At 37.9% G+C, this 144,179-nt stretch overlaps 3 protein-coding genes across 4 annotated transcripts; 1 reads left to right on the forward strand and 2 right to left on the reverse strand.

Annotated features, from left to right (window-relative positions):
• Window positions 1–8,696: 8,696 nt before the first annotated feature.
• sec31b (SEC31 homolog B, COPII coat complex component) lies at window positions 8,697–54,503 on the reverse strand. 2 transcript variants are annotated; one of them, XM_031905502.1, is made up of 27 exons: window positions 54,311–54,503; window positions 46,661–46,742; window positions 45,421–45,544; window positions 44,388–44,583; window positions 44,082–44,177; window positions 42,329–42,469; window positions 41,493–41,635; window positions 40,522–40,621; window positions 38,454–38,615; window positions 37,844–37,996; window positions 35,453–35,683; window positions 35,030–35,104; window positions 32,645–32,737; window positions 32,270–32,375; window positions 30,934–31,112; window positions 29,837–29,963; window positions 28,377–28,522; window positions 26,811–26,984; window positions 26,455–26,607; window positions 24,106–24,307; window positions 21,444–21,782; window positions 20,186–20,224; window positions 17,521–17,582; window positions 13,146–13,289; window positions 12,151–12,270; window positions 11,210–11,281; window positions 8,697–10,120 (listed from the first exon to the last, which is right to left on the reverse strand). In XM_031905502.1, the coding sequence occupies exons 2-27, from the start codon at window positions 46,737–46,739 to the stop codon at window positions 9,941–9,943; spliced, it is 3,636 nt and encodes a 1,211-aa protein (XP_031761362.1). In that variant the 5' UTR covers window positions 46,740–46,742; window positions 54,311–54,503; the 3' UTR covers window positions 8,697–9,940. The 2 variants fall into 2 exon arrangements, with proteins under 2 accessions (XP_031761362.1, XP_031761363.1); XM_031905503.1 differs by lacking the exon at window positions 20,186–20,224 and having other exon boundaries at window positions 54,311–54,501.
• Window positions 54,504–61,693: 7,190 nt separating this feature from the next.
• On the reverse strand, window positions 61,694–68,153 carry ndufb8 (NADH:ubiquinone oxidoreductase subunit B8). Its single transcript, XM_002936353.5, has 5 exons — window positions 67,971–68,153; window positions 65,717–65,843; window positions 63,842–63,941; window positions 62,271–62,426; window positions 61,694–61,857 (listed from the first exon to the last, which is right to left on the reverse strand). The coding sequence occupies exons 1-5, from the start codon at window positions 68,089–68,091 to the stop codon at window positions 61,762–61,764; spliced, it is 600 nt and encodes a 199-aa protein (XP_002936399.2). The 5' UTR covers window positions 68,092–68,153; the 3' UTR covers window positions 61,694–61,761.
• An 8,212-nt stretch (window positions 68,154–76,365) lies between these two features.
• On the forward strand, window positions 76,366–91,054 carry hif1an (hypoxia inducible factor 1 subunit alpha inhibitor). Its single transcript, NM_203584.1, is given in 8 exon segments — window positions 76,366–76,563; window positions 80,704–80,954; window positions 81,796–81,944; window positions 84,104–84,249; window positions 85,127–85,233; window positions 87,673–87,736; window positions 89,498–89,608; window positions 90,812–91,054. Coding segments are annotated over 8 exon segments (1,059 nt in total). The 5' UTR covers window positions 76,366–76,377; the 3' UTR covers window positions 90,857–91,054.
• Window positions 91,055–144,179: the final 53,125 nt, after the last annotated feature.

A 144,179-nucleotide genomic window follows, 5' to 3' on the forward strand; every position in this document is an offset into this window, starting at 1 on the left:
CATAATACAAAAACACACACCAATGTTCTTTTCATTCCTGTTGGATTTAAGGAAGCATATTTAGCAATTGGTTAACTCCGACCCATTGATAAATATGCCTGTAAAAATCCCACAGGAATGAAAAGAATGTGGGTGAGTGTATTATGCTCTAAACTCACATTATGATAAATCTGTCCCATACAGTGTCATTTTCTTCTTATTCAAAAAAATCAAGGTTTGTATGCAAACGACAGACCCCAATATTAAACATGTACCAATAATAATAGATTTTTAAATAATTGCAGGACTTGCAATTTAATGAGATTATAATCCAGTAGTATTCTGTACTGTATCATTTACATAGCAGGGCTTCCAGGCAGCACTCTTCTAACATGTCTGTGCAAACAGATTATTTTACACTATGCCTTATTTAACTCCATTGCAAACAATAGACAGGTGTACAATTGTCTGCCACGCTCACTCACAAGGAGGCTGCTGACCAAGCTCTCGGGGGCACTGAGGGAAGTGGTACATTGGTGCAGTTGTTACATATACCAGCATTGGCAGAAAAGGAATCTAGCAGATCATTGACCGCCTTTCCTCTACTCAAAGGCATAATCGCCACAAATGGTCGAGTCTGTGATTCTAAGGTATATACAGTAATTACTGGTTTATAGGACACCAACAAGATCATTTTTAACATTGATATCCTTTGGCATTGATCAAGAATATTAGGCTACATGTCTACAGGTGGAATTATGAGAGCACTGCAGTTAGGCTATATAGGTATGTAGGTACAACTTACATGGGACTTTAATGTTTAGCCCCCACTAGACAACATTCTCTACTGCTATAGTTTTTTGCTCTTGTGTGTTCACCACTTCTTTTCAGATTCTTGTGTCTCCGTTTTGTATTACTTATATTGTACCCAACTGATTAGTCTCCCACTCCCTCATCCTAACTCCTCTCTCTAGCTCTAAACCTAAGCTAAGCCCTCCATTTGTCTACGTCTTTACTCCCAGTTCCCTCTGCTTTTGTGTTGTCATTTAGTTTTTCCACTACAAATCACTTTTTTCTGCTGCCCACCCTAGTCTCACCCTCTCCAGTTTGTATGCCCCCCCCCCCCCTTAGGAACAAAGCTAAATAATTCCAAAACCATAAATAAGAAAAAAAAAATTGCAAATGATCTCACCTTTATTTTTTCATACCAAGTAAGCAGCAGTCCAACCCTGTCTAAGCCAGGGGGTCTCCAACTTTAAAAAGTTGTTAAAAGAGTTGGGGAGAAAACACAAGCATGAAAAATATACCTGGGGGTGCTAAATAAGGGCTGTGATTGGCTACTTGGCCCCTATATGGATTGGCAGCCTATTGAATGCTCTGTTTGGTAGTACACCTGGTTTTTATGCAACTAAAACTTGTCTTTAAGCAAGATAAGCACCTTCTTTGTGGCCAATAAAAGTGTATCTACATTACAGTATAGGCTGGGCACCTCTGGCCTAGGTTAAGCAGCTATGGTGCTTACAGCAATGTAACAATGGCCAGCTGGCTGCATAGACTAGAGCACCCACTAAAGGTTGAGCCTAACAAAGGATCTCCTATTATCCTGATGACAGTCCGACATTGTGTGATCCCTAGGTCACACTCTTAGGCAGTTTGATAGTTGTTACCCTCCTCTGTTCATACCAGCAAATCTGCATCTGTATTTCATTTGCAGCAAAATAGCTTTAACTGACCCAGATAGAAAACACTGTTCATAACAGAGCTATGATTTTTTCATCAACTGTTAATGCAAATTCTGGAAACCAAAACAGAGTTTCTCAAACCTTTCAAACTGTGACCTAGAATACTAAGCTATTTATAGGAGCCCTATAATCCTGCTTGTGTTTAAGTAACAATAACACACGGTAAACACCACATGCTTCTCAATGGAAGAAGCCAAAATGATTATAATAATGAATTATGGAAATCCTATCTATAGTGACACAATTTCAACTTGGAGAGTGTCATTTAAGCAGCATGGTTTGACTTATGAAATTGCTCCTTTTCTCTCTTCCTTTAACCTATAAGGTTTTCCAAAGAAAAAAACAGGAATATTACCTCTCTCACTTGGGGAAGAGAAAGGAATAGCTCAAATATGACACAGTTGTTATGGAATCAGATAACATTTCTCCTGGGAGTTAATAAAGCAAACCTACAAAAGTAGACGATTATTTTTGTTACAACTAAAGAATGGCATTAAAGTGGCTCAGGAAAGACATCTTTTAGCATTAAATAAACAGCATTTATATAAATCATTTTCTCATGTAACAGAGGAACTTGCTATAAACAATATTCACACCAACTCCCAAAGTCTTTTTGCATGATCACCTTACCCTTATGAAAAGGAGGGATATGAACATCCTTTTCGGACATATACATTACTCATAACATACTTTTATCTGCTATTCAAGGTTTTAATTAATGTATTAATTCAGAGAAATGGGAGAACCAACATTTCAGGTTCGTTCATTTGGGTTGTCATAAATAATGACTCCTTAGTTAAATTTATTCACCCTAAATGTAAACTGCAAAACATAGATATCATTATATATTATGCAAAAATACTAATACTGTGGGGAAAAAACTAAAATCTTTAAATTAATATAATAATAATAATATAATGATGAATATATGGGAAGGTGTGGGACCTGCTATACAGAATTCTTGGGCCTGGGGTTTTCCGTAATTTAAAAATAATTCAAACAATATTTAAACCCAGTAAAGATTAATTATAGCTTAGTTGGGATCAAGTACAGGGTACTGTTTTATTATTACAGAGAAAAAGGGAATGATTTTTAAAATTTAAAATTATTTATTAAAATTGAAGGACATGGCCTTTCCATAATTCAGGGCTTTCTGTATAAAGGGTTTTTGGAAACATGAACACAATGAAAAGCTGAACACAAATACACATACATTTAGCAGTTGCGACAATGGATACACCATTCCTGTGCTGTGGAAAGGACAAAACAGCCACCACAAGGCAACACAGGTTGAAATGCCTGTGTGCAAGATCCCTTAGGGCTGTGACACACGGGGAGATTAGTCGCCGCACAACAAATCTCTCCGAAATGCCGTCCCACCAGCTAGAATGTAAGTCGCCGGTGGGATGGCTTACGCAGTGCCACAATTTGCTATAAGTGGTGGAAGTTGCCTTGAGAGGAAACTTTGGCGACTTCGGCAAATCACAGCACGGCATATGCCATCACACGATGGTGAAAGTAAACCCCGTGTATCACAGCCCTTAAGATGCCCATACACTTGGCGACCTCGCCAAGCTTGCGGATCTTCTCCCGATATCCCCACCTACGGGTGGGCGATATCGGGAAACTTTAGGCAAAACTTTGGGGCCAAACAAGCAAATTCTAATGGCGGCAATGGCACCGTCGGTTCACATCAACGAGCCAATGTGGTCCCCGGATCTGACAATCTTTTAACCTGCCCGATCGATATCTGGCCAATTTCAGGCCAGATATAGGTCGGGTATGGCTGTCTTTTCTGCCGCTACATGGGCCGATAAGCTGCCGAATCAGTCCAAGGGGCTGATATCGGCAGCTACAATTGGCCCGTGTATGGCCACCTTTAGACTGTATTTAGTGCTTTGAGAATCCCAAGCATGGGACCTAATTAACATGACCCCATGAGTGGCCAGTGGAAATTTTTTTATTTATTTCTGTTTACAAACAAAACATTAAATTCACATGTGGCCAGTACAGTATATACTGTATATATATATATATATATATATATATATGTATATATATATATATATATATATATATATCACCCTTTATGCATTCTGTATGTCTATAAGGCTTAAACAATTTTAGGGTCAGAAAAAAAGGAAATATGAGGCCTGTGAGGCACTAAGCACTGGCTGCAGATAACACTGCGCACAGCTAAAACTTTGAATTAATTAACCCCCCTGGAAAAAAAACACTCATCATATTTTGAATGTGATGTGTGTGCTGTTTGCTTTTTACTCTTCCTTACACATGGCAATCATATGGTTTTAGCATAGAAATCGAACTGTAATTTACATATGTTATACAGTTCTTCAATATGATTATAAACATTTGGGCAGTTCAGGGGGACAGGTTAAAAATAATTCTAGTTTTTCTACTGGCTGAAACAAATAATACACAGAGGCCTCTGATTTGTGTTGAAGACAAGAAAAGTGATGTTTAAAATACAGTGAAACCCAATATTACACACCTCTCACAACTCTGGTCATGCCCACTCCCACACCTTGTGTCTCAACCCTTTCTCCCTGTAGATTGTAAGCTCTTTTGGGCAGGGCTCTCTTCACCTTTTGTATCAGTTATTGATTGCTTTATGTTACTCTGTATGTCCATGTATGAAACCCACTTATTGTACAGCGCTGCGGAACATGTTGGCGCTTTATAAATAAATGTTAATAATAACAATAATAATTATTAACAGTAAAAAAACAGTCCAGATGTTTAAATTGATTCTATTTAAAAAGTTTATTTCCATTGTATCATGCTTATATTACAATGTACATTTTTATTTTCACCCTTTATGGAAGACTGAATGGTTAATGCCTGCCAATGCATGTGGGGGTTGGGCTGTCTATGAGAATTCCAACTCAGCAAAATGTTTGTGGTTATACTTCATGTATAGTGATTAGTAGGACAGGCACGGGCAGGGAACACACAGGGTATGGCCTGTAATGTGCTGAGTTTGCAGTTGAGAATGCTGAAAGGTATAAACTTTTCCCTGTGTAAAGTCTGCTGCATTCATCTGTGCTCACAGTCAGTGTGAATCAGTTCATGTATAGGAACACAACTTAATGTGTTCCTATTCATGAACCCACAGGTATTGCAGGTACACATTATCTCTGTGAACCTCAGAAAAAGGCACAAATATGGTGCTTTTCCTACTTTCCTGAGTATCACAGAGACAAGGATTTTTACCTACATTTCCCGGAATATCAGTTAAATATCCCATGCTAGATACAGGTACTCTCTGGGCCTGCATGACAAGCAGAATATACTGCATCTCAACTGAAGACAAACATGTAGGGTGAGTTTTAAAAAATAACCAATAATTCTAAACATGTTTCAGTCACTGTCATCGTTCCCATTGATCTATCCAAAAACTGGAACTGAGTACTTAACAGAAAATCAAAACAGCCCATGTTAGTGTGACCTACAGAAATCCTAGTGTGACAGAGAGTAATAGCACTACCCAGAAACTCCAAGCAATTAAATAGGCAGCATCTTATAACGCAAATTTGTGACATAACTGTTACATATGTGATGTCTCATTAAAAAGATTCTATAAGAAACACATTTTAATTTAATCCTACAAAAGACCCAATAAATATTTTAACACAAATGGACTGCCCTGCAGTATACCAACTAACTGCTGCAAGCCTGGAGCCCAGTGGAGATGTTTCCCATTGATCAGGTCTGGTTCCAAATGCATTATGGGTGGTGTAGCCCAGAGGTGCACACTCTCGCTTGACGTCTTCTTCCCGTTGTGATTCTGGTGTTTGCAGGGGAAGGAAGAAGACTGAGAATTTGATGCCCTTTGTATTAGTTAATGTTAATGTGTTAATGTTGTGCTTTTATAAAATCCTTGAATTAAGAAAAAAAGTGCTTGATCCCTGAGTATTCAGTAACATTATTATAACTATAGTAGGTTGCGCATCTAAAAATGTTACTAACCAAGGAAAATAGCCTTTTACTAGCATATTGATCTCATCCATGTATATGATAAAAAATAATAATAAGTCCATAATACAGGGCCACTAGCTAAATCTGGCCATACCCTTTTCTGCAAGTTTTGGTACATGTATTGTGCCAAAGGACTGTGTTCTATCTTCCAGCAAGCCAGATACTTATTACGGATAGGCCTGCATATGGCTGTTTAAGATGTATGTCAGTGAGAAGTGGTTTGCATGTGTCAGTGCTATTTTAAGATGGTTGAAGCTTAAAGACACAGTAAAAACCTTTGCTTAAATGACTGAAAATGATAGTAGCGAGACATAATTGATCATTAAGGACCTGCAACTGCAGGTCGAAAGCTAACTGTGTTTAAAGCTTCAAAGCTGCCGCGTCTGTCCTGTCCCAGTTTTGAATTATTCACAAGTGGTCCTATAGATGCTGGGGAACTTGGCATTCCTATAGTGGGACTGTGTCAGTAGATGCTGTGTACTTGCACTTAAAGAATCTGGTGCAATGTCATTTTGACGATGAGTGCTGAAAATGACAAAATCCTATTCCCTAAAATTTTCAGCACAATTGTGTCCAATTTGTGTTGAAGCACAAGTGTTAGATTTGTCAAAGTCCTCAAGTATGAACGCAATAGAGTCAGACATAACTTGCCTTTTCTGCGGCAACTACAGGAAAAAAAATTACATTGTTGGGAAAAAAACTGTAATAGTGTCGAAAATTGCACTTTGCACACTGAATTTGCACTAGTAAATGAGCTCTATAGTCAAATATATGATTCAGATGTCCACATTTTGCCATGATTTATAGATTGTTTGTAGCACCAGAGAACAACTTCAGTGCACTGTTGTATGTTAACAATTTGTCTTTGCATTTTTCCTTAAAAATATAATGTTGTAAAAAAAAAAAGTTCAAGAATTGTCTAAAAACTGCGTTCCATTATAGATAACACAAATACAGTAATTATTGTGCTTGTGGTACATAAACATTGCCTCATAAGACATACCTTCAATATTTTGGTACCAGCTACATATGCAGCAGTGACTAAAGTGGGAAAAAAAGTAAGTAAGGAAAATATAATGTACTGTAGCCCTGCACTGGAAAACTGGTTTATTTGCTTCAGAAACACTACTATAGTATATATAATAAGATGCTGTGTAGCCATAGGGCAGCCATTCAAAGGAGAAAAGGCTCAAGTTACATAGCAGATGAGCTATAAAATATAACTATATAGTAGTGTTTATATTAGGGTTTCTAAAACACAAAACTTTTACCAGTGCAAGGCAATAGCACATTATATATTTATCACTTTTGGTATTACTGTTCATTTAAAGGAACAGTAACACCAAAAAATGAAAGTGTATAAAAGTAATTACAATATAATGTACTGTTGCCCTGCATTGCTACAACTGGTCTGTTTGCCTCAGAAAGACTATTATAGTTTATATAAGTAAGCTGCTGTGTAGCCATGGGGGCAGCCATTCAAAGGAGAAAAGGCACAGGTTACTTAGCAGATAACAGATAAACCCCCATTATATGGGGCTTATCTACTAGTTATCTGCGATGTAACCTGTGCCTTTTCTCCTTTTTTTCCAGCTTGAATGGCTGCCCCCATGGCTACACAGCAGCTTATTTATATTGTAGCTTTTCTGTAGCAAAAACACTAGTTTTTTGCAGAGCAACAGCACATTATATTTTAATTACTTTAAAACACTTTAATTTTTTGATGTTATCTGGCATATGTGTTTTATTCAAGAATACTATCACCACTAAGATTCAAAATATGCCCTATAGAGTAGAGCTTAACTTCCAGTTCTTGCCAGTTTGACACCCATTATTGAGGGCAGGGATTATTTTATGAAGTTACAGACAATTCTTCCATGGATACATATATTTTAGAAAGAGAAGGAAGCAGACATTGTTTGGTGAAGGCATTCAACACAAAACGTTAATAGAACATGAACCCCAAAAGATGAGGTTTTAAAATGTTTTATAGAGAATGCCTCTTCCAATAAAAGAAACATGGCAACTCCAACTCATTGGAATTAATCCAGATATAAAGAGGAGAAATCACCTGTGCACATGGTAAACACCTTAATTATCTATTGCATTTTAGTCACTTGCCATGTCTGTATGCATCTTTGTGTGTGCATTATATATATATATATATATATATATATATATATATAAAACTCAACAGTAGAAAGCACTCACAGCTACAGCATCAATCAGGTCAGTGATTTATTTCAGCATACCATCTAAATCTAAATAAATCACTGACCTGATTGATGCTGTAGCTGTGAGTGCTTTCTACTGTTGAGTTTGATGCATTATTTTTGTCAGCACCCAGCCTGTGCCCGATACTGGTGAGTGCACCATATATATATGGAAGACAATCAACTCAAAGAACTTTAATTAAAGATTAATGTATTTTTAGTCCTTGAGTTCATTCATCCTCCATATTTTCCAAATACCTCATCAATGACTTGCTCATTGGCACTGAACTCATACAGGAATTTGATATACAGGAATTCTTGCCCCATCAATCTATATGTATACATCTAGGAAATACAACTGTTGTGTTACTTATGTGCCAGGTTACACCACACTATCCATTTCAGCAATCAGATTGATAAATACAAAAAAATTTAATTTTTGGAAACGTGCATATGGTTTTTAAGCTAATATTTACTATATTGGAAGGGAGTTAAGGGAAAATAATGTATAATATACACTAATTCTAAACAAGAAGTAGAAGCACAGTTTCCCTTTAAAGCTAGCAAGTATGAAAACTAGCCAAAATCACATAATGCCTTAGGTATAAATATTCATTGTCAGGAACCCTTGAAAGGAGACACATAAATTCCTTATCTTGACACCAAGAAAATAGAACAGAATTAAGCAAGCATATGTAGTCAAACCATATATACATTCAATGGTAAAGCGTAAACTGCATACATATAATTTAGGAGAAACAAGTCTGTAAAATTATGTTTTTATTTTCCATTTCATCACTGAATGATGATCACCCTAGATGGGACTGAACAACCACCAGTACACATATTATTAGTTAATGCAATTTTGAAACCACTCATTTTTTAATTCATCTGAGAATAATGGAAAGGTCCATGTACACATCCAGACACAAAACGAGTACTCTATATTGACTTGTGGAGTTTTCTGTGATACACTGTTGCAAAATAATTTCTATTTTGTTCTGTTTTTCAAAAGTGTGTCATATGAAGCCTTTGCATAGCTTTGCATAGCTGAACATCCTGGGGTGTATCTTAAAGCATGACACCTTTTAGGGCACATGTATACAGAACTCTAGTACTAAGGAAGCCATACTGAATTTGTAAAAATGTAACTGAAACAAATAACATTCTGGTCTAACTATAATTTGTCAACATAGCTTTGGTACATGCCACTAATTCTCCCTTGTCATCACTTGTCACAGCTGCAAAAATAGGCAATGGCGATCATTTACTCATAAGTGTCTTGTGTGTTTTAGCAGAGGCCCTTAGGGCGAAGACACACAGAGCTACTTAGTAGCAGCTACTCGTCACGGTTACTAAATGCCAGAAAATACCCTGCCATAGACAATAATAAGAATTGCCACTGCTAAAACACTAAGAGACAATTATCAGTAAAGGATCAGCATTGTCTATTTTGGTAGCCATGACAAGTAGCTGCTACTAGTAGCTCCATGTGTCTTTACCCACAGGGCGAAGACACACAGAAATTCTTAGTAGTAGCTGCTTGTTACAGCTAGTAAACACCAGAAAATACCTTGCCATAGACAATACTGAGAATTGCCTCTACTAAAATACATGTAGAGACAATTATCAGTAAATGATCAGCATCGTCTTTTAGTAGCCACGACAAGTAGCTGCTCTGTGTCTTAACCTTTAGAGCTGTTGAAGCAAAGCAGAAAAAAAACTAGATACCAGTGATTTATTCCATACTATAGTCTGTATTATGGATGGAACCAGCATATTCAACATAACTTGCATCTGTCCCTATGTCAGCAACCTTTAAAGCATTCTACAGTGCACCGCACGAAATATGTGTTCGTATATATTTGTATGAAGACTTGAACACATACTTACACATATTTGGAAGCTGCACCTCTGAGGCACATACATTTCCAATCCTGTAGAGAAAAAGTCCTTCCAGGGAGTTTCAGTAAGCCTGTGTGCACAGTCCTCCAGAGTTGCTTGTTACTACACGCACAGCTTGCTGGCAATAGTCATGAGGACCTTCAGGATAGGCATGAAGCTGGAGACCTCACTGAAGTTGCTGCTACTGACTACCTGTGTGTGGACAACCAAACCTTGCTGGTAATTGCGGGTCTCGATGCAGCGAGCAATTTCATGAAGCCCAGCCAGAATGTGAGGCGATAGCTGTGGAAATGTATAAAAAGCAGCATGAAATGGACATGTGACCTACTGTGCAATAATATGTGCAAACTGAAGGGTGTTGAATAAATCAAACAGAAACTGAAGGGACTGTTCATAAGGGTTTATAACTTAAAATACTTATTTGCATACAATGCAATGCAAATAGTATTGTAGGAATATTGCATGTATAAGGTAGTAATGAACAACCTGTAGCCCTCCAGATACTGTGACACTGAAACTCCCAGTGCCTCCTGAAAGAACCTGAAAGTCAGGCCCAGAATGGCAATCTGTGGATTCTGGCAAATACCACCGCTACCACCAGTAGCAAGAGATTCTAGAAATCCATGTTTAGAGTTGACATATACACTTCCCATGAATGGAAGAAAACCATTCTCCACAGAGACCCTGTCTGTACACAATAAGGGCCTTACATCCAAACTATTTTGCTGCTTTTGCATCTTACCATACTGAGATGGGCCTGCCAGAATCCTTCAAATTCCTTTTTGTTTAAAACTATTAAAGGACAAGTCAACCCAATATATAATTTTTTTCCTAATAAAAGAAAATATAATTTTAAGCAGCTTTGTGATTTACATTCATTACAAATTTGCAATGGTTTTTGACTTATTTGTATATATAATTGCTATTTGAAATAGTGTTTGTCTGCCCTTTTCTATTCTCTGCCGTGGTGGCTCTGGCATTTGAAACAATGTAACACAAGGCAGCAGACTGACAGACCTGTATTGCTGGAGGAGACTGACCTTTGCAACATTGTTTAAAAACTAACAACCAGGAATTCAGCAAATGCTGCTTTCTATGGCAATTACATTTACAAATAACTTTTAAAGCACTAAAAATGTTTAAATTGGAAAGTTGCTTGGAATTATTATTTCTTTTATTAGGCAAAAAATGTTTTTGGGGTTGACATGTCCTTTAATGTACAATTTAAACTTGCTGTAAATGTAAAATAAATGGATTTAGCACAGTAATATTATTTGTAAATAATGTGATTGTTAAAATGGTGAAAAACCCACAGAAGATGTTATTTACCAGCAAGGCATATTAGGAAAAAGTGCAGCTAAATATACTTACATTGTTTTCCCTAAGCTTGTCGTATAAACACTCCAACCTCTGGAGGGCATCTTCTAACTTCCTCTTAGTTTTCTGTAGGCAGAGGATACATGATAATTGTTTGCTGTAATTTTAATAATGTGCATGCAAACTACCTTATTCAGTGGTTGAGTAAACCATCAACCCCCCAAATACAAGATCTGAATAATGTTCTGCTGGAAACATTTCTATGATTATACACACATTTCAGTATTGCAGCAGGTGTGCACTGCTGCAATACAAAAAAATGTAAAAAAAAAAAAAAAAAAAGCCACTTCCTTTGTTTGAAAGGGACAGTATTCACCTAAAACACCTTTGATAAAAATGAACATTATACATAACTAATTTGAAAGCTGGGCTATTTTCACTGACTTTAACCCACCTTCATTTAGAAACAGAGCAGATTTGTCAGAGCTCCCTTATCTACCCCTCAAACCCGTCCCTTCTCTAAGCAGCAGCTTTTGAGAAGTTCATTATCAGAGGAGTGTTTTCCTTACATTCTGTATACTTCTGCCCAAGGGGAATAATTTGCTGTTAATGCACTTTTATGATAACTACTTTGAGGCTCACTTATATTGCTCCCCCACAGCATATACCTTATAGAGGGAACTCTCTTATAGACTACACATGACACTAGGGGGCAGATTTATCAAAATGTAAGTTCAGAGCTTAATACATAAACACTCACCCATGTTCTATTCATTCCTATTCATTTATGTATTGAGCTCTAAACTCACATTATGATAAATCTGCCCCTAGGTGTGAATGCATTGCATGCTACTCTTACTCATGCTACACATATATTAAATTTTTTTTTAAATAAAGCAATAAAATTAAATTGTCTCTTTAAACAGCATGGTTTATTCCTTCAAATTACCATTTTTTGAAAAACAGGTTCCCCCTCACCATGCATTTAAACTTACTGGGTCTGATGCCACAGCTGAACACCTTTGTACTAGGCCATCAAATGACTTTTGCAGGGGCTGATGCTCCAAAGGCATTTCTTTTTTCTCTATTTTTTCCACTGGCAGTCGGTGCATCCTCTGTCACAGAACAATTGATTAAAGTGAGACACCAAAAACAAGAAAAAAAAATTGTTTAAAATAAATGTAAAAAAAAGAAGACAAGAGGCAGAATAAAAAGGCAATCAGGGAAAAAACTCAACATCTATACACAATTTACTAAGGGGCCTATATTTTATCTCACATAATCTTGATAAATCTCCCTTGTGCTGATCGATAAACTCATCTCAAATTTCCTTGAATCTGGTGAAATACAGGGAACAAAACTACACTCAAATGTTTCCAGTAATTTTTCCAAATCCCAGCATTCTCCAGCAAGGGGACATTTTAACATTTGAGCTTTTGAGAAACACTAAAAAGAATACCTGTATCCATCCAACCATCTTATTAAAATCTCTGACCTCAACTTTTGATAAATGCGCCCCTAAAAATATATATAAAAAGTTCATTGAAAGAGACATCTGGCATGTCAGGTAAAGACAATAATAGTGAAGATTACTGCACCAAGATGAAAGCTATAAAAAGCAGCAGGGAAACTGAGAATCAACACTGAAATTCCTTTTTCCTTCGCCTATTTACAAAGTGAGTATGCCAGAATAACACAGATGGTAAAGTCATTATTTTTTACCAATCTAGACATAGGCTACCCCCTTGAAATCTTTTCTTTTTTTACTACAAAGAAGGAATAATATGTGACGTTCACAATTAAGCAGCTATTTAAGATCAAGTATACACTTGCAAAAATGCTTCTTAATTATGTAAGTAATTTTACACAGGCCCCACAATCTGTCGCACCCCACAAAGTGGCACCCTAATGACATTTCTGTTTGTGCAGATACAGGTACACAAGCATATCTCACTGGCATCCATTGTTGATTAACAGTATCTATTTTTACCTGCATGCTTGTTTCTTTAGGTGCACCAGGGGGAGCTTGATTAAAGTCATAGCTGCTGCTCAACTGAGGTTGCAAGGCCTCTGATTCAGTGGGAAAGTTCATCACAGGAGCTGTGATTGGTGCTGGAGGAATGACTGGATTAGACTGAAAAATAAAACACACACATATACAGTAATCAAACATGTAGTGCACTCACATAAAACCACTGCCTTAGCACACATTCAATGAATCCACCTTAACACACTATGGATTAACAACAAAATACCATCTCCGTAAAAGTACTCACACAATAATTACAGAAATACACTGATAATAGTTGAATACAATCAAAAATAAATATTACAAAAATACAAAATGAAGGTTAGTATCTCCTCTAGCAGCCTGCAAAGTGTTTGTCTGGGTAGCTGTGTGCATAATTCTTATGGGTACAAATGTAACTAGTGCACAGCCTACATTTCACTGAGAATGTGGGGTCCTTTTTTTGGAAGGGGTGACCTTCCTGAATTTGAATTTTACTAAATGCTTTCTTGGATATATTTTTGTATTGGCCATTCAATTAAGTCTTCATAGCTATAAGATCATTTTATCCGTAATCTAAAATTTTGGAAGTAATTATACGTCACTGCATTTAAATTATGCACATTCACTTTAGGTTATGTAAGTTTAAAAGGATACACCAATGATTCCAGCAGCATATTGCAGACCCCTGACCCACTACTGCTTCACAGTAAAATGCATAACTGATTGGTGAGTTTGAAGCAGCTGGGCTGGGGAAAATACAATAAATACCTACTGTATGGTAGTTATACCACTGAATGATTCCCTTTACCAGTTTATTGTAGAAACAAATATGTCCAAAAAATGAAAGCAGGCTTCCTGGCAACACAGACCTGTCTTATAACTTGTGCAGCATTTACAAGGGAAAGTTAGGAAGCACCACAGGACAGGAAGTAGAGACACATGGACCACTAGCTATAAAGTTTGTTCAAATATGGCTAAACTGTACATTGAGATCAGCACGTGATCATGCAAAAGCAGAGTAGGTATATAATCAATAAAAGAAATTAGGCTCTTCTAAGGCAGGGACTAATGTGAAAGATGTACAATCTCTTTAAAGTGCTTCAGAGTATGTCAACACTATAAATATAAAGGATAATAAAAATACAACACCGAGGAAAAATACTCACCGAGGAGTTCCATGACCATCTTGAAAGCATGAGCCTGAAGGCTGAGTGCTTTTATAAAGGTCATGGAGCTCCAAGGTGACTTCTAATATCCTCATATTTTACAACAGGGGGTACATTGTTTATTATAATATTCAAGTTTCAGTGAGTTATGTGACATAAATAACATCACCAAGCACCCATTATAACCAAAGACATCACTAAGCTCTGTTTATAAGGATATGATCTACAAGATATTCATAGCTCTTCTGTATTATATATATATATATATATATATATATATATATATATATATATATGAATTGGGAAAAGAAGCCGCACTCACAGGACTTAAGTACAAAAATAAAAAACTTTTAATGGTAAATCAGTAAACTGAAGTTTCGGCTGAACACCTCAGCCTTTGAGAAAGGCTGAGGTGTTCAGCCGAAACGTCAGTTCACTGATTTACCATTAAAAGTTTTTTATTTTTGTACTTAAGTCCTGTGAGTGCGGCTTCTTTTCCCAATTCGTGTTCATTCTAATTTTGAGGATTGCACCCAGGCCAAGCTGTGGATTATACGTGAGTGCCAGTATTTAATTTTGTTTTTATATTATATATATATATATATATATATATATATATATATATATGAATGTATACACACAGTTTTTGCCATTAAAAAGGGAAAGTATAGTTATCGGGGCATAGCTAAATGCAATAAGTTATGCCCCAATACTTTACTTTCTGTTTTATTTTACACATATAAGTGGTAGCTAAAAAACTGACTGAATAAATGCAAAAGCTGGATACTGTTAAAATAAATATTGAGAAACAGTCCAAACTCAATAGGATGTGATATCTTTAAGTATTTAAGATATATCTATACCAATAGCGGAGAGGAATAATAGTAATAGGGCAGGGGCAGAAAACCAAAGAGGTTAGACCTCCTCCATTAAATAGCAACAGGAGTCATGAATGTAGCAATTAAGGAGCGGTAAATTGTCTGATAAAGCCGACTTTATAGAAAAGGGGAGGGAATGGAAGGGAAAAGAAAAGTCTTATGGCATGTGTGAGACTGGATGGTGAGAGCTTTATTTCTTGTTGGCTAAGCCACATAGTCAGAAGTGATTCCCTCCAAGAAGACCACATCAAAAGGAGACTGTTTTAACGAGGAACTAATCCTGTTGTAGTGAGCACAGCCTGCAGCTGATTCCCAGCCAGACCTCCTGAGAAAGCCAAGAGCCTTAACTTATGAGCAGTGGGGGAGGATGAAGGCCGTAGAAAAGAGAGGCTCAAAGTACCATAGACTGGAAAGTTTGTTCACAATGTTTCCTACAGAGCTGGTCACACATTACTAAACCAAACAAGATTTTTAGAACATATCTGTAATCAAACATGCTCAGAATCCATTATTTTAATACTGCCAATGTGCCTCATTAGTTAGTATCTTCTACAGTGCCAACATATTCTATAGTCTAGGTAAGCTCAGCCAAGGCTTGCAATAAAGCAGTGCCTTGTTGTGGCCAAATTATCATAAGAAAATACAGAACACACAAAGGTACCATACAACTTGAAAAAAGCTGCCCAAACATGGGAATATTCACTCATTTGTGGAGGCTAAAGGTCTAATTGGGATGAAGTGATCTTTTGGCACCCGGTTCATTTACTAGATCACATAGTGACTCAGAGTAGACCAAATCGCAGAGGACTGAAACCACTGCCACAGCCTAATGTGGACTACACCTTCCTAATCAATTTCTGCTTGAACCATGATCAAATATTGGCCAAGAGGCTGCAGCTGAATAGGCTAAAAACTCAGGCAGGGGTTGCCAAGGCCAGGAGGCAATATCAGCTCTAGTATCATTGTTTAGCTAAGTAAGTACCAAATATAACAATCTTAGAAAAACAACTTTTGTACCCCAAAAGTACATATTTTTCTCTTTCAAAAGCAAAATAAATAAAAGTAAACAGCCCCACAACTATTATGCCAATTTCTTTCTCAGACAGAGTATTGCTGTAACATTACACAAAAAACAAGTCCAATACAATTTAATTTATAGCCTTTTGGTATTCTCTTTTTACGATAGCTTGCGCTACAGTTTTGCGAATATTAGATAGGTTGAATATTGAAAGGTTTTAATTGTTTTGCCTTTGTTTAGATGACTTATTTATTCCACTATGTCTTTGGATGTAGTATTATTACTAATAAAAACCCTGCGTCATACTAAAAAAGTGTAAATAGCCAAAACTCGGAGGATCCATGGATCACTGTCATCATTTAAAGCATAGTCACAAAACTAACTTGCTTTTTTAATATGTAGAAAAGACTCAAATCATTAGCATGAAATACATTTTACCGTGTAAGCACACAATAACATTACCTAGAATAAGTGTGCTGGCACATTCGGCATATGCCAAGACAGTAAATTAATCTTTTTAACATAGCACCCTTTACAATAAAACAGAAATGAATGTGTTGGTTAGAAATATGCAAACAGAAACAATGACATCACTGCAACAAGCAAACTATTACAGAGAAACCCCTATATAACAACTAATAAGATGTTTGCTTTTAATTAGGAGCCCAGAAAATGCTGTCAATGCTACAAGTTTCATTTTTGTAAAGTAGAAGCACTTAAAGGTTTCTGTGCTGGGTCATCCTTGTGTATATTATTGTCTGGATAATAAGTTAAAGTATCATTGTGTAAATCATTGTAATTTATCAATTCTCAGGTTTTGCTTGCTATCACTAATAAGCCATTGTTCTGTAAATAGTTGCTACTGCGTATTCACAACATATCTGTATTATCTTAAAAATTATACTATACTATTTCCAATTGGTTTCCAGAGTGGAATTTCAGCAGCTATCTGGTTGATATGGCCCAGTTTACCCAGGCAACCAGGAGGTGGGTTGAAGAACAAAATGAAGAGAATTCAAAAACTATGAAAAGTAAAACCAATTAAAAGATTAAAATATTCCATAATATACTTAAAGTTATAGATAAACAACCCCTTTTATTTTCTCTCCCTTTATTGCAATGTGTACTACAGAACTGTTATTGAACCAAAATGTACAACTAATGATGAAAGCAGGCCGTAAGAATGTCCAGCCTGTGGCCCGTCAGCGACTGCAACAGCAAGATGGACATGTGTATTTGACAAACAAAAGCTGATTTTCTTGGACTGAGCATTGATTTTTAAAGCTATTTACCTTTTTCCGTTGTATACCGGCTTTGAAGGCATGAGGATCACTCCAGGCTTCTTGTTCACTTGCTGAAAGATCAAAAACAATGCACAATTATTTCATCATTAGCCATGCTGCATTATTTTGTACTTTGAAAATCATCATTTATATTGCAAAAATAAGAGCCTTCATATCCAAACTACTGCACAATAATGACCGCTGCATGCAAACAGACTACAACAAGAAAGTGTGATTTCATACACAGCCATTTATGAAAACACAGACAATGAATATGTGATTTTTGAGCCAGATGTAAACACTGCTGTGCCAAAAGGCTTTTCTTTACTAAGATGCAACACGTGGGTTTAACTGAGCAAAGTGATCACCACAATTTGGAGCACCATGCCTAAAATTAAAAAAAAAATTGCTATTTTAAAAAATGTTGTGTTGTATTGCCATCAATACTGGTTTATACTAGCTTAGTTAAAATCAACAAGAAGGTGGTTTTTGTTAGAGATTTTTTTTTTTTAATATTGCTTTAAGACTGCCCTGTGTTGCATACCTCTTTAAGGAAGTTAGGGCAGAAAAGAAAAAGTCCTAAATTTCATATGGCGGGCACCTATAAAAACATACAGTACGTCAGGGTAAGGGTATCATTCATATAGCTATTTTTCTTGTGGGTCTCAAAGCGCTTTACTGCAAGCAAGGCAGACATTACAGGTGTGCTAAGTATGCTGGACACCAAAAGATGAATTGACTTGTCCAGGGTCACAAGGAGTTGCCACAGGGAACTGAATCAGGGTCTCTAGTATGAGATCTTAAATTAAAGGCTGGTCATTTAACCTCTAGGCCAACTCCACCTGTTACATGCATGATAAATGTACCAGATTACATTGGATTACAAACAATGTGGTTAGTATATTGGCCATGGATGTCCAACCCACAGCCTTCAGGTGCTTGCAGAGCTACAACCTCCAGAATCCCAAAGCTTTTTAGCTGGAGCTTGCAGTTTAAGAGCAACAGATGGGTGATGCGCAGAAGCATTCATGCCAGGGTCCTATATGAGATTAACAGCATTGCCAGATAATTAATTAAGTTGTCCAAATTTGCAACATGAATGTTTAAGAACCCATATTTTATTCATATAATGTGTACTCTCTCAAAGGACCATATCCTAATATTTTCATACTAAATTAGGCTTAGCCTAATGGAATGCATTTTATTTGGAAATTTGAGTGTGGCATATTCTATTCTCTTTGACTGTATTCATCCTCCAGTGATTTCAGACCACACCCATGGGCCATTAGGCCACACCTGCTGGTGGCTGCTATTTTCATATTATTTCCAAGGTATACCATTCACAAGGAGTGTTACAAAACTTTCTGCCTCTAATTAACTAGCATTACCAAACCAAAATATTTGATTCAGTAATTATAGCCAATACCAGACTATGAGACAAATGTATGAAGTCCCTACAAATGTGTTTGGTTTCTCAGTGTCACACTATCCACTGTGGTCATCGCTTGATATTTCATCATGCACAATTTGATGAATATAAAGTTTGATGAATAGAATAGTTATATGACATAAAGAGAATATTACAGCAATGACTATAATATCTGATCAATTTAATTTTTGAAATTGTATAGTCAGTGTAGAGAGGAGTAGCACATGAAAAATTACAGTGCTTAGTGATGCCATCTAGGTCAGATGAGAAGGAGTACTTATTTAGCATTTAATTCTCTTGTCTTCATGTTTAGATGAATATAATTACATTAATCCTTTTGACTCCCTCATTTCTGTTTAATCTTTTCACTGTTGCAACTCACTGCTGCTCAAGTAGTAATGAATACAGGGCATCTTGGATCACACATAGAAAGCACAATGTGTTTTTAGAGCATATATAAATGCAATAGCTTCAACTCCAAGCTGCCAATCTCTCATGGGTTAACACTCATTGAATCCAAAGATCTGGAACAGTAAATGGGGGGAAGAAAGAAAGGGGCTTGTCCCCACTTTGAAGCCTAACCCTGTGTAGGCTGTTTATTGTTTCCTGAAAAAGGCTCATGGTCCTACTTAATATAGAAGAGAAAATAAAAAATATGACCAATCCTTAAAAGTATAACTTTCAGACAGACACCAAGGTTTTTAACCTGAATGAAAGGCTTTTCTCCAAACAGCAGAAACCTAATTTTACATTTCCCAGGGGACAGTGTCAAAATTACATAAATTCTGAGAAACTGCATAAATTCTAGCAACACATAAAATCCGGGGACATAAAATCAGGGTTCTACTGTAGATAAAAGTTTTAAAGTAAAATGATAAAAACAGAATATATTTCCCACTAGAAATTGCTGTGTATGATACACTTGCTTACAGGACAAACACTCACTAATCCTTGTGGCACTTTTTTTTTACTGCTTTGTATAATGTAAATCAATGGACTGAAATCCATTTACAGGTCTAGTGGCAAGACATGGATGTAGCACTGGCACAGAAAGCGAATAAGGTTGCTGCAATTTGCATTTCACAACAGTTAGCTGAACGCCTGGCATCTTGCTGTAAGTAATACTATGCAAGTGCTACAGAGGCCAGACTATGTGAGCACATATCACGTACAACAAGAACCAGAAGCTGAAAACCTCTGGCATCACTCTGCTACAAAGCTACCTATTAAATACGCTTTTTCTACCTGCTGGATTCTGCTGGTTCTGAAGCCAGGGAAAATAACCTGAAAGATAAAGAAGCATTCACAACATTCAGTGGCACAAATTGTTAGGCAATTGTGCAGCCTGGTGTGGAAGGCACAACTGCCTAACAAATAATCACCATAAGCACATGCTCTATGCCACTGCCAGCAAGCCCATTAATACCTCTTAAAGGGGATAACTTTTAGTATGATGTAGACATTGATATTGTGAGATTTTTTATTTATGCTTTTTTCGGTTATCTAGCCTGTGGTTCAGCAGCTCTCCAGTTTGGTATTTTAGCAGCTATCTGGTTGCTAGGGTCTTATTTACCCTAGCAACCAGGTCTGAAGGAGAGATGGGAATGTGAATAGAAGAGGGTCTGCATTAAAAGATAAGCAAGAAAAGGTGACAATAATAATAAAAAAGTCCCATAGAGCTACAGTTTTTGGCTGCTGGGATCAATGATCATTTGAAAGCTGAAAAGAGGCAGAAGAGGAAGGCCAATCATTTATATATAGATTGTAAGCTCTACGGGGCAGGGACCTCCTTCCTCTTGTGTCCTCAACTCTTAACTTATTGCAGCTGTATTTATCTGTATTTATTGTTATACTTTGTATTTATCTATTATCTTATTAACACCCTGTTTGTATTAATGTATTCTACTGTACAGCGCTGCGTACATAAGTAGCGCTTTATAAATAAAGATATACATACATACATACATACATTTAAAAACTATGAAAAGTTTCTAGGAACAGGGCATTCTACTTATACTAAAAGTTAAGTTAAAGGTGAATGGCGCCTTTAAGCATTTTCCCTGCCTACGTAATAATAAGTACAAACTAAACTTCTTCCAACAATTATTACTACCTGTCATTAATTTTGTAGCCTGCACCACAGAATACCATTCATACTATTAGTCTGTTGCTGCATATCAGTTACATGCATGCATACACTTTAACATGTAAGGAAATACATCTTCATATGTATGTTAATGCTAATCCACATTATTTGCTATAACTGCATCTGTTCTGCTAGTTTTATAGATGTGTACAGTTTCTGATACTTAAATAATGTAATGACTTGAGCAGACAAAGTAATATTTGCATGAAAAACCTGCCATCACAGTAAATGTTGGGTGCTAACTAATAAATATTGTGGTGGTTTTAAAAAAAATGAAGGCTATAATAATTACCCTGTTTGACATTATTATTTACATTCCTTGTTGGGTTAACAAAGGTGGAATAATTAAAGTTTTACCTGTTGGGGGTGGTGGTAAACTTGTAGGAGCACCAGGTCCCCCATGGTGAAAACCTGCACCCATGGGGTAGTTAAATGGAGGCTGAGAGGAGGCCACGCCAGGAGGAGTGGGAGGCTGACCCATGGGTGGAAATGTTCTTGAGACAGGCTGATTAGCAGCAGGCACTGAAGATGGAACAGAGGCTGGAGGGATAAACATGGGTCCAGATGCTGTGGGAACACCAGTTAGATTCACTGAGCTGATGGGAGGCAGGTGTCCTGTAACAGGTGATGGGGGCAAAGCAGCAGTGTTTGGGAGAGGATGGCCTGTTGGTTTGAAGGATGAAGAGTGTACATACGCTGCAAAGGCAAGCAATTAATAAAACATCAGTTTTCCAGCTGTCAACTATATATATATGTATACAGTAAAGTGACTAAATGAGACAAAATTTTAGAAGCATGACCCATTTCACATACATGAAATAAATGCTAACCCTGGGGGATCCAATGGATCCCCTGCTGATGAGCTATTTCCTGTTACACTTATCTGAGCATAGCTAAGTACAGTTCTTACTGCAAAACATTAGCACTTCATAAACAATGCATAAAAAGGAATACTGTATATACACTCAGAGAACATATTATTGCTATGAATGTCTACACTGGATGTCTAATTTAACAACAACATTGCAGCCTGCGTGTCTTGGTGCTCCTTCCCTTGTCCATCTGCAAGGTAGGGGCAGGTAGGGGGTAGGTGAGGAAGCCTAGTGCCTCCCCTCGCCTGCTACTTTTGGATCCTGTGCTAACGCAGTCAGGCCGTGCAGTAGGTCTCTGTGTCTGTGCTCCATTGCAAAAGCCTTTAGCCATTTGCAGACAACTGATGGCAGTTTGCAAAGTTCAAAAAAAGCCAACTGCACCTTTTTTTTGCACTTTGCATGCTGCATTCGGCTTTAAAAATTCTGCCTAATGTTTTTTTTTGCTGTATTTATTAGGCTTATGGCACACAGGGCAAATTCTCCCACAATACTTTTCAGCTGCTGGAAAAATTACTGTGTTTAAGTGCATCTTTGCTGAAACAACACAGATGTAAAATATAACTTGAATGCCATGAGCCCTAGTCAGTGAAGCAGTTAAAAGCGACAGCAACAACACAGCAGAATTTTAAAGTCAAGAAGCCCTAGCTAGTTCTTTTTCTAATACACTTATCAACTGTCTCAAAGTCACAGACCAGTAGAAACTGATTTCCCTGCATCCATTATATATCCAGACCTTTTCTAAAGCTTGGGCAACAAAGAAACAACACAGGAGAATTGTATTCAAACAAAACAGACTCAAGGACTGGGAGAAAACTCCCACAGCCAGTGAAGTGTTTGGCAACAGTCTGGGGGATTAAGCACTTGAGGTGTGACCATTACCCCACCCACCTGCCACCAGCTATTCATTGATCTAAATAGATCAGAGACAAAGAGCGATAGACCTCATGCAGGAGGCTAAAGGCAGCACCTTTTGGATGGAGGGAATGTCTGGTATTGCTGCCTTTTTATGCAAATAAAACCCCTCAGTATGCTGGTGTCAAAGAGCAATACCAGTTCTTTAAAGAAAACATTATCAGCACCTCCTAAATGTAACTTTGGGGGCCATCACAGTAACCCTCTGGTTACTAGGGAACTGCCTTGTGAATCCACCATTTTTTGATACTTGAATAAAAATCAGTTTACTACTTCAGTTTAAAGGGACCAAACTAAGCAAAAAAAATAAGCAAAGCCATAAAAATCTTAATCTGTAACAGAAATTTGGTATGGCATGGTAATTTGCAATAGCAGTGGCGATCTAGCAAGTGAGTTGAAGTATACCCCCTTGTTCAACATGAGTGCAACAAATTGGGCTTGTGCTATACTAACTTTTTGCTTATAGTTTTAATCATGAAAGATATATGAATTTTGTTATAGGGCAAACAGGGAGACAAAGCTCCTCCATATAGGTAGATAATTACACCAGTTAGCATGTTTGATTTTTTTTTTTAAAGGAAAAGTAACACCAAAAAATGAAAGTGTTTTAAAGTAATTAAATTGTTTTGTAATGTGGCCCTGTACTGGTACAACTGGTGTGTTTGCTTCAAAAAAAAAAATCTACTATAGTTTATATAAACAAAGCTGCTGTGTAGCCACAGGGGCAGCCATTCAAGCTGGAAAAAAAGGAAAAAAAGGCACAGGTTACACAGCAGATAACATATAGGCTATGTAGTACATAATGGAATTCTTCTGAGCTTATCTGTAATCTACTATGTATCCTGTTCTTAAATGTCTGCCCCCAGGGCTACACAGCAGCTTGTTTATATAAACTAGAGTAGCGTTTTTGAAGCAAACACACCAGTGCAGGGCAACACTGCAATATATTTCCATTGCTTGAACACACTTTTTTAATGTTACTGTTCTTTAAGGTAGATAATTACTACAGTTAGCAGGAGTTTATTATGCAGGATTATTATCTATGCGCTGGTAATCTATCAATTTATCAACCTTGCAAGGACAAAACATGAAGTAGTTTTACATTTTAGCAAATCACAACACTATATGATTTGAAGGCTATTTCTACAGTTCAGTGTATTTCCAAAATTATGTTATGTTACATTTAACTCTGACCATAGGTTATTTAGTTACCTGTTCCCCCAAAGTGCACTTACCTGGTACAGGTGGCTGTTGTGCTGGGTATGTCTGCCAAGCTCCTGGTCTAGGATAAGAACTAGAAGGTAGGCCTGGGACTGTTTGAAATGGCACAGCTTGAGGGGGGCCCACTGGAGCTGTGGGCATTGGCTGAGGAGTGAATACTGAAGGCACTGCTGGTATAATTGGAATTCCAGTGCCAGCCTGAGGCTGTGAGAAAGTCTGTATTTATAACAAATTAGAAATATCAGTATCAAAAAGGTAAAAAAAAAGGTAAAATATGTCAGAAAAAAACATTTTACAGTGTATTATAATAATAACATACTGTACAGGTAGATAATGCATTAGAGCATCATGATGTTCAGGCCAAAATCACCTCAAAGTGATTGTTTTCAGGTGATTATCATACAGGGTAATAGAGGGTGATTTTAGACATCTTAGAGCTGCGTGTTTGAGCTATTAAAAAAATAGTTTGGCAGAAACTTAACCCCACGTGCACGTGCAGAGCAGATAACAGATAAGCTATTTAGTATACAATGGTTTTAGTGCTAAACATTGATGAAAACCAGGGGTAACATTTCATTCATGAATTCACCTATGCATTATAATAAATTATTTTCATATACAGAACAAGATAAACTGAATCTAGTGGCTGGAAGTATTATTTTTACTAGCTGCACTGCTAACAGACAAAGATACATTATATATGTATTACAAGCAGCAACAAGAGCATGCCTTTCTGAAGATCTGAAAACAAAAATCTAGAAAGGAAGAGAGAAAGGAGAAGTAAGACAAAACAAAACTGTAGAGCGCTACCTAATATCAGTAAGAGGAGAAAAGCCGTCTAGAGATTTTAGTATGAATGCACCGATATCATAATTTTCTGATTTGGCTGAATAACAAAACAAATCTATACACTAATTTTCATACAGGTATAGGACCCGTTATCCAGAATGCTCGGGACCAAGGATGTTCCGGATAAGGGGTTTTAGATTTGGAGAGAGAGATTTGGATCTCCATACCTTAAGTCTACTAAAAAATCAATAAAACATTAATTAAACCCAATAGGATTGTTTTGCATCCAATAAGGATTATTTTTATCTTAGTTGGGATCAATTACAAGGTACTGTTTTATTACTACAGAGAAAAGGGAAATCAGTTTTAAAAATCTGAATTATTTGATTAAGATGGAGTCTATGGGAGACAGGCTTTCCGCAATTCGGAGCTGTCTGGATAACGGGTTTCCGGATAAGGGATCCCATACCTGTACTTTAAAAACTAAAAATGTAAAAATTCTGTGTGAACAAAAAGTTGTCACATCCAGGGTTTGGATTTACTTTGCCTCTTCTCTTAGGATTCAGCTAAATACAAATCCTGCTAACAAAAATTCTAGAATTTGTCCAAAACTAGTCCTGAATTTGTGCTTTCTAGAGGAAAGCCAAAATTAAATCTTTGGGCCCTGTGCTGCCAATGAGAATCCAAGAATAGACAGTTTCAGACATGTGTTTTACAAATAAGAGTATATAACATTTCTGTCATATCTGGATGTGTGGAGTACAGGCAGTTCTTTAAGAACATATAAAATATATGAAGGATGAGCAATGATAATAGGTAGTTCAAACCTTTGGCAAATACCAATAAAAAGATTAAAAGTCATCTTTCCATCCTTCAGAAAATCTTTTGAATTTATCAGAGAGGAAGTCAGAACATATATGGAGAAAGTTGCTGCCATTTGATGCATGGCCTGTCGGCTTACTAATGCATCTGTTTATGGAAAAGCAATAGCTACACACAGCATTGCCCTGAAGAGGAATAATGGCCTTTACATGCATCTTAATATTTAGTTGTCATGCAATTCCTACATGAACATATTTGGACCAAGACTTTTTGGTTATACACACAGGTGTTTATGTTTGAAAATAATTACATTAATACCAAATGATTTATTAATTTTAATTTCATTTCAATTTATTTGCCACTTTGCTGTTTTTTCCTATGACATGAATTTTCCACCTACTTCTCTAATTCAAAATTTTCTTTAGTGGCAGCTTTTAATGTTTCTTTTTTTGTCATTCAACTGTAGCTTAGTACTGCCATCTACTGCTGGAAATATATAAGCACAGCAGTCAGCAGTTATCCAAATTGTTTGTTCCAGAGTTAAGTAATCCAGACATTCAGAGTTAAGGAATTTAGTAAATATTATTTCCTAGGAGCTCATTATCCATGTGATGTTATATAACTTTCTTTAGATAAAATGAGAGACTAACTGAATTTTAAACAAAATATACTACTATATGGCTGTGTTATAAAAAGTTCAACACTTAAATTAAAAGGGCACAAAAAGCAGTAGCAAGAATGGATAACTATACCTGTCTGTTGCTATACTGAACTCCTTCTGGTGCTTTGCTTCCTTTTAAACCGAAAGCTGGCTGGATGCTGGATTCATGGGAAGTGCTGTTCTGACTACTCACACCCTCTCCTTGAGCATTAAGAAGACGATTTCGTAGCTGGCACACTGCAGTCTTGATATTGGAAGAAAGCATTTATAAAGAAAATATACAGCTCAACAGCTTTATAATACAAAACCCTTAATTTGCTCAATTATTAATTCAAACTTATAAAATATATGATATAAAATATCATAACTGAACTAAAAATAACCAAATAGCAACAATGAATATGGTGAATGTTATCACTTTGGACAAGTGGCAATATGTGACCATACCTCATGAGAATCAATTGGCAAAATGCTCATGGCAGCTGCCAGGTTCCCTTGCGAGGCCAACAGATTGGCATACTCTGCCACTTTCTCTGCCATCACTGGTCCTTGCGATGGCAATTCTGCTCCTCGAAGTATCTCAATAGATTTTCTCAAAACCATGGCTTTCTCCATAATATCCTAGATGTGCAATTAAGTAATGAAATAGAATAACAGTGATACATACTATTAAGTCCATACTGAAACATTCTCATAATGATAAATAAAATACCTATAGTTACACAACTTTCAAACTAGCAAAAGGAAATATTATCTAGTCAACGAAACAAAACAATTGTCATAATGATGTTCTTTATTTGTCATCAGCAAAGTTCCAACAAATCTGTCTCTATACAGTTCTAAACTTTGGGCAAACCCTCAAAGAAGCTTGGCCAAAAAAACCACAAAGTCATGCTGAAAACATTCCTATCATAATTAAAGAAGTAAAAGTGGGATATATTTTGATGCATAAAACATTATCCTTATTACTGTCATATGCCCCTTTTCAAAACTACTACATTTGTTTTTAGTCATCTATTATTCACTACTGGATGGAAAATGTGATGGGCATTAAGCTAGGGAGAAATAAGAGGTGCCTGTGCGTACAATGCATAAAAAATAAAAGCAGTTCACAAGATGATTTCTTACAGATATTTGGAAGAAAGTCTTTTACAAACCATAATGTTTCCTTCTGGATGTACAGAAGCTTTTACTTTACAGAGTATCACACACAATTTTTGGGCTTTCAGCTAATCACACACTAAAAAAACCTCCTGTATGGTAGTGGAACATGAGGCATTTAGAGTGCATTATGGGGTGTTTTAACCACCCTTCGAAGGAAAACAGTGGCTCCTGCACCTGTCATAGTTTCTTATGTTTTACAATGACAAGCATTCAGGTAACACAGAGAAGTGACAGACAGATGTTTGCAAAATAAATGCTCAACTGATTAATCTGACCCTTGTGTAAAAAAGAGAAATTACAAAAGTGCTCACAAAAGCATGCTGAGCACATTTAAATGTACTACTGTCGTACAGAACCATGACTGTAATAGTGTAATAATATAAAAAAAAAACTGGCTCAGTCAGCAGGTGTTCAGACTGGTTGCATTCATTTTCATCTGCTCCAAAACAGTGTTTTTGGTGGGTTATTTATATTTCCCCATAACATGCAACAGTAAATCATTTATGTGCTAACATTATTCAGAGTAAACTAGCAAAAGCTAATTGCTGGTTGTTTTGGGTGACAGAATCATTGCAAACATTGTATATAATTGTGCATGACCCCATAATTTCCTGAGTGTGAGTTAGATATATGGAGGGCATGGAAGTTGGATTTATCTGACCTAGAAAACAGTAAACATTTAACTAGCCAGTTATGTCTGATACATTTATGAACTAACAGAGTAGAAAGCATACCTAAAGACAATGTAATTAGAAATCAAGTAAATAACATTAAAGCTAATAACTGGAAAAGGGTTACGGTAATTTAATGGCAATGCAACTACTGTAGTGGGCTTTTGAGCATTCGTACCTGTAGTGCTAGTGGGTTTGTTATATCATGGCTTTTTACCCAGCATTCTACCAGCCTCTCCACATTTCCTGAGGATATATAACAAAGGCAGGCCTGAGAGGACAGCTTACCCTCTCCTTCAGTCTCCAAGCGGTTTCCAAGAATATCTGAAAGCAACAACTAAGTTTTACTGACCAAAGACACAGCAAACCACGCAGGATATTTTTATTACCATCAAGTCACTCCAAATAAAATGAAGTCACAGGTAACAAACCATCAGTAAATCTTAAAGTGATCTGGACACAATTCTATGAAAATTATAGGAGTGTGTGTTTTACAAATGTTACATTTTTTTTTTTTTTTTTTGTACAAAACTGACCCTAACTGCTACCAGCCAGGGACACCTTCTGTACAACCAGGAAAGGGAGCTGCAGAAGAAAGAACTGTTTTGGTCACATAATGGAGGCTGTGTGATCCTTCCATAGGCTGGACTACAATTATAACAAATACTCTAACCTACTGAAGGACCGTGTAACTTCTAACTCAGCCCTCCACTCCCTAGTAACAAGGCCATGTGGTAGTGTTAGCAGGAGTAAGCACCTCTGGCTAGGGAAGACTTGGAGCAGTTTTGCACAAAAACAAGTTCATGGGCAATATTTCATTTTAATACTAACATGTTCCTATTAATTTTAATAGGGAAGTGTCAGTACAGACATTGAATCTGTTATAAGAAACCTATTATCCCAAAAGCTCAAAATTATGAAACTGATATAGACTGATTTTAACAAACAAAAACCTAAAACTGTATTGAATATGATTCCTATAAAGGTATGGGATCTGTTATCCGGAAACTCGTTTTCAAGAAAGTTTAGAATTATGGAAGGGCCATCTCCCATAGACTCCATTATAACCAAATAATTAAAACATTTTAAAAAACTATTTTCTTTTTCTCTGTGATAATAAAACAGCACCTAGCATCCAAGCTAAGGTATATAATTAACCCTTACTGGGGGGCAAAATAATCCTATTGTTTATTTAACGTTTAAATTATTTTTTAGTAGATCTAAGAATGGTAATCCAGACAGAAACTCAATTACAGAAAGATCCCTTATCCAGAAAAAGGCATGTTCTGAGCATTATGCATAACAGGTTCCATACCTGTATATCATTTGAACACTTTCAAGCCATATGTGTGGGATGAGAAAGACAAGTTTTATTTCACACTGTACCTATGCTTCAAACGTAACACAGCAATACTATCATTTTAATGTTCAAAAAACCCCCACCCTTAACAAGGTCTACATATCGCATACATCTTTTTAAAAGCAAAGAGTGTACAAGAATATACAAATACTACAGAAAAATACTGTAAGATGTAAGACCATTTCAACAAATTTATTTTAATAAGCAAAAAAGCCCTGGCTATATAAATGCTGTAAATGTCTTTCAAACTCACAGACCATGGATGGCACAACACATACCGCAAAGTTCAGCATATTCCTCAGGTTTGGAGTAAGTCAAAAGAAGTGCCAGGGCCTCCTTCCAGCTCTGCAGGTTACATCTGAGCACTATATCCCTCCACTTGTGCTGAACCACCGATGACAGAAGCTAAAGAATAAACAAAGCATGCACATAAATAAGCATTGTAACTTAACACCACCCCTTTTTGTGCACGATTTTGTCAATTATGCTTTGTAGTCCATATTTTTAGGGCAGGGACCGTAGCTGGAACACTTGTTTATATGGGTAAGCTTTTTGAACTGCAAAGCAAATTTTAGTTATACAGTTAAAAGGTACAGCTGCTTATTAATGATTTGCATCTCTTAAAGAAGAAGGAAAGTCACATGCACTGGGGGGTGCCAAAATGTGAGGCAACCCCCTTCAAGTGATTGCAATCACTTCCCTGATACCCGTAACAGTGCTCTGATACCAGAAAATACGCACCAGTTGAGGGCACCTGCAATCAAGCAATCCTCTTCCTTCGCACAGCTTGCGCAGGCCCAGTAAAATGCCGAACTTAAGTCCGCTTTTTTCACTCTACTGAGCATGTGTTGGCCCCGGATTCAGAAAATAGACAAGGAAAGGAAGAGGATCAATCAGTTGCATGAACCCTGGGCCCGCGCAGTTTTGGGCTAACAGGAGCACCAGCCTGGGGTATCAGGTAAGTGATTATAATCACTGGGGGGTGCCTAACATTTAGCACCCCTAGTGATTGTAACATCCCTTCTTCTTTAATTCAGACTACAATGTGCAGAATAATTATAAGCTGGCATCAGTGTTCTAGTATGGCTGAATGTTAAGCCTCTTAACTAACACACACAGTATGACATATAACAATAATTCACACGCGCACACATCTTAACCCCTTGAGGCCCTGTACAATTAAAGCAACAGGTCGCTGGTACGAAGTTGCATACCCACTGATATGGATTAATTTACATCAGCTCTAAACACATGAAACAATAAACATAAATTGGAGGCAATATATAAGGGGGGGGGGGGGGGACAAAAACAAGTATTGTGAACTGTTTTACACCCAGTGTTTTCTGATCTGATTTTACTGCTGAGCAATACCTACTGTAGTTATCTTATTCTTCTGCTGTGAAAAGTACCACTGCTGAGTTTCTCTTAGTAGGTCTTCTCCACCAGCATTGGCCAATATAATGGCATCGGCAAAACGCCCATCTTTTAAACATAGGTCCACAGCGGCCTCAAAATTTCCCAAGAGAAGTGCCTGGCTGATCAACCCATCAGTATCTGAAAAGAGGAGATATAATTGCATCAAATTGAGAAAGAAGAAAAATAAGTGAGATCATTATATTTGGAAACCAATTTCAGTTTCTTTTCTCCCAATAGAAATGGTACACAGAAGACAGTGCTTATGACAAAGAGGTACATACTATGCCCCACAGAAAGATATCATGCATTAAGAATAGCGAACACAATATCGAAATGGAATAGTAAATGTATCTTCCATGAAGGAAAAGGAGGCTCTAACATCTGTGCATTCTTACAGCAGCCCCTCTAGAATTTGCCCGAATCTATAGAATGCAATTCCATGTACAGGTATAGGATCCCTTATCCGGAAACCCGTTATCCAGAAAATTCCAAATTATGGAGAGGCCATCTCCCATAGACTCCATTTTAAATAAATGATTCTAATTTTTAGAAATAATTTCCTTTTTCTTTGTAGTATTAAAATAGTACCTTGTACCGTGATCCAAACTAAGATATAATTAAACCGTATTATATGTATGTATGTATGTATGTATAACTTTATTTATAAAGCACTACTTATGTACACAGCGCTGTACAGTAGAATATAGTAATACATAGATAAATACAAAGTATAACAATAAATACAAGGTACAGTTGCAATAAGTTAAGAGTCAAAGACACAAGAGGATGGAGGTCCCTGTCCCATAGAGCTTACAATCTAAATGGAAGGGTAACTTACAGACACAAATAGGCAAATATAAGTGCTGTAGGTCACAGTGGGTGACACTGCAATATAAGTGCTAGTTCCCAGATCAGGTGCTGTGCTCCAAAAGGTAGTCTTTAAGTTTAGTTTTAAAAAGACTTAGGGAGGATTCTCTCAGGAGGAAATCAGGGAGGGCATTCCAAATGTAAGGGGCAGCAAGACAGAAAGGTTTAAGGCGGGAAACGGCAGTACTAGTGGGGGGCGCAATCAAGTGGTTGCTCTGCAAGGTAAACAATCCTATTGGGTTTATTTCATGTTTAAAAGATTTTTTTAGTAAACTTAAAGCATGGAGATCCAAACTACAGAAATATCCCTTATCCAGAAGACCCCAGGTCCCGAGCATTCTGGATAACAGATCCCATATCTGTAGTTATGTGATGACAGGATCCCTTTAAGTTGTCACGCCACAAAATGTAAAAAAGAATGCATATACCTGAATTTACTGGGATTTCAAACTTGGCAGAATCTTGGGGAGGTAGGTTAAAAAACTCCATGGAAGAAGAAGTAGATGGTGTTTGCCCTGTAAAGCTACTGGAACCCTAAAATGAAAAGGAGAATGTGTCCTTCATTGAAATGAGTATTTTAATTATAAAGAATGTTTATATAACCACAATATGATAAAGCACAGAGCACTTTTAATTGTGGCCATGCATCCTAATGGCCCAAGTCAATTTTCTGTATTTGGAATGTGCACTACAAATATCATGACATTACACTGGCACTGCAATGCTACACCAAAGGCTTGGGATGCATCTCAGCATATACAAGTGTAACAGACTGTATATTCTTTTTGCTAAATGCAGATTACCTGGCTGGAGACTGACTGGATGCTTTGAATCAGATCCTCTGGCTCTGAAGGGCTGCTCTTGTTCTGAAAATTCTCCCCCAGTGCATTTGAGATCTAAAATGCAAAAATATTAGATCATAGTTTGAGCCTGCTTTCAACTGCCATGAGTTAGGATATTTCTCAAATGATAAAAGGAAAAACAGAGCAATACACAGACTGAAAAATTTCAAATTGGTATATAATGTGCCGTTACAATGCCAGCAACATCAAGAAATAAAAGGTTTGTAGATTCATTGTTCCAATGCTTAAAATGCATTATTATGAAATGCCACTGGTTTCATGTTGCAGTGATTTCTGAAGTAATCCTTTAATATTTATTATATGAAGCTTCCACGCAATGAAATGGTACCCGAGACTGAATGAGTACATGCTTATTTATACATATGATAAAAGAGGTATGTCTGCTATAATAAAGCTAATAAGCAAACTATAAGTCAATAAAGCTAGGAATTCCAATTTGAAGAAGATATTGTTCCTCAACAGAACATAAATGGGATGTCAATTAAAAACAATTTTTAAAAGCCCTGTAGAACTGAATACTCAAGCTGGCAAAAAAGATGTCTCATTAAAATACAGGGGCAGATTTTTCAAATACCGGGGAGAAATGATTTGGACAATTTTTATAATACATTTTTTAAAAGGAAAATATACAACAATTTATAACAGAAGCTCATTCAGCTGGATTTATAAAATGAGCATAAAAGCTATCTGACCTTAAAGAAAAAAAGCATAATTTTTTTTTTTCAAAAAAGTTACACTGTGTAAAATATAAATAAAGTGAGAATGGAATGATTTGCAAATCATTAAAAGCATGTATTTAATAGCAAATAGTACACACAATGTTGAAGCTAAGAAAACATAGCTTGTTTTGAATTTGATGCCAGCAACATATAAGTAGGGATGGAGGGGCATGTTTTCTACTGTGTTGCATCACCGCTTCTTTTAAGAATACAATGCAAACATTTGGGAACGGAGACGTCCAGTTGCTGTAATTCAAAGCCTGATATAGTGTTTCAGCTGCTAAACAAATGTTTTAGGTGACAGGTCTGGGCTGCAGGCAGGTAAGTTCATCACCCAGACTCTTTTACAATGGAGCCATGCTATAGTAATACATTCAGAATACGGTCTGGCATTGTCTTGCTGATATAAGTAAGAGTTATCTTAAAAAAGACTTTGTATGGATGGCAGTATATGTTGCTCCAAAACCAGTATATATATATCATTAGCATTAATGATGCTTTCCCAGATTTGCAAGCTTCCCATGCCATGTGCACTAATAACAAGCCCGATGGTCCTTCTCATCATTAACCCAACTTGCTTTTGTAGATGCAGCGTGTGCACTGTGTTCACAAACAGACAATGATTTTTGAAAATATTCCTGAGCCCCTTCAGTAATTTCTACTACAGAATTGTGTCTTGTTTCTAATGCAGTGCTACCCAAGGGCCCAAAGATTGCTGCCATCCAGTACTGGATTTTGGCCTTGTCCCCTGTCTGGATTCTCTTTTAATTATATTATGTACTGAAAATTTACTGTAGATATCATAGTAATATAGTAAGTGAGGTTGAAAAAAGGCATACGTCCGTCAAGTTCAACCTTTTATGTGACTATAACCTGCCTAACGAAATTCTTTGCAATTTTATGTTAAGGAACGTTATTCTTAAATTACTGAAATATTTTCCTGTGCAGTGTTTAAAGAGTGGTGCACCCCTCCCCATCTCTCACATCTGAGAGACCCAACCCAAGTCTGGGATGCTCTTCTTACCATTACACAACTTTTCCAGTCTTTTGTCACTCAGTCCCAAATTTTTTTTAAATGTGTTGCTTTCATCAAATTCAAAGTCAGCATATATTTTAGAAGACTATACAATTTCCTAGATTCAGCATGATATATTGTTTGTACTATTTGCACTTAAATATAATTAAAAAATTGCAAATCATTTTACACAGTGTCTAAACTTTTTTGGAAAACAGGATTTTACATAATGTAATGCAACCCAACCCTTACCACGTTCCTTTGGGAAGCGATGAATTCTGGACTTGAAGTCTGCCTGAATGTGCAGATAGTGTTTATGCACCTTTTCATAAGCCAAATTTAATGAGCTCATGTAAAAAAGTGGGTAGATTTTTTTAACATTTTAATGCTGGTAAAATTGTACAGAGCAGTAATTATGGATAATGCTTGGTAACATTTATGAACAACTGATAAATCTGCCCCATGGTTGTATTTATAGTAAAAACAGAGAATTTATTTAAATCCCTCTTTTGACAGTAAAATTCATAGCAAAAGATCAGAAACATATGGGCTATAAGATAAATGTCACTTAGGTCTACAGCCACAACTAACCTTCTTATCCAGCTCTTCTTTGCTGTAGCCAAGCAGCTTTAGGTATTTCTCTCTGGCATCCTGCTCAAAATTAACCTAAAGAGACAAATTAAAATTGATGATAATTTTTTTTTTCAGATTCACTATTCTTTTTTCATTTGCATTATAAAAACAGCAAATGTTGATTTAAACAAACACAGTTTATTATCTTAGTATAATACTAAAAAACTTAGTCCTTTAAACTTATTATCTTAGTATAATACTGACATCTTCAGTGATTGAGAAACTCCCTCTTACGTTTTACTAACACTTTGATTTTCGTACTAACACCCTTGGCACATGTGCCCTTCTGACTGCACCGATGAAGACAAAATGCCAGAAACCATCTGTCACTTCTTGCTATATGTACTGCAATTTAAATAACATATATGGATTTTTGGGCACCTTAAGAAAGTTCCAGATGCTCTTGTCGTAGACATCTTGTGAACTTTGCACTTTATTTTGGCAGTAGTTCACAAGGTTCCCAGAGAGCAACGCTGCTTGCAGTTCACTGGATCGGGCCAAGAACTCCTTCTCAGTGCTGACTTGACTGATGTAAACCCGCCGTGGGGAAGGCTCCTGGTTTGGTTGCACAGAAGCTTTTGGACAGTCAAAAGAAACAAGTTTTCCACCAAACTGTTAAATAGAAGGAGAATCCATGTTAACAAAATACAGTCCGAAGTTCTATGAATAATCTTTTAGACAATTTGTCAGATACCTCTAAAATAGAATATATATTTAATAAAAGCATAACACAAGTTAAAGAGAAGACTACTAAAGAAACTAAGAAGTCTGTGAAGTCAATTAAAAGATTACTGCCATGGGAAAACATGTTTTTTTTCAAAATGCATCAGTTGATAGAGCTTCTCCATCAGAATCATGTACTGAAATCTGTTTTTTTAAAACAGTGCAAACAAATTTTTTTGTATTAATTTTTAAATTTCACATAGGGCTAGCCATATTCTTCACTTCCCAGGGTGCCCCAGACTTGTGACACCTGTATTATTAAAAGTGGTAGAAATCAGAACAGCACTCAATAGTAAAAAAGCCAAGTCTGGCTCAAGGCTGCTCCAGTGTCATGATCCTACCACTTCAGACGCACATGACTTTAAGAGTGGCTATCTAGAGGGTCACTTGCTCAGTCTCACACACCTTGCACACAGGTCAGACTAGCATCACAGCACCCAAAAGACCATCTAACACCCACAACCTCATACAAAACTTGCTGTCACCACTCCCATACTTCTTACACTGGTGATGAGAGATGCCGAGCACTCTAATAGTAAAAGGGTTAATGTAACGGAACTAAAACACACACACTCTTCCTATCAGCAGTCAAATGGTTAATTAGTATACAGCATGCAAAGGGTTAAGGCACACCGCTACACACTCGGAGGTTAAGTTGCTTGTAGAGCATGAAAGACAAAACTTATTAAATTTTATGTGTAATAGTATTAAAGGTATAACAGTGCATGTAGAAATTTTTTTTACAAAAAGGACATATGGTAAAATAATTACAAACAGTTTTAAAATAAAAGGGAAAAACAGAGTCCTTCTAGTCCTGGAGGCAAGGGGAAACCAACAGGATGAACCTCCAATTGAAATTGGTCCTCCAAAGTAAATCCAAAGTGTAGTCCAAAGAGCTGACTATTTATCACAGTTTGCAGGGGCATCAGGTTAACTGGACACTCCCCCCACCCTAAGGAATGCAACAGGTGTCACCATTAGCAGGAGACAGTGTTAGTTTTATGACCTCCTGAGTGTATGGACTGGGCAAATAATATAATGCCATTAACTCCTTACAAGAACATAACAGATAAATATTATTAAATGAATTGGTTGATTCCTAATCCTGAACTCATAGAGACCAAAAATCATTGCTGTGTGACCTGCCCCTGCCCAGATATTTCTAACTGACAAACCGAGTACCAAAGCCAGTCAGGTTTAGACTCTTTTGACAGGCCAATATTAAATAAAACCTACACCCAGTTTTTGATACCATTGGCATAACTGGTATGGTTTCTGGGACAACTCCTGTGTGTGAGTTTATGTTATGGTGTGACCTCCACATGACCTATGATGGGTCCTGATGTGAACTCTAAGGGGCGTATTTATTATGTGCGTAAAACTAATTTGCCGAAAAAACGGCATAAAAAGCTGCGCAAAAAAAATGGAAAAGATCGCCGACTGGTAAGTTCCGGTGGAAGAAAAAACGCGTAAAAAATTATGCCAATTTTACATGTCGAAGCCTGGCGATGTGTGGCGAATTTTCTCGCCGTTATTTACACAGCATAATAAATATGCGGCCTATCACTCCCCCACATGGCATGGCTCTTATCAGCCAGGGCCTAGAGCACGGCATCCCAGGTTGTGAGACCTTTACACTTTGCTGCCTGTTAAATATCTGTTCCTGGTACATGAGGGAAGATTCCTGGATAGATACCTGGGGTTTCTTAAATCTTACATGCCTTTATTATGACATCCAGTTACATGGGAGTAGGAGAAACAATAGGATATCTGAAAACAGTTGTAATGTGTAGCGCTGGCTCCTTCTGAAAGCTCAGATTCAGGCACAATGAACTGAGATGGCGCCTACACACCAATATTACAGCAACAAAAAAATACATTTCTTGGTTCAAGAATAAAATTTTAAATGGTAGAGTGAATTATTTGCTATGTAAAACAGTGTAATTTATAAATAAAAAGTACACCATAAAAATCATGACAGAATCCCTCTAAGGATAAATTAGAATTGAAGAAAAAAAGAACAACAAGGAACAAATGCATCATACTTACAGCAAAAGAGACTCCAACTGGTCTGCGAATCCATTTTGGAGGTTTTTTTAAAGGAGGAATTACAGTGGTCTGTGCAACTTGTTGCGGCACTTGTAGCGGAGGTAGCGGTTGCCCTGTCCCAAAGGGATCCAGGCTATTAAAGGATAATGAAATCTAAAACACAAATAGGAATTTGTTGTAGATTATAAAGCAAGTTCTCAAGAGAGTTTACATAATTTGGCCCTGTGCATATTGTATTTTTTTATATTTTCAAAGGAATAGTGCTTTACATCTGCTACCTTTATGCAATACATACTGCATAAAAGTATGCTCTTATATTTAATTATAAATTTAGCACTTTTACATATTGCCATCTTGTAATTAGGATTCATGGATTTACAAAATGGTTTAGCAAGGTGAAGATTTTCTTTCACCTTCTCATGCCCGGGGGGGAGGGGATTGTCACAATTGTTCTAATTTAATAAATTAGTCGAGCAGGCAGACTAGATCACTAGAGAGAGAGGAACATTAAACTTCAACTGTTTTAGAAAAATAGTCACGTTTTGGTGAACTGAAAACTTTAGAATTAAAAAAAAAAACCCTTAAAAAAGTTAAAACTAAGTAAAGTTACCTTGTCTGCTTGACTCCTCTGCAAAGCTTCTAAGCTTCCACCCATAACAGAATATACACTTATCCATCCATCAAATGAGGCCGCAGAGAATACAGATGGATTACGTGGGCACCACTGAACATCAAAACACCACTGGTTTTTGGTGGGCAGCTCGTAAACAACCTGCAGAAAACAAAGCAGTAAAGCAAGAGAGCAAGCAAATTTCCGAATTTTAAAGTAAAATAAAATTTTAACATACACTTTCCATAAATGTCTAAGAAATTATTTAAATTCACAAATTAAAATTAAACTAAACCCATAGGTGTAAACACATAGCAACTTTTTATACATTTTTACAAAGTAGAATTTCATTATGTGGATCTACGGGATCTAGATTATCTTGGTAAGCAGAATCATCACCTGAACAAGCTTGGCGAAAGTCTGATCGAGAGGCAGCTTTGCTGCCCTTTATTCCGAACAACTTGTTGGTACAGCAGTCCAGCAACAACCCTCAACTGGAACCATACAGCAAACAAATTGCCCAGGTTCCTGGTATCGGTTTATGTTGCAAAGGGAAAGGCACAGAAAGCAGTTTGTGGTTTTTTTTTCTTACTACGATGGAATGGTGAAAAGTAAAATTGCCTATTGCCTATATTCATCCCTGAAATACCCTGTATGGTAATTTTCACTAAAATCTTGCCTGATAACAAGAGTGAGCACATCTTCAAGTAAGGATTAAAGTGAAAAAGCAACACCATGCATTGATTTCAGCAGAACTTCATATCAAATAATAACAACAGGGTTATATAGCAAAATGATGCCAGCTGAAGTCAGTCAGGAGCAACAGTATGTGGTGCCACTGGGGATTTACTTTACTCTTCATGTTGTTAGGTATTATAAAGGGATGGAGAAAAACACCACTAGAAAAGAAGAGGAAACAGTTTTTTTGCACAATGAAAGAAAATATAATTCTACGAGTCTTTTGAATTAACATAAATTTTCAATGTTTTACATTTTTTTGTAAATCTAATTGCTAGCAAAAGCAGTATTTGCTTGACTGTTTACATTCTCTGTTTACATGTCTCTGGGGCATATTAACTAAAGGGCAGAAGTTGAAATTTGGAATGATGCCAGCAAATTACTGAAAGACAAGTATGACTAGTTTTGGCAAACTAAGGTCTTATTGACAAACATTCTCTTCCCTGTGGTAAAAATACACCAGGTGAAATTTCTCTAATTTATTCTCTAAACAAGTCCACAAATTTTCTCCAAAAGCAATTCTTAAGGTACGGGCTGGCAAACTGCCATTATAAGGCTATTTCCACATGGGGCAGATTCTTAGCCTGTCAATAAGTGCAGACTGAAAATCCACCCCTACACTTCAAAAGATCTGATTGTTGTGCCTACACCCGGAGACACTGTGTCGGCCTGGGTGCAGACACAGTAAGCGGAATTTGGCTAATAAGCCACATACCTTATTTCTTTTTGGTTAAATGCAGTAGTCTGTAACTAAACCAGCACAATTATTGTCCACTCAAACAAGCCTTATACTTGAACACTACACTAAATATTAGGAGAGTAAATAATTTGGTTGTTCTGTGTGTGTATAGGTGAAGTCATTTGATTGGATCAGTAATTATTGCATTACCTCCCTGTCTCTTTTGTATACTGTGGCTCAATAATATTAGGTTAATGACATAATATGATTTTAATTTAGTTTGGGGTGTAACAAGCATAGCAATGTACCACATGCAAGTGTTGTGTAAATGAGAATTAAGGGGTGCGATCTTGCACCCCTTTAGTGCACTCGCATCCAGGGCAAATGAAACATTATTACTTTTGCCACTGTATGATCCTGTGTTTAGACTGTATTTTCCTTTTAGTTTGAAACATACTACCATGTTGTTTACTAAGCATGGGAGTTCACAAGTAAGAATCATCTTCAATTTTTAACAATATGTTAGATGCAATTAAATAACTGGTTGCTATAAGGCTCCTGTACAAGGCCCTGCTAAGAAACCATTATAGAATAAATTACTTGTGAAATAATATCACTTTTGGTAAATGTATGATACAAACAGTGACTCACTTCACTTGTGTTTGGGTTCCAGCATAATATTCGGCTGTCTTTTGCACTGCTTAGCAGTAGTTCTGGGTCATCTTTGCTCCAGGAAATAGAGAGAATGCCCCTATAGATAAAAAAAAAAAAAAAAAAAAATGTACATACAAATATCATACAAATATTTGCTTTCTACTTTCAAGGCTCTCAACTGTTTGCACTAGAACTCATACATGAACATACAAAACACTGCAATTTAAACAACCATGCTCCACTGAATAAAGGCATAAGGAATACTAAATTTATTCAAGCAGCTCAGTGCAAGCATGAAGCAGCTTTTTTTTTTTTTTTTTTACCACCCACTGCATTTAGCCAAGTGCACATCCCAAAGAGATTAATCCTTCTGCTATATCCAGCTGAAAATGGTTTTATGGTTTGAGTAATTGTGTGTCTGCAGCTTAGGCCACCCATATTGCTGGACCTACTCTACCAAAAGAATATTCTTTAGGATTAAATTCTTAGTTGGATTATCTACTTAGTGTAAGTATTAGTGCTAAGAATACATATAATGGCTAAAACAGAGTTTCAGTTGTAAAGTTCACCTGACATCAGTTACCTTATTTATTAAAGGTGCTATTTAAACACCACATGATTTTGTAACACTTCCTCTGTTTCTCTTTTTGGTTCCTATAGTCAGATTTATATAGCAAAAATTTCAATAACTTATTTCAATAATTAGGTTGTACAAGATCCAGTAGAATTCTTATCACAAACAACTAAAAATTGCCATAAAAAACAGCTATTATTCAGAAAGAGGTGCAGCACAATATTTATCCCAGTAAACGGAGAATATGAAAACCTTTTTCTGTGTAGTTTGCCCATTATCAAAGTTTGATGCATTTGTATTTTTTTTTTTTAGGTGGGGGTTAAAAATGTTAAGGTTTATCAATTCTACAAACCTTTTCACAGAAGGTTATATCACCCTTTATTTCTGTTAATACCTTGTGTGGTTCTCCAGCATTTTCAGTGGGGAGCTGGCAAAACGTAGGTCCCAAACTTGTATTACAGGTAAACGATCATCTTCAGAAGACAAAACAAGCTGGGTAGCAATCTCTGGGTGCCACATCATTCCTGAACAATGCATCTGAAAACACAAAGATTTTCAAATATACTAGAATTTTAAATAAGCAAATAATTCACTACAATAACTAAAATGTTTATATGATGCAAACATTATGTCACTTACAAGATTTACAATATACTTACAAGATTTACAATATATCAATAAGTTTTAACATATACTTTATAGCCAACCTTAAAACATTCCTCACCCCCAGTAATTGCAATCACTTACCTGTTACCCTGGGCTGGTGCTCTTGTTAGCAGAAAACTGCACAGGCCCAGGGTACTTTTGTGCGAGTGGGTGTGCATGTGCAGTACAGTAACAAAACAAACTTTAAGAAAAAAGCCACCTTTTTCCACACATGCATTGGCCCAAGGATTTTAAAAAAAAAGGAGAAGCACGGTAAGTGATTACAGTCACTGGGGGGGTGCCATGTAGCAGTGATTGATGCTTTTCCCCCCCAGTGATTGATGCTTTCCGTCTCCTTAAAATATTGTGTTTTGGAAAGCTAAGCAACTAAAGTCAACAAAAAACGTTATTTTAAAATATGCAATAAATATGCATATACTGTATCTTAAGAAAAAAACTGCACCGATCAACTTTAGATTATGGGAGAAAACATTGTGATGAAGTAGTTGACTGAAAATCACTAAGGACACATTTTTCCGACACTTTTCAGTTGTTAGGTATAAACAGAACTGGTACAATGCTTACTCTGTTGCTGTGGTCACTGACTTTAATGACAGGTTCATTCTTGCGAAGATCCCATACTACAGCTTTACCACTGGGGTGAGAAGAGGATAAGATGTGTTGTACCTGTTGATTCCAGGAAACTGCACTAATGTCCTCTATGGGCTTCAAGGAAGAATACATGAAATTAACAAAAGATTTTTCTGGTACAAAGCAAGAAGTTACTAATGTGCATGCCATTAACTTACAAAGGCTTACGTGATGCCATTCCTTGTACTTGTTGATTTATTTTGTTACCAAGAGAGTAACTGATTACCACTATATATCTGCATTTCCTATATCCAGCTTCTAGATCAGCAATTTTACACCATTTTTTTAGGTGTTCTTTATTTATAACAAGGTTAACCATTTTTGCCAATTAATAACAGCAAATAAGGCCAGTGCTACACAAAGTGGATTTTCGTCCTGCAGGATAAAAGCTTTTGCTTTGCGTTTTGCATTTATCCACAGGCCAAGAATCCACCCTGTCTGGCACTGGCTTACGTTTGCCCAAAATGTTACCTTAATTATCATTCAAGCTGGACTTACAGTAATATCTAGATAAGCAAAGAGGCATTCTCCCCACGAGATTTATCAACTGTCAGAAAAAGCTCAACTTTAAGTGGACATTGAAACATAAAATTCACCCTAAACATACAAGTAAATCCACCAAGGAAAGATATTAAATTAAAAAAAAAAAAAAAACACACACAGATCTGAAATGGTCAAAGCCAAATCGCTATCCAACTGAGATGCTGCTGGGATTAGAAACAGAATGTGCATGCAACCCTCAAACACTGCAGAGCTGAAAAAAGATCTACATGAAGGCATGTAAAATAATTTCTCCCAGTCAATGTCAGAGACTGGCAGACAGTTATATGAAATGTCTATTTGAGGTTGTTTCTGCTAAAAAGAGCAAGGGTGTACTTACTTTTTCACAGAAAAATATGACATATTTATTAATTATACTGTTTGAATTAAGATCAAACATTAATATGCCCATGTACTAAAAAAATAAAAACTTTACACTGGGGGCACATTCATTGAAAGTATGACAGGTCCGATTACAAAAAAATTGTATTTTTTCTAATGTTTACAACTTTTGCGTATTGTCTCTGATATTTTCGTTACTTTGCGCAACTTTTTCGTACTTTGCGACAATTTGCGCAACAAAATTGTATTTGTCGCAACAAGTACGAAAGTTTTGGAATTCACTCAAGCTTCGGTATCGTGACTTTCCTTTGGCCAGGTTGGAGCTGCAGAGTGCCATTGAGTCCAATGGGAGGCTTCCAAAAACATGCACTGAAGGTTCAAAGTCAGGAAGAGTTTTGCGCCGTTTACGATCGTTGGGATACGATAATTTTGTGATTTTCGGATCGCCAATCGTAAAGGATTGTTTAAATACGAAATTTTGGAACTTTCGGATAGTAAGTACAAAATTTTTGTATTCAAACGAACTGAATTTTCGTGACTTTTGCAATCATCAGAAATTATTGGATTTCCGAATCGTACTTTAATGAATGTGCTCCTGGGTGTACTTATTTTTTTACATGACTGTATATCTGATAGGGTCTCCTGGGATGTTGTCTATCAATTACAAGTTCTTGACATGAGCCTGGAAGATTCTGGAATTTGCTACATAACTACATACCACCACAAGGTTCATGTAGCTTTTAAAATTATTTGTTATCACCCTTCTATTGCTAAACATTTGTATTGTATAAGACTAAACAATTACCTGAGCTTTAGCTCCAGGGGTCATTGGCACAGTAAAGTTGTTCAAGTCCCAAATGAAAACCTCAGAGTCACTGGCACCTGATGCAAGTAGGTTGTTCTGAAAACAGTAATCATGACAGGTATGCAATCAGTATGGTGTACATTTTAACTATATTTAAATGCTTTTCTATAAATATTCTCCAAAACATATTGAGCAACAGCCAGAATGTATGCTTGCCTGATCATTATAACTTAACTTTCAATACAATCAATATTATATTAGCATAAATATTGCTGTAGAAGTTTATTGAATTTGATAGATTCCTACCTGAAATGGGTTTAAATCAAGAGCCCTAACAGGACCAGAATGTTTGTCATTCTTTGTAATAACTGGCTCCTCTTCTGATGCAAGGATCTTAGAAGCGCTATACAAAGTTATGACTCCATTATCTCCTCCCCCAATAATGATTCCAGATGAATCCAGCAGGCCACTTCCAAAGCTGCCCCAAAGTATCTTATGGAACCTGACAAGACAAAATAGGTAATGTAAAGAGTTTCTGAAACATTATTACAAACTTAATGTAAACTTCACAGTTCATAATTCTATCAGCTTTTTGTAAAATCCTGTTTTTAGTAACATTCAATAGACTAATATGCTTTCCTTTACTGTTATCTTCTGTTACAGCCATCTGCTTATTTATTTTCTGTGTTACAGAAATGATGAAAGCAAAAGATTGCTTTTCTACGAGACTCTACTGATCTGCCATCTAGACTAGAGTCTTTAATGCACATGTAGACTTCAGCATACCAGTTGATATATGAACCAAGTACTTGGTGAAGGGCTAGTATGAGCCCAAAACATTGGCAACTAACAAATAGTACATGGCAATGTTTTTTGTAGTCTGCTTGTTAATTATATATCCCTGGATTGGAACGTTGATTGCTCTGCACCCACAAACACCATTTTTTTAAGACTAAAGTCTATAAAGTACACACATAAACAAGTAATAAGTACCTGCCGAAAGTGCATCTTTCAATCTTTTTGGGGGGGAGTAAAATGAGTTATTATCTTTATATTTACATTACTCTAAGTGATTGTCTCTATGGGTGATATACCTAAATGGCATAGCAGCCATTTTAAATAAGGTGTTTTTTTGAGAACCTATATACTGACTTGCAGTTAGTCAGGCTTTATAAAGGCATAAAAGATTAAACTCAATGGACACGCCTTTTTCCAACCTTAGGAAGCTACTGTGTAGTTACTTAGGTGGCAACACAATGTTACAGTAAGTATGCTTCCAAGCAAAAAGGTTTTAGTTCCTTGAGTACTTCAACAATGCTTTACAGTGCATAGATCATACCTGTTAGACACTGGATAGACACCTCTTTTTTTCATATCGGGGTGAGGGTCGCCAAAGTCCACCTCAAAAATTTCCAGGGCAGCACTGGTGTTGAAGGAGGCATCAAGCTGTTGTGCTGATGTTCCTAAGGCAGAAGTACAAGGAAAGCTATAGGTTTGCTATGTAATTTACTACACTAAAACATTAGGAAAAATATTGTGAGAGACTTAGGGGCAGTTTTATTATTATGAAATTAGAGCTCACTAAAGAAAAACTCACCCACTTTCTATTCATTCCTTTGGGATTTTTAGAAGTGTATTTATTAATGGGTGACTTTCAGTCCCACAGGAACTGATATTATTGGTGATTAGTTCCTTTACCACAGGTGCAAAGACTTGCATAGAAAAATCCATGAACTTTTCCATGTAATAAAAAAGCTTGATTAACCTTCTTCTTTTTAGAAGGACGACAAATACATATTCCCTAATTTAATTCTCTAGGGTTATGACACATGGGGAGATTATTAGTGTTTTGTCACCCAACCAATTTATCAATCCGAGGGAGGGAAACAAAATGTTGCACAGTGAGGCATGTTCACTTTGAACAACAACTTTAGAAAGTATTGTGTAGCTATTGGTGCTGCAGTCACCCTGCTATTCTGGTGATGTTGGCAGATCTTGTAGTGACTCATTACCTTTTACTGCCCCAACCAGCAAATAACAGCAACCAGGAGGTAAAAGCGACAAGGCGAAACTGGGCAACTAACTCACCTAGGTTTAAATATTACTCCTTATAGAATGTTAATGATATCCAGCTTTAAAATAACTAAGACATAAACACAGTCTTTTATATGCAATTAACTTAAAATCTGCCTTAATTTTTTGTAAGGGTTTTTTTAATTTTTGAAGTTTTTTTTTTAATTTGCAGCTCCTACAAATGCATTGGTGATTTTATAAATCTGTTTACTTTTTTTAATCCATTTGTATGTTTTAATATTTTATTTAACATTCTATACATTTTAGGCCTAACTGCTTCACATCTCAAAGCCAGAATTAAAAAAATGTTGCCTAAATAATTTGCCAACATTACTCAAACATTATAAAAGGTTAGGATGATTTGAGGTGAACTTTCTTTCTGAAATTGTTAAAGCTCATATGCATAAGACACTGCCAGGAATGCTTGTTTAGACAAAAATAGTCTATTGTTACAATGTATCTGGTGTAAGCTGAAAAGCAAGTTTACAATGTGAAAACATCCAAACCTGTTGCTAAGTAAACCGGGTGTTGGCTGGCCGGGCTCCAGACTTGAACAGCAGATCGTTCAATTTCTTTCAGTTTCATTCTCTAAATAAATAAATAAATGAATTTCATGTTAATAATAAATATTGCGTAGGTCAGGGAAGGCCCCACCCCCAAACCCTCCCCAGACAGCCCCCCACACCTCACACAAAAGTGTGAAGCTAGTACCCTAATCATGCCCGGGATGGTACACAGATGGTTGAGAAGGAAAGACCAACGGCTATACAATATATGCACTAGCAAAGAAGACACTGCAAAGTTTTTATAGTTAAATTGTTAATTTGGTTTTATTTACGTATTGTACAATAAACAAATGTCATTGGACTGTAAAATACTGTAAACCATCCAAACTCAATAAAAGAATTGTTAAAAAAAAAAAAAATAATAAATATTGCTGTTTGCAGGTATAATTGCAATTTTGTTTCATGTTTAACTGTTATTTCTAAGGGCTGCAGGCGAAATCCAAGACACTGTTTCAGTGTATTTGACTAGGTTTAAAAACACTAATGCCTTAACTCCTACAAAATACAGAAGACATACATATAATATACTCACATTCTTTCAGACTGTATATATTTTGCTGGGAGGGCCTCTGTGCTGGGAATTAGTAAAGTCTAACAGAATCTTCTTTCAGTCAAGTCAATCAGTGACAAATATTTAAAGAACGTCAACTCCCTTGACAATTCTTTGCCAGCAAAAACAACTGTAGTCAAAACGTTAAATAAATATCTCTAGATTTCATAAAATTGTGCATTTTAAAGCTGCCAATATTTTGCTTTCTCTTCCTATGCTTTGCTTTTTTAGCCAAGCCAAGAATAGAAAACCCAATATTAGAAGATTTAAATTACATAATTGTATAAAAACTAGAAACATTCATTGAATATTTTAGCGTCAAAGCACATGCTGAAATATCTGCTATGAAAAGTAACAGTGCAGGAAGTTAATATAGCTTGCTTCTCACAGATTGCAATGGCACTTTAGGCCTATGGCACCGTTAGAGCACCACTATACTGTAGAGGGTGAGAGGCCAAGCAGCCAAATCAGCAGTGGTTGGAAATTTTGTTCATTTTCACCAGTGCATTTCTCAGCTACAATGCTTTAGTGGGCACCCATGTGTGATAAAAGTGGCTTTATGCCTTGCACAGTCCTTGAACGTTTCATTTAACACACGAAAATATGCAAGAGTGGGTTACTAAGAGCTAAAAGCCATAACAAGTGATGTGCCAAAGGCAACAGCCTTTATCTGACTGCTTACTATTGCAGTCAGTAGGAAGCAATACTACCTGGTGTTTTGACGTCTGCTTCAGTTCAGTGTAAAAATGAAACTGGGCAAAATAGATAGACTGGGCAAAATACAAAAATATTTCTAATATGGTTAGTTACCATAATGTATCAGCTTACACCAGATACATTAAGCAAAAATGTGGGCTGGAGTGAGCAGATGTCTAACATAATAGCCAGAACACTACTTCTTGCTTTCAGTTCTCTAACCTCTTAGTTAGTTCCTGACTTTGGGGGGGGGCACATGGGATATAACTGTTCAGTTAGTTTGTGAGAAGGAAGTAGATTTTTGGCAATTATGTTAGACATCTGCTCACTTCAGCCTTTAAAGATTATATTTTTGCCTAACTATATTAAAAAATATTTTTTATTTTGCACAGTCTATTTATTTTGCTCATTTTCATTTTTACAGTGAACTGCTCCTTTAAAAATTGCAATAGCAATAGCAGGTGTGACATGGCCAGAAAAGCTACAGTGATCAAAATAGCAAGAATATCAGGCCTAAGGGCAATGGCACATGTCCCATGCTTTGTCGACCGCTATACAGCTGCATTTCCTTGGGCATCAAGATGTATATTTTTTTCCCAGCAGCCATTTACTTTACTGCTAGTAGAAAGGAGACCAGGGATGTTTTGTCACCTGTAGCACATAGTAATCATGCAGATGACAAAAAAAATAAATTTATAACCTATTAACACACTAAATACGTTGTTGTTGTTGGTTGTTCAGTTAATTCTTTTAAAATTTCAGGTAATGACTACTCTGTAAAACATTTAACACTGTATTCTGCAAAATACATAAATTACAACATGTAGTAGAAAGATAAGTGGTCATTAATAGAATGGCACCTGGATTTGAAATGTCAAGGTTCATTGTGTGAGTCTTTAAAGCTGTTTGTAACAATAGAACAACAAATCCTGACATGCACAAGCATTAGTCATTATGGGAGGAGGCTTGAAGGACGTCAGATATTTCTTTAGAACCTTGCAATCCATTTTCAAGTCATAAAAAACTAAATGCGGCTTTTTCATTTTATCACCAGATAGTGAAAGCAGTCAAGAGGACCAAATAGTCTATTTTACCAGCCAAGACAGCCCTTGATCAAGTGTGTCCCAAATACCGGTGACCCTATATATATATATTTGATTATGGGTATTTGGGGGGGGGCACTTGATCAAGGTGTGGGAAACAGACAACCAAATGTCCATAAAAATCAGATAGCCACAGCGTGAGACAATGTAAATTGCAACTCCTTCAAACATAAACATCTAAATAAAGTGCAGTGGACACATCCAGTTGGTTTTTATTAACAGTATGGATACATTCATGTCTCAGTGTTAGTCATGTTCACTACATGTTCCATTTTACAATAAAGATACTATTATCTGATTGGCACACTGGGTGATTTCTAGCACTTTGTCACCCTAGCATTTTCTATTTCTGTGGGAGGTGGAACAAAACACTTGAACTTCTACCCCATTCAAAGTGAATGGGAATTACTGCTACCCATGGTGTCCATGCATATATATATATATATATATATATATGTGTGTATTTAAATAGAGGTGCACAGTTAGTGAGTATTTTGACTACTGGTACACAGAAGGGTTATACTAGATGGACAGTTTTTTCAACAGAAAATAACTATGTAACTATAACCAGCAACTATCTCTGTGTGGCTTATCCATGTTTAGCTACTGACTGGCAGGGGCTCACAGCTGTGATTTTCTCATGTGAGAAAGCACATGGAGTCTGGGTTCTTCTGTGGTTTCTACTGCAGCAGGAAAATTCTAATCTCATTTAAATTTTCCAAAGGTGTTCCAGTAGGACTAGAATAAAAACTGAGTAACTTACACTAAAAAAGCACACTTTCATTTAGAATTATATCCATTCACCAAGCTAATGATTGGTTCTCCAAACACTGTGATATATTCTGCAGAAGAGATATGTAATGAGATATGCAAACTGAATTGGCTGTTAGAACTGATCCAATAGTTGCTAACATTCCACAGTTGCTGCTGAGAAATGTATCAATTAAAATAGCAAATTGTAACAGTTTGCACCTGGATTACTGATCTGACACACTGAATCACCAGAGGAACATTAAAGCATAAGGAAAGTCATAATCATTTGGGGGTGCCAAAAGTTAGGCTCCCCCAAGTGACTATTCACTTACTTAAACCCCAGGCTGATGCTCCTGTTAGCAGAATACCGCCCAGGCCCAGGGGTTCTTTACAGCAAGCGCCACAAAGAGATCCTCTTTTTCTGTTTCTTCTTCCTTTTAAAATCCTGGGGCCGAGGCATGTGCAGCAATGTAAAAAAGATGGCTTTTTTTGTCAAGGTTCAGCTCTATTGTGCATGCGCACCTGCGCAGAGAGGATTGCTCCATGGTGCTCACTGGCAGAACCCCAGGCCAGTTCAGTTTTCTACTGGTAGGAGAACCTGTCTGGGGTATCAGGTAAGTGAATACAATCACTGAGGTTGCATAACTTCTGGCACCCCCCACCCACGCCATTGTTTACTTTTCTTCTCCTTTAAAGTTTTCACTTCATTTTTAAAAAAACGGTTGAAAATGAAAAATAGAAAGCAACTGAAAAAGTCTTTATCTGAAAACAACTTAACTGACATAAGTGTTTGGAAGGTTAACAAACCCTTTAAACAATTTGGCTAAATACTTAAGGTCCCCATACAAGCTGAGATCCGCTCGCTTGGCGAGATCGCCAAGCAAGCGGATCTTCACCCGATATCCCCACCTACGGGTGGGCGATATCGGGGAACGTGTAGTTAAAAAAAAAAAAAATTTGGCCCTGGGGCCAAACGATTGAATTATATTGGTGGCAATGGGGCAGTCAGTTCGGGGACCACATCAACGAGCCGATGCAGTCCCCGATCCGACTGAATTTTCTAACCTGGGCGATCGATATCTACCCAATTTCAGGCCAGATATCGGTCAGCCAGGCCCCTCGTTTCTGCCCCTACACGGGCAGATAGTAGCTGCCGAATCGGTCCAAGGGACCGATATCGGCAGCTACAATCTGCCCGTGTATGGGGAACTTTACTGTCTGACAAAACTGAATAGGATTGTGAATTTACAATTCTGAAAAAATTAAAGTAACAGTTGATCATTCACAGATAAAACAATTTTTACAATTTTTTCTCAAATCTGAGTGTGCAAATTAGGACATTATTCACCTCATTCTTTTGCAGAGAAATTGGTATTTGGCCAAATTGAAAAATTAAGGATGCAGTACATGCTTAATAATTAAAATACATAGCAGTTTAGTTACATTATGTCAAAAAATGACAAAAGTCCATCAAGTTTAACCCCTCCAAATATTACCAGTGCAGACCTATCTAAGAATAACTTTTTCTCTTACAGGATGATGGGATTCTTGGTTGTACAAGGTTGTAAAAGGCAAGCAAAGGCCTTAATATTTTGCTACAAATAGTAAATCTGCTCTGGTGCATCTAGAAAAAAAGGCTTCTTAAAACTAGACCTGGGTTACCTTTGTCCTTGAAAATGTCTGCTTGCCCCTGTGCAGATCTGCAACTGCCCTCACAAGTTAACCAACAAATGTTATGGTGTAGTTCAGCCCTACTGTGTGCTGTGCTACTATAAGCTTTAGCAGAAAGCTACACCCAGTATTATTGTTTTCCAAATGCATAACAGTGCCCATGACGATAATGAAATGTGGATCAGTTTAGCTAAACATTTAAGGCATATGCTGAGGTGCGTGAGGCACAAGTGCAGTATGTGCTGAGAAGGGTATAACTAAAGATACAGGGTCCTGGAGCAGCTATTTTATTTAGTGTACATTAAATCTTTTTTTAGAAGAGCATCATATGCTTCCAGTTCAGCATTCTATACAATGATCATTAGTGACACTGCATGATACTTTGTTTGCATGCTTGTCTGCTGAGTAGCTTATGACTGGCAACAAATACTAGAAATGGATAGGCTTCAGTGTAATGCAAACAATCACTCATGGCAACAAGCATGCATACTTGGTAGTCAGTTAGCCCAAGATAAGAAAAGTCAAGAATGCCGAATACGTGAGGGATACATTCAAAAGTATTTGGATCTGGCCTGTGGGTCCCATAGTTACCAGTTTTCCCTAATATCCAGGGTTGTCCCTGAATTTTTAAAACTGACCAGTTGCACAGGAGAATTTTAACAATCTTTTAGCCAGATATCTGTTTTAATGGCTGCTCTAACTCTATTGTCTTTTAAATGAAAAGGGTATTTTAGACCATAAGAGATGTAATATACTGTGTAATAATTGAACTGTGAAATGCATCCTTAGAAATGGTGCTTAATGATGCCATCACTTAACTTGGTATTATATGGAACTCAGGTATTATAAAATCTAAAAAAATCTAAAAAAATCTACCCTCTGTTGTACAATATGAGACTTATTATTAGTGACTATGAAAATCTAAAACTTGTGTAAGTCTGAATGGTAACGAACACCTCAGTCATTTCAAATATACTTGTATTTTTCAATATGGGATATATCATATCTTACATTATAACATGGCCAAGAATGCCATATATACTAGGTAGCTTCTAGGCCAGTTCTTTTGTGGCAGAAACAGCAAGCACTCGCACACCCTTGCCTGCCCAAACAAAGATAAGCCCGGTGCTCTCTATCCAATAATAGTAAAAGAATTCTCACAGGCACACAAAAGCATTTTGTGCAGGGTATCACTTTGCAGTTTAAAGCGGAAGTCAGTTCTTTTGTGGCACACATGATAGGCAACAAAAGTGCCTATGCTTATTACTAATCACGCAAACTGAGTCTATAAGAACTGGTTGGATCCAATCTAGCTATATTACTGTACCCAGTCTTGGTGCTGGGAGAGGTTACAGCATGCCACCAACCACTGCATGCCCATTCATCACTACAGAATTGCAAGCATAGCTAAGCACATCTCATGTGTTGTGCCAAGCTGTGGTGGTGTCTGAATAGCAAATTACTGGGTGATACAACTAGGCAGGGGTCATTTTTAGTTGTAAAGCTACAGGTGTGCACACTACTGACTGCAAATTCTAGGCCTGATATACCATCCAAAACATAGTTGGAGGGCTTAATGGTGAAGTTTATCCAAAAACAGCTTTTTTGTATATTTTGTATAATGGAAGAAAATATAGTTCTAAGAGATATACTAGCCCTTTTGCCATATGGCTGCTTGGTGTTCATTCCTCAGCTCTCTGGTGGAGACCACTGATGTGCAGTTAAAGTCAGGTCCAGATTGGCTTCAACAGAAAATGCCCCTGGCAGTCAGGGAGCTGGGGAGAGGACATAAAGCAGCCCAGCATGGTTCCAACCCACGGCTGCACTACTCTGTGAGTGGTACTTTTTTGGAAGGGGGCCACTGAAGAGGTCTTAGAATATATAAATGTCAATTAAAAAAACTGAAAATGTGTAATCACTGTTTATTGAAAAGTTGCTCAGAATTTGCTTTCATAAGACAAAAATAATTTTTGTTCCCCCCTTTAAATTACAGTTTTATTGTTGGGACCAAGAAAGTTATGTATCCATGGGTTGCCACCCTTACCCATAAATATTACTGGCAGTGATGTAAAGGGGAGGAGACAGACATAGATGGGTTGGGGATTGGATAACTTGAGAGACAGGCTTTTATGGGAGGGGGGATTGGGGTGTGACTGTGTGGATAAAAGGAAATGCTGATATTTACCAGTAATTACATTGCTAGTAGAACTGTATTACAAAGGCTGGCATTGTACCAAGTAGTCTGGTAGCAACCCTAACCCTACATGATATAAAACACCTTATATCTTATCTACATGCATTCTCCAGCTACAACGTGTCTCTGGAAATCATTCACAAAGACTGACAGTTAGGGGCCAATGTGGAACACATGCCAGTCAGGCGCAAAGGATTTACAGAATCCGAACTTGATCACTTTACTCTGAGACACCAATCACACCCACATACCAACCAACCTGCTCAGACAGGACACAGGGCAACACACACTCCGCCCATGTGTAATAGCCAGTGACTCTCACATACAGGCTGCTACAGCTAAATCTACTAGCCCCACTCGCCCCTCTGGCCCCTGACAGGCCAAAGACAACTACGTCACTTCTCAGTAACCCACTGCTCCTCCAACTACTCGACACCTGATATGGTATCCCTGAACCTTCCCCAGAACTACTGTACGCAGCACCCCGGCCAAGGCTGAAGAAATTCTGAGAGTTGTAGTTTAACAGGAGTTGGAGAGCAGCAGGTTGACAATTTGTGGTTTAAGAGCCCGTGTTTCCCCTGTGCTGACGCTTATTGTGTGTGCGCAGCCCCCCTTTACAGTACCTCGGCTTTCCTGCTTCTCCTCTGTCGGACCTTACAGCGTTTGGAAAAGAAGATGCCTGGAACTCGCTCTCTACGGCAGCCCAGGTGGAAAACACACAGCAGAAAGCGTTTAGCACGGGTCTCTCCCAATAGCGTGCCTGGTCTGAGCTGGCTTGTCAGTGTGGCGTCAAGATCAAGGAAGCATGAATGCTGCTGCCATCTACTGGCGGATAACCGCAGTTACACACATATTTTCAGCTTGTATCTTGTTTTTTCAGCTTGTTTCTTTTTATGACAGCAGTGGGACGTGTAAACTTGGCAGTTGCAGTTTGGCGTCAGCTGCAGAGAACAGCGTGGCATTTTGTAATGGCCAAAAGTCACACAAAGGTGATAAATGTGTTTTGGAGCCAACAGTGAAAGTCCACTATTTCAGTTTTACTGAGGGTGCTACCATTAAATTATAGATTATATATCTAAAAACAGTGGGAGGACTGAGGTTTGAGTTTAAAATAAACGCTGAAACGTGCCATAACATAAATGGTACCCCAGTGTTCACAGAGATGTCTGCGCCAATAAAGGTGATTTCCTGTTGTTTTATTTGTCCAGGCCCAGCTCCACTATAAATTTATATATAAAGCTATAGTGGTTCCCCCCCCCCCCTAAAAATCCAAGTGGTTTAAAATCCACTGTGCTTTTAAAAGTGGTTTAAAAGCTTGGTGTCTCCTCTTGGGCCAATGGCACACATAGCATAAAACACCAGCAGTCAAATCCCCCCGTCTGCCTGTCACCACTCTTAAAAAGCTCCTGTGTTAGGCTGATGCCACACGAGGCATAGGGCTAATATTTTGGCAAGCGGAAAAACGCTTGGCGAAAATTCAGCCCTACGCCTGCTACTTGTGCCTGCACCTGAATGAATGAGATACGCTTGGGTGCAGGCACATGTAGCCGATATACGCATGAAAACGCGTGAAAATGCAAAGTCTCGCGTTTTCATACGTATATCGGCTACATGTGCCTGCACCCGAGTGTATCCCATTCATTCGGGTGCAGGCACAAGTAGCAGGCGTAGGGCTAAGTTTTCGCCAAGCGTTTTTCCGCTTGCCGAAAATATCAGCCCTACGCCTCGTGTGGCATCAGCCTTACACACAGTATAGAGTCTAACATCAGACAACCCAAATCACCCAGAAAAACTACTTGCTGCAAGGGCCGTTTTAATAAATGGGCAAAAGGGGCAATTGTTCAGTGCCCGCCAGGACTGGGGGGCCCACCATCAGGCCTTCCACCTCCTGTAACTTTTGGCTGAAGCATCCCCCAGAAATGCCCTTTATTTTTATCAACTGAAAGAGCTTGGCCTTACTATTATTTAACGTTCAGTTAGAAAGTCAGTTCCTTAAGAATATATTTATAATAAAAATCTGGTATTGTGATTACATTTTATCTTTTCCCACCACTGTTTCTAAAGGCTGTTACGGTAAACGCAGACTTTTTCAGTATTTCCTACATTATTGTATTCAAATTTCCCTGCTTGAGGGTAGTCATAAAGAAGATTATTGGAGCAGTTGTTGGGGCTTACCAATGAGATGTTTGCCCTGGGCCCACTGGTACCTTAAAGCAGCTCTGCTTGCTGCCACCATCTATCATTAACAAGCAATCAAAACCTAATATGATTATCTCCCTGCACACAAGTAATATTTCACAATACGCAAATGTAACAGGCACTTGCTCTCACAGTAGTCAGGGTTAGTTTTCACTAGTACTTTTCAACAAGTACTCCAGCAGCCAAAGGGTTAATTTACATTCTCTCTAGCAGTGCTAGTTATTTAGCATATCGAGATATAACTTTCCCTTTCCACACAAACAGTTATACATTTAGGCACAAGATTTCATACAGGCAATGTTCTTTTAGAGCAAAAGAACAAAATATATAAAAATTTATATTTTATATTGTAAAAGTAACAGTGCATTTATAGATACAAAAAATATATTACAAAGAAGACATATATTAAAGGAGAACATCCACTGGCCCCCTCAGCTTTCTTTGTTCCATAGAAAAGTTCCCTTATTTGAACAACTGAAAAAAATGTAGTGCAGCGTGGCAGAGATTGCAGGCACCATATTCACTCACTTTTGATCCTCTTCCCGTCTCTTTGCTGACAGTGAGCCTACAGGGTTACGTGCAATTAAAGCTGAATCTGCACTAACTCCAACTGTGAATGCTCCTGCAGACAAAGAGACACGAAGAACGTCATTGAGTGAAGATGGCGTCTGCAATCGCTGCCATGCTGCACTGCATTTTGTTTAGTTGTTCAAATAGGGGCACTTTTCTATGAAACAGACTGTGCGGGAGGGATGGGGAGGTAAAGGAGCCGATGGAGGGCAGTTGAGTGGGGTTTTTCTACCCGGGGGGGTTTAGTTCTTCTTTAAATAAGGAATTACAAACAATAAGTAAAATAAAAAGGAATAAAACACTGAAAACCCCTAAATGTACCAAACTAGAATTTCATTGTCTCTTCCTGCAGAAAGAATTGGAAAAACTGGGTGCATACTTCCAATGGAAATTGGGTCCTCAAGTATGAGCTGCGGTGAATAGGTCTCCTCACTTTTTTGGCCTGCTGGAATATCCTCCCTTACCCTCATCACCTTATGCATGAAGTAGGTGTGCCCAGAAATGTGTTATTGATGACTCCCTGTAGGTGGTTACCAGTTTCAGTCCAGTTTTCTGTAATATAATACTGGTACTTGCCAGTACCCAATATTATAACGAAATAGGGGCATGCAGTCACCCATATGTGGCCAATCAGAATGAAACCCAGCATGAGGGGTGTCTCAAGTTCTAGCCCCTCAGAAACCATGCCTCCTTACCAGTGGGTATAGACTGGGCCTGTTTAGTATCTTTAGGAAGCATCTGATCCTTTCCTATAACCCATCTATTTTTTTTTTTAACTGCCCCCCCTGAAGCTCTAGGTTCACTGCTCCTACCTTTGCTCAACAGATCAAAGAAACCAATTGTCCCAGCTTTATTGCCCAAATGATCTGGCTCCAAAAAGCCCTATACACACCAGTAGTGTGACACTGGAATATCTAAGGGCAATGGCACATGGAGCTACTTGTAGCCAGTTACTTGTCACAGTTACAAAATAGACAATATTGATAATTTTCTTTACACAATTTTCAGAGAGAATAATTCTCAGTATTGTCTATAGCAGGGTATTTTCTGGCATTTTGTGGCCATGACAAGTAGGTGGTTATAAGTAGCATGATGTGTTATAGCCCTAAAGGGTCTTTTTATGAGCCTGAGACCAAATGTTTCCAGTGCTAACCCCTATTATGCCAGCACAATCCTGCTCTGGCATGAGACTGCTCAGTGTACATCGAATAGGAAATGCAGCAGAGGTCAAAACTATATGTGTTCCTAAGTGGTTTGATTGACCAACTTCGCACTCGCTCCCAAAAATTGCTGCAGAATAATTTTTTCTAACTGAATTTACATGTAAAATTGTGGCATTTCTGGTGCACACATTAATAACTCTGTTAAAGTGATACTGACACCAAAAAATTTCTTATAAAAATATGAACCTACTCCCAAACCTACCTATAGGTCATGTTGACTGTTTTTTTCCTAAAAGTCCTGTTTCTCTACATAAATCCTACTGAAGATCCTGAACCCGACTGTCTGGCAGCCCGACTGTAGCTTCTCAATCTGTCAAAAAGACTACGTTATAAACTGGGAGGATTCAGCTTGCTGTTTGCTTTAAGGAGCTCCACCTCCCTCCCTCGCATAGCATTGCATGGCGTCATGAACTGGATAGCAGGCAGGCTTGAACATTCCATTGCCTGCCTACTTCAAAGGGCTTTGCCCCCTCTCTGCTCCACACAGAATTAAATAGTAGGCCAGCTTAAGCTCTCCCGTGCCTGCCTGTCTGCTTCTAAGGGCTCTCCCTTCCCATTACACATAGACAACGGAGCAGAGCTTATGTCACACACCGGCTGAAAGCAGAAGGGGCGTTGCAGGTTTGTGATTGGGCATATTTATTCACTTGGGAGGCATTTAAATTAAAACCCGGAAGAGGGGAACAAACATGGCTGCTCTGTGGGTCTGTAATTCGTGCTACCCTAATTATAAAGCGAAAAAACTTAGCAGATTTAGTTTATAAGGAATTTAAATCAGATACAAATTAAAACACAACAGCAGGTGTAAAAAAAAAAAAATTTAAGTGGCTGTCAGTATCACTTTTATGCCCAATTCACTATGTGCAAATCATTTCTGTATATAAGCAAAACACACTAAAGCTGGCCATACACGTAGCAATAAAATTTGGTAGAAACCTAGTTATCGTCCCAACAATTTTAGTACCATGGTAATTGGTTGCTTAGTCAATTGGGCAGGTTATAAATAATAAAATCTGTGCATGTATTGTGTATGATTGGTGTCTGCCAACTATTTCATGTTCAGAACATCTCCCAATTTGTATTTTTAGGGCTTTATCCTACAATTTTAGTCTGAATGTTAGTTTCAGATCTCTGCATTTAAATGTACAACCAATATCTGAACGTTCGTCAGAAGAAGACTAAAATCTGAACGTATTACCAACTGTAGAGAGGCCTGGAAGGAATATCCCCTCAATATAGGGTGAATCAACGCATTTGCGCTTCATCCAAGTATGGAGCATATGAAGGTGAAATTACCTACTGTTAAAGTTGATCTAAACCCAAATAATGAATTGAACTTAAACAGTGTGTTTCTTTAAGTACTTTTGCAATTTACATTCATTTTCTAATTTTAGTGGTTTCTCACATATTTGTATACTTTTAGTCTGCCAATATCAGAGGTAACAAAATACAGAAAGTACATAGAAAGTGCATAGACAGTTAGGGTCACTGACACCATAGGCGGATTTTCAATAAGGCTAAGCCTCCCCAAACCTGCTTGGCACCTTAAAAAAGCAAAACAAAACAAAAAACCTCATTCCGTTTCTGCACTGTCCTGCAACTCCCCTGTCCATGCAAGCTCCGGTTCTGCTGTGCTCCAACTGGATCTTTCTTCTCGTGGATTCTCCAATCAGAGCACAGCTTTCTTGGCAGATCGTAAAATTGACCAATCAAAGCACAGATGAACACAGGGATCGGGAGATTTAGCAAACTGAATGCAGTGCAGAAATGAAGACTGAAAAGAAGAATCTGCAGCTGTAACTTTACCTGAAAACCAACTCTCAACTTTTGCTGCAGATTTCATCCCACTCCCACAGGTACTATACGCAGGTGCTATACGCAGGCACTATACAGTTCTACAGGCTGAATCACTAGTTGAAATTAAATTGTTTTTTTGCCTGACCTGACATTTATAATATCCCTATCCCCTACCCTGACAGATGGATGGTAAGTTAACTCTTTCCCCCGATAAAGCTCATTGTGCTTTTATATATCTGTTGTTTTTTGCACTTACTATTTTGTTTTGAATTTTGTCATTGATTGTTCATTTCTAGTTAGTTATAGTGGGGCCAATGTTGTGTATTGGTGCCAGTGTTATGGTGCCTGGGCCTAAATATCTGCCATCTGTACCCACTGCATCTCAAGGCATGTAATGTGCTGGTTTCGTAAATACAGACTGCGTCTCACTGTATATAATGTGCCCGGGGTGTCAGTACCTACTGCCTCTCTCTCTATAAAACTAACTTAAACACATCTAAAGGGGAGGTTCATTTTTTTAAGTTAACTTTTAGTATGTTATAGAATGGCCTATTCCTAGCAACTTTGCAATTGGTCTTCCTAATTAATTTTTTTTATAGTTCTTGAATAATTTGCCTCTCTCTTCTGCCTCTTTCCAGCTTTCAAATCGGGGTCACTGACTCCGGCAACCAAAAAGTATTGCTCTGCGAGGCTACAATTTCATTATTATTGTAATTTTCTATTACTTATTTTTCCATGCAGGCCCCTTAACTATTCACATTCCCATCTCTTGTTTAAGCCACTACCTGGTTGCTAGGATAAATAAGACCCTAGCAACCAGATAGCTGCTGAAATACCAAATGGAAAGCTGCTGGACAGAAAGCTAAATAACTGAAAAACCATTAAAAAGAAAAAAAGAGGACCAATTGCAAATTGTCTCAAAATATCAATTTCTACCTTATATTAAAAGGGAATTTAAAGGTGACTTACCCCTTTAAGCTAACTGATCCCAAACACAAATGGATGGAGAATCCCTCACAGAAGTGCATGTATGAATACTTTTACATCCTAAGCATTTTAGGGTAAAAAAGCTCTCCCACCCGCACTTTTGCACAGTATCCCTGGGAGTCAGTGGGAACCGCAAGAGGTAGTTGGGAGGTTCATTTTTTACACGAGCAGCGAATCCACTAAGTCTCACATTAGCTGTAGGTCAGTCTCTGTATGGCCCATCTTTAGCCTCCCCAAACAAAAAATCACCTTCCGCCTATGACTGACACTCAAAGACAGCTTTTGAGCCAATAGCCTGGTATTAGCAGTGTAAAACTGTAGAAAAACCACCACAAATCACAAGTTCAAGTAAATTGCTAAACTGTTTATATGACCATTCTGTCAAGTTTACATTTAAACATAAGCAAAATAATTCCCAATGTTGCAATTCAATGCAGTTTGTGCTATGTAAACTTCTCTGCATTTCCCAGATATGATAATATATTTTATCGGTGCGTGGTACAATTCGCCATGATTTTTAGTGGGGACAATTAGTCACCGCGACTAGAATTTAAAAATCGGGGCAACTAATCGCCCAGTCTGTCTTCATCCTAAGATAGAGTACTAGATACAAAACTAAACAAAAATAAGACAGGACTATGAAGACAACTCAAATGTCAGGTTCAATCGTCTTATGACCAATGCATACGTGTAGAAAAGGATATAAGCAAGGGCATTGGCCGTCAATCTGTGAATTTTGGCAAATGCGAGAAGGGCTGCTGTAGGACTCCATTACTAATTATTGGGATTGTGGGGGGCTGTTTGGGGCTGTGTGTACTTGAAATGCCAGGGCCTGTTCTGAATCCCAGTCTGAGTCTGAAACTGGGCCAGGAAACCTGATAGAGGGCCCACTACACTTAGGGGCATATTTATTATGTTGTGTTAAGTTTACAATATTAATATATATGTATATATATATTAAAATATTAAAATGGCTGGGTGAGTGCAGATGTTTTTTTTTCGTTTGTATGCATTTTGTTGATTTGTATATTGTTAGAAACTACACATATTTCCAGCATTAAGCGGATCTGCCACCTTACATAGATAAATAGCATGCATTAATAGCCTTTTGTCAAACTAACTCAATATTTAATAACAGTTGTGGTGACAAGGCTTTTTACTACTTATTCTTATAAATAACAGTTTACCCCTTAATGAAAATATCTTTAAATCCAAAAAGAGAAAGAACAATAAATATTAAAGGTCCTATATTTATTGTATTTCAGTAAGAGCTGTACAGATTCCATCACAATATGAAATCATTTGAATTCATAATTTTTAACTTCTGGAGGATCTTTAGCAGGATCACCTCCCCTTTCCAGGTATAGATTGTTGTATGGATATTGCTTAGGTGCCTAAAAAATAAAAAGCAAAATGTAAAGGTTCTTACATACACGAAAATATTATCACAATAATTGAGAGGCATACCTGAAAATATAGCAAAACATCCTGATCACTTATCACATGAAGTGAGTCAGTACCCATTATCTTATTGGTCAGTGGCAGTCCCAGATGAAGAATGATGAATAAGATTATTATTATTATGCCAAAACAAAACTGCACTAAGACTTCAAAAATTACAACTTTGGCTCTGACCAGGGATATTTTACAAATGGCCTTCTAGCACTTACTAAATTTTAGCTAATTTGATACTTAGGGCCTATTATTATTACATAACCCCCTTAGATTGGAATTTTTAATAATACTATGTAATAAAAAAAGGATAAAAACCTAAACATAAAAGCCTAAAAAAATTCAGAATACATACCACAGGAGGATAAACTTGATACTTCTCTCCAACCCAGAACATGAAGAGCATAAACCCAATAAATCCAAACAGGTATTTGCACATAGTATTCCATGGCAGAGGTGTGGGTGAAGTATCAACCCGGTTTCTGATGTACATGTCAAAGTCCCATTGCATCTAAAAATAAAAACAGACATGTAGGTATGGTGAACATTGTAACTTAAAAACTGCTGCTTCAGATCCGGCCGAACCCAGAATCCTTTGCAAAAGATTTGGTCTGAAAATGACCAAATACTAATTTGCATAGGCAAATTAGGAAAAGAAAGGGTGAAACACTTTCGTGTTTATGTGACAAAAAGTCACTTGATTTTAAGAAATCGAATCCTGTCAGAATCCAGAACCGAATCCTGGATTTCCTGCATCCCTAGTTCAGACTTATAACATAAGCTGGAAACACAAACATGAATTTAAACAGCCAGTATATGGGCCAACTACAGAATTATTTTACTTAGACTGGAAGCTATTACACAACAGCAGATTAGGCAGCTAGCTAGGCAGCAGCATCGGTCTACTCTATTTGCCAGTTAAAGCTATCTGCATACCAGATAGAGGGATGCTTGTCTATGCCCTGGGTGCCACCATCATATTTTAAATCTTAGCCACTAGGTATCACAAACTTGTTTAGTGTCCAACACATGAACAGCTCTTGTAATGTGTGTGTATAAAGTCATTTGTCATAACGACATGAGAAAAAAAATTTACTTTATCTCTGCCACTTAAAATACAGATTTTGGAAATTGTGTCCATTAGCTCACATTGTAAATAAATTCTGGTAGATCGGCAGAACTTTCTTTGGTCCAAATAGCCCTAAAATATGAACAAAGTACTTTCAAATGCAAATAATATGCTTTTGCAGTTTTACAGATTTGGGGATTAATAAAATAAGTGGCAAATTGCTGATCAGTCTGGTAACCTGCTGCAATTAAAAGGTAGCTTTTTACTGGTCTGCAATTTGAGCAGTGAAAGCAAATATCTCATTGATCTAGATTTCTGTATCAAATAAATGTTTGGTGCATTTAGAAAGCAACCCCCTTTAAGGAAAATTCAGTTTAAAAATATGAGTCAATTTCAATTTTTGCAGTTACTAACAAACATCAATCCTTTTACTTATATGATTAGTGTAAGTATGACATAAAGTGGGTTTAAGAGAAAGCCTAACTAAAAATTGTGGAACCCCTCTGCATGGAGAGATTGCCAGGCATCTTTGTTATCACTGCAGGGAGTTAAAACTTCCACAACTTTTATTCAGCAACTGCATAGCTGCTGTGTAAGTTAACACCTGTTTTTGCAATACGGCAGCACTGCTCCTAGTGCATTAAATAAAGCAACTGTATGGGCGAAGGAAAATAAAGTGTACATGTTCCCTTGACTGCCACACCATACACACCACCTTCAGAGCCCAGCAGGTTTTACTTCAGTAAAGTGGAGAATAAAATATCTTATAAAAGCAGATACAAATCATTTAAGCAATTATCTTCAGTCTATGGGATAGTGCAGTTGATTATAATTACACACATATTATATACACTTACTGGTTCCCCCCAATTTCTTCTAAGGTCAGGGTGATCCCAAGAGTACCATGGGTCTCTTTCTTGCTGAGATTTCTCAGGGAGCCTTGGATAATCACCAAAGCTATTGAAAGAAAAAGTAAAATAAAATAAATGAATAAAAATGAATGAATGAAAAGTATTAAATGAGAAAGAAAGGTAAAACCTAAGTAAGTTTTATCAGAAAGGTCTATGTAAATTAAGGATGCACCAACTCCACTTTTTCAGATTTGGCCGAACCCGGAATACTTTGTAGAAGATTTGGGCGAATACTGAACTGAATGGAAGGGTAACCTAACTTCCGTGTCAGGTTCCGTGATTTAAAGGATTGGTTTGGCCAGGAGCGTGGATTTGTCCGAATCCTGCTGAAAAAGGCAGAATCTTGGCCGAATCCCAAACTGAATCTTGGATTGAGTGCATCCATAATGTAAATACCTCCCTTCTTCTCCCCCCTCCCATCCCTGCTATAATCTGAGCTGGGAGTTCCAGGGAGTAGTGTGCAGGCAGGGAAGTAATGTCAGACCAAGCTACAACGGCAGCTGCTATCTTAAACAGAAAGAGCTTCTTGGACTGTTTACTCAGGTATAGTAAGTCTGAAGTCCTATGGAGAGAATATATTTGCTGTATGTCATACAATTAAGGAGGATTAAGGGAAGGAAAGCTACTGAGACAGTTTATTTCCAATAGATTAGCCACAATATAGCAAGCTAGAACACTAAATTTATTCAGTAGATTGTTTTAGGCTGATGTCCCATGGAGACACCGAGGCGAGTAGGAAACTTCACATGACTTTGAAAAACCGAAGTGATGCATAGGTCTTTCCACCAGCAATTCGTATTGTTGCCGGTGGAAAGGCAGTTTGGAGAGATTAGTTGTATTTTAAAAGGTACTGCAATTTCAACCCCACATTTGACTCAAATGGGCAGCACTTGCACATTAGCATCCTTCTGGCCAGTGGAGCCTTTAAAGCACAGAATGATATGTTTGAACAGTAACCTACCTGCTGATATATATGCCACAACTAAGAATGACAATGCTATAGGCATGGGAATTTGTATATCGAAAGGAAAACATGCTAGTCTCTCTGTTCCCAGAGTTCCTCACCCCTTTAAAAGGAGAAGGAAAGTCATTTTGGAATTTTACTGCCAATAGATTCGCCATCAATAGTGCCACCTAGAACACTATATTTAATCTGCAGAAAGCATACCTGACTAACAGCCCTAGAAGCTCCCTCTGTTTGTTTAAGATAGCTGCTGCCATTTTAACTTGGTCTTCCTACCTTCCTGCTATAGCTCTAGCTGTTGAAGCTCAGCTTACACATTCCTAAGGGAAGAGGGAGTGAATACTTATGGGAGGGGGAGCAGGAGGAGTGGGAGAGATTAGCAGACTCGTGCCCCAAACCTGAAGGAGCCCTAAAGGAGAGGAAGTCTGACACAGAAGAACATGTTTACAAAAAAGGAGACAAGAAATCCTGTTTTTCTTTTGATAGAGGGCAGCGTTTCTGTGAGTGCTTTTATTTACATGTATTTACTGTATTTACATAGACCTTGCTGATAAAGCTTACTTAGTTTATACCTTTCTTTCTCCTTTAAGCTCACAGTGTAATGGAACCCCTTTCTCTGTTGTTCATTGTGATATAATGGATTTTGGAAACTTTCCAGATAACCTGTGAACCACCCACTAGAGAAATTAAAAGGACTTCCCATAATATATTACTTCACAGTGGAACAAGGGGAAGAAGGGGTTGAATTACAAAATACAACAAAGGACAACATTAAATTGAAAATATAGAATGCTATATTCTTTATCTGTTAAATATCAAGTATGCTAACTCCCACTGTCTTCTCAGTAATGACTTACCCCATTCCATCATCTGGGTAGGGTTCATAGTCTTCCACCCTCATGTTGTATTTCTTAGCTGCAGCTGCTTTTTCTTCTGGCGTCTTTGGATATGGTCCTGGCAAATCATTCTTTGCAGCCCCAGATGCTGCAAGTAAAAAAATATTTACTAAGATAGATATATATATATATATATATATATATATATATATATATATATATATATATATATATATATATATATATATATATATATATATATATATATATATATATATATATATAAACATAATCAGGAGAGGGCACTCACCACCAAAACAAGAGATGCCTGGGTGCCGGGTAAGGTAGCCACCATGTAGAGAAAAAGAGGACTCAGCACAGGTCCCAAAATGTGAGCGAAACGTTGATATTGCACTTAAAGAATTTTTTTTATTTTTTCTGCAGATCCTGTGAGTGCTGAGTCCTCTGTTTCTCTCTCTATATCTATAGTCCAGAATGGGGAGCACACCACAAACATGTAACAAAACCTAGGTGCCAGAGCTTATGGAAAAATATTCATAATAGTAAAGAATGTCGCACTCATAAGATTTCTACAAACAAGCAAAAGTAGCAAAAAATCTTTTAAATTCAAAAGGTGAGATTTATTTGTTCCAACATTTCAGTCCTGTACTGGGACTTTCATCAGGGAAGAAAAAGTCCCTAAAGTTACCCAGTGCCACCAGGGTTCTGACAATAGAAACGCAATTAAGGATGTGAATTTCTGTCCTACAGAGCTTATTGTTACATATTATAAATATATATACACAGAAATTCACATCCTTAATTGCGTTTCTATTGTCAGAACCCTGGTGGCACTGGGTAACTTTAGGGACTTTTTCTTCCCTGACGAAAGTCCCAGTACAGGACTGAAACGTTGGAACAAATAAATCTCACCTTTTGAATTTAAAAGATTTTTTGCTACTTTTGCTTGTTTGTGGAAATCTTATGAGTGCCGACATTCTTGACATATATATATATATACCTACCTAAATTGTTACCCAGTGCCACCAGGGTTCTGACAGTAGAAACACAATTAAGGATGTGAATTTCTGTCCTTAGCACAGAAATATTATAAAAGTATAGTGTGACACAGTAAAAGTTGTCTAGCTCAATTAAATAACCAGTAACAGCATAGAGTAAAAATATTTTCTTACATTTACGAGAAATACTATATTCTACAGAGCTTATTTGTTACTTGATATGAAAATATCTTCCCTAATGCCCTATTTATTGTAAATGGTTGTCCCCCGGTTATATGAGAGTGGGTAACAGTACTGAGTATTTACACTCTGCACTTATAATGCCTGGGTCTCTCACTGGTCTCCCTGCATGTTCCTGGTCATCTCCTCCGCTCCTCTCAGAGCCTCCCTCTTTTTACACCATCCACACCCACTGCGCTCTCTCGTCTTAAACCTTTCTATCTCGCTGCTCCTTACCTCTGGAACTCTCTCCCTGAATCCCTCCGTAGGGAAAACTCACCCACTCTCTTTAAGAAAAAGCTCAGCTGTTACCTTCTGGAGCACTAAAACATTATTTTGCCCAGTCCTGCGCTTAAGGGCAAATGCCAATACCTGGTGCACTCTTACCTTCCGCTCTGTGCCTGTATGTTACCCAACCACTTAGATTGTAAGCTCTACGGGGCAGGGACCTCCTTCCTACTGTGTCTCATACCACATGGCACATATATTTATTGTATTTATTTATTATATCACTTGTCCTCCCTGTGTGTAATTTTGTATTGTGTAAGATTGTACAGCGCTGTGTACCCTTGTGGCGCTTTATAAATAAAGTTATACATACATACATACAGGGTCTATTTTGAATCTCAGTCCTGACCTGGCCCTATTACACACACTATGGTCAGTTATTTCAGGAACCCAATAACCTGCCTGTAAGTTTGGAGTGTGGGATTACCCCACGCAGACAGGGGCAGTATGCAAGCTTCTTGCAGATAGTGTCCCGGATGGAATCGAACGTAAAACCTCAGGCAGTAAAGCAATGCTAAACTATACCAGAGAACATACCTGAATAAATAAAAACTCCTTACCATTATCTCTGAAACATGATATACAACCCCCATACCAGGTGCATGACAGATCAGTACATGTCCCCTAAGACATTACTAAAGTACAAGTGTACAAGCCATCCCGGTATGTGAAGGTGACTCTGTCAGCACAGAGACCTATAAAATCCTTCCGTCGTGTGTCATTTCTGTTATTCTATACAGGTCACCAACCTGCTCTTACTGCCGATCTCTGCACCAGCGAAGCACCATGATCCCCACTCACTGAGTACGCTCCCAAGGCGGCTCTGCGGGTCAGACTTCTCACCCAGCGGGCACTGAGAGCCGCCATCATTACCCGCTGTACAGCTCTCAACTACGCAGGCGCTCGTACAGTGTCCTGTGAGGACCAATCCCCGCTAGAAGCACAACCTTGTCTAACTGGAGAATAAGTAGGGCCACATCACTGTAGGTCGGTGTGCTGTTGTGAAATTTTAAACGTAAGTTTGGGTTGCATAAATTAACAAGCAAGATGGAGATTGCAACCTAAAATACTGTAAAAAAATAAAGCCTGTTTGGTAACATGTATAATGAAAATACAAATATTTTGTTTTCACAAAAACCAAGGGACTCAATATTATTGATAGTAGTAGTAATGTTATTATTATTAATAAAATGCTCAATAAAGGAGCAATTAGCTCCAAATTTGTGTTAATTCCTATCAGTGGGCCCAAAAAAGTGTCCTCCATTATCAGAATCACAGGTGAAAGTGGTGGAATACCATACCAAGCAATAACTTTTGAATATATACAGGCTTGTTTACATGTTCAAGACTGCAAGTGCAGTTGCAGTGCTTGCAATTTCTCCAATATCTGGAGTTGCTGCCTCACCTCTTAATACTGGCCACATATTAAGTCTGCATCCTTCATGGCTAGTTAGCAATTAAAGTTGGTGCATGCTGCATGGCTGCACATAAATGATTTCAGTCTGCAGCATCTAAACTAAATACTAATTAGCCATGCAGGATGTGGATTTAATATGTGGCTGGTATTAAAGGGGTGAGGTGGCAACTCTACTGGTCAATTGCACGTAAAAGCACTCTCTTTAAAGGTATATGGTGCACTTTCATATAGTTGCGCTTGGCAATACTCTGCCCTTCCTGCCTTCTGTTTTGAATCGGGCACTGCTGAACCTATTGACAAAGGAACCCTAGTGTTCTTGCGCTCATTTGCACGCTGAGCAAGAGAAATGACGGCAGACATACTTTTGTGTAATTGTGCGCAATTGGTGGTAAATTGCGCACAGAGTTGCAGTAATTTTGCACAATTTGGGTGGGCAATATTGGATTAATCCGACCGTGTGGCCCTGATCAGTGGATCATATTGATAGGAGGCTGTCGTAACAAGGACTGCATCAGTGTGCAGATCAGGGCCGGAACTAGGGGTAGGCAGACGAGGCAGCTGCCTAGGGCGCAACAATTAAGGGGTGTCAGGCAGAAGCCTCTCCTGCCTACCCCTAGTCCTCCTCCTTTTTCATTGCCCCCGTTGCTTGTCACCCCGAGGTGGCCGACCAGGTTGCCTAGGGCCCACCCCTGGTGCAGACATTCCTCGCCCAGGCGGGATTTTTAAATCGATGTCTGGACAATTTTGGTTGGGCAGGTCCATCTGAGGGCCCAAAGCAGCCAACTCAGATGGTCAACAGCTTTTATAGGCCCATATAAAGCCACCTTTAGGGACTACTGTAGCTTGTTTAAGTTCCACAGTGATGCTGAGGATTGGACACTTCTGAGTTGACAAAATCCATTGTTCAATTATTGACCCCTGATGGGTAAATGCTTGCTGGGAAGATTTGTATGTGAATAAATGCTGAATAACCGGACCGTTGTGGGTTGTGTGTGCTGGGTTTACTTGGATGGGTTGAACTTGATGGACTTTTTTCAACCCTATGTAACTATGTATCTACCTGAATAACTGAACCGTATCTACCGTCTTCCAAGGGATTTTTCTACGTTCCTGTGAATAACGAGTTACCATTTGTTGTAAGAACCACAGAACCTATGGGTTGTTGTTGGGGAACCCCCTTCCTCCACTAAGTCTGCAAGGGCCCATGTTTATTGATTTGTATGCTGAGCAGAGATATTTCTGGAGCACATAGCACCTCCATTTAACTATAGGCTTACAAATGTTTGCTTGTATGCTTCCTGTGTTTATGTGGGTTTCTTTCAGGTACTCTGATTTTTTCCCCCATTAAATAAACATAAAGGTTGATTAATTGGCTTGTGATAAAACTGAACCCAATATGTGTTTTATGTGCAATGTGTGAATGTAATGTGGACCTTAGATTGTGGCACAGGCTAATGTGAATGAGAAACATTTCTGAAAAAATGGCAAAGAATATAGAAGAATGATGGGAAAAAGGCTGATGGGAAAGCAAATATCAGCACAGAATATGGTGGTGGTGCCATGATAAATAAGTATACAGGAGAAAGTGGATGCAAATGTTGTGCATATTGACTTCATTAAAGGTACTTGCCTCCAAACATGCTCCTTTGCACTTTTGTATAGTTGTGCTAAGCAACATTGCATCCATCCTGCCTCTTTATTGAAACACACAATACTACTGACAGTGAAGAAACCTGTAACTTCACCAGAGACAGTCCAAATCAGGGAATTACGCAAGACCAGGAACAAACACTTCATCACTGACAAACATCCAGTCCCACATGAGTGAGAGCTGGGAAGATCTTCCAGGTGCAACATTCCCTTACCCAATGCACAAACTAGGGGTAGGAATGGAATGGACCACTGTGGGAGGGTTGACATAATTGAGTATGTAGCTGTGGGGAGGCAACCTGTGGCAGGTTTGTATCTCATTTGCAAATATGTATATGTGTAATTTTACGCACATGCAATTTGCAAACACATGCTTGGGCAATTTAACATACGCACATGCATTTACATTAATTTTCATGTGGTAAACCAAATGTAGTGGCTCCCTGGACACTGAAATTCTGGGAAAAATGCTACATTGAGTTACTCATGCCCTAGCATAATATCCATGTGTGTAAAACTATGTTAAAATGTTGTATTTATTCCAAGACCCTCCACAGTTTTTACAAATGTGTATATGGGTTTTAATAAGTATGCTCAAAAGATCATTTTTGCACACACAGACAAAAGAAAAGGGCATTTACATAATATCCATGAGAATGTTTTTTAAGGTTTTTTATTTTAACCGTTCATTTCTTACACACGCAGTTACTAATGTGTCTTTAATCTGCTTTTAATTAAAATTATGCAATGCCACATTCTACAGCCTACTGCTTTCTTTTTTTCTGGAAAAGGCTATCTATCTATCTATCTATATATATATATATATATAGATTTATAAAGCCTGAAGTTATATGCGTAATAATACTAAAACATTTGTCTCACATCCTGTTAAAAAAAACAACATTTATATTGCCTGCAAACTACATTCTCCAGAAATTGCAATCTTTAGTCTTTGGAGAAAACATGAAATGAAATCTTTAAAAAGGTAAAATGACTGAGAGAAAGGAAAATATCAGTAAATTTATGCCAGACATAACTATTTTCATTAACTTAATATACAAAGAATTAATGGCTCTATTAAAACAACAATAAGCACGGAATGGAATTTAATGAAACATGATCTATAATAGCTTTTGGCTTGAACAGAAAAAGTTATGGGGATCATTATGAATACATTAAACGTTATTGCTTTTGTGAATAACTGATATGAAGTTGCCTTAAGTACAACAGAGAAAGTTTATACAATAAGGTATGCTCGAAAATTGGATAATCTCAATATTGATCTTGTTTAGAATAAAATATGGCTCATATTTGAATAATAACGTTGAAAACAGATTGCCTTTATCTTCTACTTCTGCTTTGATCATCTCTGCCAGTAAAGACAAAGGCAAAATTGGTCCCATGTATTAACCTTAACATTGATATCAATACAGGAAAGTCAATTTACATAGCAGAACGAACCATTAGATCCTTATTTAGTATTGATCCAAGATTCTATTATACACTGGTGTCTGCAAAATAAATGATCATTACAGTATCTTCAGGTTTGAGTGATAGTACTGATTGCCAGGGTGAAATCAATGCATATTTGAAAAGATAGATTTCTATAATACTGTTTAACCATATATGTATGTAAATTATGTATTACAATTATAAAGAAGTATATCTATAAACATAGAATCACTAATGCAAATATGAAAATTGCTACTGTGGGCATATGTGTTTTTCTATAGTCTGAAGAAATATGATGCCACATCTAATCCAGCCCTTAGTTCCTGGCTACATTTAACCAGTCAAGAGACAATCTTACTCATATGTGGTTGTGTGTGATAAATGTAACATACCTACAATATGAGTGCCACAAATATCATTGGTGTTTATGCCCCTAATGAGATGGTGATTTCCTGGGCAGGATAAAAAGGTGAAAAACTCCAAAATCTTGAATTGACTCCTATTGACTTGTGCATAAACTCGCAAGCTTTTAGATGCTGAATTTTTCCATTTAAGTTTTCAGGTGTTTTGCACTAAATAAATATTGCACATTTGAGTTTTTGAACCATAATTCGAATATTGGGAGTCTGGGTGCAAAAAAGCTTGAATTGTGAAATAAGTTTAAATTTCAAACGTTGATAAATCACCCCCTAAAATGTATTCATATTCATAAATCTATTGGGTATATATAAAGATTCTTTTTAACTGAAGGTTTGTGTTATTGCACTATTATATATTCAGATGTTTGTCTGCTTCTAAGGTACACTTCTAAGGTCTATTCTGTTCATTTTAGACTTAAAATGACTTAGGGGCAGATTTATCAAAACACGAGTTTGAATCCCGAATGGGAAAAATTCGGATTGGAAACGAAAATTTCTGAAGATCGCAAATATCATGAAAATGCTTACGAAAAAATCGTATTAGGCACGATAATAATGTATTGGTGATCCGAAAGTCACGAAATTTTCGTACCGAAGGATTGTAAACAGCGGCAGAGCCTTTCCGAATTTTTTGAACACTCGGAGCGTTCGTGTCTTGATAAATCTCCCCCTTAGATTTAGATTTGGACACAGATCAGTTTTCTAACCATTACTGAGTTATGTATGATGGGGTTTTTAAAGGGCTGGTTAACCTTTAAGATAACTTTTAGTATGTTAGAATGGCCAGTTCTAAGAAACTTTTCAATTGGTCTTCATTATTTTATTTTTTTTTATAGTTTTTTTAATTATGTGTCTTCTTCTGACTCTTTCCAACTTTTAAATGGGGGTCACTGACTACCTGTTCTGTAAGGCTACAATTTTATTGTTATTAGGTCCTCCCCTATTCATATCATACCAGTCTCTTATTCAAACCACTGGCCAGTTGTTAGGGTAATTTGAACCAGGTAACTGCTCAAATTCTAAACTGGAAAGTTTCACAAAAAGTGAAATAATTAAAAAACTCACAAATGATAAAAAATCAAAATTAATTGCAAATTGCCTCAGAATATTACTCTGTACATAATACTAATAGCGTAACTCAAATGTGAACAGCCCCTTTAAATTTGTTTGGTGCTATATGTTTTTATATTTGCCTCATATCCATTTTAGTGCATGTGTAGTTGTTCCCACTGGGGGTGCAGCTGCACAGGGATCCCAGTATATGGTAGCCTACCTCTCTGGAACCTTCTACTAGTTTAACTTTGCTGCCTGTCGCAAATGAGCAAGCAGGCTGGTGGCGAGTGGGGTGGCTGTGTGTCCCATGCTCTGTTAAGATATTTTTGCGGGGAGGGGAGAGCTATCTGTGTAAATGTAAGGAGAGGGGTCAGTGACAAGACTTATTTATTTATTTCCTTGTACTTATATAGTGTTGACACATTTCCACAATGCTTTACAGAGATTATACATCATTCACATCTGTTCCTGCCCCAGTGGAGCTTACTATCTAAGGTTTCTCACACAGAAAGGATAATTTCATCAGAAGACAATTAACCTGCCTATATGTTTTTGGAGTGTGGGAGGAAACTGGAGTACTCAGAGGAAACCCACACAGACACAGGGAGAATATATACACTGCTTGCTGGCAGTGCCCCCTAGCTAGAACTGAACTCAGGAGCCACAATACTGCCCTAGATGGGCGTTGCACTATTTCTACTCAGAGGCCCTATACTGACCATTATGCCTGTGGTTCCCAAATATAAGGGCTCCTAGGAGGGCCTGAAGTAGTGTCTGGAAAAGCCCAGCCTGATGGCCAGTTAAGATCTAGGGAAAATGCCTATATTCCTGGTAGCCCTGCTTGAGTGATGGTAAAACAGTTTGGTTAAACACTTATTTGTTTAGAAAAATATGCTTAGAACTATGACTGCAATAATGTTCTCAAATATTCATAAACATGATGCCATTAGGGTAATAATGATCCATTCCTGGATTTAGTAAAGAAGGTGTTCACCTTTGTATATATCGCCTTGTACCTACATAATAGCCCACACCTTTCATTGTGTGCTTTAATATACTAAATATGGCTTATTTATACCTTATGAAAATGCTATATTACCAGCACTACTACCCCAGAACACAAGAGACAGGCGTCTCTTTCAGTTTAATGTGCTTACGCCATATCTACTACAAATGACATAAATGGATTGCTGTAATTCATCCAAACAGATGAACTGCATTCAAATCAGACCAGAAATAAGGCATGCACAGATGCACTTCTGTCCTACTTTGTGCAATGTAGGGCTGCCCCATACTGCTTCTCTCAGGCATAAGTAGGGGTCTGCAATTCCCTACAGTAGAAGGTAGGGGGTTACTTAGCAGATAACTATGAAGCCAATGCTGCACATTTTCATGTTCAATTTTTAAAAAAATTAAGATAATAAATTAACTTGATTTTAGGTAAACATCTCCTTTAATACCTTATTCTGTTTCACACCAAGTGCTAAAATTAAATAAGGAGTGGGTCATCACCCTAAAAACAAAGGTTGAAAGGTGAAATGCCTGAAAATTTTAGATCTCAGACGCAAGTAAAGCTAGCTATACACCCAATGATTTTTATTTACTTAACAACCCATTTCAGTGCGATCCAACAAAGCTGTCAAATTATTGTAAGGTTAGTGTGCACCGAATGATCATACATCTGTTTCATCCGACCAGGCCCGTATTTGTGGCAAGCCACAACGAAATTTTGAAATTTTGCTCCCATACAGAGCAGTGGGGAGAGGTCCCCACTGCTCCTTATGGGAGTTTAAATGTCCGATGTCCGCACATGTGTGCTAGTGGCAGGAGGAGATTAAACCAGCTATAAAGCAGACCCCGCAGTCATGGGGGGCTGGACCGCAGGGCTCCTGTATTGCAGTCCCTGCTCCCCTCTCTTACCATTTTTTTTTTTAAATACCAGCCCATAGTGGCCTGGGAGGAGAGATGTGAAGGTGTGGGAGAGGAGATACTGTTTGCGCCAGGCCCCCTTAGATTTGTTTGCAGGGGGGCCTGGCGCGACTAAGTTACGCCACTGTACCCACAGTTTTTCTTAGCTGTGACTAGACAATATTGCTTGAAATGGTCGTTTTCACTGATGGACAAATCACACTTTGAAAATACGCTTGGTTGTACCATAACGAAAAGATCTTTTAAAATTCTATATGTGAACAGCTTTGAAATATAAAGTCCAATAAATTACTCCAAAGTGCCCTCTTCTGCTTTAGACTTAGCGATGAGGTCTTATGAGGAAAAGAAAAAAGAGAAAAAAAGATCGCTCAGGAGGAAGCCGGAAGTGGCGAAACGCGTCAGCGGTGAGAGAGGACGCAGAGGAGGAGCACTATACAGGGCAGGACTGCTGAACCCAGGAACGACACTGCAGGTCGTGAACAGGGAAAGAAAAAGGAGCAGCCACCTGATCCATACCAGTGACTCCTGACATGCGCATCCTATACTCTGTTTGTGAGTGTATTGGGAAGTTTTATTTATATTAAAGTATTTAAGTTTTTACACATATGGCGTATGCATTTATCCCACAGTAAGTGCACAGAAGGGGAAGGGAAACAGAAAGGTCGTGGAATTAACCTAAAGTTGCTAAAGTTGGAAATTTACCTATGTGAAGTGGTTCCTAACACTGCCTGAAATTAAGAGGTGGGAAAGGGATATCACAACTGGGCACAAAAAGGTGATATAAGTAAAAGTCATCACTGGTGTTAAAAAGCACATGAGAGTGCACATTGTGAAGTAATAACAGTATTACACTATATTTTTTTTTTCTTTTTTTCTCTTTTTTCTTTTCCTCATAAGACCTCATGTTAAGTCTAAAGCAGAAGAGGGCACTTTGGAGTAATTTATTGGACTTTATTTTGACCTGGGACACGAGGTATCTGAAGTGAGGAGCATACACTGAAAATTGCATTTATTTATATTTGTAAAAGTTGAAATATAAAGTGATGGAACCACTGCTAGTATGATTAAGCATCTGCACTACCCATCATCAGCCACTTGGTGTCACTGTACAATGAGTTTGCGGTTTCTATCTTTCTAGATTGTTTTCGTCTCGGTGCTCCAGATCGGGCCAAGCCGTTGTCCACTTCGGTGATTTCCGCTGTGTTTTCGGGTCTGTGCTGTCACGCCGGCCTGGGCATGGCGGAGGCTGGGGTTTCGGCGGCGGAGGCTGTGGCAGAGACAGAGAGACAAGGGGGTGGGGAAGCTGAGCTCCGCTGTCCTGGCTGGAGTGAGTCGCAGCTGCGGTCTTACCAATTTCAGACGCGACAGATTCCGCGACTACAACACGGAGACCCCCGGGCAGAGGAGCTCATCGATAAGGAGGTGAGGCGGAATGATTCAGTCTGTCCGGTCTCCTGCCGTTTCGCCCTAGCCTGCCCAGTAGTGTGGCCCAGGGGTCTGTCAGAACAGCGCTGCTCAGTGATTTAGCTGCTTCTGTTTGTTCTAATGGGTCGGTAATGGGCTTGGGCTGGGGTACGCACTGTGCCAGCTAGTTCTGATGGGTAACACCTGCCAATTTAGAAATTCTTGCCATGGAAGCTGCATAGGCCTCTGACCTGTCATTGCTTCATTAGATGGCTACCCACTTGGGTCATGTTCCTGCAATCTCTTCTGGCCCTGGTCAACTTTCCAGATGTTGCTGCACTACAACTCCCAGAATGCTTTAACATTTAATTCAGGAATGTTGGAAGCTGTAGTCCAGCAAAAGCTAGGGGCTCAAAGGATCCTTGGTTATGCCAGCAGCTTGGGCCTCCTTTATTCTATATACCCCAGGTCAGTTATTGCTTTATTCCCACTAGAGCTGGCCATAGCTAGGGTCCTAATAGAGTGATTCCATCCCCTCATGTGTGCAGTAATGTTCACTGGGAGGTGCCATAAATATTTTACATTTGCCTGTACACTTAATTGGCATGACCTACTTCTATTCAGTTCTGTTTGTTTTTTTCAAATAGTTTATAATAGTTACACATGTTTTGTTTACCTGTAGGTGATACTGTCTCAGCTTGCAGTTTCAGCTATGGACAAATGTTTGCAGTCTTCTGTATCTATATCTATTCCACTAACAAGAAACACAGCCTAGTGGGTTGATATCACTGGGGTCATGGGCAAACAACTTTTATTGGTGAACTACAGTTGTAGAACTCCTTAAAAAAAAAAAGTACTTGTCCTAAAATTATTCTAGAATATGAATTCTCCTTCAAAGAGAACATCTCAGCATATATTCTGTCATAACAAATAATTGAGTACATTCCAAAAGCTGCTACCAGGGAACAATAGAGAGGACTTTGACTGCTTATGTGAGCCTTCTGGCACACTGACATACAAACAGCTTCAATATATGAAAAAATGTTTTATTTCCAGAGTTTAGGGGAATCCTAAAATGATGTGCAGTGGGGGGCAGAATGCCACTGGATATTTTTTGGAACCAGAGAGAGGTTATATGGCTAATTGTAGACAGTCTATAACATATAAATCTAGCAGCACAAGTTAGAGTAAGAAGCTTTTATGTATCTCAAAATCTTTGGCATCAGAAATTTGAGGAGCCACGATTACCTGGTTCTGGGATTTGTTCAGCTAAGCATAGGGAGGCCTGTAATGCTTTTTTTGTGAATTTGCATGTTAAAGTTCCTTTAGCCTATTAGGAAATTCTGTATTCATGACTATTTTCTGTCACCCTTCCCATTCCTTTTTATAATGATGCTGGTTATACAATAGCTCCGGTCATGTCCTTCTCCTCTTGTATTTACTGCGTAGACTAAAATATCTCATCATTCACCAATGAGACCAATCCCAATCTCCACCCATTCCCAGGCACAGTCTATAAAAAGTCTGTAAGTAATTTTATATTACTTAGAGATAATGCAATGATAATGTCATTGCAAACATATTTTATATGCATAGGTTAACCAATATTTCATTAATTATAGGCTGTTATAATAATAATTACCAGATGCAAGAAGTACTGGAATTGGCATTTTCTGTTTCTTTATTCTGCTTTCCCAGGGTACATTGGTTTCAGAGAAAGCAACAACATAAAGGGTTCTTATTAACAGCCTCATAATGTGTTTCATGCATTTAAGTGTAGTTAATCATAATTAGTCATGGCATTTCATCAAACAGGTTTCGAGAAGAATCCAAGTTTCTCTCCCAAATTTCCATTCTTGTGGAATACACTATAGGCTAAAGCTCACCCACTAGGTTCACCTTTTTAGATTTGTGCATTTAAATAATATTTCGCATTTTTAATATATTTACCTGGGCTGGTAACAGTGAATGGATCTTTAGGCCCCTAAAGACCTTTCCCCTCCATGCTGTGATAGCTGACACATTGGCAACAGTATGGGGGAGCACAGACACTGAGTGCTACTTTGCACTCCATATTCTTTCCACTTATTTGCATGTTATTGATTCAGTTGGATGAACTGCATCAGCCAGTTGGATCAAAGGATGTGCACATGGGACATGAAAAGTGGTTCCACAGAGCATGTGGTTTACCTATGATGTATGTAATTTAAATTTTAGGCACTCCCAGTGATTGTAATCGCTTATCTTTTACCCTGGGCTGGTGCTCTTGTTAGGAGAAAACTGCACCAGCCAGGGGTCTCTCTTTATTCTTCTGAATTCCGGGGCTGGCGCATATGCATTAAAGGACAAGGAAAGGCTAAGTCACTTGGGGGTGGCAAAATGTTATGCACCCCCAAGTGACTTTAATCGCTTACCTTGTACCCCGGGCTGGTGCCCCTGTTAGGAGAAAACAGCACCAGCCTGGGGTAGCTGTAGCGCAGCTCTTCCGCCTTTGTTTTTGGAAGGACTAAGGACATGCGCAGTAAAGTGAAAAGCCGACTTCTCTGTTAACGTTCGGCTTCTCACTCTACTGCGCATGCGTGCGCGACAGAAGACGGAAGGAGGAAGCGCTGCAGCTACCCCGGGCTGGTGCTGTTCTCTCCTAACAGGGGCACCAGCCCAGGGTAGAAGGTAAGCGATTTAAGTCCCTTGGGGGTGCCTAACATTTTGGCACCCCCAAGTGACTTTGCCTTTCCTTCTCCTTTAAGGTGAAAATGGCAAATTTCTTGTTAAAGTCTGACGTTTCACTCTACTGCGCATGTGCAAGAGCCGTGAAGAAGGAAGAGGAGACACTCTTTCACAGCTACCTCGGGTTGGTGCAGTTTTCTCCTAAGAGGAGCACCAGCTGGGGGTAAAAGGTAAGCAAGTACAATCACTGGGGCTACCTAACATTTGGCACCCCCCAGAGTTTTAACCGTTCCTTCAATAATACACAGGCCAAAAAAAAAGCTGGTGACTCGATCCTTCTGGACCGAGTCAGCAGCTTATAGGCATGGGGCCTATTGACAGGCCTGCCCAACTAATATCTGTATGAAAGCCACGCAGGTTTAAAAATTCTAGTGGGACAAGGACCACATGGTTGATGTTGTCCTTGCCCAGATGGCTTGCGTTCCTGTCATTGTGATCCAGTTGAGCCAAACAATTAGATCAATCTGGTATCATCTTGCACAATTATATCATATTGGGGAAAATTGGATCTTTACCTGTATGGCCAGCTTAATTCTTCTTTAGGCAGGGTCTTGCACAACTAGGGGATTGATAACCATCAATGGCAATTGCTGCCCATATCCCCAACTACTGACTGGTTTCACTCATATTGGGGCTTGATGTAGTGTTGATTTTTCTTTTCTCAGCTTATGTAGAGAGACTTGGATCCACATGAAAAGTATTCAGAGTAAGTAGATCCTCTTTCTATGAATGAGAGCAGGAAGTTGCATCTTGATGCATTGTGAATATATTTACATAATGACTTTTCTCAAGAGTCCTGACCCCAAGTGTTGTGTGCATAAATTGTGCCTATACCAAGCACTTTGTGTGAAACTAACAGTCCACTGAGAAGCCTCTGTATAATTACCTTGTTATTATCTAAAAAAAGATAACAGGCTGTAGCAGAGGGATGGGATGGGTTTACTTATACAGAGGGTTTCTGAGTGGACTGTTGTTGTTTGGATTTGCATTTTTGAATCAGGAAGTAGAATGTAGCCTTAGTTTTATTTTTAATGTTGGCATGTTTAGAGCAAGAAATAACAAAAGCATAGTTATGTTCAAACTTAAAAAATGGGCAGAAGCCCTATTCATTGCACAAATGTGTTATTAAGCAAACACTACTAAAATCAGGGTTGTACAAATTAAATGGAATGTAATGCAAGCCAAAGGAGAAATTCATATGAAACTTTTTTGTTTTATGGCCTTTTTTGTTTGAATTCATTAAAATATGGTTTAACAGCTCTTTTTTTAACAGCTATCTTCTGTCTCAGGGATATGTCCATGGGTCATGTTTTATAAAAAACTAAAAACCTATAAAACTGCTCAGTGGTGCATTATAATAAACCATTCAAAAACAGAAAATAGGAATGGAAGTAACCTTACCACAAAACTTTTTTTTTAATTTTCTGACAGGAGCCAGTTGTTCTGACAGATACAAACTTAGTACATACAGCACTGAAGTGGGATTTGGATTATCTGGAGGAAAACATTGGAAATGGGGACTTTTCTGTGTACAGTGCCAACAGCCACAAGTTTCTATATTATGATGAGAAGAAAATGGTTAACTTCAAGAACTTTAAGCCCAAGTCCAGCAGGGAGGAAATGAAATTTCCAGAGTTTGTAAATAAACTTAAAGACATACAAGAGAGAGAGAGCGATGAAAGGTAAAGTGAATAGAAGTTCTCTTTTTAAATTCCCACAAACTTTATATATTTATTTAGCCATCATTCAAATGGAAAAAGATCAGCAGTCTTAATTTTCAAAGACTGCCTACACATCGTTCACGAATGTGACACAATTGGATGGGCCAAAAGCACTGATTTTGTCATTCTGGCTGTGTTTCTGGATCTTTTTTGAACCCAAATTGTCTAACCAAATTTAGTACAGGTATGGGACCCATTATCCAGAATGCTCAGGACCTGGAGTTTTCTGAATAAGGGATCTTTCCATAAGTGGGATCTCCTACCTTAAGTCTGCTAATAAAATGATTTAAACAGTAAATAAATAGGATTGTTTTGGCTCCAATAAGGATTAATTATATCTTGGTTGGGATCAAGTACAAGGTACTGTGTTATTATTACAGAGAAAAAGGAAACCATTTTTAAAAATGTGAATTATTTTATTAAAATGGAGTCTATGGGAGATGGCCTTCTCATAATTCAGAAATTTCTGCATAATGGGTTTCTGGATAAGGGGTCTGATACCTGTACAGCAGAGTGAAGCAAGGTCAAGGATTAATCTGGCACTGCCATGTAATGTCAATTTGAGATTGTTTTTGTGCTTCTTCACGCTTAGGTTTATTTCACCTTTATTGTTCTTTCAAATGAATTATAAAATATGAATGTTAAAGTCTAAAATAAAAAATATTTTTGCTTATTTTATTAAAATTCTGCAGTGGCCATTATAAAATGCTTGTTTTCTCTAATTGTAGAGAGAGACATGGCTTTGGGATTTGATTGGCTTGTTTATCCAAGACTTACGTGTAAATATTTTTAAATTGCTTAGGTTATATCTACAGCAAACACTGAATGACACAGTGGGCAGAAAAATTGTGGTGGATTTCTTGGGCTTTAACTGGAACTGGATTAATAAACAGCAAGCCAAACATGGATGGGGACAGTTGACTTCTAATTTACTTCTGATTGGCATGGAAGGTAAGGTAGAGGCAATGTTTTTTTGTCTGGTTTAATCTCAGTTGTTTTTCTCTTTCAAATAAATATTTCAGAAACAGAGCTTAATATAACCTTGCTTTTTAAGAACTGAGCTGGTATATTGAATATGAATATTCACACTCGCAACAAGCACAAGCAAAAGTTTTGTTTATTGCCAAAGTAGAATGTTTTGGCTGGCTATAGTACTTACACCCTTTGCAAGGATAAAAACTGCCATATTGCAAATATGAAAACATGTTTGCACTTACAAGCAGCGCTTCTGCCTGTGTATAGTCAGCCCTATGTGCCACTAGCCTTTATCTCTGAAGTTATTGCTTAAAAAGTCACTTTGTAAACTGGGGCAAAAGGCTTTGGCTAGCCTGTTGGAACATGCAAGTACTTTGCTAGGCATCAGAGATGCCCAGAAAGTAGATCCGCAGTCTACCACTAAAGCCATAGATCACAGCAGCCCTATACTGTCCGCAAACAGTTCTTTCTTGATACAACCCATGTGAAAAGTGTGTCTTCTGAATGTTGTAAATGTATCTGTTTTTTTATTACTTTTTGTCTGAAAAAGGCAAAAACTCTTTTATGTTCATGTATTTTTGATTAACTGTGGGAGATTGAAAAGGTAGGTAATCAAATAACCAGTCCAAAGTAAAGCCCTCTGTATAGTAAATCCCTCCATATCTGAAAGCAGGACCCAGACAGTGGGGGAAGGAAAGGGTTTGTTTATACGGAGCTCATCTATTTCAACAAATTTTCTTGATTACAGGGGAAAGAATATGGTAGAAAAGGTAAAAACAATAATCTATAGTGCTTTTTAACAGAAAAAAATATTGCTTTTAATTTAATTTTAAAAACCCTACATACAGTATACAGGTTCTTGTTACTAAGATGGACCTCCACTCCCTAAAGTTTTTGTCCATTACCAGCCATTGTTTAAAAAGACTTTTTCAAGTTTTTCTGAAATGGATTACATGTTCCTTTTGTAATACCCAGTAACTGCTCTCTGTATGCTAATAAAAAAAAACTGTCAATTATGGAGAGAATTGTGATTCAAGGTTTCCATTTTCTTATTATACGTATAAATGAAAACTGCATCTCATGAGCATGGACAGGCAGCTTCCATTCCATTAAAATAAAACTGTGGAGATGAGTGGGTCTAATAAATTGTGTTTTTACACTTGTGCATGAGCTGTCTGTGTGTAGTCAGAACAACAGTCATTATGGTATTCACATGCTTGCACTTGTGATATCAGCTGGAATCTGGAATCCCCATTATGGGGCCCTCCAAAAAGTTGGCCAAATGTGGATTAGACTGGTTTAAAAATTTACCATGGTGAAGACTTCATCAACAAACTGAGGTGGTCCTCACCCTGGCGGGCTGCATACCATCTTTGTGAACCGGTTGTATGTCCCCTGAGTCAAACAATTGTATCAGCCCAAGGTGGATGGTAAAGTTCTGCTTATTTGGTGGCCTTGTCAAATGAGCAGATCTTTACATGTATGCCCAGCTTTACACGCTTAAATAAAATTTGTTGTGACTTTCATTATGTTTATTCTAAACACCTCAGTTCCAAAGACTGAACATGTGCAGAGGAGTAGCTCAGGAGAACGCTGAATACTGCTTTCTTCTCTGTGTTACCTTTGTTGGTTGCTTTTTGTGCATAGTGCCCACAAAATCATATCATTTTCTGGGTGTAGTATTTTAGGGTGCGCTGTCCAGAGATTATTTTCTGGCTAAGGCATACTTAGCACAATGTATTGGCAAAACAATTCTTACAATAGAAAGCTTTTTTTTTTTTACCTTAAATTGGGCCTCTCTTGAGTATTGAGTCAGCTGCTAGGGTTTGCGTACAACAGCACATTGTAGAGATAAGTTGGTTGGAATCTTCATAATGTGTACTGGGTAGTGAACTGATGATAGATACAGGATAACCAGTGCAGGATGCAGTTCATAGCCCAAGTTAAAGTCTGCATTCTGTATCTGATATCAAATCACAGTCATTCGACATTATAAAGATATCCCCTGAAAAATATGTAAAATATGCTTGCACTTTGAATAAGCTGTCACCAGAGTAGAAAGCGATTAGGTGCTTTTGCAGAATGTACGTTCTCTGTTTGTCTTGTTAAACCAATGTTTTTGTTTATGAACTCAGGGAATGTGACACCGGCACACTATGATGAGCAGCAAAATTTCTTTGCCCAGATTAAGGGATACAAACGGTGTATCCTCTTTCCTCCTGAACAGTTTGAATGTCTCTATCCATATCCTGTACACCATCCATGTGACAGACAGAGCCAGGTGAGATCCATTTTTATACAGCTTGCTATATTAGCGATACCTACAGTTAAAAGCTAAGACCCTTAAATTATTTCAGTTTCACTAAAACTATAAGCAATTTCGGTAAAATAGAAAATTTTTAAAGGGAATTTTAAAGTAGTAGCAGATAAGAGACAAAGTAGATGAGAGACTATTCCACTAATCTATGAAGGAAAGCTATCTAAAATGTGAAAAACACCTTTAGGTCAAATTACCTGAGCTATGGACAGTATGGCTGGCTGTAGCATCGTAGTGAAAGTGGTGAGCCTTTGGCAAGTGTTGGGCACTTATGCCTGCCTTGCAAACCATGGGCGACAATTACATTACTTATTTAGCAACACTGGACAAATTTGCCCCTTGCAGCCATTGAAGGTAGACTAGTGGTTTGATTAGTTGCCATGGGTTAGTAATCAAGCGCAGATTTGCCCAATGTTGTTAAATGTCTGTTATAATAATGCAATGCCATGGTTCTTATCTTCCTGCAATGTTTCATTGTTTGATCATTTAGGTAAAATATTGAATTTAGATTGGTTTATATATACATTGGAGGACTGCTGTGCCAGCAGCCCATGCTTTATAGCAAAAGGTTCCCCTGTGTAGCTGTTCCTTACATTACAGAATGATATGTATATGTCCCAGGACATATCCCGCCTATCGCAATGCGTATAAGCTTTGTCCCCAAAAGAACATAGATGGTCTTGCTGGTGGAACTCAGAAGTTGTAGCTCTGCAGAGGGCTGTATTCTAAGTGACATAGGGCTGTGGGTAGTGGCAGAGAGGGCCTATCTTAAAAGTATTTAAAAGAGGTCTAGCTAATTCTGGATTACAGGCCCATTAACAAAAAAACTTTTTCCCTCTAGGTTGATTTTGAAAATCCTGATTTTGAAAGGTTCCCCAACTTCAGGAATGTTCTTGGCTATGAGACAGTTGTGGGGCCTGGAGATGTTCTGTATATTCCAATGTACTGGTAAGCCACTTTTTTTTTTTTTTGTTAGAATACTAGCAACACTGTCCCATGGGGGTGGGTCAGGGTAGGGGAAAAAATAAAGGGTTGAAATTGTAAACATCCTAATGTTTCTTTACACTTAACTAACCAAAGAGCGTTTTTCCCCATTGACTCTGCCCCCCCTTCCCTTATGTTGGCTGAATAATTAATTTCATCAGTCTTAAAGTGATAAATTCTAAAACATAAAGTCTAAATATGAATATGTTCACCAGCCCCCATATCACCTCCACAAGTAAAAAAAAAAAAGTATTGTCAGTCAGTCTCAGCAAATGTGGTGTGAGGAAGTGGGCCATGTTCTGGATTACTTACTACATTAAACTTTTTAGGGAAGGGGAGGGTGGAGGCAGGGCCCCTTACATTCCTGGAAAAAGGAATGTTAGCTGAAGGAGGCATTGCGGGTGGTGCACAGATTCTCTGGAAAACAGATCTTCTGGAAAGCAGAATTTAAATCCTTAAAATCACTTCAAGATTGAACAAGGTGAGGCAGTGGGTTAATGACTCTGCCTGCTTTAGGATGGTAGAAAATAGTCCATGTAAAACTGACCATACACAAGCAGATTAAGCTGGCGATTTGGCCTCTTCAGACCATGTCAGCAGCTTATCTGCCCATGCATGGGGGGGCCCCTCTCTGGCTGCCTCCCCATAGAAATCTGGCTAAAAGTTTAGCAGGTTTGAAAATCCTATCAGGTGGGGACCTAAGTCTAAAAACTACCAAGTTGGTGTTAGAAAAGAATTAAATAAACAAACCCACATGTAAATAATATAGTCTGCCCTTTAAAGTGGCTGTTCATCATTAAATGTATTTTCAGTATGATGTAAACAGTTATATTATAAAATTGTTGCCTCATAGAACAGTAGATTCTTGGTTCCTGGGGTCAGTGACCCACATTTGAAAACTTAAGAGGCAGAAGTGTAAGGCTAATATATGGAAAAACTTTAAAGAATAAAACCAAATGAAAAAGTGCAAAGGCTAGGATGTTCTAGAACAGTGCTGTCCAACTGGCGGCCCCGCGACCCCCCTCTGTGTGGCCCACCTGTCTGGCTGCTTTGATGGCTTACCTTTGAATAAGCATTAAATGGTATCAGTACTGAGATTAACTGGCCCCCTGCATGGTTCTCACCTCAGATTCAGGCTGTGATCCCTCTGTATTGTTTAAAAATGTAATCCCCTGTATTTTTCACACCTTTTAATACCTGCATTGTTCACCCCCTGCAGTGTTCACACCTCAGGCTCAGACTGTAATCACTCCCATTGTTCACTTCTTCACACCTCAGACATAGGTACTGTAGGCAGAGTATGGCACATACAGCCAGCATAGGGCAGGTAGAGTATGGCACACACTGGCAGCATAGGTCAGGGAGGGTATGGCACACACAGGAAGGGTAGGGCAGGCAGAGTATGGCACACACAGGCAGGGAAGGGCAGGCAGAGTATGGCACACACAGGCAGGGAATGGCAGGCAGAGTATGGCACACAGAGGCAGCATAGGGAAGGCAGAGTATGGCACACACAGGCAGGGTAGGACAGGCAGAGTATGGTACACACAGACAGAATAGGACAGGCAGAGTGCTGCCTGTGTGTGCCATACTCTGCTTGCCCTATGCTGCTTGTGGGAGGTGAACCTGGCAGGGGTTTGTTGTGGGAGTTTGTTAGCAGTTGGAAATAGCCATTAAATGGTCCCTAAGGTGTGTAATTATGTACTGGGGGTTTCTCTGCTATCCACAGGGGAGGAGGAGGCATATGGAATTTAAGGGTATATCTTAATATGACATAATTCTTTCACATATGAATGATGGTTGATATCCCCACAGTAAGGACCAAGCATTTGGGATTTTGCTGTGCTGCCACCATTGTGATAAAATAGGTGTGGTTTGAAGTGGGTGTGGTTTCAAAAAGGGGAGTGGTCAAAACTGGCTTCCATTAGAGGCCCTCCACCATGTATGCTAGAGAAATTCCGGCCCTCGGCACCATAGAAGTTGGACAGCACTGTTCTAGAACATACTCTAGTAAATTTAAAGCTGAACTTCCCCTAAAAGGCAAGCAAACTGATCTAGCGTTTGGACCCCCTTCATAATCTCATCAAAAAGATCTCTCTAGGCTGGGAAATGATTTGTACTGAAAACTGCATACATGCTGGCCTTCAAATCCACCAATTTAAATGCATTTCTATACAGTATATAACATGAAAACAAACCTAAATCACCAGATGTTATTGCTCTATGGTTTGAGAATACCCAACTGGTAGAAATTGAAATGGTTTTCTCATAACTTTTCATGTGTTTCTTGGTGTGGCAAAAGAAAATCTAGTGCAGACTAGTACTTGTGGCTTTCTGCTAAACTGACAACAGGATATTGCGCTACTTATATCACAATGGTAATGGATTATTTATGGATTTTAGGTGGCACCACATTGAATCACTGATGGATGGAGGGATCACTATTACTGTTAATTTCTGGTACAAGGTATGTATTTATTACTTCATTTCTTTTTTCCTATATCCAATAGATGGTGCCTACAAAATAAAGGGCCGTTACTTTACTCAGGAGCATAAGTGCTAGAGTGCTAAGAGCCCCTAAGTGCTCACTAAAAGGAAAACTAAACCCAAAAACAAATATGGGTAGAAATGCCATATTTAATATACTGACCTTACTGCACCAGCCTAAAGTTTAAACATTTCTATAAAAATAAAGTTGTGTACAGGGATTTGTGTCTGTGGCACTCACATGCTCAGTGCGCCCTGGGCAGCTGTTGAGAAGCTAAGTCTAGGGGTTTTTGCATAAATTGTGGTTTCAAAGTCATAAAAGCTGAAGCTACAGGTCTGATTGTTAATTATTGATGCAAATTGTACTGTTTTTTATGATTTTTCATGTAATTAGTATTAATTACTAGCCTAATCAGCCTTGTATTGTGACATTTATATTCTGTATATACATTATATTGTGAGTCGGTCCCTAAGCTCAGGTAATAACGGCAGCACAGAGCATGTGCCGTGAATTGGTAGAGAAGAAGATGGGGAGCTACGGGGTGCAACTTTGGATTCACAGATCTTCCCTGCTAAAGGGTTGTGGTTTCCTTGGGCTGGTACAGAAGCCCAAAACATAATGTGCATCATTTCTCGGCTTCTTCTTTGCCAAACCTTAGTTCTTCAAGAGCCCAATTGCAGACTTTTTTTTTGTACTTTACACATGGCATTGTAAATGTCCCCTAATATCTTGATAGAAACACATAAAAATCTACTAAATTATATCTATAATTATTTGTGCTGATTTTAGGAGACTTAGAGCAAAGGGTTACAGATATGTGATTTATTAAGTAGATTGCTTGGGATTCCTTTCTGTAATTTGGATCACCATACCTTAGGCTTTGTTAGCGTCAACTGGAAGGCACTGTATTTTTATTATAGACAAAAAGAGAATCATTACAAAGATAAAAATTATTTGCATGAAATGTACTATATGCCAGCTGGGCTTCACATGATTGAAAAACTTCTATGTAATATGGAATTTTGAGGAACATCTAGCATGTTTTTTGGAAAAACAAAAATCTGGCTAATTATTCTTAAATGAATAGATGAAATGCCTGTGTTCCACAAGCCTGTAAGTTTGGGCAGAGGTGACATGTAATATTCACATCATAATAAATAAAAGTGTTCCTGTTAAGGTTGGCAGCCAGACAGCAGAGCCTTTACTGTGGTATTTACTTGGCACAAGAAAGTCTTTGGAAGTGCTTGGCAGTGTCCTTGCATAACTGCTGTCAGGCCTCAGCCAAAAAAACATGAGCAGATGTTTAACAGGATTGCAGGGTCAGTTCTCTCAGCAGGGCTTGCACTGAGGTATCAGTCCCCAATACTTGTTGATGCAACAAGTATTGAAAGCATGTGTTCTTCTTACTGCATTCTATACACTGATTCTGATTAGAGCTGACTCTGATTGGTTATTGCTTACAACTTGGTTGCTTGTGTGACATTAGCCTAAAGAACTCAAACATGTTCGAAAAAGGTAAAATGGCTCTAGACCAGTGCTGGTAAATCCCATAAGAAACGTGTGCAGTTCCTAATAAAAATAAAGGTTAAATTAGTTTTGCATGTTATATACCTAACTTTGCAAACCTAAAATCTTAATCTTGTATCTTAAAATGTTTTTGTAAAGTAATTCCTATACATTCTTCTTAACTGGCTGGAGCTGTTATGTATTTCAACTTTTCAATTTAATTTGCTTCATCAGGGTGCCCCAACTCCGAAAAGAATAGAATATCCTCTCAAAGCACATCAAAAGGTGGCAATAATGAGAAATATTGAAAAAATGCTTGGAGAGGCCCTTGGAAATCCACAAGAGGTATGTAACATTATGTTATAGGGAAGCAGTTTTGCAGCTTGAGGAACAAAACATTGTAAATGCATACTTTCTGGGGCTCATTTATGATCATAGGGGCTTAATTGCATGAGTGCAGTTGCTAATAGCAATCAATCAGCAGTTTATTTTAAACAGCCCACTACAATTATAAATGGCAAAGCAAATACTATTGGCAATTGCATCTGTAGAGTTTAGCACCCTATGTTAGTATTTACCCCTTTGTGTGTATCTCATGTTAAACGTAAAGACATAGCTTACAGTCAAAGTAAATTTTGGCAGCCATCATTTAATCCTGTTTGCAGTCAAACAAATAGAATTGACAGTGTTTTATTTATGATCTTATGACTTTGGAAAGGAAACTCAAAAACAAATGAACCATTTATTCCTATTGAAGTGCTTTTTTATCATTGTCTGTATCCCTTAAGCTGTCTTGATATTCAGAATAAACGCCATGTCTGAGAGGGTAACTATAATATGCAGGAACCTGTCTGCCTCAAATCTCATTCTGGAAGCAAGGGGTATTAATATGAAGTTGGTCCTCTCTGCTGTTATAATATTTCTCTGGGAATCCTTACCACTGGATGCTTGAACATTGTTGGTTGCTTCATTTCAGCAACAAGAGCATTAGAAAATGTTGGGTGATCAGACCTGACTTACAAAATACATTCCAGTTTACCCCATAGCTGTGTTGAGGCCAAGGCTCTGTATAGCTGGCCGTACAATTTGAGATGCACTTGTTTGATAAGGTCACCATCTCTGTCTGATTTGGCTGCCTACGTGCTGGGTCAAATTTGGCTGATACAATTGCTAGACAGTGATTGTATGGCACTGTAGGCATAGAGGCCAATGCATTGCTTATCCATTTGTGTTTTTAAACCTGCCCAATAGCTATCTGGACAGTTTTCATCATAATATCTGTTGAAAATGCTGTTCCAAAGGACCAATCCATATGCGACAAACTGCCACCAGGAACAACATTGCAATGTTTTTTTGTTTTTTTTTAAAAGTGGAGAGAGCTTTTGCTCTAGACTCAGGGAGAACCTTGACAAAAGAATCTCCCTGATAATATGTATCTTACAGCAGGCGGAATACCATAGGCCTTGTATGTCAAAGATTAGCCTGCTCTAGACAATGTCAGCTATGGTCAAATACTAAGGTGTTTTTGTATTGTCTCTTGCTTAACAGGTTGGTCCACTGTTAAATACAATGGTAAAGGGTCGCTACGACTGATGCAACTGAACGGTGACAATGGGTGGCATCGATGTCACTGCAGCTTTATATGTGGGTAAATGAGGAAAATGAAAGATATATTCTTTCTCACTTGCTCTGACTGGTTTCCGATACCTTTGGTTTACACCACTTAATTACTACTGTATTTATACTCTCTTTGGATGCTGATGAAGAAAGAAATAAAATCAACAAAATAATGCATCACTGGCTACTATACTTTGCACTCCTTGCTAGACAATGATTGAAATCTTATGTCTCTTCCCCCTCCGCGCCTGGTCTGCATTCAAAGTTGTTTCATGCATCCATACACTGCTCTAATACAGTATCCAAGGAGCTGATATCATTATCATTTTCACTAAAACATGCTCTTGCTTCTGTCAAGAGTTAAAACTGTGCCGTATAAACATCAGCAAATGTGGCTCACTGATCTTCAAGCGTGTGGAGTAGATGCTTATAAGGAACACAAGCAGCTACTTGGGCAAATATGTCCGTGCAGTCTGGTCCCATTGAGTATGTCCCAGTCATTGTAGATGCAAGGATCCCCATAAAAAATGCCTCTGTGATTGGCCTGATGTACTTTTCCAGTTCTGAGGATTGCAAAGCCAACTGCAATGGAATTCTCACATCTGAAATCTGGCCTAACTTTTGTAAAATGCTGTTTGGGAACTGCTTTCTCCAGGACACAGGGGTGTGCATATAGTCACCTTTGTTCTCCTGCTTGTTGCTGTTTTTCTATCCGGATGCACACAAACTGTACAGAAAAAAAAACAAATTGTGGACATTTTTAGTGCCTACAACACCTTACATACAGGAAAAAAAAGAACAAATGGATTTCATACCAGCAAAACAGCCTTGTTTTTTTTAACATTTTCTGTGGTGATTTTAATACTAAATTCTTGAGGCAAAACTAGCCGAAAATCATCTTGCTACCTTAAAGTAAGTGAGCAGTTGTACTAAGAGTGTGAGCAAGTATTGAACATTGTGACAAAGCATGTTGTTTAGGGCTTATTCTTTGCTATTTCCTGAACATCTAAAAGAAATGTAATGTCAAAATGTTTTTTTCATTGTAGGATGGGATTGCTGGGCCCGTGTATGTTGAGAGAATTCAACTTTCACAGGGGCATTTGCTTGTGCTACTGTGCCCATGCCTATGAAATTGATGTCATATCCCATTTATAACAACATTGGGCAAATTTACTGCACAAAAATCCATTATAGTGCTAATAAATAAATAATTAGTTGCCAATCTGACCATACATTGGCACTAATGGAAGTTTCAGAGAGCAAGACTGAGAAGACTTAATCATTTTCTGGCATGATAGAGCACTTGGTGCATAGTACCATATAGCTAAATACCTCCCATATTGGCTTGTACAAATGGAATAACTAAGAATAATTAAACCTTTAGCTAACTACATGCTGAACTGAATGTGAGATGACTTAAATGTTTGGGCTGAGAAACCTGCTAAAGTGATTTGGCAACATTTGGGTTCTAGTGAAAGTTATCAGCCCATCTTATCGGTTTTGGGTGATCACAGCAGTTTTATTCAAATTAATCCTGTGCAAACAGAGTTCACAATCTGATTTTGTTGCAAATTACATGTGATCTTTCTGTTTGTGGAAAACTTAATTCTCATACAGTTTTTGGATGCAACAATGACATCGGTGTGAACTAACCCCTTTGTGGGGCAAAAATCAGATGGTACATAATTTAACTGGTCAACCTTTTTGTCCATTTATCACACTGTAATAGTCTTCCGCTAACATTTGCTCTTTGTACAGTACCTATGTACTATTTTGCAGTGCACCTGTTTGTTTTTCATTTGCAAATAATACATTTTAAATAGCATTGTTTAATTTACTGTGAATGAAAGGGGCTGTTGTATTGCTGTGTTGATTATTGGTGATTATTAGGGGATTTGTGGAATTTGGCCCTTTGTGCCACCCATATTCTATGGGTTTGCAGTGCTCTTACTAAATGATTTGCCATTGTCATAAAATATCCATTGACTGATTATATGAATAAATTATGTTTGTATTACATTGCGTAACTATTATGCTGTTAGTGCGCTGCTCACCTTGAGGATTTAGTCCCAGCCCACAGTGTTAATGACTCCGTTTGGCCAGTGGACCTTTATTTAGGGGCCTGTAGCATTTTCACCTTGGTCAGAATGCTACAAGCTGCCTACCGCAACCTCCTTTTAAGTGTCTGGAAGTCACCTGTGCCAGTGTTTTAATCAAATCAATTTACTTTGATGGTAGAATTGACTATGTGGTTCTTACTTGGGGGAGAAAGCATAGCTGTAACAATGCCAGGTCTAATTATATATATATATATATATATATATATATATATATATATATATATATATATATATAATTAGACCTGGCATTGTTACAGCTATGCTTTCTCCCCCCAAGTATATGTGTGTGTGTGTGTGTATGTGTGTATATATATATATATATATATATATATATATATATATATATATATATATATATATATATATATATATATATATATATATATATATATATATATATATATATATATATATATATTACATTCAGTTCATTCAACAATGAACCACCACAAATTGAGGCTAATGGTACATCAGGCTGTTTCTCTGCTAAAGTAGAAACACAAAGGGAACAAAAGCATATCCAATCGGATTCACTCCTTGCTTTTATAGTGCTTTTTAAGTGCATTTATAGACTTGCTATCGGCCCGTGTACACACACTGTGGATTTTAGCATGAAAATGCATTTACTTTTGAATCTACTCAGTGTACACACAGGCCAATGCCTGTTAGTTGACTTACAGTAAGTAGTGGATGCAGCCCTGACTAGGATTCAAAATAGCCTCTGGCATTCAAAGTACACAGAGACCCAAACAGCCCAATAAATAGTGACTGTCTCTGGCATTTGCCAGAATCCACAGATTGCCAGTCTGGGCCTGAGTGGATGGGTGCGTATCAGCTTGGATCGGCTTTTTCTAGGCAGGTGGAGAAACAGCTTGGTGTGCCATTGGCCTAACTCGGTAACTCTGTGATTGCCTTTTACTCTTTGTGTTATTTATCAAGTATTCATTTTTTGCAAGAATGTAAATGTAAGTCTTTATACAAAGCAAAATTGCTTATTAGCAATACAAGGAATTAACTACAATACAAATGTTATTTTCATGTGCTTAGTCTGTTTCATAGTAAATGTATTTATTGCCATGCCTTTAAACACTTACTAAAGCTTTGGATTCCAGCTGCTAGCCCCTGACTGAAGTTAAACACGGTCAGCCTTCACCCCTGGGCAGCACATATTATATCAGGGAGAATGGTGACCATTGGTCTGTTATACTTGCAACATACTGTGGTATCCCCATATTATGCCTAAGATTTCATGGAACTTTGTGGTAGTAACACTTATGAATTTATCCCCAAAATGATTGCTTTTGAATTTTCTTCTTTAATGTGCTTGCATACAAAGTCATAATTGAAACATGAGTTCCTCCACCGAGGCCTGGTTCATAAAGATAACACCACCCCAAAAGGTCAGTGTAATTAAAGTAAAAATTATGGCAGTTTCAGTGCTGACATTTGCCACATTTGTTACTTAAAATCACAATCTCCATGGGCAGCCATTTATACACTTGTTAGGTAAAGCTTACAGGGATCATACTTTCGCAGTCTTTATTCATTGCTTTCCTGGAATAAGCAGCAAAGTTTTACCATCTCAACAATCTCTTCTCCCTGGGGCAGGAACTGATCCAGTAACAGCTTTGCAACTGAGGGGTTTGTAAGAAGAAACATTTGCTCGGATGTGCTCCCCAAGAGGTACCCATCTGATATAAAATAAAAAAATAAATACCATCCTTTGACAACCTATCTGTTTATTTTTTAAAGGAGAATGCAAGTCAAAATTTAAAAAGCATACTGCCCAATAGTCCTCCTATTGTTTAGTAAAAATGCCACACTTTTGGCTCACCTAATCAAATATTTTCTCAGTCACACTTACTTCACATTTTCTAGAACAGGCAGCCATCTTTAAAAAGGTATTCTCCCTTCCTTTCCCTCCTTGCTTCATACTGCACGTGTTTCATTCCCTCCCCCCCTCCCCTCTGCCAGATCCGCTTCTGATTGGCTGGTGGGCATGTGTAGCTCAGAACAGGAGACAGGATCAAGTTACACACATGCTCAGAGAATAGGAAGGCTGCCGCTGGCGCCTACAGGAAGGGGAGAGAGATTTCAGTGATGTCACTGTAGTCTTCACACTGCTGTAGGCTGCCAGCACCATATCTCAGAGAAGCAAGCAGGAATCTGGAAATTTAGATATGCAGTAAGTACTTAAAAAGAATGCCTTTAGACTTACTTTTAATTTATATTAACCTTTCATTGTCCTTTAAAGAATTATCTATTTGTAATTTTCTTGTACATAAATATGGATACTTATAGTAACAATTTAGGCCTTTATATGCATGTTTGTTTATTAAATAAAAAGGCTTAAATGCTATAGTTGTTTGTAAGCAAGATTCCCGTTTTCTTTCTGCAATACATTTTCAGAATATTTAAAGGACTAATCCATAAAAATGAATATGGCTAGAAATGCCATATTTTATATACCAAACTTATTGCAGCATCTCTATAAAAGTACTGATCCAGGCCTTCACAGTTGTGCACAGGAGCTCCCTATCTTGGATTTTGTGTCAGTGACACGCACATGCTCGGTGTGTCCTGGGCAGCTGAGGCATTGTTGCAAATCATTAAGCGGAAAATATGTTTTGTCTCTCATATAAGCTGATGGTACAGGGCTGATTCTTATGCTAATTGCACTGGTTTCAATTTGAATCTAAATTAATTACTAATCAGCCATGACTTTTATATTCTTTATCAGGGATCCCCAAACTTTTTTTAATCGTGAGCAACACTCAAATGTAAAAAGTGTGATTGGCTATTTGGTAGCCCCGTGTGGACTGCTAGCCTGCAGGAGGCTCTGCTTGGAGTAAAATTGTGTCTCTGGGCTTCCAAAACTTGCCTCCAAGCCTGAAATCTAAAAATGGGTGCTTACTTTAAGGCCACTGGGGCAACATCAATGGGGGTTGTGAGCAACATGTTCCTCATGAGCCACTGGTTGGGGATCACTGTTCTGTATATACAATATATTGTGAGTGGGTCTCTAAGCTCAGGTAAGTGACAGCAGCACAGAGCATGTGTAGTGAATCGGCAGAAAAGAAGATGGGGAGCTACTGGGGCATCTTTGGAGGCACAGATCTTCCCTGCTAAAGGGCTGTGGGTGCCTTGGGCTGGTACAGAAGCCTAAAACACAATGTACAATATTTCTGCCATACTTACCGTTAAGCTTTAGGTCTGCTTTAAATAATTGTTGGGCTATGTTATTTAGCATGTTGGGTTGTATTGCAGGTTTCTATACAAATATAGCACATAAAACAATGCATATCTATAACGCAGTTTTATATAAATTGTTGAAAAGTAAAAAATATTTTCTAATAGTATGTGCCATATTGAAATCTGCTATTTTAACTAGTAAGGTCTGTCCTTGAGTGGACTAATATGAAGTGCTGTGCCCAACCACAAACCAAGATACCTTTTTGGAGCCTAAGGTTTAGGGAACTGTAGAACAAAAAAAAGTGATGTTTAAAGTGTACAAACAGCTGAGAACCGAGCCAATTAAGAACCTATACATTTTAAAATAAATATAGGTTGATCTCTTTTTGGGGAGCCTTAACCTCCATTTATTATCAATCTCTGCCTATAAATGGCACTGTAAATTAAGATAGCTGTCCTTGGTGTAGCCATTGAAACTGAACCCTATGATTAATGTCACACGGAATGGAGGAAGTGGCAATGCCACAATCTGCCACTGACATTAGTGCCTACCACCTTTCACACTTGAGCATTTTTGACCACGAAATTCACAGTTGCAGGCGGTTACCATTTATGTCAAATATTAGTATTCTGCAAGAGAGACGGAACTTTTACATGCACCCCAGATGGTTCCTTATCTCCTCCCAGATGCAGGGAAACATACAAAGGTGTAAATTACAATTTTATTTTTATTAAATGACATTAAGGCAAAGCACCTGATGCATTACCCACTAGGTTTGTTTGCATGATCTTTTTTCTGGCAGCATGGGGTTCACAGCTACGTATCATGGTGCTGCCCACTGCCTTGTAGTCCTATGTACAGGCCAACTTGGAACGTCAGTTTTCATAGATTTATGAGATCAGGAGACTAGTGAGATGTGCGAGCCATGCTCTAACTACAATACTAATGTGGAGGCATGTTCCCAGCCATTCAGTTGCTGCTGAACTCTGCTATAGATCTATTGTTCATAAGAGGGACACATTGGGTATCTAAGATATTTTGAAGCATATTGATGAGGTTGTTATAAATGTTTATTTTCTTGCTTTTCCTAATGTGTGTGCAATAAAAGTATGTCCAATATATTGAACCTAAAGCCTGCTATGTGGGGGTAAGTAGTAGGTAAACTTGTACCATAAACAGGATGTGAAAACCGTATAAAACTCTCTGCACTTACTTCCTAGCACTTTATAAGAGGTGTTCCGCACATATTTAGCAAATGCACCATAAAAATCAAGCCTACCAGTGCAGTGTCATTGATGAGATTACTGAGTAATTTGGGTTTGATCACATGCTTGATTGACTACCCGGTCCCATATGTCACTGCTCCACCTCCATATAATTGGCTCGCCCCCTTTGTCCAGTTTTGTCCAAGGTAAATGATCTAACCCTACCTTCATTCTCCATATTTTTAATACGGGGAGATTAGTCGCCGCAAAACAAATCTCCCTTGTCAGGGCGACTAATCTCCCTGAAATGCATACGCGACGCCGAAATCTCTGAAGTTTCCTCTGAAAACTTTGTCGATTTCGGCAAATTGCTGCCGTATGCCATCACACCGGCGATTTACATTCTAGCCGGTGGGATGGCATTTCGGGGAGATTAGTCGCATCTGACTAATCTCCCCGTCTGTCACGGCCCTAGGGCTTATCTACATCATAGGTTGGAGGATGCTGGAATGTTTTTAGTAAACAACCTGTACCCCACTTTTAAAAGGTTTATTGCTAACTAACTTGGATAAACATGTAAAAATAAATATAAAAACTTAAACTGATTTCTAATGTGATACACTTTTTTTTTTTTATAACATCATTATTTTCATGACAATCATTACAAGTATATAATAAGACATAGAAAATTAAGCAAGGAAAATCGCAACAGACCACCTGATGGTATTAAAGAGATTATATATATATATATATATATATATATATATATATATATATATATATATATATACCGATTCTGACACTTTTCATGAACATTAACTGAGAATTTTCTTTGCCCATTGGTAATATGCAGGGGAATGAAAGATGAGATTTAGGGGTGATCTTCAGGGGGGTGCTGTCTAGAAAGCCTCACAAGCACAAAGATGCACATACTGTAAGCAATGTAATAATGTTTGATTTTTCCAACATGCTGTTTATTGGTGTTGTTCCTGAGTACTGGTAGACAATCTATAAGAAAAGATTTTCTTGCAGGTGAATCATTTTATTTGGCTTTATGGTCTTTTTTTTGCAGCCTGTATACAAAGAGCTGTAAATCTGAGATCAGTTTGTCACCAACGTGTTCACTGGCACGGGACTGAAAAGGGCAACACAAAGGCAGATTTGTGATGAGACTATAATACAAAGCATGTGATGAAGCCCCAAATATGCAAGCATTGATTTTTATACTCACTAAAGGAAACAGAAAATGGGAGAGAGGAAGATAATGCTTTATTGATTATAAGAACAATGCACATTTCTGCAAAGAAATTTATTTTCAATAACAGCACACAGTCACATTGCTTATCATAATTATTTCCCAATAAAGATTCTGTTAATGCTATTTGTATTATATCCTTTAACTAAAGTAAAACAAAGTTCTTTGAATATGAGATGAGCAAATGCTATTACTTGTTCCTGATGATGGAGTTGGGTCAAATAGTATTGGCTTGGCCCTCGCTCACTGCCCCCCCACCATTAGCATGTCTGCTGCTTTCTCAACCCGTTCCACCATCACCTCACCTGCAGGTCCACTCTGTCTCCCCCCTTCCCCCCTCTCTGGTGTCTTCTTCACCTGCCAATCACACCTCTCCTGTTCCTTTATCAGTTGTGCCCAAGACAGGTGCCTCATTGGAAATATATTGGTCCTTATGCCAATTTGATGCTGAGATTCTCTTTGCCTGCCTCATGTTGTACAGTAATCATGTCCAATCAATTTTACATAGCCCCTAACATTTGGTATATTAGGGTTTCTGTTAGCTTTGTGCTCATGGGCTGGCTTGTAGCACAGGTACAAGACCTGTTATTCAGAATGCCCAGGACCTTGGAACATGCTGTATTAGATTGAGATAAATTGTATGTGTTTCATTTTCACAGTGTGACTTTACTAAAAGTCTACTAAAAAATTTCAAGATTAAACTAGCCCAATAGGATTATTTTGCCTCCAATAAGGATTTATTATATTGTAGGTAGGATCAAGTACAAGGTGCTCTTTAATTATTACAGAAAAAGGGGAAATTACTTACCTTTTTTTTAATTATTTGATTAAAATTGAATCTATGTGACATGGCCCTCCTGTAACTTGGAGGTCTCTGGATAATGGGTTTCCTGTAGATTCCCAGGGTCTATACTTCCCTGCACCTCACTGGGTTTTCCTAATTCAAATTGAAAAGCTGGAGCTGCACTATACGTTTATACAGCTATACATCACCCACCACAGATGTTGCACTCTGCTATAAAATTTGCCATTGCTTCTAGAGGGTTGGCTTGTACGATTCAAATTTCCCTAAAGAGACTTGTGTAAAACCGGGCCATTAGGTATATCATGCACATGTACATAATGTAAGGATTCCAGAGTAACCAAGAATGTTGCATTGGTCCTTAACATCCCCAGTGAGCGCAGCTGCAATTCTGACATGTTCAATAATGGTGACACATATCAAGTAACGTCACTCTCTCATCCTGAATATTCCACTCTCCTCAGTTTGTTCTGAGACACAGTAATGACTATAGATAATTATCATTAGCTGCTGATAACTGGATATGAATATGAACTCGATCAGTAAATCACTTACTGACTCCAATCTGCCTTTAACACTGATACTCACATATCCACCTTCCAGGCATTATAATTATGCTTTTAACTGGAAGCACAGGTTTGTCATTCTGTTTGTTTGTTTTTTCTTTCTTTTTCTCATTCTTCCATCCTCTTAAGATTCAGATTAATGATTCCTCATTCCTAATTGTCAAATTTCTTTTACTTCATCCTGTGTCTAATCACCAGTGACAGAAACCATTACGCAAATGAGAGCAGACGACTTGCCACAACTGTTCTCTTTGGTAAAAACCTTGTAATTTAAAGCTCTGATTTGTAAAAAGAAAGCTGTGTTTCCCCAAGGCGTATGGGCATCTGTTCCACTTACGCTACGACACCATGCACTTCCGATTCTCTTCCTCTCACCCCCGCCATTGCCATTACCAATTATTCCTCTGCTTGCAACAAATATTTGACTTTGCAAAGCAGTAATTAGAACTTACTTGGCATGTGTTCATCATGGTAAGATCAGATGTTTTCTACCCCTCATGTCTCATTTTACATTGCGAAGGTGAAAGGTTCATTAATCACAGCGTTAGGTATCTTCATCAGATTGTTCCTCCTGAAATCCGGCTCTGCTGTGACTCTAGAGGACAAAGACTGCGCTATTGCCCTCTCCAAAACATTAATTTAATTTCAAGATTTATGACAAGGGAAGCAAGAAATGGATTAACTATAGAAGGGCCTTTGTTTTTTTCGGGTGTTAATACATTTATTTAGCAGGAGTTTTCTCCAAACATTATTATAGACATGGCAAGACTTATTTATTTAATTATGGGGCCACACAGTTCATTTGGTATCACAGTGTTCTGCAGGGTAAGGCCAATTAGGCAATGGCTCATTACGAGTTTTGTCACCCATACAATTCCAAGCTCACTTGTATGCATAGTCAAATTTAAAAGTTTTGCCCCTGCTCACCCTGTTCACAACCCCCCAGCTGCTCGTACCCCCAACCAGGCCCGGAACTAGAGGTAAGCAGAAGAGCCACGTGCCTAGGGCACAACACTTGGGGGGTACAGGCCACAAACCTTTTGCCTGTTAACTGCTAGTTCCAGTCCTTCTGTACCTTCAGAAGTTGTCTGTTTAAGGAAAAGGAAAGTTCTGCCCCCACGGGTGACAGGCGGAGGCAGCCAAGACAGCTTTCTTCAACTCTCCAGAGAATTCTCCGGAACTCTCACAAGAGCTTGGGACAGCTGTCATGCCCTTGCCTGTTACCTGTGGGGCGCAGTAAATCAATGGGCTTAATACAACTGAGATGAAACACATGGTATTTCAAAAATCTCACCCGCAGTATAGATGGGCCCAGGTGCTCATGCCCCAGACCTTCAGCTAGAGGGAGCCATCATGGATAAATCGCAAACATAGAAAAAAGGCAGGCACTCCAGTATTGTAAGTGAAGAAAAGCGATTGTTCAGGAGAGATTGAAGTAAAATCACAAAACATTTAGGCTCTCTGTATCATGTGTTAGCTTAACAATCGCTTTTCTTCACTTACAATACCGGAGTGCCTGCCTTTTTTCTATGTTTGCGAAATCAGTGGGCTTGCCTAGCATGCAATGGTCATTAGGCCTGCCACTGCACCCACGCCCCCACTATTGCTGTTGTGTTCACATAATCTACAGCATGATCTACTCCACTAGGGGCTGTCAAAGTAGCCCACCCAATCCTCAAAGGAAATACAGCCAGGGGACAGACCCTCAATATTTACTTCCCTAGGCCTGGGCCTTTGTAGTCTGCCCACAAATCCAGGCCTGCTGGTAGGCAGCAAAGTTTTTGCAAATATTGCATAGAGTATGATAGTTATTGCACTTAGTGCAATTGCGAGTACAGGTATTAAATCTGTTTTCCAGAATGCTCTGGGGTTTGTAGATAAGGGGTCTTTTCATTATTTAGATCTCAATACCTTAAGTCTACTTATTTAAACATTAAAGGGGTAGTTCACCTTCAGGTTAACTTTTAGTATGTTATAGAATGGCCTTTTCTTAATAACTTTTAAATTGGTCTTCATTATTTATTTGTTATAGGTTTTACATTATTAGCCTTCGTCTTCTGACTCCTTCCAGCCTCCAAATGGGGGTCACTGACCCCAGCAGCCAAAAAAATATTGCTCTTTTATTGTTATTTTTTTTTTGCTTATCTTACTATTTAGGCCCTCCTCTATTCATATTCCTGTCTATCTTTCAAAGCACTGCCTGGTTCCTTGGTTAAATTGGGCCCTAGCAACAGATAGCTCCTGAAATTCCAAACTGGAGAGCTGCTGAACAAAAAGCTAAATAATTAAAAAACTGCAAATAATTCAAAACAAACCCAGTTGCAAATAATCTCAAAATAGCACTCTCTACATCATATTAAAAGTTAATATAAAGGTGAACAACCCCTTTAAATAAACCCAAGTGGATTGTTTTGCCTCTGTTAATTGTATCTTAGTTGGGATCAAGAACAAGGTACTATTTTATCATTACAGTGCAAAAGCAAATCATTTTTAAAAATGTAAACTATTTTATTACAATAGAGTCTACAGGTGATGGCCTTTCCTTAATTTGGAACATTCTAGATAATGAGTTTCTGGATAATGGATCCCAAACCTGTATTATTTCAATATATTCCGCAGCGCTTTACAGAGGCTATCAGAACTAGGGTAGGCAGGGTAGGCACCTATCTAAGGGCACATAAGAGGGATGCAGACAATCAGGAATAAAGAAATGAAATAAGTAACTGATGGCCGAGGAGGAGGAAGTCAGAAGGAACAAATCTAGTGTGTGACAGCAGGTGGTAGGATTAAGTGATGACAAAGAGGCTATTTGCGGTTGCATGTTGGGGGGCTGGTGGCAGGGTCGGAAATGGGGGTTGGCAGAAGGGGTCTGAGTGAAGAGGTGGGCTGTTGGGGCACTACTACTTTGCCCGGCTCTTGCAGTTATACATTGTTCACATCAATTCCTGCCCCAGTGGAGCTTACAATTTAAGGTCCCTATCACAGTCACACCAGTGTCAGTTTTATCAGGAACCAATTATCCTCCCTGTATGCCTTTGAAGTGTGAGAGTAACTAGAGTACCAGGAGCAAATCCACACAAACAAGGGGAGATCATACAAACTCCTGCATAGGGTGCTCTGGCTGGGATTGAACCCTGGAGCTGTATGGCTTCAAACACAACACACACAAAGCTGGCAATATGTTCCAATCCTTTTTCTTCTATTTAGAATGTAATTAGAGCATAATCATAGTTAGGAATTTCTCCAGTGGGAGATTTTAGTGATAATTAACTGGCCAAGGGCCTAATGACAAGCCCAGGCTAAATTGTAGGTTAGATTGAAGTCCTGGACAGGTTACTATTATTATAATGTTTTTATAACATACCAACATATTCTGCAGCGCTGTACAATAAATGGGTGTATATACTAAACATATGGATTTACACATAAAAAGAGTGAGTACGGTTGCTACCTGCCCAGTTTTGACCTGGACAGCCCGGTTTTCCGAAGGGCTATCGGGGGCAAAACTGCATGCCTGTCTTTTTTCATCAATTTGGAAAACTGGGCAGGCGATGTCATAACCCCACCCTGTGACATTACACCTCGCTCCCCTACCCAGAGATAGGGATGGCGAAAGGTGGCAACCCTATGAGTATGGCAATCATAACTTCTAATGAAATATTATTTGCTAGTATTATTCTGCCTGTCAGCAAGCTAGAAATCTCCTATCAAAAAGCCCTCCGTGCCCAAGTGACACAACAGGATCTTCCAATGAGAATCCTTTCTTAATTCTCTTTTCTTGGTTTCATATGATCACTGCCAAAAGCATTAATATTTTTTTCTCCAAAAGCCTAAACACAGAAACCCTGAAAACCTCTATTCTGAAGCTTGTTTCTATATTTGTAATATTAGCAAGCAAAAGTTGTTCTGCAATTCCAGTCCGATAACATGGAGTGCTTAAAAGGAAGATACTTATAGGAGAATCCTCTCACTGAAATTACATTTGGGATGCACACTTTGGAAAGCTAGAGGGCGCAAAAGAGTCAGTTATAAAAAGTCAAATACATAAAACAAATCCTACAAGTGGAGAGTGACCACATTTGCACTTGTCTATACATCTTTATACAGAACTAAAAATGCATGTATATGCCCCATGTGTGTGTGGCCTTACTAGAGTTTTATGGATCGCTGGCTATCTTAAATGATATCTTGGGACATCCCAGATAGTTCTAGATTTTCTATCATGCATTCCTATGGTTTAATTTGAGTCCAAGCCCATAACTTCATAAGATATTAAAGCACTGGAAAACAGAAGGGAACAATCCACCTCAGTAACTGAAGTAACATAAGTTTGGCACCTTGGGAGTTATGGTCAGGGAGGGTGCCCTGGTCTTCATAAATGCCTGGGGGAGTTAGTCCCTGTTTAACACAAGAGTCCTCCAATCAGAATCATTCCTGGTCTCTAAAAACCCAGCTCACTTTTCTCTGTTAACATGACTTTTAACAGAGAAATGGATTCTTACTGTCTGATTAACATTTCCGCAACTCTCTAGGGCCAGGCACCCACATAATGCTTATTCAGTGGATTCAGAGGATTATTCAGTGACAATTCTAAATGCTCTGTCTAGACCTTGCTCCCTGTTCTTTGTGCATTGGACCAATTAAACATATTAGGGCTCTTTTTAATCCACAAATGCAGTGGGCAACTTGTGCTTTTGCCCTGCAGTGAGTTCCAAAACCACTTTCATAAAAGATGCTTGTGTCAAAATGCACTCTTCACACTGTATAGTTGCACTCAGCAGCACTCAGTTGTTACTACCTTCCATTCCGAATCGAGAGCTGCTGTAACTATTAATGTAGGGAAATCCTGGAGCTAACACCACCTCCTCACCAGGTGGCAGCTCCAGGGTTCCCTTATTGCCCTGCATCAATCAGCACAGCAGAACGTACACCAAAAGAACAGGGCGCACACGTCACGCTAAACACTGGCAATGACAGCAGGTGGAATCTATAGAGGGCCTATGATTAAGTGCCCTGTGAGGCAGGAAACGCATAAGGCTATTCATTTATAATAAACTAAACATCTGTAACTTCATTTTAGTGGTGATATGGAGTTGTGCCAGCTGAATTTCTGTGCAATTGTTCAAAGCTGACTCCCTAAACTGAAGGTTTTGGGTGTGAGCACCTGGACCCACCATATTAAGGGGTAAGCATTTAACAGATGTCATCACATAACTGTTCTTTATTATATTTAAGTCTATACTGAACCATGCCTACCCTGCTAATATTTGAAAACTGTTATAATAGTAATATAAATATTGCACTTAGTCTGATAAATATGAGATGACTGATGCAGCACTAGTATGAAAGGTTCTCACCAGAATATCCTGTTGCAGACTACACTAAACATTTGTTATAAAGAGGTCCACCCCTGAATGTTGTAACCGTTTGACTTGACACAAGTACAGAGGGGTTTATCCCGTTCCCCATTTAACCCATGGACATTTTGTGAAGTTTACATATGGGATACTTATTTTTGAGAGCGGGAACCTAGATATAGGACAGTTTTAGAAAAGTTTTATGCATTCCTGTCAGAAAACAAACTAGTATTTTCATACTAGTAATTCATACTATCTAGATAGCACTAGTTAAAGGAGCCTTTAACAGCCCTTTTAAAGTACTGATCCATGCCTTTAAAGCTGTCCAGAGGAGCAATCTTGGATCTTGTTAGGCTGTCTTTGGAGTGTCAGTTACACTGAAATCATCCTGAAATAAAATGGATGTGGTTTTACTGTAAGTTATTAGCTAATGAAAGACAATGGGTATTAAAACCTACCCACAACTATTGTTTAGATGACTGTCTGCGGTCTGTATGTTTTCAGCTCCACCCACTTACATAAAACATTATTAAATGTGTCATATGACAATGTGATATGTGTCATATGACGATCAGCAGCCACCCTTGTTTGACTTATACCTTGTGTTATATTCTTGTTTAAACAAGTGTTCTCTTAAATACTTTTTACAATTTACAGTTTCTCTTAGTTATCATGAATGTAGTTCTGGCAAATAGGAAGGGGTGGTAGGATGACTGGATTTGACATGAACGGGTCATGTTCCTTTACTATATCTACTTTTCTATAGCAACATCCTTAACATAGTGTGTTCTTAGACTGACCTTGTAAAGGGGAGACGTTCAGCCCAACAGCACACCAAGTGAATGGGCAGTCTTGGTCCCATTATAGTGTGCCTATTTTCTTCACTGTTCTCCTGTGTTATAGTAGGAAGGAGGTTAATGTTGCAAAAAGAGGGGCTCATTAACTCCCCCATTGTCTCCTCTCAACTTTTACAATATTTATAGTTCCTCATTTTGCCGTGTTCCTTTTTTCTCGTTGTTTGTAGAGAATGAAACAGGGGTCCCTCCTCCCAACTCAAGCTGTTTACAAGAGCCACAATTAGCTGCACATTAATAGAATCTTCAATTTTTAATGCCTGTTCCTGGACAATGTGAAACTGAGGAGAGGTCAGAAAAGAGACGAGGGTGGCATTGGGAACGCTGAATTCTATCCATTGTGTAAGGCAGGTGGATTTCTTCTTCTGACGCGTGATACCTGCCCTGTGGTATAGCAGCTGTGCAGGAAATCTCCTATTCAGGACCTCTAATTAAGACATCCATACAGTGAAATCCCCTATAAATAAGATATATTGTTTTGTTATTGTTCTAGCAAGTAAAAATACAAATTGGATATCCCTGTATTTAACCAGACTAAATATTTAAGGACAGCTGAAAGTGAGTTTAGTGAAAGAAGACGTGGTTTATCTACTAGATATAATTTCAAGGCAACATTTCCACTGCTGTAGACAGTGAAGAAGAGACTCTGACAATGGAGACATTATTTGGCTCCATAGCCTATTTTCTGACAAAGAGTGATGGGAAATGTATTATAACAGCAGTGTAAGGACCAGCACTGCAATTTGATAAAGTAGTCTTTTTAACTAAGGGGTCCGCAGAAAGTAATAAATAGGGGAATCATGAATTATCAAAGCATTTGGTTCTTCTATGATTACGTCATGGATAATTTTGGGGGTAATCCCTATTCCATAACCACAAGCAAAGCAGCTGCTTAGTAAAGGCTTTCCTATGGTGCAATCTTTATGTATTGTATCAAGTATTGGTCATGTGTTGAATGCAAAAGCAAACAACATGCGTGATCTCTTGTTATTCTGTCTTTTCTGTCAAACTTCTGCAGCAAAATAGCAAGTATTTAAGAACTGCATCTTTCACTTATCAATGCAGGCAGTGGAAGTCCCACTGTTTATGGCACTTGGACATATTTTTTGCCCTGAGTCATATCTAGCAAAGCATTATATTCGTATACAGATGTAACAGGATTCCCAATGGCTGGAAGCAGTGTGTCCCATTGCCTTTACAGACACAGTCTTTGTGCAGAAATTTATTTAAACAGACTTTATGAAATAGACGTAATAAATTGTATGGTATGGTACTTTTATCACATAGGGAAAATATTGCTATTTAAAAAAATAATATCAAAATATGCGCTATCACTTGTAAATCCAGACTACTCTGGTACTACTGATGTGTAAAATGGAGACAGTTTTATTTATGCATTCTATCAATCTTGTACAGGTATGAGATCCATTATCTGGAAACCTGTTTTCCTTAAAGCTCCGAATTACAGGAAGGCCATCTCCTGTAGACTCTATTTTCAACAAATAATTGACATTTTTAAAAAGGATTTCATTTTTCTATGTTATTATAAAACAGTACAGTCTACTTTATCCGAATTAAGATATAATTAATCCATACCAGAGGCAAAACAATCCTCTTGGGTTTGTTCAATGTTTAAATGGTTTGCTTAAAGTATGGAGATCCAAATTATGGAAAGACTTCTTATCTCAAAACCCTAGGTCCTGCGCATTCTGGAGAACATATCCCAGACCTGTATAGTGTTTCCCCTGCATGGTATGTTCTATATAGGCACAGAATTTCATTGAAGTGCAGCTTGTTTTTTTTATAAACATGCACCTACTGCAAAAATGTCCTAGGTTTTGGATATATGTATATTTACTATCACTGAGACCATGGAGAATCTAGGGATATTTGAAGGTCCTGGGGGTCAGTCAAAACATTAGAAATCCAAACAAAAGTCCTTGTTTTTATATGACTCAAAACTGGGTGGCTGTAAACAATACAATTTTTCTAATAAATCTAACATTTGGGGGCTAAGGATAACTGCAATGGAATTTGACATTTGGGGCGAGTAATTGGGCACAATCTTTTGCAAAGGATTCAATATTCAGCCAAATCCCCAAAATATTGTTTTGGTGTTTCCCTAGTTTGGTTTGCAAATTCCTTAAAAATTGTTCTGCAAGCCACCTAATTACACAAAGCTCACCGATAACCAGTTATCACCCACTACAGATTTACAACTGCTCATTATTAAAGCTTACCAATTTTCCTCCTTAGATATTAGCTTTTATACAAAGAAATCTGGAATCACGCCATTCACCCTCCTCCTCCTCGCCACAGTACAGTATGTATTTGTGCTGCACAGGCTAAAACCATTACTCTTTCTATTTACATATTCACTTCTTCTTTTCCCTTCCACTGCTTTTTCACATCCCCTCCTCCCCCATATCCTACTCTCAAAGCTATTAATCATTTTGACAGGTTCAGATATGCCCTTTATTTTCTTGAGGCAACCAAGAAATGTCTACCAGCACCTTTTTGACATCTCCGTGTTCTTTCACCAATCAGCCTGCCTTCTACCAAAGTGACACCGCAATGAAGAGGGAGCCTGTGTCAGTGGCAGCTAGCATGCATGCAGCACAATGCCACGCTGTCCTTCTGTCTCTTCTGTCTGCCATCCACACGGAGTTTGCTGTTTTAAATCTATGTTTCCATTTAATCTTTAACCTATCATTTCTGAAGTGTTGTTACACTGACGGGCTGCAGAGAGCAGAATAGAACAGCTAGAGAACGCCATCCTGCTGGAAAAGTCTAGGCTGAGCTGGAAGAGAATATTTAAAAATTGTATGGCTCTTCATGAAAAAATGAAGATGGTCTGTAAACTTTTGAGTTAAAAGCAAGAAATGTAATACCAGCTCCAGCTTTAGTTGGTATTTTACTGGCTAAGCCAGTGAAATAGTGGCTGGGTGGCAGGAGTTCAATAGGCAGGAGGATTATATGTGCACTAGAAATCTAATTATCTACTTTACAAAGACCAAACATGGAGTAGCTCCAGTCTCCCTGTTTGCTCTCTTTAGCTCAAAAAAATAAAACATCAGGGGCCCGATTCACTAAAGTCCGAAATAAGGAGTGCTATTTATAGCATGCGTTAAAAATCTTATCACTTTTATTTTTCACTTGATTCACTAAAAGGACATTTGTCATAATTAAGAAGCGATGTTCTTGGCGTTATTTATCTTACGATGACATATTTTCAAGCAATATATTACGCAGCGCACAAGATATTACGCAGCGCGCAATATTTTACGCAGAGCGCAATATATTACGCAGAGCGCAATATATTACGCGCGTAACCATTACTTTCTGAAAACCACCATTTCCCTGAAAACTGGAGGATGCATCGCTCTAGGGCCAACATATACTTGAAAAAATACGACTGCAAACTCCATGTTGTGTTGCCAATAGCTCACGAACCGCAATTTTCTTTAAGTACCGCCTGCCCCAAGTAGGGTTAATATTCACACAGATTAACACGATATTTTGCACGTTTAACGCTTCATATGTGTTTGTGAATCATGCTTTAGTACTATTTCTATTCGCTAATTAACGCAATGCGTTTTTTTTGTGCATGCAATATGCGGATTAACACATGCGAAATGACTTTGATGAATCGGTACTTAATTATCGCATGCTTTTTAATGAAAAAAACTATGCGATAAGCGTTATTGACCTTTAGTGAATCGGCCCCTATAACGCTTATCGCATAGTTTTTTTCATTAAAATATGTCATCGTAAGATAAATAACGCCAAGAACATCGCTTCTTAATTATGACAAGTGTCCTTTTAGTGAATCGAGCGAAAAATATGAAGTGATAAGATTTTTAACGCATGCTATAAATAGCACTCCTTATTTCGGACTTTAGTGAATCGGGCCCCAGATGTTCAGCACAAACCTTATACATTGAACGTTGATGAAGAGGTAAACTGCCCTTTTAACATCAACTGAAAACCAGGGACATGGCTAATTTATTCAATACTTTTCTACATTCTACATTTTTAAATTAAATGCCGTCAGTGGAGCTCATCTTAGTTTGATTTTCTAGAAATTACCCTGATTTTTTAAGTGATCTGATAAAGTCTGATAAAGGATTTACTAAAGAAATGGAAAAAAATGGCTTTCCAGATCATTTAAGAAATCAGGAATTTAGAACATACAACGCTACACTAACTTAATTGAGATTGGGTACAACAAGTGCAGCCCTTGTAGTTGTATTTTCTATAAGTGTCCCAAGCTGAGATTGGGATTTCATGTGTGACTTTTCTTTATTGATAGTGTGACATCTCCTGCCATTAACTAAAGTTAAAGTTCTTTTAAATCGCTTAATATCCTAAATTAGCTTTACCAGCTCAGCATGGTGGCACAGTGAATAGCTTTGCTGCTTTGAAGCACTGGCATTCTATTTTTGATTCCATGAGTTTATATGTTCTCCCCATGTCAGTGTGGGATTCTGCCTGTATTCCAGTTTCCTCCCATACTCCAAAACATGCATGTAGGTTAAGGATACAATAAACCATAGTGCATGTGAATATGATAAGATTGTAAGCTCCACTAGTGCAGAAATTGATGTGAATGATATATAGTCTCTGTAAGAACTGTGAATATGTGCAAAATAAATAAATAATAATCATCATAGCGATGCAGAATGCATTTGAGTTATATGCAATAAGTGCCGCCTTCTGTCTGGTCATATTAAAAGTGTCCTTAGTTTTTCAGGTTATGTGATAACCATAATCAAAAATAATTTGCTGTGGTCAAATGGGGAAACCATTATAGCCTAAGCAATTATTGTAGCCTATGGTAACTAAAAGGCCAGTTACAGAGCAGCACTGAGGAGGATTTATGAAGGGTCACGTATGTCCGCAAGTGCAGTTGCAGTCCCCATACACTCTAACCAGTCTGTGTAAAACCTTTGATTAAAGGTACTTTTGTCAAAATGCACTCCTTGCACTTCTGTATATTTGTGTTTGGCACCATTCAGTCCTTGCTGCTTTCCATTCCAAATCAAGCATTGCAGCTCCTATTGAGGCTGAGGAACTCATGAACTACTGGCACCTACTGACCAGGTGGTAGCTCCAGGATTCTCCTTCACCCAGTGACAATAGGCGCAGCACACTTGCGCTTAAATAATCAGACGGCACTCACACAGTGAAAAAACACACTTAAAGCCGCATACCTGTCGCTGCTATACTCACTGCAATAGTGGTGAAAGCCTTCCGCAGGGACTGGCAGGTCCTTATCCCCAATCGAACTGTTCGAACGTCAGGACGAAGGGAGGGTGTATCCCCCCCGAAACGTTGATCATGGTGGTCATAATAAATGGGGTAAGCTCCCTGACTGCATATGTTTGTGTGTGCGGCTCCATTACAGAAACAACTCACACAGTGAACCCCGGAAATGACACCAGATGAACTTTCACGCAATTGTATCTGATTTGCAATGAAGTGCATGTACAGTAGTGGTAATCTTGCTGAAACAGATGCAGTTGTGGTAGACGGAGTGTAATTGTGCCAAGTGCATCATTGCCCCTTGCAGCTGCAATGACGCTGGAATTATAAGAACAAACGCTGCATTGTTGGGGAAAAAAAACATGGAGATTGCGCTGGAACCTCTTTTAGAAAATTCAGATAGAAGGGCTTCAAATGCAACTTGCATTAATTAGACTTGCCTCTGATTTTTTTAATTGATCTGGATCTTAATTAAATACACAGGATGTACAGTATATAACTTATTGTTTATTCTATTGTTATTTATTGTTATATATTTTATTAATTATATATAACTAAATATTTTTGCATATCCATTTTGCTTTTTACATTTTTGCATTCAAAAGTCATCACAATTTGTTTTTGCAGAACTTATTGTTTTGAGCATTCTGTACTAAAAACCTAATGCTTTATTAGCTCATATAAATGGATGTTAATATAGATTATTACACCATTCAGTAAATCTCTCTTAATTTTTTAAAATGCAGATTTTTCAAGCTCCTATAATAAAATAATGAAGAGCAGATTACTGGTCTACTCTATTTTAAAACTTTGGCAACTGTTGTTGTTTTCCTCTACTTATAACCACATTATTCCCCATCGAAAGTGATTAATGACAGATGTTTTTAAACCATATGGACACTTCCAAGAGGGAAAGGAACAGAGATGGAGGAAGTAATAGAAAAAATAAAACATTAATTTCCCAGCTGACTTTGGATCTAAATTTATATAAGAAACCTGTTTCACGGTTAGGCAGAAATACCATATTAACATTCATTATACCAATATGAAATTCAAGAATTTTTGCAAAGCATCAAAAATAAAAATTAACAATTATTTAGTTACAAAATTAATTCTGACTGTACAGTTTCATATATACAGTCTACACACACACACACACACATATATATTTTTTTCCCTTCTATATAAAAGGGACCTAATTAATCAGAAATGACAGCTTTTATTTTCCCAGATGTGTCTGCCAGGCAGGTTTCGGTTTATTAATTGATTTGCTGAGTGTTCTTGTGGTCGTATACAACGTGTAACGGGGATGTCTGTATGTTTATAATCAGACACGTTCCGCACTAATGAAAGATTCATTGCAAGCCCACTCCAGCTCAGTGTAAGTGGTGATAGGGCAGAAAATAAAGCATAATATTAAGCAAAGGGTTTCATGGTACACAGAGGGCCCTGCTTCTGTTGAGATGCTGAAATTATTGTTCCATTAAGAATTGTTGCCATTTGACCCCCAGCCTGCTGCTCTGCTGTATAGAGTCCCACTGCTTGCATTGTTGTGGGGCATGCCACAGTGAAACTACCTTCACAATCTGGCCTAATTATGGCAAGACAACCCATAGGGTAAACAAATGATATTCCAGCCAGTGCAATGAAATGGTTGGGTGCAATTATTCTATTTAATTTAGATGAGATAGTGAAAAAATACTTAGTTTTGTAAAATGTAGATCTTTACATGACTTTTCAGTAGATAAGATCTTGACATAGGCACAGGGTCAGACTGGGGGGGGTGCAGGGCCCACAGGGGCTGACCCCCCCTGCTGCCCCTCCCCTGAGTGCACATACAATATAGTTACTTTCGGGCTCACTTGGGGAGGGAAAGCAGCAGAGAGCAGCTCCGGGGATCAGATCTAGGCCGGTGGGTCCCACCAGGGCCCAGTCTGACCCTACATAGTCTGGCACTACATATGATTAAGGTGGTCATACACGGGCTGATTTCAGCTGCTGATATTGGTCCTTTAGACTTATTCTAAATTGGCAGATATCGATCGGACAGTTTTGATTTTTCCATTGGATCGGGGACCGCATTGACTCATCGATGTGGTCCCTGAACTGACGGTGCCTATATCTGCCATTTTAATTAGATCGTTTGGCCCTGGGAAAATCAAACCTGCCTGATCAACATCTGCCTGATTTTCGACCAGATATAAGGTAGGATGGCCCCGTATACAGGCAGATAAGCTGCTGAACCAGTCTGAGGCGGGAATAATCGACAGCTTGAATCTCCCTGTTGTATGGCCAACCTTAACTCAGAAAACTTTATTTTAGCGTTACACACAGGTGTTTTTTTATGCATTTGATACACTTTTGTGCTCACCTAAATGCATCAGCTAACTGATTCCATTATAGTCTGCCTGGTTGTACTCCTGAGCATTTAGAATTTTGTTTTCTTGCATTCGTCTTTTAGACACAGTTTGCTGCATTTTCTTGTGCTTGACACCTAAAATACAGTAAAATTAAAAGGTTGTGTTTGAAAGTAGTCGCACTTAAAAAAAAGCATGCAAACACAATATATGCATTTTCTGTACTCAGCATATGTCTGTAAATGCAATAACAAAGGCCCATGTGTAAGAGCCACAGAAACCCGAAGCTGCTGAACTCCAGATGATGGGTAGCAAGTGGTTAAAAGTTATAAAAAAGATTTGGTAAGCTTAATATTTTATGGCCAAAAGGTATAAGGGCTGTGACAGATGGGGGGATTAGTCGCCGTGTGGCAAATCGCCCTTGTCGCGGGCGACTAATCTCTGCCAAATGCCGTCCCACTGGCGAGAATGTAAATCGCCGGTGGGATGGCATACGCGGCACGGCGATTTGCCAAAGTCGCAGAAGTTTCCTCTCAAGGCAATTTCCGTGTAATTTGTATTAATCTAATGTAGCAGTCTCTGAAAGGGTTATGTTGTCGAAAGAAACACATGGGCATTAGACATGGACATGGAACCTCGGGTTAGGTGGAAGACATATACCTTCCCTCATACAAATGCAGCCTACTTTTCTTTAAAACCTATGCTGGACTATGCATTAAATCAGCTTCTGTGCATATATATAGATATAAAAAAGAGGAGGTGGTACTTACATTTATATAGCTGTTCACACTCCCAACCTCTGCTCTTCATTTAGCATATATATGGCAGATCTCCACACTGTTGACATGATGGTGCCTACTTAAGTCAAGGGAATCATTGTATTAATCCTCAAATGGCATCTTTCCAGGAGTTTAATTGTTGCACAAGTACACTTATTTATCTAACAGTGAAAAGTTTATTCTATAAAAAGTTCTACCCAGAGCACTAAAAAATATAAAAGGGAATTGATTTGGTACAGTTTTTTGACATGGCATTGAAAATGAATAGAAATATCTGGAATCTACAACTGAAAGCAGAAACTAAAACCAGAGTTTTGACTTTAGTTTATTGTTTCACAGTTCAAATGGACTTTTTAATTCATAGCAGATTTATCAAAGGAAGAGTAAAACAAGCACAAGAGCAATAAGGAACCTTTCCTGTTATAAACTCAATAATGACCAGCAGGTCATGATCAGAGAAAGAATATATATTTTTGAGAGTACATATTAGATTTACACATAATTTTAACAATCATTTCTGTAAGTGTAATGAAACAGAGCCGATAAGACCTCTGTATAGTTCACATGTTTCAGTTCAGTATATACATGTAGGGGATCAGGCAACCCTTTCCCCTGTTTTTATGTCTATGATATCATCCAGCTCGTTTACAGACTGGAGAGAAATCCAATGGGCTGGAAACCCCAGTGCACTTGGGGAAAAGAGGAGGACCCATATAAAGTTAATCTTTGTTGCTGCAAACTGTGTGTTGATTTTTCCTAGTGGAATTCCCCTGAGGTATACTCCTCAGTGCCCGACATGTGCCCGCTATGTGGATTAATCAAGGTTTAATCAAGCAGCATTTCTTCATAAATGTAGCCCTGATGTTAGAAGACTAACGTGTAGCTTAACAACATTTGAGTGAAACAACTGGTATAGAAAGTTTATGTCCTCTTTAATTGATTCTATTGTATATTACATGTATTTAAAAGGCTTTTAAATAAGAGTTTTTTCTTAGTGATAGAAATAAAGAGCTAAATAATAAAAATACTACAAGTTAGCATATGTCTAAAGAGACAGGAATATAATGACAATGTTTGATGCTTTTGTATAGACTATTTGGGGAATTGTTCCCTAAAGAGAAATCCAATAATAATTCAGATAGCCATCCCCCCTTGATCTGGCCAATATGACACCAGGCCAATGGCCTTTCCCTTCCACCCTACCTGTTATTGTAAGGGTATAATTATACTACAGGAGGACTATGGGATATAATGAAATGACCAGACAGCCTGAGAAAATGGGAAGCTGAATATTAAAACATCTTTAGACAACTTAATATTTCCTTAAATGAAAAAAAACACAAAAAAAGTAGTGACCCTTTAAACATGCCTTCCAACCATTCCCTTTTACTGATGCTGTTCCCGGGTTAAGACCCATCCAAATGCACTAATCTGTCACAGCCAGTTTTCCAATATATGTAAGTGTTGAGAATTTCTCCTTTGGTCTTTGTTATTTTACTGTGCTGGCTGAAGTATCATTCATGGATATGCTTGATTACCCATTGCTGGCAGTCTGTTACTTCTAATAGCTTTCAGGTGTCACTGATAAACAACCTGATATTAACAATTGAACTCCTTTTCAAAACTGTATGATATGTGTACAGAGTAGTGCATTATAATTCTAGGTTTCGGGTCTGCTTATTCAGGAGAATTTCCCTGCAGCTGTTTTTTCTAAACTGCTATTTGCCTGCCAAGGATGATGGGAAATGCACTTCAAGAACAAATTGGTTGCCTATTTATATTTGGGGATAGTTTTATGTGTTAAGGACTAACAGAGAATTTAGAAGTATATTTCTGTAAATGCAAATAAACTGCTTACTCTTTAAAATGTTAGTCTATGTGGGGTGACATGTTGCCCCAGTTCAGTTACTCATAGCAAAAAATTAGATATTTGATTTCATCATTCCACCTGCACTGGGACAATTTAGGATAAAAGCTCACTGGTTGCAGGGGATTGTTGTATTACACAATACCAAAGATCATTGTAGGTATTAAGTCCTGAACATTTCTACATATTTCAATACAAACCATATACGTATACCTAATATAAAAAATCATTAACCACTTATCTTTTTATAAACCAGTATATATGTCCACCATAGGCCAGCTGTGGCCCTCCAAGAAATTGCAGGCATTCAGCCTAGTTATGGGCACCACAATGTTCAGAATAAGACATAATTATATTAATATTATCTCACTCATAGACAAGTATTTATATCCTCAGAAGCATCCAAATAGCATGGACAGCACTGACTTTTTCACTTCTTTTCACTAAGTCCTGTAGAACACTGCGGGAGGAACAATTGTCTCAAACAACTGGTACCAATCACAGGAGTCAGTGATGTGTTTTCCTTCTGTAAACATGGCCAAATTAAGTTTTACTTAAGAACAGGCTTTTCCATCAGTCTTTTAAACAGCTATTGTGTGTAGAGAAGTAGATTTCAATACCATGTAATTACTCTTAGTTTTACTTTTTGATATGCGGTCTGAGACTGGCATGTCTATTAGATCAGCTGGGAAGGGCTTAGAACAGAAATAGATGTTATAGATGCCGTGCAGTTGTCTCCTCTGTGCGCACAAGAGTGTGTGTGGTAAGATGTAATCAAGTGGAAAATTGCAGCGCATATAAACACATATGGTATTCAATGGATGGGCATTAGGCAAAGTGACTGCAGGCGAAAAAAAATTATCTGCAAATGTTTCCCAGCAAGTTTCAAAATCTTGAAGAACAATCAGATATTAGCAATTTAATGGAGTGATACAGAGAAGCAGTTATCCTTGCTTTGGAAGACTGAATGCTTCGAGCTGGAGACAGCATTCGACAGTGTGTGTAGTGACTGTACATGCGAAGCATGCCATATCTTAGCTCAAACAACATGTTGAAGTAGACCACTGTGTTGTGGTCAAACCCAGTTTGTTTTAGGCCCTTTAGTTAATGTTAATGAAGTCTGGCAATAATAAATCATAACACAAGGACTTGGAAATATGGACCATTCCTTACCTAGGTAGGTACTGCAAAGGTCAAAGTCCTCTATTTACTGAAGGGCAAGGAAAGGCAGTAGCTAGTTATCTGTTTACTGACAGTCTGCCAACTTGTTCCTTTTCAGTATCCATGACCCTAGAATAGAAATTTCTAAACTGTGGGACTGATGCCCAAAGCAGTAGATACGGACCGTCTTGTATAACAATGTGGGAAAAATGCTCTAGCAGCATGATGCATGTTATTACAATCATTAAATACAGCTAAGGGAGGGGGATTGATTAAATGAGGGCTGGAACCTGAAAAAATCTAAAAACAATTGCCCTAGAAGTCTAGAAGGTCATAAAGAATTTGCCAGATTAAATGTTCTGGCATTGACTTGAACTGGGTCAAATGGAACCTATTGCAATTTAGTGGCAATGACTTTGATCTGGGTTACTGACCTCCATCATCACTATTTTTTTGCCCCCTAGGACTGGACAGTACTATTCTAGAAATACAGTCAGTGTAGTAGTACAGTCCATATGTTAAATAATTATTAATAATAATTCAATAATTGAGGAACCCCCACTTTTTACTGTTTTTACCAATAACTTGTTAATTAGCTCTGCTGATTATGCTCATCATGCTGCCTTGGGGTACTTTTAAACTTTTACCTTTTTGTTTTCTTAAGTCACATTAACATCACTAAATGTCTATTTCTTGCAAGCAGCTAGTAAGACACTTGTTTATCCTATCATCTTTACCTAAAGTAGACTATTGCTACCTTCCACTAACAAGCCTCCCACCTATCTTCTCTTCAGTAGCCTAGAGGTGGCCACACATGTGGCGATTTTAGATCTTTCGAGCAACCATCGGTCGCACGAAAGATCGTACAACCCGCCACTAACTTCAGGGCTGAAACAGCAGATAAGGAGGTAGAAACAATAGGATTTCTACCTCCTTCTGCCAATTCAGCCCCAAAGACAGATTTTGCTCAGGCGCCTTCTATGGCGCCCAATCAAAATCTTTAAACCGGCCCGATAGGTGAGTCGACCAATATCAGCAGCATCCTGCTAAATCGGGCGACTCACCGACTTGCCATACACACACCGAATATCGTACGAAACGGGGTTTCGTACGATATTATCGGTGCGTGTATGGCCAGCTTTAGGCCGTGGCAGGCGGGGAGATTAGACGCCGAGCGACAAATCTCCCTTGTTGCGGGTGACTAATCTCCCTGAAATGCCATCCCACCGGCTAGAATGTAAATCGTCAGTGGGATGGCACACGCAGCTCTGAAATCGCCGAAGTTTCCTCTCAAGGCAACTTCGGTGATATGCCATCCCACCGGCGACTTACATTCTAGCCGGTGGGATGGCATTTCGGGGAGATTAGTCGCCCGCAACAAGGGAGATATGTTGTGGGCGACCTATCTCCCTGTCTGTCATGGCCCTAAAAGTGAACAATCTTTCCCTCTGCTGAAATATTTAGCTCAGCATAAGGCAACAAATAGCATACATCTCACTGCTTGAGTCACTATACATTTAGAGACATTTTGATAATCTTCACTGAACTATTGTTGTCTTATACCTTTAATCCTGAAACTAAATTCATGTATTAGATTTTGGAGCACCAAAACAATTTGTAACTCAGTCTTATGCACTTACAGTATATACCTACACCCCCAACCACTCTGAAAATATGCAGTTATCATCCTCTTATTTGGAAGGTATTTTAGTACAGCAGAAGCCTTTCCCATTTAGAAATCCTAGAATCACCAGGTAAGAAAGATTGAGCAATTATGCTATTGTAGCATCAGTTGCGTGTTTTTTTTAAAAAAAATATTGAATTTTTTAACAATTCCTATAATGGTATAGTCACGTGGCTAAAATAAGCTAGCAATTAGTTTTATATTTTAAAGGAAAACTATACCTCAGAATGAATACTAATGATTTGTCAGGTTCCAGTCCCCATTTAATCAATCTCCCTCAGTCAGGGTTGGACTGAGCCAGTAAGAGACCGAGAAAAAAACCTAGTGGATCCCAGCCCTAGTGGGCCCTGTGCCCCTTGCGAGCCCAGCCTTCTCCCGTACCTACGCTGGCCCACTCCCCTGCTCTCCCCACCCATGCACCTGTGCTGCCCCCAGCTGGCAGTCTGGAACTGCGTGCACGCAAAAGGAAGTAGTATGCAACACATGGGGGGTTGGTGTAGCAGAAACTTGTTACTGGGGTAGGGGACCCCCAAGTGACAGCCCTGGTGGGCCCCTGGCATCCCATTCCGACACTGGCTGTAGTTAATGATTGTTATAACAGGCACCATTGTCATTCAGGACTGCTTTGGGAATCAGTCCCACAGTTTAGCAACCTTTATGCTAGGTTACTGGTTAGTGAAAAGCATGTATGTGTGCCTTGGCTTGTTTGTGTGCACTGTGAATCACAAGATCCCAGGGGGCGGCCCTTAATTCTTAAAATGGCAATTTTCTATTTAGGAGTACCCAATAGCACATACTACTAAAAAAGTATATTTTAATGATAATGGTTTATTTAGGTGAAGCAGGGTTTTCCATATAAGCTGGTTTATGCACTAGATCTAAATACAGACCTACATTGTTCGGGATATAGTTTCCATTAATCACTGGAACCAATAAGGTTTTAAGCAATGCAGTCTGTAATCTTATCAGAAATCCTGATAGACGTTCATTTGTTGCCAGCTCAATATAGTTCTCACTTTGCGTATCTAAAATATGAATTCAGTTTAAGTTATCAAAGATTTAGGAACAGTAACTTTCACGTGTATGATCAGATTGTTTTTTTTTTTAAACTGTATGTTTCTGATATTTTGTAATTAGCATTTAATCACTTGCGGTTGCTAAAATGGAAAGTTAAAATTGTGTGATGTAAAAGAAAAAAGCATTCTCATTTATTTTCCAGCTATAATCAAGTTTCAGTTACAGTAATCATGGAAAATAATATAATTTTGTGTAGATTTTAAGCCCTACATAAATCTGATATAGATTTTTTTCTTGTAATGCTAATCTTTACTAAAAGGCCAATTTGGAATGAAATCAGTGAGTTAATGTTCAGGCCCAATGTTTTCTTAAAGCAGAGTAGACATCTGATGGGATGTGTTTAGAGAGCTGAATATTACAAAAAGAACTGAAATGGAGATAAAGACTGTGTGATTCTTGTATTCGTTGCGAGTGTCATTTTTGAATTACACAGGACTATTTAGGCATGTCTGAAGAGTATAAAACTGGCCTCTTTATACAGCGCTAAATTGTGTTGTGTAGATCCTTTTGCACATCTGTTCCAACATTTATATGTGTATTTTTAAGGTACTGTGATTGAGTTTTTAAATGTTTTTATGAATTCTACTCTCCTACTTAAAGTGGAAATATACCCCTCTTTTTAACATTCAGTTGGGCTTATGTAGATAATCTGGACAACACAACCTTAATTGTGACCATGACATTCAAAACAGTCCCCAATTCTACCCCACCCTAGATTTCTGAATTTATTTCCCACTTCTGTTATCTAATTCTGAACACCTCAATCATTAACTCATGCCATATACTGTATGTACTGAGCACTTTACTAGCGTCATGCTTTGTCTGAAATTCCCACACATGTTCCATTCAACTTTCTGGCATACTCTCTTCTTTTATATGATCTCTTAAAAACACATTTCTTTAGAGGAGCTTACCTTTATCAAGCCTATTTCTTCATTATAAACTATTTGCTCAGTGCCACATCACTTACTGTTGATCTTGCCCATACCTCCTCCTCCTTTTTGAGTGTAAGTTTTATTTAGCTGGGCCCTCTATGGAGGTTATGTTATAAAAGGCAGCTTTGCCCAGAAAAAGTAACCCACAACAACCAATCAGCAAGAAGGATTTACTGGTCACCTGTTTAAAAGCAAACATCTTATTGGTTGCTATGAGTTACTGCACCAGGGCAAACTTAGTGGCTTTTATTACATATGGGGGATTGCCTCTTGTATCAATCAAAAGGTGTATGTAATCTGTATGTTTGATGTATAGACCATCTGATCTATATTATATAGCACAGTGCTTGAATCCTGAAACGCAGAGGATATGACTAGTATAACATATAGCTAGCAATAAACAGGCATATTAGAATGTTCTTGCCAAGTGTTTTTGTCACAGATTGAAGATATTCAGCTGTATGAGTGAAATGATAAAGAAGAAAATAATAAGATCCATGAAATCATTTTGGAAACTGAATTTCTCACCTTCCATGTTTTACTCAAGTGATCAGATTGGTGTGGAAATTGCTAGGAAATTATTTGTTTGCTTCACGTGCAGCAAGATGGTGCAGCAGGACAGACCTTGCAGGGTGTATTTACAGCAACAGGAGTGACTCCTTCAGCTCCTTGTTTGGTCATGATGTAAATATTGTGTCCATGAAGCAAATTACCAATAAAACCATACAACTAAATGACAAACAAATCAGATCTGTAAGTGTATACATAGTTTTACTGGCCAAAAAGTAAGGTTGGTTCAATGCCACACTTTATTTATATTGGAAACATATCTCCAGCAGAATATTGCAGCCCTTACCTTCAAGGTAGCAGCTTAGTTTATGTGCATTCTGTTGCCCCAGACAGCCCAACCCATCTATTCTTTCTTGCCTCCTGAATACAGGTTGCAGTCCCTTAATAAACATGTGGTTCCTGACACAGACAATTAAATCTAACAAAATAGTTCCAGCACACTAACACATCACAACCAACATACAAGAATCTCTCTCCATGAGAGGTGCACATGTTGCAAATCCTATACCATATTTATTAGAGACATGTACATACAACATGTTTCAAGTCAGTGGACCCTTCTTCATGTAGTTGATTTAGATGAATGTTAAACATGTCATACATGTATTTCTCTATTAAAGATGTAACATATTGAGCACCAGTCAAGAAAATTTCCTGTATGGGTGTGACAGTAACCAAAGCTCCAGCTGAGATGCCCTAACCTGGAAAATACATTGAGGTATGTGGACAGGAAACTGTGCTCATGTTTGTATGTTCAACCACATGTCTTGTGTTGGTAGAAGTACAATTTCCTGCCTAAATGCAGTAGAATGATTATTTAGTGTAACATTTTATAATAAATTGCCTTAATCTTTATGTAGCTGATTTAGTAATTTAGAATTTCTAGCAAAGGTTGAATATCCAAAATGCATGCCCTTTCTGTTGTGAGGGCTGGCCTGCTGTCACAAGGATTAACTAAAAGAGCAAGGCAAAGGAACCAAAGAAGCTGCAAAGGTGATTAGACATATCTCTCTAAAATGTTATGGCCAACAGGATAGAACTAAAGTCCAGTGATATAGGCCACAGACTCAGATGACTGTCTTGCTTTTATGCAGGGTGTCAGTATATTGGAAGATTGCATTTATCATGTGTTACACTATCTTGCTATATTAAGTTCATTGCCTTGCTCTGCTGACTACACATCCAAAGTCATTTCCAATAATTGATGTCACACTGAGCTTTACATAGATCAGTAAAGGGACATTCATTTATTAGCTGAGTACCATGTCCAGGTTCATTTTGACTTTTTGGTGCATAGATGTTCTATTGACAAAGATACTGAAAGTAATACACGTGTTATATTGAGTACTGCATGGTGACTTTCATGGGTACCAATAATTTACTGATACTAAATTAAGTAACACATTGTAAAGAGACAAACAATGCTAAAACGTGCTGTGATAGACAGGATAGGCCTCGAAAACGGACAGTCACATAATGTCAGTAAGATGTCTGACATACTGTAGTGTTTGTATTGGTTGGATTCTGAATGGAGAACCCTTGGAATATGTATGTATGTTTGAGCATACTTTGGAAAGATAGAGGAGGGCAGCAATGAGAGATCTATGTTTTCTTTTGATGTGTGCATTAAGCTTCCCTAGACCAGTGCTTGCTGTACTTTTTCACTTCAAGAACCCCTTGGTGGTCCAAGAGTTTGGGAACCACAGACTTAAACTCTTTCTCTGTCTGTAAACATACAAGGGGATTTTTTGTTGGTAGAGCATCCTGTTGGATTACGTAGGATGTTGGAGGTCCTGGAGAGCTGGGGGAAATAGTTATCAAACTGTCGTACTATGAGAATCTATCCTTGCTGGTGCTGGACTACAGCCCATATACGTTGGTTTATGACTTAATGTTTATGTCCCCTTAAAGGACATATAAACCCCCCCACACTAGAATTTACTAAGTGAACAGCCTCTTTGAAATCTTTAAATACCACTCTGGTTGTTCAAAGGTTAATAGTAAGGCTGCAGCATCCCCTTAATCACTTAGCATTTCTTCTCTTCCTTTAACCCACTTGGTCCCCCCACTCAGAAATTTACTTTGCCTGTTGGCATGCTAAACACCCCCTCCAGTCTAGCAGCCAATGAACAGATGGCTTTGCTGGTTCCCATAGAAACTCCTGCTCTAGCTGCTCCTATTTTTTTTTCTCCTAACCTCCTCTCTTGAGCTCAGGCTAACTGTTACAATGCTCAATCAAAGTAGAATTTTTACCAAAGTAAGTGCTGCCTGTGTAGGCCTGCATTCTTGATTGCATGAACTTTACAGTGTACACGTGCTGGTGTAAATGTCACTGATGATGTCAGAGGAAAAATGGCCACCAGGTGAAAGCTGCTATTTGAACATGTGATGGTGCTGGCAAACAGATATATGCAGTACAAATGATGCCATTTGGGTGGGGAAGATGTACCCAACTTATATACATGGTAGGAAAATGAAGGCTTTTTATGTCCTTTAAAGGGACAGTATACACCCCTTTTCAGCTTAATCTATAGGGGTATGGGATTAAAATATAATTTTCCTATTGCTTTGATTAAGAATTATCTATGGTTTCTGTTATATCTGTCACTAAACGAGAATATGAAGCCAGGTGCCACTTTGGCACCTCCACAGAGTCCACTGTGATGCCCCTGATAATGAGCTGCTCAAATGCTGCTGCTGCTTTAAGAAGGGAGGGGTTTGTTCAAAGGCAGATAGGAAGCTCTGAACAAATTTTACTTTATTAAGGGGAGGGGGGTATAAGGTCTGTGAAAATAGCCAAACTTCCAAATCAAATTAGTACTTTATAATGGCAAAGAAATAGGAAAATTAAAATTAAAACAATAAGCAGAATGTAATTTTAACACAAGTCCCATTTATTGTGCTCATTTCTAGCAAAGGTGTTTTACAGGTATACTGTCCCTTTTAATGTACATCTTAATGCTATTATTCAACCATACTTTACTCAAATTATTATTATTAACTCAGTTTTAGCAAATTCCAAATATATTTCCAAATCACCTGCTAGATCCTGCAAGATCTCTCAGCGAGTCTGCCCCCCACTTTGGGATTCCTTGATCAAAGGTAAAACCTTTAGGTAGGATGCATTGGGCCTTGTGGGGATTCCAGTTAGCACATTAGCACAAATAGCACATTTGCAAACAAAAATAGTTCCTGAGCTTATGAATAATGGTAAATTTGTTGTGATATTTTTGGGTCATATGTAGGAATTACAAACAATACACACAAGGGAAATTCCTGGGTAGACCCCCTAAATGGCAACTTACATTATGTATCAATTGAAATAAAAAACTGACATCATAGATCTTCTACTAAGGTGCATGAGGTATGGTGAGCTTTATTGATCTGACAAGGCCCAGGGAGTTGGCGCAGGAATCAAACCCAGCCCTCCTTGCTGAGGTAACAAGCTTACCGACTTAACCATTCCTTCATTCTAAAGGCTGATACCTGAAATATGCCGAACTTGGTTTAGAAGATATAAGTGATCCATAGTATAGTTGCTAGGGATACATAACCCTAACAATGCATTTACTAGTGAGCGATTTACTGAATTCAGAACATATTTTATAATCCTTTGTTAGCAAGAATAAAACTATTGCTGAAACTGGTGAAAGAATTGTATCACAATATACAACACATTAAAGGAACAGTAACACCAAAAAATTAAAATGTATAAAAGTAACTAAGAAATAATGTGCTGCTGCCCTGCACTGGTAAAAGTTGTGTGTTTACTTCAGAAAGTCTACTATAATTTATATAAATAAGCTGCTATGTAGCCATGGAGGCAGCCATTCAAAGGAGAAAAGGCACAGGCGCATAGCAGATAACAGATAAAACACTATTGTATTCTACAGAACTTATCTGTTATCTGCTATGTAACCTGTGCCTTTTCTCCTTTTTTCCAGCTTGAATGGCTGCCCACGTGGCTACACAGCAGCTTATTATATAAATTATAGTAGTGTTACTGGTGTACACACCAGTTTTACCAGTGCAGAGCAACAGTGCATTATATTTTTATTACTTTAAAGCTTTTTCATTTTTTGGTGTTACTGTTCCTTTAAAGGATAACCGATACCTGCATATCTGTTAAACATGGCATGGAATACTATAGTCTGGTGGCACAGCCGTAATCCTTGCCACTTACCACTGTTTCTCCATTTGCCCCACAGCCTGACACCATTTGCCTGGCCTCAGGCTGACTGGCTGCATCAGTGCATTGACATTTTACTTCACTTACACCCTGAAAATCTGCTGAGCACTTCATTTTAGAGCCACTATATTAGCAGTTCAGTGTTCAACACTGCCAAAAATGCTTGCCAGATCAAACAGACAAAACAATCCAATTGGGTTATTTTTTAATTTAGATTATTTTTAGCAGACTTAACTTATGGTGATCCAAATTATGGAAAGACCCCTTAGCCAGAAAACCTCATACCTGTACATACAGAGCTTCTATTAATCTGTGGAGGAATAAAAAATGCTTTAGTAGAAGCAATGGATCAGTCAGAAGGAATAAAGTTTTTTTGTGAGCAGTTAAAGCCAGATGACAACACAGATCACATAAAACAATATGCTAACTATTTATGGTTAATGGATATTACAGTAAATCATTGATTTTGCAAGAAATTCCTTCAAAAAACAAAAACAGAGCGGAAAATAAACCCCAGAACAAGAAAATCATAAAAAGCACTATTTCTGTCTGTAGGTGGCACCAGCTCTCCATATTTTCTTATTCACAAATCATGTGATTGACTGTATATCCCATTATGCATAATTGCAAATTGAATTCAATTAGGTGAATAAAATACATACAAGATCAATGACATAAAACAGTGAGCTGCTTTGTTCATCTGTGTCAGCAAAGATATTTATACGCACCTACAAATGTGTGCCCATCTGTGCTAATCATCTGAAATTGTGGCAAACGCCATTACTATATAAAGCCCATATTCTAAAATCCAAATGGATAAAGGTCATAACATTTCTCTATGATTTTTTGATAAGTGCTTTGGAAAACTGTATGGCTCTCTATAATGCAGTCTATATGAAACGGATAAATCTATATTGCATATGGGTACCGATTTAATAGTGTTAACAGCTACTATTGGAATAGATTTGGTGTAAGTACAGGTATCGAGTGCTGTTTTTATTTTTACAGAGAAAAAGTAATGATTTTTTAATATTTAAATAATTCTGTTGGAGATGGCCTTCCTGTTATGCTGAGCTTTCTGGATAACAAGTTTCCATATAATGGGTACCATAGCTGTATTGCCATGCTGCCATAGTACAAAGGTGGTGAAACATATAACTTTTAATGGGTGCTGCAAAAAAGGTTTCATGTCCTTCCTGCACATTACTCAGCTGACATGTCCTTGCTGACTTGCCTCATTAGTTCATAGGGACTTGCTTTGCAGATACAGCTCATGGCTACTAAACCTGTTGAGCCCTTCTGTTACATGCCCCTTCCCTGTTTAGTACACTAAGGTCCTGCAATCAATAGTTTTGCATTGGAAAGCTCCCTTTCCTACTTATCCCAAAGCAAAACTAGATCTGAACTTTCTTCATTACTGCTGTTTGGTTTAGAACTAGAGATGTAGCGAACTGTTCGCTGGCGAACTAATTCGCGCGAACATCGGGTGTTCGCAAGTTCGCAAACTTTTAGCGATGTTCGCAATTTTGGGTTCGCCTTAGCTGGAGCCAAATTTTGACCTCTCACCCCAGAGCCAGCAGATACATGGCAGACAATCAGGCAGCTCTCCCTCCTGGACCACCCCCGGACCACTCCCTTCCATATATAAACCGAAGCCCAGCAGCCATTTTACATTCTGCCTGTGTGTGCTTGATGAGTTAGCATAGGGAGAGAGCTGTGCAGGGGTTTGAGGGACAGTTTAGGTTGCTTTGCTGACTAGTAATCTACTTTCTACTGCTCTGTATGTAGCTGCTGGGGACAGCTGTCCTTCTGATCTCATCTGCTGGAACCCAATAGTCCTTGTAAGGACTGCTTTTATTTTCTGATTACTGTTACTCTTCTTTTCATTGTGTACTGCAGCTCCGTCTGTGTGTGTTGCACGATATCAGTCTGATCTGCTTCAGTGTTTTCAAAGTTGCTATTAAAGTTGAAATTTTTTTCTTATGTAAATTGGTGTAGCGTAATACAGACTGGGTTATGCACAATTGCAGGCGGTGCCCTAGCCCTGTAAACCAATTGCAATACTTTAAGTAGGTTCAACAGGGGCTGGTACCACATTTCCTATTCTTTGTGGAGTCTCAGAGACCAACAGTTGCAGCCACAATTTAAAAGTAATGCAACTCCACTGTAACCCACATATTACATTCTTTTCTGGGAAAGGGTTGCAGTTACAGGATAATATGTACAGTGAGGGAGATGGTATCAGAAACACTTTGTAACAGGCAGGCCCAGATTTGTGGAGAGGCCACAAAGGCCCAGGCCTAGGGCGGCAAAAGTTTAGGGGCGGCATGCCGCCCCGCCGCAATTAAATTTTTCAATTTTGCTCCTATACGGAGCAATGGGGACCTCTCCCCACTGCTCCGTATGGGAGATGAAATGTATGCGCATGCGCAGCTGACGTGGAGGGAGGGTTCGCGCATGCGCTCGCTGTGTGGGGGGGCGGGGTTGGCGATTCACGCATGCGCACAGGGGGAGGCCGGAGGGGGCGGCCTCGGGGCGCCCGCGTGACAAATCCGGCGCTGGTAACAGGGGAAATCAAAACATGCGAAAGGAACAAGAACAGGATCAATTCAGGCCAGTAAATAAAAGCTTAAAATAGCCTGATGTGTTTCATGCTATAAAATAAGTCAGAGTCTCATTTTATATTACACATAGGGTGAGTATTCAGTAGTCAAAGGAAGACAAAGGAACAGCATCATAAAAAAGTTATATTATACAATTATACAATGATACAATTATTATACAATTATACAATGATATAGTTTAGTAATAGCAAGACACATAACAATAACAATTCTTACCTAAAGAAAAACTAGTATTAAGTGTAATATTTTATTATTATTATCAGTTTTAGTTTTTTTTAGTTTTGGGTCTTCTTTGCTAAATGTGTGTGGTACGAGCACCAGGACTGCTTTATCCATATGGTGAGCTTTAAACTGCCTTTATAGTGTAGGGCACAAGCAACTCAACAGAAATTAAAAATACCTCTATAGAGGTAAAGCACCCACCATAAAGGCTTTTTGAATTAGTATTAAGATATCGAGTTACAGTGCCAGTCCCAAATCCAACTTGCATTTACTTTCTTGGGTTCTCTATGCTCAGAGAGTTAGCAAATTGCACCAATACCCTTCCCTGAATGCAGAGTGGCTAACTCTGTGCTGTAATTTGGCAGTGTCTAAACAAACACAGTGCAGAAAGAGTTGAGAAAGTGGGAGTATCTGTCTTTCAGAATCAAGCAGATTATGGGAATAATTGCACCACTGTGTTTTAGTCTAGTTGGCACCTGACATTAGCTGACTCCTATAACTGATGTGGCCAACTAAGGAGTGTCAGTAGGGCAGCAGTGCAAGTTAACATCATAGAAAAACTGTCAATAAGGGTGATTTACTTCCCCCAACAACTCAAATAGGCCAGAGCTTGATATTTGAGTTTCATCAGACGAAGTTAGTTTCATTGTGGATGCAGTTTTTAAACACACCCCACGAGGGCAGCAAAACATCACCCAAAACCTGTGCTCTTTTATGGACCCATAAGTAATCATTACCTGCTTTCATTGCCCTGGAGATCTTGCTTTGCAAGTCTTTTTTTTATCAGACCCAAACATCTTCCACAGAATACTAAAGTAAACAATATACAGTTATATCTTTGCTTACTGCAATTCTGGCTTTGTTTCATTCTCAGTAGATATTGTCCCAAGATAGTGGGAATTTAATATTCAACAACATTTCTAAACCCTGGTTTCATATATCTCAGATCTTTCTTTTTCACAATGAGCATGAGCAGCGATTTCTAACCTTTGAGCTCTGGTTAAGCAACATTTCCCAATCCCTAGGACAGTGCAACCACACATTGTACCGGAAGCAGGAGGAAATAGAGTGAAAATAATGCGAATTCTATAATATAAAACATTTTCTGTCTAAATTTCCTGTCTAAGATGTCTTAGACTAACATGCCTATAATTCATTGGTGCAGGTTGAATTTGCTAAGGTTTTCTGCCAGGTAAAACTTTTTTAAAATTTAAATTAGGGAGGGGTATTTATGGCAATGATGAATTATGTTCTCAGGAGATCTTCTATTGCCACCTCAGCTCTAGGGTTAAGTGTTTTACTGATTAATCCCTATGAGGTCACACACGTTTGAGTACGGCTTTACCAAGTGGCCACCACACGTACAACATGACCAACAGTGTCTGGCTCTGTGTCCGCAGTGCCACAATCTCTATGTACTCCCCAAATGTAATCTGTTTAAGAGCACCCAAAGAGAGGTTATCCTCTATTCTAACTGGGCTGTTTGTGTGCAAAGCATTAAATTAGAAGTATGTGCATAGAAAATGACTCAGGGTCAGTTCATCTTGTAAGATCTCTGAAATTGCACCTACTATTTGCATAACAGCACTCGCCACTTAGCACACTGGCACAGAGACACGTGCAGGTACCCAACAAGTACAGCATACATGAAGGCAGATGTTAAAACCACATATGACGATAAGGAGGAAATGATTGGTCTGCATCTTGTTTATTCATCTGATATATATGGCTCTGGGATAGCAAAAAGGGACTGGTAAATCATAGAGTGCTTGCAGTTTTTGCCAGCACAGCATTTTTATTTATAGGTTATTAATGTCTCATGGAGCTTGTTTCTGATGCCTACTAGATAGAACATTAGCAATATGCCCAAGGTCAGAAGACATTTGCTCTGGAATTGGTCCCTTTAACTTCTGAGAGCATACAGACTGTACATATAGACTTAGCCTCGTCTAATGCTCAAATTGCTAAAAAGTCTCTGCCACTTTATTATTAAAATAATGTCCTTCTTCAAATGAACCTTTACAAATAAGGGACATTACATTAAAAGTGGCAATATTATACAAGTGTCACCAGGTCTAACATAGGTATGGGACTTCTTTTCTGAAAACCCAATATCCAGAAAGCTCCAGATTACAGGAAGGATGTATTTCATAGAGTCCACTGTAAGCAATTAATTTAGCAATTTTTTTAATTATTTCCTTTCAAGACAGTACCTTTCATACATAATGGTAACTAAACTGCATAATTTTATATTGGTGGCAAAGCAGTGTTTTTTTTTAGATATTGTAGAATTAAACTATGGTTATATATGCACTGTAACGGACATCAACATTAATTTTGGTCAAGGAAAGTGGGTGCATATCCCCAGTGGGCGGCCATCATAACTATTTTTTCCTCTGACCCACTGTTCTTTATATATAGTTTCTTTAGAGTGCCGCTCCCATCTGACACTTAAAAAAGTAATGATTATTGTTCAAGGATTAAGAATAAAGATGTAGTTTAATGATTGCCTACAGAAGGAGCTGGTTTCACTCCATTCCCCTCTCAACTTTTGTGTTAACACTGGAAGTTTGGTAACAATGTAAGAAATGTTTCCATTCTTCTGTAATTTATAGAAACAAATCAATATTTTATGCATCATATTCCAACAGATTTAGACCACTAAACATTAACTGCTGATTGGATGCCACTGGCTATTGGAAGCCATTTTACATGCTTTGGAGGGCCACTTAACCCCACCAAACACAAAGGGCGAAGACACACGGGGTGATTGGTTGCCTAAAATTTTAAATTTTAAATTTTAAAAAGTCGCGGTGACTAACCTGCGTAGTGAAAACTCATGAGCAATTAGTCGCAGTGACCGCTATTTTATCCTATGGCAAAAAAGTTGCGGCAACAAATTGCCCAGTGTGTCTTCGCCCTAACACTTCATTGGTATCTCTCTATAAAAATGATAATGTTTTTAGGATGCTATAGGGTGCTCAACATGAAAATAAATAGGACACTACTGGTAGTCATTCTCTGCTCGCACCTGAACAAAAAGTCTCTGTATTTCCAGTTGCCTACTGAGATTTGTAGTTTCTTGCAGCTGGGGTGAAACAAGTATGCCATGAGTAATGTAACACACCCAGGCCTGGATTAAAATTCAAAATAGGCCCTGGCATTTCAAGTACAATAAGAACCAAACAGCCCCCCACCAGCCCACTAAATAGTAACACTCTAAGGCATCTTACAACAGCCCCTTTGGCATTTGCCAGAATCCATAGATTGCCAGTCCAGGCCTGGACATATCTGTAATGCTGACTGTGTCTACATAACTGAACTACTGTGTGTGGGGCTCTATCCCCCCATGCACTGTTTTTACATACATTTCAGGACAATTAATGTCAAGCACTTTGATGTGCTGTTTTTATTACCCTAACAAAATAGATTAGACCCTCCCTGTCCCTGTATTTGTCTTATTTAAAGACATTTATTCTGCCCAATTTAAATTTAATTTTAAAGACATCTGCTTTTTTGGCATAGTATGAGGAACAGATACGGCATCTTTCCAGGTCCTATTATAAACCAGATTTTCTTCAGCTCTGTGCTTATTTCTTATTATCAATGGTTAATCCTCTAAACCCACAAAGTGCTAAGCAGGAGTCATTCAGTATAACAGCCACACATGTATTACAAATGCACATATATATGTATATTTAAAAATATATTTGTTTAATCCAAGAGCTTTCACATATACCTTATACTGTGATTTCAGATAGCAAAACAGCAAAATCATTTGTGGAAATTAAGGCTCTCACTGTGATACTATACACAACAATTACTCGCATTCAATACAAACTGGACTATTACAGCTTATTTGACGTTGTTGAAAACTGATTTTCCATCCAACAAAATCTGACAGTTAACAGCTGTGAAAAACAAGGCCAGTACGCAATGTTGTATGGAGAATGAGCAGAAATCGTATTCAGTTCAAGCTGCATTTTTTACAGACAACTGTTCGCATTTGTTTTTATATCCAACAAAATCAGATAGACTAGAACATGTTTATGTATTTTTGTCTTTGCATTGTTCTATAAAATAATATTAGAAGCTTGTCTGTATCTCAAGTGCCACTTTGTGTAGTTTTATGGTATATCTTGGTAGGGGCTATGAGCAAAGTCAAATGGTAGTTACTACTGAAGCTATCCATAGATTAGCCATTACCACTTTTGGCTACCCACAACCTCTGTAACATCATAACATGACTCTAGTTTACCCAAAGTGCAGCTACAAATAGTTCAAAGACAGGCTTTTGGCTTGTACACTGTATGATTAGTCCCCATGTACTTCGGATAATACAGAAGAAACCAGATATAATCATGTAAAACAAGATGGAAAAGTGACTGAAAACTGTCATAAGAATCTACAAAAACAGAATCTGCAGACAAAACAGAAATTTGAAAATCAAAACACATGTCTCCTGTCAGAAGGTCTACAGTCTGTAGAACTGTGCATAAAATATTAAAAATGCAGTGGAATTATCATCCACCATCCCAGGAAGAAGTCAAATTGTTACCCATAATCTCTAAACAGACTGGATTTATCCATAAACTTGATGCATCCAATCCCAACATGTTGTAGAATTCTCAGACCATAGCAAAAATCTTAATCACAATCTCTTGTTGCAGAGGAATTGGTATCCATAATTCCTGCGTGCAATGGACTTGTTCCCTGCAGTTAACAGATGCCGTAAGCTTGCTGTAGAAAGGTTTTGAAAAGTGTTGACTTGCAACCAATCGTATACGTTTGATGAGTCTACTACAAGGTAGAAAATGAAAAGAAGAACAATCTAACTGGTTGCTATGGGTAGTAGATTAGGCACCTGCCTTAAGGCCAATAAAAGCTGATGATGGTCAGAGTTGGCTATGTATGGGGCCCTCAGACAGGCCTACCAAACCTTAAGTAAATTAGGCTCTACCCCACATATGTAATGAAAGTCATTGTTTTTTCAAGTGCATAACCCATAGTAACCAATGAACCACTTGCTTTGAAAAAGGTGACAGTAAATGCCTTCTACTGGTTGGTTGCTATAGGTGAGAAAACCTATAGGAAATGTTGCCAGGTTAGTGCCTGTTTTTGCAGTTGCACCTTCCTTTTAGTTTGATAATGACACCTTTAGTTTTATTTTGAATTCTATACCTAATAGACTTCAGAATGTTTATACATTGCAGGTGAGTAGCAGTGTTAATGAATGTAGCATTTAGCAATCTTGTTTAAATCCATTAATGTCATCTATGAGACTTTATTTTAGATGTACAGGCAATACTGGTTCAACAGTGTGCTCTCAGGAATACAGTATTAGTAATCAAGAAAGCAACAACCACCTTAGCTTATCCTTGTTGGATGGGTGCTCAAGCAGCTGGCACACTTGCCAGGGGTAACAGAACATATAGAAAGAATGATGCTGCGGCACTTCCGTTTGCAAATGTGAAAGAGGTAAACTTTTATTCGGGTCAAACACCAGGCAACATTTCAGGCCTTCTCTTGCCCTTTCTCAAGGCTTTAGAAAGGGCAAGAAAAGGCCCCAAATGTTGTCTGCTTTACTGTATTTGAATGTTTGCATATCTGGCTGTTGCCTTTAGGAATCATATGAGCCCACCTTTATTTTTTAATTCATCTCTGATCAGTAATTGATGTCCAATAAACAGATTTCTAATATCCCAGAAAAGACAGCTGGGGGTTTGAGTGAGAAAAAAAACAATTTATAACTCCAGTCTGAACAATCTTTTATTGCTTTGAAGCTTGAGACTTTATTCTTGGGCTTTATTTATGCAGCGGACAGCCCTACATTTATCCTAATCATGTTCGAATTTGTCTTTTACCATTCAGTTTTAGAAGCAAGTACATGTATTTTGCCACTCTAACCTCTCCAAATTAATCTCTATATCCTTGAAAAATGTCAAATCTATGCATGCCTTTCTTTTCATTGGTAATGCTTAAACAAAAAAATGAAGGCCTCCTAAAAATACAACCATAATATCATTGTGGATGTTGTAAAATATAATGATTGTCTTATATATACTTCCTTTTTAACAGCTAGTAAATGGGACCTGCTGCATTATTTCACACCCCTCCCAAAATATCCATGCCTAGCATGCAGCAGCAATCTATGACTGCTGGTTAAGCTCTTAATGGACAACACCTTCACTGATTCAAGTAATGTGGAATCTACTAGTTATTTTTAAATACAACCAAATATATTAATACACAAAATGCTATGCCCTTGTAGTTTAGTTCATATCGAAGAACCATCCATTATACACTAAAATGGTCTTACTGAATTGCAAAGGGCAACACCGTACACCTTGTGATATTGTACCATGTGATTCGGCCACATCCCTTGCTGAAGTCCTGTATGGGCATTATCATGCTACAGTGCTTTACAGATATTATACATCATTCCCAGCCCCAGTGATGCTTACAACCTAAGGTCTTTATCAAATTCACACAAATGATGGTTGGTTTTATCATGAGCCAGTTAACCTGCCTGTATGATTTTGGGGTGTGGGAGAAAACTGGAGTAGCCAGAGAAACCAACACAGAGATGGGGAGAACATACAAACCTTTTGCAGATAGTACCAATGCCAGAATTGAACTCAGGACCAGAGCACTGCAAGTCCACTGCAAGGTACTACCCACAGGGCCACTGTGCTGCTTCATTAGAAAAGGGCCATGAAAAGAGAATTGTATGTTGTGATCAGACAACAAATGATGGAGGTTTACTCAAGGCTGAAACTGCCAATACAAATGTACTAACATTATCCTCTTGATATTTCTATAGGGCAGGTGTAGTGGGAAATTACACAATGAAGGCATCATCAGCATAAATAAATAAAATGAAATTATGTTTTACATCTGTGTGCTATGCATTTCTCTTCCAATACAGCATTTTCCAAACTAAGCACTGACGTCACCAGCTACCCAACAAATCCCATTACATGTATCACCCTTGTTGCACAAATAGATTCAGTACTAGTAATGAGTGAATTTTTTTTACCAGGTATTAATTTGCAGCAAATTTTTTTTGTTGTGAAAATTTGCCAGAAAAAAATTTGGCGAGACAAAAATGCTGCAGAGATAAACAAGTCACAGAGACAAAAATGTTGGTGAGACAAAAAAAAGAAAATGCCCATTGTCTTAAATGCATTTGGAGTAAGAAAAAAGTCACATATAAAAATGTCACCGGTATAAAAATTTATTGTACAAAAAAAATTGTCACACGTAAAATGACGCAAATTTTTCGGCAAAGTGAAACCGGGCAGATTCGCTCATCATAATTCAGTACCAATAGCAGCACATTCTAATGTTAAACATTTGATGTTAGAAGATCCCTGTATTATACACTAGCATATACTGCAGTGATCCCCAACCAGTGGCTCGTGAGCAACATGTTGCTCACCAACCCCTTGGATTTTGCTCTCAGTGCCCCCAAACCAGGTAGTTATTTTCACATTCCTGGCTTGGTGGCAAGGTTTGGTTGAATAAAAACAAGATTTACTACCAAATAAAGCTGATATTGTGCATAGAGGCTGCCTAATAGCCAATCTTAGCCCTTATTTGGCTCCTCCATGAACTTTTATGGTGCTTGTGTTGCTCTCCAAGTCTTTTTACATTTAACTTTGGCTCACGAGTAAGAAAGGTTGGGGACCCCTGTTATACTGTGTAAAAATGGGGTTGGAAATACCATTACGTTAGACAAAATAATTGACTTTTTGTTGTGTCTACATGCATACTAATCTGATGTTTGACTAAATTCAGAAACAATTTAAAAGTTCTTGCTCAGATTCTGCCAAATACTGATTGGGAAGGCAAATATTTATGCAGCAACACAAAATGCCACTATGATACACTTTTTATAAATACCAGTAAACATGTTTTTATGGGTCAGTATGGCAGACAGTATTGCAGACTTTGCTAAGTACCATGCACAGGTATATTTAAACTGAATTCTATGCACTTTGCAAATTTGCTGCTATACCATATACTATAAAGAAACTAAGCAGGCCGAATTGTTCTAGGTTTGCAGGATGCACATTTTCATGCTTGCTTTATTTTGTTTGTTACTACTATACAACTATTATAAAAGGCACACTTTGTCCTTGTGGTAAATAGCAAACTGCGACTCCCCCTGGCTTCTCTGTTTAGATGGTACAGGACAAAGGTTTCTAAGCTCTAACAATTACTAAATGGTAAATTAATTTAATAGTAGAAAACTTTAGGAATTGTAATGGAGCAACAATGAAACAACACGGCAGAAGGAAATCTAGAAAATATGATTGCTCTCGGAGTCTAAAGCTATGATTTTATCACCCAAGAAAGAATCTGAAATAAAAGCTCCAGGCTAAGTAACCAATCGCATCTATTTCTTCTCTTATCATATCTTCTGACTTTTGTCTTTTAACGTTTCAAGATCATCTAGCTGTGTTAGACACAGGCAACATTTGTATTTTTCCTTGTTTAAAAGAGCACGACAATTTTGTTTAAACCTGAATACATGGTGGAAAGTAATACAAAACACTGCTTGTGTCTGATTTTAAAGAACTATAGTCACATTTCTGGTTGTGTGAAGTCACAAGTAACCTCAAACTACTTCTTTTATGCAATTTGTGATTTAATAAAGAGTGCTCTTTCAGGGAAATAATACTGGGCTCTATAAATACTCAGCTATTAACCGAAGTTGGAGTTGAGCAGTGAACGATGATACTTCCTTTGCACATCAGGACTCTTTCCCCCAAAGTTAGATATAGAAGGCAGAACAGGGGTCACAATGGGACCTCATAAGTAGCCATGATATCAGTAGTGATTTACAGGCATCATCTACAACTCATAATAAATTCCATGAAATTGGATTCAATTCAAAATATGTTTGGATGATTAATCCTGATTCTCGGAATCTAATTCTGATTGATCAAAAATCCTCAAGAGTGGCCTCAATTATTTCTAAGAAATGGTATAAATTGATAGGAGAGTGTCAAAGGGATCAGAGGATGTTAGATCTCTGTCACTGGGCAACCCTTAAAAATTTAGATTTAGGGGTATTTAAACACGGTTGCGCAATCACTTTTCTCAAACTTTTCTTAACTACTTCAAAAAATGTAAAAAAAAAACTATTCAAAAGGGTTAAGGCATGCCTGGAGCCTTCGCCTAGCAACATCAGCACTGTATAATTAAAGTAATGTAGCTCAATAAAATGTCTTTTTCTCCTGGTCTCCAGGGCCATAGGTCCAATCCATGAAAGAGAATCTTTAAATAAATTGAGAATGTTCTTTGTTTCCTCAATGGGAGATGGAAACATGGATCACAGGTATTCTAGCATATCAACCAAAGAGCATTATGCTATCCCTTCTGATGTTTGATTAAAGCATGATATTAAAGAAGTCAAGCATTGCACATTATATAAGATAACAGCAAGTTGACTTATTAAGGGATTTCATGCAATAAAAAGTTTGATACAGGTCTAGTTACCTATAACAGCCAATAAGCAGGTAGCATTAACTGATCACTTTGTAAAAGCAAGGATTTTTATTTGCTATGGGTTACTGCACCTTAGTAAACTTTGTGCCTTTTATTACATAAGGGGTTTAGTATTGGTAGGAACGTTTCTCACTGGTAAATCTGCTTGCACCATTATTTAATCTGGGGCTGTCTATTATAGAGAGCTGAGGGGTGCAGTGGAACAATTTTATCGAGAGTTTACTATTTTAAAATTCCATTATAACACATCACAAAACAAAAACTGTAGTACCGTGTTAGCCAGTGTCAAAAATAATAATAAAAAAAAAACCAAAAACAACAAAACACAAATACAAGAGTATTGTAGAAATGATACCTGTATTGGCTAACAATAAAAATACATCGCAAGCTTTCGGAGCTCTAAGGCCCCTTCATCAGGCAAAATACAAATGAGAACTGGAATGGCACAACATTTATACTGATAGATCAGAGAGAAGTGTTTACAAGCAATAAATTAGGAAGTTACAGATAGATAGAGATAATTTGTGGAGATAGTGAAAGTAATTAAGGTTTATTAGGGTGGGTTGTAAATAGTCCAGGGGTCTGGATTCAGTCAGATCAGATAGTGTGACATGAAACCTGACCCCAAATTAAGGCCCTGTCTTAATGTGTTAAATAATTCCATACATTTGAATTCATAGATCTTCCTTTCTCGTTCAGATCCAAAGTTCCCTTTTAGAATTAACACCTTCATGTCCTGAAGCCTGTGGTCACTTCTGCAATCAGGACCACAGGCTTCAGGACATGAAGGTGTTAATTCTAAAAGGGAACTTTGGATCTGAACGAGAAAGGAAGATCTATGAATTCAAATGTATGGAGTTATTCAACACATTAAGACAGGGCCTTAATTTGGGGTCAGGTTTCATGTCACACTATCTGATCTGACTGAATCCAGACCCCTGGACTATTTACAACCCACCCTAATAAACCTTAATTACTTTCACTATCTCCACAAGTTATCTCTATCTATCTGTAACTTCCTAATTTTTTGCTTGTAAACACTTCTCTCTGATCTAACAGTATAAATGTTGTGCCATTTCAGTTCTCATTTGTATTTTGCCTGATGAAGGGGCCTTAGAGCTCCGAAAGCTTGCAATGTATTTTTATTGTTAGCCAATACAGGTATCATTTCTACAATACTCTTGTATTTGTGTTTTGTTGTTTTTTTTTTTTTTATTATTACATTATAACACAGAAAGGTATTTTTTAGGAAAACCCCCTCTTACCACATACCTTTTTTCTTTTTAATACTAGCCTCTTGGCTTTTATCTTGAAATAATACATTTTTTTTCAAAAATTAGAGGCACTGAAGTGGAATGAGTTCCAAAGCTGTATCCATGATTAGTTTAAATATTCAATTCACACTTGTGCCCCACAAGGTGCCTGTAATATTAGAAAACAATGATATGTCTATAGAGGATTTTCCCAACCTAAAATCCTTCAGGTTACTGTCCTTATAGGATAAAAATATATAGTACTTGGCTGAGAGTCACACATCATGTAATGAGTACATGTGAAATGAAATGTGAGAAATGGCAAAATCACCTATAATATATTTATAGATGTGTTCTCCAATGTACAATGTTATAAGTTTGTGTCATGGGCAGAACAAAATAATATTGGACCCAAATTATGGAAGAATGTTTTTTAAATGCCAAAACATCCATCCCTTCTATGGTGGAATAGTAAAATATGATACCTAATATTATTATTATTCACTGTTATATTATTATTTTGTGTAACTGGCAGTTTATTGACACCTTTGTGCAGTAAATCTTCAATGCACCTGTAGGTAATGCCCCAATAATAGTTGTGTACTCACACAATATTCCCTAACTGTATTTTATTTTAATGGTACTTATTGCGGGTGTGCTCAGTTAAGTAATAACATATATTGTGACAAATCCTCATAATTCTGGTCTGCTAAAAACGTATATATGTGTGAAGAATCAGTGTAGATATTTATTAGTTATAACTCAGTGGCCTTGGTGGAACTCTACATTAACATTAGGAGGTAGATTTATAAAAATGTGAGTAATATAAAAAAACTCACATGTTCTATTCAATGTTTCATTCCTATGGGATTTTTAGAAGTGTATTTATCAATGGATAAAAGTCAGAACTCACCATTTGATAAATACACTTCTAAAAATTGTATAGGAGTGAATAAAACATGGGTGGGTTTTTATGTATTAAGCTCTATACTCACATTTTGAAAATCTGCCCCTACATATACATCCACAGAAATGCATTCACATGATGTGTAAACAGTGTTTAACTATAGTGGCAATGTCTCTTTACGTAAAGAGTCCTGTCAAGAGTTTCTGTGTATACATATATATATATACACACAGACACTATGCCAGTATGAGTAATATATATACATTTATATAAATATATATATATGTATACATAAACAATATAAAGCAAATAGAAAACATGATATGCTTTTAAGAGTTTCTAGAACAGGATAAAATAAATACAGAACAGAACATACAGTATTTAAATGTCTAAAGATCAGTTAAATACAAAATGGGAATTGCTGTAGAAGTGTATTTTCCATCTGCGAAATATACATTTGTGTAAAGGCATTTATCCCTCTAGTACGCTTAATTTATAGATGAAGACTAATCACTTCTCTGTAGTCGATTCATAAAACCAGTTGACTGATCAGCACTTGCGAATGGGTAAGCAGTCACACTTGTGTGGAGAATGACTGGAGCTCTCGGCAGAGAGAAGAGCTCCAGGGAAAGTTGGAAGAAAAAAAATCCGCATCAGAAAACCGAGCTTTTAAAAACCCAAGTGTAAATGTTTTTTCTGATATTGATGCCTTTTTTACTTTACTGTTTGGGATCTGGAAGTATAGAAGTATACAGGTTCAGTCTTTAATATAACCTTCTGTTATAACAGCGACTGGAATCAGAGATTAGCAGTCGGCCTTCTTTATAACTAAAGCTCAGTCACTTACACACAAGGGGTTTTTTGTGCTTGATTATTTTTTAAAACATTTGTTACTGAATTAAAAAGAAAGATTATTGATAAATAATGATTTTATTCTCGAAGGAATGTGACCATGTGATCTTGTTCTTAAATCACTTACACAGTATCGTATACTGACTTTATCTTATGCCATTCACACATTCATGTCTATGCAGTGTCTTTTGTGCTTTTTTCCTTCTGCAATGCTTTGCAACTATTTCATGGATATAGGTAGAGAGCCATGTACATAAGGTATCTACTATAAAACATGTTTGTGATCATTTAGTTCATTGTTCTTACTGATCACGACATATTGCATATAAAATAGGAAAATATTTATTTTTACATAAGGTATGTTTAACAGCAACAAAACTGCTAAATATGTCTTGTTTCCTAAAAATATACAAAGTATGTAATATATTTTTTCCAAACAATTTTTTTTACCTTCAGGCATGGAGTATCTCAAGTCAAAGAAAGAGAGGAAGCCAGCATTTTTATGGAAATTATTATTATTATATATAACTCTATTTCTAAAGCTCTGACATTAATGATTTAATACTTATTTAATCTATCATCTATCTATCTATCTATCTATCTATCTATCTGTCTGTTATAAAATAAAAAATAACCCTGTACTTTTATTTGTCATTTAATGTGCCATAATTATATTTGTATGAAATATTTTAGCTCTATATTTAAATATTCACTTACATTTAATTTTAAAACATAGGTTGAATATCATTTATTAAATTTAAATTCAGACAACAAAGTTACAATAGAAAATAGAAAAGAAGTAATAATGACTATGTGCTTATAAAATAAGCTGTTATTTAGTGACGGGTGTGCTCCACTCTGTTCCCTCTCTCTCTCTCTCTCTCTTTCTATATATATATATGTATATACACACAGTCAGTAAGTTCATGCACACCAAATGTAGAGGAAGAAATTCTTGTTACCTGGGTGCTATCTAAGCCAATATTATAGAAATACAGGTATGGGACCTGCTATCCAGAATGCTCAGGACCTGGGGTTTTCCAGATAAGGAGACTTTCCGTAATTTGGGTCTCCATAACTTAAGTCTGCTAAAAATATTTTAAATATTGAGTAAACCCAATAGGATTTTTTTGCCTCCAATAACGACTAATTAAATCTTAGTTGGGATCAAGTACAAGGTACTGTTTTATTATTACAGAGAAAAAGGAAATCATTTTTAAAAATTATGTATCTGTAATTTGGAACTTTCTGGATAACTGATTTCCGGATATGGTTCCTATACCTGTACAAATAATACATGCACACTGGGGTGTTTTTCTATGTAAAAAAAAACTTTTATTAAGGAAAACAGGCATTGTTAAAAGGGAAACATATATTAAGGTTTGTATATATATCGTTTTACATATATTTGACATTTTTAGCAATATTTTCAGAATGTGCAAATGTACAGTAATAAAGATATATAGAGGAATAATTTAGTGTGAGCCATTCTGCAGTGCAGAAGTAATTGCATACTTGCTGTTACAAGGAGGGGAAGCAGGGATTTTGCTGATGGCAAATGCTTATCAAAATATTTCTTTCACAAATCTTGGCCTAGCTAGATTTATAGAGTTTTTAAATTGCATGTATTTACACAATCAGTGGAAAGTACATTTGATTGGGCCGGTGATTTGATTGGCACCTAGATCACTGACAAAATCTCAAGTGAGTACAGAACTGGAACTTGAAACACATTTGGTGATACTTTTCAAAGTTGACTCAATAAACTTTTTGCATATATATTATTACGTATATACTTAATAAAGACCATTATTTTAAAAGGACTTTTCTAAGGCAAGAAGCCAGACTACATTTTTATTTCTATTGTTTTCTTTATGGGATGGATTTGATCCCTTCCCCTCCCTGGAACTCCTATTGCTGCACCTCTAAAGAACCAAATCCAATTGTCTGTAGTCAGGTCCCACATGCAGAGTGAATACTTTTCTTCTTTCTTGTGGAGTAAGTAGAGGTTTTAAGAACCTTAAATTTTTTGAGTGCTACAATATTACTTTAAAACTGTTAAGAAACTTTAAAGGTAAAAAACATTGGTTTAAAAAAAAACAAAAAACAGTTCTACATCTTTTTCAAATATATGTTGTGTTGTTTAATCCAGCACATTTATTTAGCAGTAGCTTAAATAATAAAAATGATCACATATTAATTTATTTCAAAGGGTCTTCTGTGGAATATACTGTATGTATATATATATAGGCTAGGGACTGCCTAATTGTAACTATATGTAATGTAAATAACCACGGGGCAATATCAGCATTTTAATAGGGTCTGTCCATTTATAAGTGGCCCTTGGCCCTAGTAACTTTCTAGTTACTAGACAACTTTTGTTGTAGTTGTTTGTAGTTTTGTTTTCAGTTTTTCAGTATTGTAGTATGTAAAAGTTAAAATAATCTAGCAATTTCATTTATCCAATTTTACCTGTTTATTAGAATGAAATAATAACATGCAACCATAAGGAATAACTGCTTAGTCATTACAAATGTTTTCTTGGTTTCCAAGGAAGCCAGTTGTGTATCCATAAGACAGTAACACAATGTAGCACACATCAGGCAGTATCTAGCTGCAAGTGACCCCTTAATCTTACCCTTATCAACTGATGAGACTTCTGCCTAGAAACAGGGAAGGCAAATAAAGG

This window comes from Xenopus tropicalis, chromosome 7, assembly GCF_000004195.4.
Source record: "Xenopus tropicalis strain Nigerian chromosome 7, UCB_Xtro_10.0, whole genome shotgun sequence".
In the NCBI taxonomy this organism is placed as follows: domain Eukaryota; kingdom Metazoa; phylum Chordata; class Amphibia; order Anura; family Pipidae; genus Xenopus; species Xenopus tropicalis.

Bases quoted from the DNA above. Each gene is read 5' to 3' on its own strand.
- ndufb8 (XM_002936353.5), bottom strand. From the start codon at position 68,091: ATGATGGCGGCTCTCAGTGCCCGCTGGGTGAGAAGTCTGACCCGCAGA. The intron at 65,844-67,970 runs GTTGGTGACCTG...TTTTACTTGCAG, and splicing joins GAGATCGGCAGTAAGAGCAG to CATCTGGGGCTGCAAAGAAT. The intron at 63,942-65,716 runs GTAAGTCATTAC...TTCTTTCAATAG, and splicing joins TACCCAGATGATGGAATGGG to CTTTGGTGATTATCCAAGGC.
- sec31b (XM_031905502.1), bottom strand. From the start codon at position 46,739: ATGAAACTGAAAGAAATTGAACGATCTGCTGTTCAAGTCTGGAGCCCG. The intron at 35,105-35,452 runs GTGCCCAAAAAT...TTGTCTCTTTAG, and splicing joins GCATCTGGAACTTTCTTAAG to GTTAATTTTGAGCAGGATGC. The intron at 24,308-26,454 runs GTATAGTTATCC...TTATAAATACAG, and splicing joins TTCAGTATAGCAACAGACAG to ACTTTCTCACAGCCTCAGGC.